The following is a 144179-nucleotide window of genomic DNA, read 5'->3' as shown; positions in this document are numbered from 1 at the left end:
CCAACAATGGGAAGCTATTCTGCACTGCTTCAAAATGTGTCTTTGATACATCTCAATGCAAATGAGTGCTTTGTAAATAATATTGCACAATAAAATAAATATGTAAACAAGCATGAATTTTCTTTAGCATTAAATTCCAGCAACATGAGTTTTACTCCCAGAGAGAAAAAGAATAATGTTACGGTTACACTTGTTTTCTGTCCGTTTCTTCCCACTTGATGTAAATCAAGGATAGGGAACACTGTACACTGAATCCATTAACTGAGGACTCTTCTCTCACTCAGAAATGTATGATCCAACATAGCCCCCTAAGTGTATGTGACAAACTGTGTCTTTTATTGTGGGGAATATCCAGCCTTTAAATTAATTTCTTTTCACATGGGTAGCAACAATCCTCTTTGCTTTTATGTCTGACAACTCACAATGGGTAGCTTTCCCAAAATAAATCATAAGGTGGGGCATATTATTTGGAACACCAGATTCTAAAATTCGACTCAAATTAGTTCAAGGGCAGAAAAATATTTCAGCCAAATATGGAAATACTTCACTCCCTTCTTTACCTTAAACCAGGTTTTTATTAAAGTATATTTTGCTTGCATGTGCTGCATGAGAGGAGGGAGAAGGGAAGTAAGAATACAATGATTAAGTAGGGTGTCCTCTTGACTTTGTAGCATATGCTGGTGAACAGGTGGTTTTGACATGCTATCAAAATGTACTTTTTAAAAAAAAACAGGGCTCGGTACCCTCTGGAAACATCCCATTGACCCATTCCAAAAATAATTCTGCTTTCACATTCCATATCAGATTCAAATCTATATATAGTGAGGGAAGGCAAGGAAGAATATTCCAGAACATTTTGATTCAAATTTAGACTATCTTTTAAGGTTTAATAATTTTAGAAAGAATTTAATTTCCCTTTCTTTATTTTAAGTTGAGTGCGACCATGAGTCTGCAGCAATTTCCTCACCCAAAGAAAATATTAATGGGAAAGGGCAGGAAATAAAAAAGTGAGTCTTTTGGATCAAGATACAGGCATAATGAGCCAAATGGCTTCTTTCTTTGCTATAAACATTTGTGATTCTAAGTAGTCATCCCCCCTATTATTTCCATTATTCTCTCATCTGAAAGCTGCCTAGATAGATTGACAGCTGGTTAAACAGTGATGAAGAACATCATAGCTGAATATCACAAACATGTCCCCATATAGCACCTCGCACTGCCACTTTCGTTGAACTTAGGCAACTTAACAAAAAACAGTGGAGGACTTTCCTACTCAAAACCATCTGATTAATTTACCCACTAGAATTATCAAGGGAGCCCCATCAAAACAGTTTAAAAAAAAAACACTTTCCAACCTAAAAATAAAAATCATGCTCCAAACAGATCTATCATACAACAGTACTTGTCAAACCATGTCCCTTACATACAAGCATTCTGATGAGGCAGTTGTGTATACAGTACACCATATAGTATCACAAGTAACAGGAAAGTTGAAGCATGCAGTTTTGTCAACTTGTATCTGAAGTGTTTGAAACAGAAGCACTGCTACAACTGAGGGTCCTTCAAAGTTAGTGATTTCCGGCACTTGCAGCAGCATCTGGTGGCAGACACCAATTAATGTCCATAAAATACAGTATCTCTGTTAGCTAAAGATTATCTGTCTGCCAACATAAAATAATGAGCAAGGTTTTCTTTCACACAAGTATGTAGATCTAAGCTTCAATATGTATTTATAGAATTTAAGCAGTGACTATATCAGTTTCAGATACAGCTCTCTTATATGTCTATTTAAAAAAATGTCAGCAAGGGTTTCTGGAAAAATGGTTTTATTATGAAACAGAAAACTCAGCTTTCCAGTTTGGGAAACAGAGTTGCTGGAGATGTAAAACCAGGTCCGAGGTATATTCTTGACAGTAGAAGATGTCTCAAGTGCTGCATGGGATGCCACAATAATGTAAGTAAACTTTAAAGACGCATACATGAAATATTTTAGATGAAAACATCAGTGTTACCATTACAGTAGTACATGTTTAATAAATGTGAAAACCTGCCTTTCTAGGAACGATTCACGTAGTTGTCAATCAACCCTTTTGTATATCCAATTGTGATTATGTAGAAGCGTTAAAGTACAGTGCTTAACTCTCTGGCTGTTGAGTTTTCCTTCGGTCTTGCCTTTGCCTGTTAAATACTAATAGAGAGAGATAGAGAGATATTGTATAGCTTTGCAAAAAAGTTTCATATTACATTGCATTTATTTTTAAGTGCATTTTATATACAGAATGCCATGCAAGTGAGATTTTTATTTTACAAAATACAATGACCATGGTGCAGTGCCACCTGTACTACTGAAAGGGTTAGAATCAGGATGTTAACAGCTGTGATTTGTCTCTGGAGTGGGCTTTCTTGTTTGCACTTGACTGAGTTTATAGATTCGGTTGCTTTGATATGGCAGTTAACACAGTTTTCAAATGGATCAATAGCATGTAATATATAGACTTTCTATTAATGAACAGAAGGTTAAATTAAAAATTGGCTTCAGTTAGAAGGGGGGTAGGGAAAAGATCTGTTATCTGTGGAGGAGGCTGCCTTTGGAGAAGATAGTTAAATCCTCTAGAGAACAGAAAAACTGCACCTGCTTTTGTTCAAACCCAATGAGTGATTAAATAAGTATGACCAAACAACAGTGGTATAATGTCATTGTTGACCACAACAGATAAAGCCAACACAGCAAATTGACAAACACCCCCAAAAAGATGATCTCTGCACTGGAATCTTAATGAAAACTATTTTCTGGCCTACAAACATGCAAGATGATGTTTTAAGATGAATTCTAGTGCAAGTGCCTTGACCAGTGATTAACAGCAACTGTGTTACAATGTTCCGCTTTCTCAAGTCTCTCGTCAGTTTATATTAAAATCTTTAACTAAAATTAAAGAATATTATTTCTAACTGAATATCTGTAAATGATTAAGTAGTAATTACCGTATTTCTAGTCTTAAATATTATTTTTGTTTTGCAGTAGTCTCTTAACATTTGGTCTTCCTTCTGCTGCAGCTGTGCAGAAGGTTACCTAGACAGTTGAATCTGAATGTAGGTTACTTCATTACTATTAAGCCTGCTGAAAAGCAGGTTTCCTTCCAATGATCAACATCCTGAGAAGTACATGCTGATCTATTTGAACAGTTACTTTTCCTCTTCCAACTGTAATACAATTTCCATCCATAAGGAGTCACCTATGCGGCTGCCTCTTCTATCGATTGCCCATTACCAGCTCACCTTTACTTTAACAAACTCTAAATATTCTAACAGCTTGTTAACAAAAAGTGAGAATCAACTGATGTGCCATCCAATTTAAACACTTGTAGGATGCATAGCTACATTAGGCTTCCTGAATAGCCACTCCTAGAGCATTAAAAATATATAGCAGAATTACCAAAATATTTGATTAAAGAGAAATGTGAAGAATTTCAGTGGTTTGTAACCATGGGAAAAATTTATTTCTGATAAAGACTACAAGATTTCTGCATAAGTTAATTTTAAGTAAAAGTCAACTGTCACACAATTCTGTATCATATTGATAATCATCCTGGCAAGAACAGTAACTAAAACCTGGCTGATAATTATTTCTCATGAATTACCACTCTGCACACCTCCCACAGTAACCTCACCTATGAATTACCCTGGTAAACAGTCTGTGCAGAGTTGACTGCTTCTTTCAGGCTGAATTTCAGCCTGGCAAGTATTCTTGCAACCCAACACCTATCCCTCTCACAAAACTGCCCACGGCAACAAAAATAAGCAGCTAAAAGAATTTGGGTTAAAAAAAAAATCTACACATACACTCATAAGACCCTAGCAGCTCCAACGCAGCGTGAGAGCCAATATAATAGGTCTACACGCACAGATTACAATTTCTCTATTTTCTGTAATCGTTAACATTTTCAATCGATGTTTAAATATTTAATGCTCAGTAAAATAACCAATAAAGTTAGTAGGGTTATCATGGCAGTCCCACATACAACTGACCAAAAAAGATCAGTTAAACCCATACAGACTTCCAACTGCATTGAGCTGTAGGACAATTGCCCTGCCCCCACCCTCATAAAAATGCAAGAAGATTGCATTCACTAAAGAAAGAGGAAATTATGTACGAAACTGGACCCTGATAAATAGATCGTTCAAAGAGAGATATTGTAGCTTTATCTCTGTAAGCAATACCGTACCAAACCACCACAATAGAAAAGTACATTATGCCCAATAGTTACAATATTTTACACAATGGTCCATAGGCGAGTTTATTTTAGGGCTGGCATTCCACATCCTCTACACTGTTTAACAGGGTGGCTGTGAATCCTATATCATGGGTTTGCAGATCAATATGTTGTATAAAACGTTACTCTACTTTATCAAGAAACAGAACAGATTATCGGAAAAACAAGGCAGATTTTACTGATCTTTACTGATTCAGTTCCATGTTTCTATTTGTGGTTTCAGTGGGTCCACTTAATGCTTTGTTGTGCACCATTGAATAGCTAAAAGCAGCACTGCTACATGGCGGGAAATCGAGACCAGAAATGCGGGAGAGAGTTTTCATGGTACCTGGGGGCCTTCCTGGGCTGACCCGGTATCCTGCTGCCTTGGTAGTGCCTAAGGGCCTGCCCGGGCTGGTCTTAAACCCAGCTGCCTTTGTAGTTCCCAAAGGTCGGCCCGTACTGGTTCTGTACCCAGCAGCTTTCGTCGTCCCTGATGGTCTTCCTCGTTTCCCTGCTCGGAAAATATTTTTCCTTCTTTTCAGGTCATTCTGGCCTTCTGCATTTCTTCCAACACCCATTTGCGAATTTGGCTCTTCCAATGATTCTTGTTTTACGCAGCTTATTGGCTTGTAGCTGTTTCCATAAAGTTTGTCCGGTTGGGAAGAACACAAGTCAAACTGGTCATCGCTGCTCACATCATCGGCACTGAAGGTCACCTCCTTCTCAGGCTCACAGCAGCCAGTGTTACTGCAGCCAACTGGATGCATGATTTCTAAGAATTAAATTAGGGAAATATTTTAAAATAACTCATGATTACTTAAATAAAATATTTAACAAATGATTACACAAATGCAAATTGCTGTAATGCCAGAAAGCTAAAATATGCATCATTTTAAGAGAAAGAAATAACATTATTGGAATTCATTCAAAACTCTTTCCATGAGGAGTTTCCTAATTTTTAAAAAAATATTAGTTCATGGGATGTGGGCATCGCTGGCTAAGCCAGCATTTATTGCCCAAGAGAAGGTTGTGGTGAGCTGCCTTCTTGAACCGCTGCAGTCCATGTGTTGCAGAAATACCCACAGTGCTGTAGGATATATATCACATCTAAATTCAAAATCTGCCTTTAATCAAACTAAACCTCAGCCCATCTGCCCTATTTTCACGCTTTAGTTTTAATAGTGTTCCAAAGTATCTTTTCTAACTCATTTGCTATGTTATACACCTCTTAAGGCAACCTATCAACTGCCAACAAGCTCCAAGAGCTCAACTCTCTTCCATCTTTCAATATGAACTGAAATTTGGATCTATATGGTGGCTGAAAGTGAACAGGGCATGAAATGGGCTTGGGTATCGCAATGCGTAATTAACCCCCGTCCACTGTTTCCCATCAAGGCAACATGCAAGCTTTGTGCTGCCTGCTGATTTGCATGATAGCTGCATGCAGCTAGAGCTAAATGCACTGCTGAACGTCTGCATGCCTCAGCCAGAGGCCCAAGTTTGTGCGACAGTAGCACCACTTGAAGCCAGCCTGCAATTTTTAAAAAGGAGCTTCAATTTAAACGCTGGAAGTGGTTGCAGAAGAAAGCATGAGCATTAAGAACACTGAACTATGGAGAAACAGGGTAAAGAGCATGCTCCAAGGTTCTGAAGCATAGCAGTGGATGCTATGTTGGAAGAGGTGGACAGGAGGTCCTCTATCCATAGGGGAGAAGGAAGCCCTCCACACAAACTCTCTGAAGGCATTGGGGGCAGGCAATGTTGTGGTCAATGCCAGAACTCTGGCCCCAAGGAACTGGATGCAGCACTGGAAGGAGTTTAATGATCTCACACAAGGGGCTGAATTTTCCCCCCCATTGGGGGGTAAGTTCATGGGCGGGTGTGTACAGGTGTGCTTCCAATTGGCGCCCCCGATCAGAGGCACAGCGCCATTTTACGTGGGCGAGCCAATTATGGCCCACCCAGCGTGACATCTGCACGGTAGCGCTATGTGCACCTTGTACGGGCCGGGGGGGTGGGGAGGGGGGTTTCCAAAATCGAGAGTCACATGAGTTGGGACATGTCCATAATTTGTATTTATTAAAATTTTTTAAAGCCTACGTGAAACCTCTTCCCGCCCATGGATGAGGTTTCATGTTTTTTCTACTTCCCGCTGGGGCTCCTGGCTTGCCCGCCAGCCTTAAGGTTGGATGGGCAGGTCCTTTAATTACTTAATTGCCTCTGTCAATGGCCTCAATTGACCATTGACAGGTCGGTGGGTGCGCAGCTGATTTCACTGCGCCCCCGCCTTCCTGAAAATTTAAATGGGGCGCGGTGACATCGGAAGCTCCCCCCAACATCACCGCGTGTCCTTTTACGTGTCAGCGAGTGGGCCCCGTCCCCGCTCACCGACTCATAAAATTCTGTCCAAGGTGTCAAGATCAATGTCAAATCAGTCAAATGCCAAATCCCCTTCACTGCACCTCACGCTACTGAATTTATCAAAGCTGTCACTCATCTACCAACAATCTCTACCAAATGTGACTCATACAGCACGTTTATAGTTTCACCTCATGCTCATGTTGCTGCAAGCCTCACATTTTCATCTCACAGCTTGCACACGGCTATTCAACATGACAGCCACATCACCCAAATAAACGGCACCACATTCACTGGCACATTTCCTTCTCTCCTGCAGGACAAGGTGGTGTGTAACTGCAGCAAGCAGCAGCAAACTGGAGGTAAAAAGGCACATTCACATGTCCTTACTCCATTGGAGAAAACAATAGTTGCTATCATTGCAGCTGCCATGACTAAATCGGTTGCCAGTAGTAGGGTAAAACCATTGAAGATGACAGAATGCTCACACCTAACCCTCCCTCTCATATCCCACTTCTTCCCTGATCTCACGATCTCTTCCGATTTAGAAGCAGTAGATGGTTTAACGAGGCACTTCTTGCCCCCTCCCCCCACCACAACCCTATCCTTGTGCCTTTCTCCTTTCAGATACCCAAAAACGGCAACCTGGCCAGAGGTAGAAGAAAAAAAGGTGCAAGAGCAAGAAGGTGATGATGATGATGAACAACATCACTCAATCTCACACACATAACCCACTCAGATAATGACATGGCGCACACTTTAGAGGATAGTTGAGAGGCAGGACCTGCATGTGATGAGACAATGGGCATGAGTGGTCTGCAACTAGGGCAGGGGACAAGGGTAGTAAAGGTGCCAGCTCATTGGAGGGCAAGGTTGCGCAGGTGTTCTGCTGCAGAAGAGTAAGATGACGACTTTAGTAGGATGCGCTAAAGAAGAAAGTTGATTGTTATCACCCTGAAAAGGTGCATTGGCAGGCTTGTCATAAGGTCTGTGGAATATGGAGGAGTCTGACACCAGCCTGGAAGAATGCTATGTGCAGAGCTTGGAGCCCAGTGTGGAAGTGGAGCCCAACTCCATGAGAATTCTTGTGGACCAATCCAAGATCCACAAGAAGCTTCTACTGCTGGTGACTCAGCTTGTGTTGCAGTACAAACACAAGTCACCCACCATCTGGGTGCCACATTGGAAACACAGACTGAAGTTATACAAATTCAGCTCATTGCCACACAAGCTCAGCCTGCTCTCATGTAAACGCAGTTCGCTACCACATAAGCTCCAACTGAGCAGTTGGATGAGTTGATCACAGACAGCCTTGCCAGAAAGGAACAGTGCTGGTTGCCTCTTCCTGCCACCTCCTCCTCCTCAGCTGGTCACTGCAAAGCTGGTGGGCAAGGGCTGTGCGCTTATGATGGTGAGCTGGTGCAGCATGCAACAGACTACGATGAATCTTGGCACCAGTTCGGTTGAATACTGCAGAGCTCCTCCAGAGCAGTCCAGGCAGCAGGAGTATCGATTTTGCAATCCAATGGTCTGTTCAATCCCATTTTGTGTGGCAAGATAGCTTCAGTGCCCATTTGTGTGTTTGTGTTGCTTACTGGAGTCATGAGTCATGTAGGCAGCAGATATGTGGCACTGCCCAGTAGCTACCCTCTAGTTTGCTACGCTGGCTCAAATGCAGGTGGTATAGTAGACTGGAACAGAATGGGCATGATAGCTGGTGCCACGACACTAAGCATTGACCTGCATGATAAGCTGAGTATGGTCACAGAGCAGCTGGACTTTGAAGGGCTGGAGTTCCTTCTCATTACATCTCAGAGTTGACGTATGGCACCCGCAAAGCAAAGTGCATACTGTCAGTGGTGCCTTGCACCATGAAGGAGCCTGTAATCCACACAAATCTGTGTAATTGCTCTGTCTGCTTCTCTCTGGTAAGAGAGAATAAAATGTATTCAGCTCTCTTGGAATGCAAATGACCGGTGAACATGGAGATGTTGCAAGTATTGCCTGCTCCAACCTGGGAGCCAGACGCATAAAGATTTGTGACCACTGTTACCTTCACTGGCAATACCATCCTCACCCTGTTCTGAGGCTGCAGCACGTGCAGATTTCAGTGAAGATATCTTTACTGAACCACAGAATCTCACACACTGTCCCTCACAGAGATTCAGTTAGGAGAATTTCTCCCTGTACACCTTGGGCGGAGATAGGCTGTTAGCAGAAGGTTTTCTCCCCTCTTCCTCCTCCCTCTTCCAGAAGCTTGTCCTGCTGTGCATACCTGTGCTCATTCTCCCTATAGTAGTGGGCCAAGAGAATGCAAACTACTGCACCCATGCCCCCAAGTCTGGGAGCAAGTAATTTCTGCAGAATCCTAGTGGTCAGGACAAAGTCCTTCAGCAGCTGCCATACCTCTTCCTGTAGACTTCTGTAAGTTTCAGCACATGGAAAGCACTAAAAAATTCTACAATTATGGCAAGAACTGGTGAAAATCAATCAACAACTAACCTGAAAGTAGTTGATGATCCCTTTAAATAGTGCTGGTGGTGGTGCAGAGGTGGGGGAGTCTTTCCTTTGGCTGAACAGGTGTTCTATTATGCAACATTAAGAGAGGGCATTATCTGAAGCGCTGAACACCAAAATGGTGCAACTAGTATCAAATCAGCATAAAATGCTGACTTCACAACCTGACTACTCTGCATTCTTCCAGCTGACACTCCCTGTGCATGCTAATGCCCTCGCCAAAGTGGAGTCCAGTGCAGCTAGTACTACAAGTATGCTCACACAGTTTTGGAAGCAAAACGCCACCTTTAGCACTGCAATAGCGAATTTGATGGCCAATGTCTTTAATATGGTAAATACGGCACACAGGGGAAACAAATATTTAGCAGTGGTATGGGAGTTAGGAGAAATAGCAAAGAATGGTTAAAAAGGCAGATTTTCAGGAGGCTTTCAAAACTGGAGAGAATTAAAAGGTCTGAGGCGCTTAACAAGGAAATTCGATGGAATATAATCAAGATAGATGAAGCGTTTACAACTCAGCCATCCATCAGCATGGGCACCTAGCTATTTACTTTATTTTACACTTCTAATAAAGTAATCTGACTCTTAATTCCTATGGAACTATCTCCAGAACTTAGTCCCTTAACAGTAAATGCCAATGATCCCGCGAGTCTGTTAAATCTCTGCTTTCCAGACATCTCTTTTGAGTTGGATCACCATTTACCTTTGAGTACTTCCTGAATTCTTTCTTAGCTTCTTAAAGATCTCTGCCTGCGCACCTCATCCATTATATCATGGAATTAAGAATGGCATGCTTTACAACTACATAGTTCCTGCAATTGGCAGAATCAAAATTTTAAAAATGCTACCAGTGCTTTCCTGGACGATGGCTTCTTGAGTTGGCTGGTCCATTTATTTCTGTCTCAATTGTGGTGACTGCTTAAAAATTCAAATAGCCATACAAAAATATTGATACCTTTCAATTCTTCACAACTTGGAATAAGATTTAAATTAAAATAATGGGCCAGATTTAATAAAGGTGATTGTGATAGTGTCGTAATTATGTTACAACTAGTAATCCAGAGGCCTGGACTAATAATCCAGAGAATTTGAGCTGAAATGCCATGCTAGTTTGAAAATTTGATGTCAGTTTAAAAAATTTGGAAATAAAAACTGGAATCAGAAATATCGATGAGAAGAGACACGTTGTCGAATCTCATCAGGACAGATGCAAGAATGTCAAATTTCCAAGGGAGCAACAATTTATTCTACATTGGAAAAGGATGCAGATTGGTTAGCAAGTCAGCTCTGATTGGTTGACGTATTACCATGGAGAACATACCAGGTTATGATTGACCCCATGCTTTTATTTACTTCAAAAAAAATGCAGTACCTGAACATGTTCCTTTTGCCTGCAGCAGGGCAGGTCCTGCATATGAATAAATGTAGCTTCTAGATAGCGTAAGCGAGCCACATTGTGAATCTGACTGATAACCCTAAATTGGTTGTGAATGCAACGCAGCACACTTGAGGTTGTTCAGCAAGTACTGTCCAATCATGGAATCACATCTAACAGTAGACATTATGTCATTATGTTCTGAAATTTGCAAGTATGGGCTGCTTGAGTACGGTGAGCAGCTGGAGGCACGTGCTGTTTGATACAATCCACAAGTTGTTGGGATGTACAGCCTACATATCTGACATTGTACTGGCACAAGATTGGTCTTATCGACATCTGAAACAGGGCCCAAGCCATTTGCTCACCATACAAGCTTGACGCTGAAAAAGGGTTAATCAAAACTAACTTGTGGGATAATGGCTACGCTGATCAGATCATTGCTCGCTGTGTATTGTGCATACTCACAAATGGCGTAAGGCCACTTTCAGACCCGAAAAGTACCCAGTCTATCTTAAATTACCCTGAGGATAAGGTATCTCAAAAAATTGAGCAACAGATGAAGCTAGCAATTTTATTCTGCTAGTATTCAGCAGCAACATGAGTAACATTTTCCACTGACAGGATGCTGATGTCAAGCCCAAATGATGCCCTACCTACCACACAAATGGGTAATGTGATATATGAATTTCAGGACCAGTGCGATGCCAGGTACATTGGCAGTGCATCCCAATGACTGGCGGATTGTACCAAACAGCATGTCCCTTCAGAGTACTGACCGTACTCAATCAGCCTGTGCTTGCAAAATTCAGAACACAATGTCTAACATTAGATCTGTTTCAATGACTGGACAGCACTAGCTGAAAAATCCCATGTGTGCTAAGAATTATACTAACAACCAATTTAAGATTATCAGTTGGTCTCGCAACATGGCTCCTTTATGCTTGCTAGAAGCTGCATATATTCATATGCAGGGACCTGTCCTCTGCAGGCAAAAGGAACATGTCCAGGCATTGCACTGATTTTGAATTAAACAAAAGCATGGAGGACAATAACTCCCTGGTGCGTTTCCCATGGCACCACCTCTACCAATCAGAGCCAACTTGCCAACCAATCAGCAACTTTTTCTCAAGGAGTATAAACTGCTGCTTCCTTTGAAATTTGGCATTCTTGCATCTCTCCTGATGAGTGCAAGATGAAAAGCTTCAATACATGTCTCTTTTTTCAGCAATACTCAAGTTCTGTACTACCGAGTGACAATTAGGTATATGTTCCTCCAACCTCATACCAAGGTGACTGAGGTGGCTTCTAAATCATCCTGTTGTATCAAACTGTTACAAAGAATGCGGCCCACCACCTTCTAAGGAATACAGGGTTGGGCAGACATTTATTGCCTACCCCTAGTTGCCCACAAACCTAGAATGAATTTTAGAAGTTCCACATTCCCACACATTTGACTAACTGCTGAAGCATGTTTTCTGTCTGTTTGAGATGATGGTGATGCTTTCATCCCTGTGTTGGCCTTTTGCTGACAATGTCTGCACTTGTGCAGATGCTGTGTCTCCCTGTTGGCCTCAAATTTGTGTCATTCCCGCTCTCTTCCAGCATTGTTCTCATTCTCTCTCTAGCTAAAACTTTTGCTTCTTTAGCTAAAATTCTCTCTCTTACTCTTTCTTCCACCATTAACCATCCCAGTTCAATATCTGCCTCTCCTGATTTGGTTGACATTTTTAGTTCTTACTGCTTCTGTTCCATTCACTTTTAAATTTTAAGCATTTGGATTTGGCTTCACCACTAGTATAACTCTGTACGTCAGATTGCTGCCACCAATTATTATGAATTTGGGTTCTGTCACAGGCATGTATTGAGCTCCAGTGAACTTGTAAATGACACAATATCTTAGTGCTTTTGTAGTTGCAGTCACTGTGGATCTGTAGGAATTCCAATGCTTTACTGACAATTTATTCTTAAAGTTTCATCTTTTCCAAAATTTCGAAGTGACCATGTTTGTGATATAACGTTTGGCAAATCGTTTTAATCCTCTTGCTTGTTTATAAACATAAATGCCCATAAATTGAATCAAATAGAGCTATAATGTTCTGTTCAAAATTAAGATATTTTAGCCATTCGGCCCCCACCAATGTTCCCTTCACTTTGCATGGCCCCAAACCCGTACGGCAGAGAGGAATGTTACTCCCCACAGCTAAACGCTTTTCAGCAAGGCAGTCTTCCTTTAAAGGATTGGAACAAGGGATCCCACTATCGATACTATTTCTTTAAATAAAAGTAATAATTAGTATTAATTTTCTTTTATCCCCTCTTCAATTTTTATGCTTCCTCTCCTGAAACTACTAACTCATGCAATATTTTCCTTTTTTTCCCTCTGTATTTAAGAGGTTCTAGAATGAACATCTTTGTTTATATGAGTGTTAAGATATCATTAGGTGCAAAGAGCTGCCTGAAAAGTTTAGAGTAAAAGATATGAACTAACGATTAATCAAGACACAAGTCATTAACTTTTTGCAAGTACACTGTACTCATTTCAATTTTGGAAACTGAAATTCAGCTTTTTGAAGTAGAGCAGCTGCCACAGGACAGGACTTTAAAAGTGGATGACAAGTTAATAAAAATGTAACAAAAATGCATGGGAACCTAAGTTTACTAAATAGCGACAAAAAGTGCTAAAGCTCTATAAGTCAATTGTATCTGCAGTTAAAGTATTTTGTCCAATTTGGGTATCCTAGTTTAGCGAGCATGTCAAGACTATGTCAAAAGACTCCTAAGGTGATAACAAGGATCAGAAGTTTTATTTGTGAGAACAGACATGAAGAACTGGAGCTCTTACAATGAGTTAATGAGTGATCCGATAGAGGTGTCCTAAATTCCGAAGCATTTTGCTAAGTTATATGGGAGAAACTATTTCCACTAGTGAGTTGGTAACTAATGGACATAAATGTGCTCTGAAGCATTTAATGCCATCCTGAGGTTGTGAGGGACACTATATAAATGCAAGTTCTCTCTTTCTATCGCCTTTTTTTTAAAAAAAGATTGGTGGCCAAATAATCTCCTTCAGTCCTGTAACATTTTATGAATTTAAGTTATCTAATGGAAGGTATTAATGTTGCTCTATGGATATTAATGAATAGTGTCCTTTAAATGTACATTCCTTCAGGGGCATGAAGAAGCAACTCTTTGCATTCAGCTTCCAACAGGAGTGCAACTTGCTGACACTGGTCAGGCGACCAAGTTCATATGCTGTGAAGAGGAATTCCATGCAGTACTGCCTACTAATGGCACAATAGCAACACCATCTCGCACATAAATGCCTTTCAGCTGAACTATCAAAGTTCTCTTTGTTGAATACCATGTAATTGCAGGAAAGAGGAGAAAAATGTAGAAAAGTTAATTTTTAAATAATCCAAATTTAAATAATGTCTTTTTTTAAAAAAGCTCTTACAAAATAAATGCGACTGGCAATTATTTGGCTGGAAATACAGTAAGCATGAGCAGTGAGCAGACGCGCAAATATTATACATGCACACAAACCCATTTGGGTTGAATATAAAGTTTAAATATCCATCAGTTTTTTTTTTATTCATTCATGGGATGTGGGCTTCACTGGCCAGACCAACATTTATTGTCCATCTCTAGTCGCCCTTGAGAAGGTGGTGGTGAGCTGCCTTCTTGAACCATTGCAGTCCATGTGGTGTAGGTACACCCAGAGTGTTGTTAGGGAGACTTACAGGATTGTGACCCAGCGACAGTGAAGGAATGGTGATATATTTCCAAGTCAGGATGGTGAGTGACTTGGAGGGGAACTTCCGGGTGGTGATGTTCCCATCCACCTGTTGCCCTTGTCCTTCTAGATGGTAGCGGTCATGGGTTTGGAAGGTGCTGTCAAAGGACCCTTGCTGAATTCCTGCATTGCATCTTGTAGATGGTACACACTGCTGCTACTGTGCATTGGTGATGGAGGGAGTGAATATTTGTAATGTGGTGCCAATCAAGCGGGCTGCTTTGTCCTGGATGATGTCAAGCTTTTTGAGTGTTGTAGGAGCTGCACTTATCCAGGCAAGTGGGGAATATTCCATCACACTCCTGACTTGTGCCTTGTAGATGGTGACAGGCTTTGGGGAGTCAGGAAGTGAGTTACTCGTCGCATAATTCCTAGCCTCTGACCTGCTCTTGTAGCCACAGCATGTATATGGCTAGTCCAGTTCAGTTTCTGGTCAATGGTAACACCAGGATGTTGATAGTGGGGGATTCAGTGATGGTAATGCCATTGAATGTCAATGGCGATGGTTGGATTCTCTCTTGTTGGAGATGGTCATTGCCTGGCACTTGTCACTTACTTGCCATTTGTCAGCCCAAGCCTGGATATTGTCCAGGTCTTACTGCATTTGGACATGGACTGCTTCACTATCTGAGGAGTCGCAAATGGTGCTGAACATTGTGCAATCATCAGCGAACATCCCTACTTCTGACATTATGATGGAAGGAAGGTCATTGAGGAAGCAACTGGAGATGGTTGGGCCGAGGACACTACCCTGAGGAACTCCTGCAGTGATGTCCTGGAGCTGAGATGACTGACCTCCAACAACCACAACCATCTTCCTATGTGCTAGGTCTGACTCCAACCAGCGGAGAGTTTTCCCCCCGATTCCCATTGACTCATTTTGCTAGGGCTCCTTGATGCCAAACTCAGTCAAATGCTGCCTTGATATTAAGGGCAGTCACTCTCATCTCACCTCGGGAGTTCTGCTCTTTTGTCCATGTTTGAACCAAGGCTGTAATGAGGTCAAGAGCTGAGTGGCCCTGGTGGAACCCAAACTGGGCGTCAGTGAGCAGGTTATTGCTAAGCAAGTGCCACTTGATAGCACTGTTGATGAGCCCTTCCATTACTTTACTGAGGATCGAGAGTAGACTGTTGGGGCAGTAATTGGCCAGGTTGTAGCTGTACTGGAACAGCTTGGCTAGGGGGCGCGACAAATTCTGGAGCACAAGTCTTCAGTACTATTGCTGGAATGTTGTCAGGGCCCATACCTTTGCAGTACCCAGTGCCTTCAGCTGTTTCTTGATATCACATGGAGTGAAACGAATTGGCTGAAGACTGGCATCTGTGATGCTGGGGACCTCCGGAGAAGGCCTAGATGGATCATCCATTTCCTTCCAAAGGCAATTATAAGGCAATGAAGCAGAGGGTCTCTTCACCATTCATTTCAAATAACTGGGCAGTTGTAGGAGGAGGTGGATTCAATGAATTCAACATTATTCCACACAGAGGCCAGAATTTAAACCAGCACTCGTGAATATTAAATAATTAAATTTATACACACCTCTGTAATTCATACCGACCTCACAGAAATTGAAACCACCTGAAAAAAGAAGAGAAAAAGTGATAAATTGGACATTGCCTTATCTATCATAGGAACATAGGACAAAAGAAATAGGAGCAGGAATAGGCCATTTGGCCCCTCAAGCCTACTCCACCATGCAACTAGATCATGGCTGATTTTCTATCTCAACGCCATTTTCCTGCACCATCCCACATCCCTCAATGCCATTAATATCTAGAAATCTATCGATCTCCGTCTTAAACATATTCAACGACCGAGCTTCCACAGCCCTCTGAGGTAGAGAATCCCAAAGATTCACCACCCTCCAAGTGAAGAAATTCCTCCTCATCTCGGACCTAAATGGCCTACCCTTTATTCAGAGACTGTGTCTCCTGGTTCTAGACCCTCCCAGCCAGGGGAAACATCCTTCCTGCATCTCCCTTGTTGAGTAATAATTTTGTATGTTTCAATGACATCGCCTCTTTTTGAATGTTAGAGAATACAGGCCCAGTCTCCCCAATCTCTCCTCAGAAGCCAAGCCACCATCCTAGGAGATTAAACTTTCCATCTTTCAGGCCCACTCAAAAGGCTTTTCATTAAATTACACATAGTACTTACAGAGGATAAAAACATGTATAAGTTTAGTTTACAGAAGATCTTTGAAGAGGGCAGTATTGTGTTACAACCTCCAAAAAGTTGATCTGCTGAAAAATCAATTTAATCCCCAAGATATTAAAGTCATTAGGCCAAAAAGAAATTAAATGCTAAAGCGTTCCAGCAGCCAAAATGAAAACTTGAATGCGACATGGATGAAAGTATAAACATTAAGTGATGTGAATAGCAATAAGCTCCCTTATATCAAATCAGTATACCATAGCATGTTTAATACTTTCCTAAGCCAACCTACAATTATATCTGGAGAAACAAAATCACACACAAACTGGCATTAGCCTAAATTTGAAGAGTCATTTTGGACTTGAAACGTTAACTCTGTCTCTCTCTCCACAGATGCTGCCAGACCTGCTGAGTATTTCCAGCAATTTCTGTTCTTATTTCAGGTTTCCAGCATCTGCAGTATTTAGCTTTTATTATGGCATTAACTAAACTTGTTTACGTCAATTTCATTTTGACATATGCATTAAATTTCCACCACTTTCTATTGTTCCCTGCTGTCTGTCGGGTTCCTTTGCCATTATTCTTCCCTAGCTGAGAGGGCCGATGTATGACTGCTCCCCAGCACCTTCCAGTGTTGCTCTTGACTTTATTGCTAGAAAATTCCTGAAAGTGGGATGGCTTCCTGTTTAACTTTCCCCTCACCCTTTGATAAACTTGGGATAAAACTGGCCTCCTGCTCCTGATGCAACCAATATCAGGATCCAAAGTTTAATACTCAGTTGTGCAGCTCTAACTGTTGTACGAGGTCTAGAGGCTTGTATGGTTGAACAATAATAGTTTATTAATAATACATAACTGCATACATATATACAAGTCCTATCTAGGAGCTATATTCATGCCGACTTCTACCAGACTTACTACTGCATTCTACTACGCCAATGTGACTCTCTACACCATAATGTGGGTAGTACGGTTTCCTTAGTCCCACATTAACCCTTACAACATCAAACACCCTAATACTAAACCTCCCCCACAAATATTTACCCAAATGTACTTCCAATAATATTTACATGCTACTCCTCCTCTCCCCAACCCTCTGATTTTACAGATTCAGATGATCTGGAGGCTTTACAACTCTTCCAGGTCACTTTCTTTTCAAGTTTGGAGGAGTGGTAGTCTCAACTGCTTTGGACTGACTTTGTTAGTCTGCAGTTGAAGTTGTAGTAATTGGTGTTTCAATTACTTGGCTGTCAATATCTGGTTGGTTCTTGCGCTTCCTAGTGTTGTATTTGTCTTTAGGAACATAAGAGCAGAAGTAGGCCATTTGGTCCGTTGAGCCTGATTCAGCATTTAACTAGATCATGGTTGACAATCTGTGTTCCTTGGTCGGATACCATGGGCTTATCTCTATCCTTCCAGAGGGAATATTCACTCCGTTCATTTGTAGAGTGGACTCGGGTTTTCTTTTCCCGTGGGGTCCGCCAGGTTCTTCCTAGAAGTTGAAGGTTCTCCTCCATTATGTTTGTTCGTTCCTCATCCTTGAGCTCAATTTGCAGTTTGGCTTCTAATGGCTGCGCTCCATTTCTTCATGTGCACTTGTGCGTCCCTCAGTTTCGTCTTAGTGAGTTGGTGATTGCTTCTCTCCTGCTCCAAGATCGACTTCATGTTGTGCGTGTGAGCTTGAAGCTCCAGCTTCATTACTGTAGTTTTTCCTACTTCTGTGACAGCAACTCTGAAGTTCGGGCTCAGCTTTCTGCTGCTGCTCCTTCTCCTTTGTATCTTCTGTTTTATGTTGTTGTTCATCTGGAGGTTTGGATGGTCTTACTGAAGAAGACTATTTTCTGCTGTCTGCAAAGGCGTTGGAATAACTGCCTCTGCAAAGAGTGAGGACAATTCCGAACTAAAGCCCCAGTTGAGATCATCAGTGCTGCTAGACCTCTCGGGAATCTCCAATACAGTGTAGTTGACTACAGTAATTGTTTTGACATCTTCTGCCATTTTGAGGAGTTTGAGGGCAACACAGACATCTCTGCTCAGGAGAGAAAAGGATTGATTGCGGATGACATACTGAATTTCAATTATTTACTTGTTACCATACTGGAGCAGTTGTTGATTCCTGCCTATGACCAGTAGTTGGATTCCTCCAGGACCACACAGTGGTGTGTCTTGTCTGTAGCCAGAGGTCCTTTCGCCATAGTTTCTGATCCTCGACTCCCCCCTACATCAGGAGCATGTGAAACGAAGCCCAAGTGAGAATTCCGCCCCTCGCTGGGAAGAAAGTCCCGCACTCTAGAGCTGCCGGCCAATTGGATTGGTCAGCAGTTCCAAGAGTGCGTCAATGACAGTTGTCAGGACTGCAGAAGAAGGAGGAAAAAGGCCCAATGGATCCCCAGAGCAGGTAAGTCCGGGGTCTTGGACAGGCAGGGGGTGGGTAGGAAGGAAGGGGAGGGTGGCTCGTGATCGGCAAAGGGCAGCACCCAAAGAGCTAACACCTCACTTCCCTCCTGCCCCTTGAAGAACTAATTAAGAAAAAGAATGGACCGCCCACCCCTGCCCAGCTGCCAATGCAAATGTTTATGGCATGGGCAGCCAAAACAAGCCTAATGGGGATGAGGTTGGGGTGGGAGGGAAGGTGGCGGGCTGGCCACCCGCCCTATTCTATGTGTACCTCTCTCCACCTCCAACGAATGGCCCAAAACACACCCAGCAGGGGCATGTAAAATACAGCCCAATGGGTGTGAAAGAAGTTTGAAACTCAACTCCACAACAGCAATTGGGGGTTTTTAAAATTAATTTGTGGGGTGTGGGCGTCGCTGGCTAGGCCAGTGTTTATTGCCCACCCCCAGTTGGCCTTGAGAAGGTGGTGGTGAGCTGCCACCTTGAACTGTTGCAGACTATGTCATGTAGGTACACCCACAATGCTACTAGGGAGGGAGTTTGACCCAGTGACAGTAAAGGAATGATGATATACTAACAAGTCAGGATGGTGAGTACCTTGGAGCGGGACTTCCAGGTGGTGGTATTCCCATGTCTCTGTTGCTCTTGTCCTTCTAGATGGTAGGGGCCATGGGTTTGGAAGGTGCTGCCTAAGGAGCCTTGGTGAATTTCTGCAGTGCTTCTTGTAGATGGTACACACTGCTGCCTGTGTGTCAGTGGTGGAGTAACAGCACTGAACTGCAGCTCTACTCCATTATTATGTTATGTACTGTTTAGTTCACACATCATGAAGTTTTCAAAGTCACACAATGCAAGATTGCTGCACTTAAAAAAAAATATCAGAAGTGGTTTGAGACATTTTGAGGCCAAAGGGCTCTATAAAAGTCTTAGTAATGTTATTTATAATAGCAGCTTAAAGCACATCCACTTACTTTTTTCCTGTAAGCCACAATGACTCAGCTTATTGAAGCAGTGGGCAGTTGACTGTACAAGCCCAGGAGCTCCCAGATTCAAACTTGAGTCTGCACTGAGTTAACCAATGTTTGTGGAAGGGGTGTAAATCAAGCAAAGTGGGGATGTTCATTGATGATTGCACAATGTTCAGCACCGTTCCCGACTCCTCAGATACTGAAGCAGTCCACGTTCAAATGCAGCAAGACCTGGACAATATCCAGGCGTGGGCTAACACATGGCAAGTAACTTTTGTGCCACACAAGTGCCGGGCAATGACCATCTCCAACAAGAGAGAATCTAACCATCGCCCCTTGACATTCAATGACATTACCGTCACTCAATCCCCCACTAACAATATCCTGGGGGTTACAATTGACCAGAAACTGAACTGGACTAGCCATATAAATACTGTGGCCAGATTGATGAAGCAGCTGAAGATGGTTGGGCCTAGGACACTACCCTGAGGAACTCCTGCAGTGATGTCCTGGAGTTGAGATGACTGGCCTCCAGCAACCGCAACCATCTTCCTTTGTGCTAGTATGACTCCAACCAGCGAAGAATTTTCCCCCTGACTCCCATTGACTCCAGTTTTGCTAGGGCTCCTTGATGCCACACTTGGTCAAATGCTGCCTTGATGTCAAGGGCAGTCACTCTCACCTCACCTCTGGAGTTCAGCTCTTTTGTCCATGTTTGAACTAAGGCTGTAATGAGGTCAGAAGCTGAGTGACACAGGCTGAACCTAAACTGTGTGTCAGCGGGCAGGTTATTGCTAGGCAAGTGCTGCTTGATAGCACTGTTTATGTCCCCTTCCATCACTTTACTGATAATGGAGAGGAGACTGATGGAGCAGTAATTGGTCAGGTTGAATTTGTCCTGCTTTTTGTGTGCAAGACATACCTGGGCAATTTGCCACATTGCCGGTAGATGTCAATTTTGCAGCTGTACTGAAACAGGTTGGCCGGCGGCAGAACTAGTTCTGGAGCACAAGTCTTCAGTACTATTGCCGGAATATTGTCAGGACCCATAGCCTATGCAGTGTCCAGTGCCTTCAGCCGTTCCTTGATATCACATGGAGTAAGTCGAATTGTCTGAAGACAGGCATCTGTGAAGCATGGGATCTCTGCAGGAGGCCAACAGTGGATCATCCACTCAGCACTTCTGGTTGAAGATTGTTGCAAATACTTCAGCCTTATCTTTTACACTGTGCTGGGCTCTTCCATCATTCAGGATGGGATATTTGTGGAGCCTCCTCCTCCAGTAAGTTGTTCAAATATCCACCACCATTCACGGCTGGATGTAGCAGGACTGCAGATTATATCTGATCTGTTAGTTGTGGAATCACTTAGCTCTGTCTATCACTTGCTGCTAATGCTGTTTGGTACACAAGTAGTCCTGTGTTGTAGCTTCACAAGGTTGTGAAATCAATTGTTAATTTTAAAATTGAGATCAATAACATGTTTGATTGACAAATATCTAACAGCTTTGTGGTAAAGGTGGATAGAAACATAGAAAATAGCAGGACTAAGTCATTCAGCCCTTCGAGCCTGCTCCGCCATTCAATATGATCATGGCTGGTCCTCTATCTCAACGCCATAATCCCACTCTCTCCTTGACACCTTTAGAGTCTAGTAATCTAAATATTTCCTTCTTAAAGATATTCAGTGACTTGGCCTCCACAGCTTTCTGTGGTAGAGAGTTCCACAGGCTTACCACCCTCTGAGTGAAGAAGTTTCTCCTCATCTCAGTCCTAAATGGCCTGCTCCATATCCTGAGGCTGTGACCCCTTGTTCGACATCCCCCAGCCAGAGGAAACATTATCCCTTCATCCAGTCTGTCTAGTCCTGTCAGAATTTTATACATTTCAATGAGATCTCCTCTCATTCTTCTGAATACAGGCCTAGTCGACCCAATCTCTCCTCATAAGACAATCTTGCCATCCCAGGAATCAATCTGGTGAACCTTCACTGCACTCCCTCTCTGACAAGTACATCCTTTCTTAGGTAAGGTGACCAAAACTGCACACAATACTCCAGGTGTGGTCTCACCAAGGCCCTGTACAGCTGCAGTAAGACACCCTTGCTTCTGTATTCAAGTCCCCTTGCAACGGAGGCCAAAATACCATTTGCCTTCCTAACAGCTTCCTGCACTTAAATGCTTGCTTTCAGTGACTAGTGTACATCAACATTTTCCAATCTATCACCATTTAAATAATACTCTGCCATTCTTTTTTCTCTACCAAAATGGATAACTTCACACTTATCCATGTTATACTGCATCTACCATGTATTTGCCCACTCACTCAACTTGTCTAAATCGCCTTGAAGTTTCTTAACATCCTCCTCACCACTCACATTCCCACCTAGTTTTGTGTTGTCAGCAATATTACATTTGGTTTCCTCATCCAAATCATTGATATATACTGTGAATAGCTGGGGCCCAAGCACTGATCCTTGCGGTACCCCACTAGTCACTGCCTGCCACTCCAAAAAAGACCCATTTATTCCTACTCTCTGTTTCCTCCCTGCTAATCAATTCTCAATCCATGCCAATATAATATCCCCAATCCTATGTGCTTTAATTTTGCACACTAACCTCTTACGTGGTACTTCATCAAAAGCTTTCTGAATATCCAAATACACCACATCCACCGGTTCTCCCTTATCTATTCTGCTAGCTACATCCTCAAAACACTGCAGTAGGTTTGTCAAACATAATTTCCCTTCCATAAATCCATGGTGACTTTGTCTAAACCAGTTTTTATTTTCGAAGTGTTTTGTCATCACATCCTTTATTATAGACTATGGCATTTTCCCTCCTACTGATGTTAACTAACCAGTCTGTAATTCGCTATTTTCTCCTCCCTCCTTTGTTATATGGGGTATATGGAGCTAGGTTACAGATCAGTCACTGAATGGTGGAACAAGCTCGAGAGGCTAAATTTCCAACTCTTCTTCCTACATGCACCTACTTTATGGTTATGAAGCACTTTAGGATGTCCTGAGGAATTGAAAGTTGTGATTTGCTGTACGTGTAGGACAATGATTACTAAAAGGCACTAAATTGTATTCAATGGCATCCAATCAGCAAGTGGCTCAGCATTGTGAATCTCAGTTGTCCACTTGACATTTTGTTTTTCCACATGGATTGTGGAGTTCTTATAACTTTTTTTTTAGGAATTTTCACTTGATTTCTAGGACAGCCAGGGCTTGCCACAAACCTTTTACCGCTCAATTTTTGACTGTATTTTACTTCTTCCACACCTGTTCCGCACAGGTACAGACATTAAGTGAGCTCTGTGTTGACGAGGCTGACACTCTCTGTCAAGGCTCAAATGTGAATAATGATCAGTTGTGTAAGAACTTAGAGGCTGATGAGCATCTCTCTCCTATTAACTGTTTATACAGAAGGTCAACAGCACCCATGTAAATTACCAGCTAAAATGCTGAACTGGTACAAGTTATTTGCTGACCTCTTGGCTGAATGAATGATAACTGTAAAAGGGAAAGAAGAAAGAAAAACTGAAAAGGACTTTTTATATTATATACACATATATGAATATAAAAACAGACAAATTTCAGTAAGAACTTTATCAAAGCAATGTTCAGAGATTTCTTCACAACAAACAGCATTCGGTGCTGCTCTGAGCAAATGGAGGAGTTAAAGGTTTAAATGGTTGATTTTGTTGTCAGTATTGTTTCTCTTGTGATGTTTGGTTAGTTCAGCAATCAGCCTGGTTGATTGACTGAATGGTTCCAGGGATGAGGAACTTCAGTTGTGAAGATAGGTTGGAGAAATTAGAACTGTTTTCTTCAGAGAAAAGGTTGAGAGGAGATTTGATAGAGATATTCAAAATCATGAGGGGCCTGGACAGGGTAGATAGGGAGAAACGGTTCTGAACTCGTGAAAGGAGCAAAAACGAGAGGGCACAGATTTAAAATAATTAGTAAAAGATGCAATAGTGATATGAGGAAAAAACTCATTCACACAATGAGTGGTTAGGGTTTGGAATGCACTGCCTGAGAGTGTGGTGGAGGCAGGTTCAATGGAAGCATTCAAAAAGGGAATTAGATTGATATTTGAAAATTAAAAATGTGCAGGGTGATGGGGAGAAGGCTGGAGAATGGAACTACATGAGTTGCTCATTTGGAGAGCAAGTGCAGACACAATAGCTCCTCTGCACCATAACAATTCTGTGATCGTGTTGTGTAGCACTATCACTGTGCTAAATGGGCTAGATTTTGAACAGGTTTAGTGACTCAAAACTGGGCATCCATGGGCCATCAGCAGCTACAGGATTATATTCAACCACAATCTATAACTTCATGGCCTGACATATCCCCCACTCTACCATTACCATCAAGCCAGGGGCTCAACCCTGGTTCAATGAAAAGTACAGGAGGGCAAGCCAGGAGCAGCACCAGGCATACCTAAAACTGAGGTGACAACCTGGTGAAGCTACAAAGCAGGACTACTTGCATGCCAAACAGCATAAGCAGCAAGTGATAGACAGAGCTAAGTGATCCCACATCCAATGGATCAGATCCAAGTTCCTCAGTCCTGCCACATCCAGTCGTGAATGGCTGTGGACAATTAAACAACTGGTGGAAGGAGGTTCCACAGATATCCCATCCTCAATGATGGAGCAGCCCAGCACATCAGTGCAAAAGACAAGGCTGATGCATTTGCAACAATCTTCAAGTGGCAAGTGGATGATCCATATTGGCCTCCTCTGGAGGACCCCAGCATCACAGATACTGGTCTTCAGCCAATTCAATTCACTCCACGTGATATCAAGAAATGGCTGAAGGCATTGGATACTGCAAAGGCTATGAGCCCTGAAAATATCCCAGCAATAATACTGAAGACTTGTGCTCCAGAACTCGTTGTACCCCTACCCAAGCTGTTCCAGAATAGCTACAACACTGGCATCTACCCAACAATGTGGAAATTTGCCCAGGTATATCCTGTCGACAAAAAGCAGGACAAATCCAACCTGGCCAATTACTGCTCCATCAGTCTACTCTCAATCATCAGCAAAATAAAGGCATTGTCGACAGTACTATCAAGCAGCACATACTCAGCAATAACCTGCTCACTGACACTCAGTTTATGGTTCTGCCAGGGCATCTCAGCTCCTGACATCATTACAGCCTTGGTCCAAACATGGACAGAAGAGCTGAACTCCAAAGACAAGGCAAGAGTGACTGCCCTTGACATCAAGGCTGCATTTGACCAAATGTGGCATCAAGAACCCGAGCAAAACTGGGGTCAATGGGAATTAAGAAGAAAACTCTCCGCTGGCTGGAGTCATATCGAACACAAAAGAAGATGGCTACGGTTGTAGGAGGTCAATCGTCTCAATCACTGCAAGAGTTACACAGGGTAGTGTCCTAGGCCCAACAATCTTCAGTTGCTTCATCAATGACCTTTCCTCCATTGTAAGGTCAGAGTAGGGATGTTTGCTGATGATTGCACAATGTTCAGCACCATTCCCGACTCCTCAGATATGCAGCAAGACCTGGACAAAATCCAGGCTTGGGCTGATAAGTGGCAAGTAACATTCGCACCACACAAGTGCCAGGCAATGACCATCTAAGTCAAGAGAGAATCTAACCATCTTCTCATGATATTCAATGGCATTACCATCATTGAATCCCTCTCTATCAATGTCCTGGGGGTTACTATTGATCAGAAACTGAACTGGACTAGCCACATAAATAACGTGGCTATAAGAGCAGGTCAAAGTCTGGAATTTCTGAGGTGAGTAACTCACCTCCTGACTCCCCAAAGCCAGTCCACCATCTACTAAGCACAAGACAGGAGTGTGATGGAATACTCTCCACTTGCCTGGATGAGTGCAATTCCAACAACACTCAAGAAACTTGACACCAGCCAGGACAAAGCAGCCCATGTTTAATCATTCACTCCCTCCACCACTAATGTACAGTGGCAGCTGTGTGTATCATCTACAAGATGCACTGCAGCAATTCACCAAGGTTCCTTAGACAGCACCTTCCAAACCCAAGAGCTATACCACCTAGAAGGACAAGGGCAGCAGATGCATGGGAACATGACCAGCTGCAAATTCCCCTCCAAACCATGCACCATCCTGTCTTGGAACTATATCACCAATCCTTCAGTGTCACTATGTCAAATTCCAGGAACTCCCTTCTTAAGAGCACTGTAGGTGTACCTATATCAGATGGACTGCAGAGGTTCAAGGCAGCAGCTCACCACCACCTTCTCAAGGGCATTTAGGAATGCTGGCCAAGCCAGCGGTGCCCATACCTGTGAACAAAGGAAAAAAAAATTGGAAACATTAGGGACATTTTTTTCTAGCCCCACAAAAGGAGGGTGTGGTGAGGCTCCCTGCCAAGTTCCCATCTCCTTGCAGGTTTCCTGCAGGCAGTATCCCAACTGCAAATAGCGAAGAAGGCATTAAATGGGGCACTTAGCCCCTATTGTGGAATTAGATTGCAATTTTTCAGATGGTATAAGCCACCCCACCCCCAACCCCAGTGCCCACAGTGTCAGGGGCCTGGAAATTGAGGGCAGGTGGCTTCACAGCAGGAGGTCTGATCCACAGACCATGTGAGGCTTTATTAAATTGCTGGCATTAAATCGCAGTGCTCAAGTCTCCCAAGTAGAAATTGTGTTTTTGATTCATTAATCATTACTATTCCACTTTTTCCTACCAAAGCGCTCTTGTCCACTCACTCAGCCTGTCTATAAACCTTTGCTGTCTCCGTGCATCCACCTCACAGTTTCTCAGCTAATTTTGTATCATCAGTAAACTTGGCTATTACACTCAGTTCTCTCATTTACATCATTGAAACAGATTGTAAATACTGTAGCTGAGGCCCAAGCACTGATCCTGTGGTACCCTACAGTTTATTTCTGCTCTCTGTTTTATGTCTCCTAACGAAACCTCAATCCATACTAATATATTATGCTGCTTTCCCATGAACCCTAATTTTATGTAATAACCTCTTTTGTTGCACCCTATGAATGCCTTTTGAAAATCCAAATACAATATCTCTTCTCTACCCAGCTCGTTACAACCTCAGAAAACTAACTGATTTGGTACTTCCGTGTCATAACCAATTTTGACTCAGAAAACCATAATCTGATTAGACAAAGTATCCAGTTACCACACCCCCAATAATAGGTACTAACATTTTCCCTACTACAGATGTCAGGCTAACTGACCTATAACTGCTGTTTCTTGCCACCTCCTTTCTAGAATTGCAGAGTTATGTTTGCTACCTTCCAGTCCATGGGGACTGTTCTGGAATTTTGGAAGGTCAAAAACAAATTCATCCATTAATTCTGTGGCCACCTCTTTTAAATATCTTGGATGCAGGCAAACAGTTTCAGGGGATTTTGTCAGTTCTTAGTCCCATTATTTTTTTCCAGTCCTATGCATTTACAAATATTAATTTCTTTAAGTTCCTCATTCTCACTAGATCATTGGTTCTCCACTATTTTCGGAATGCTTTTTATGTCTTTTAACATGAGGACAGATTAAAAAGAGGCCCAATTTTAATTCTTGTGCAAGTGGTTGGGTTTTGAATTAGTTAAAAATTCACCCAAATTATTGGTTTCAATTCTCGGTCATTTCTTTATTCCCCATTATAATTTCTCCTGTTTCTGCCTCTATTTGGTGGGTCTCATAGACAAGCTGAGCTCCAAGAGGGCAAACTGGGAGATTGGAGAGAAACTAGAGAAAGATGTGAGTTCAGGACTAGAATTTTGAAGGAAATTTGGACCAGTGGGCTGGCTAGGAGAACATAGGAACAAAAGTAGCAGACTCAGTGGACAAATAATCTCAATCACCATGACAAAAGAAATTCATGAGCTTCTAGCACTTGAAGTTGGAGATGAGAGTGGAGGAAACAGAGGAGAGGGGTTTATGAGGATGGCTTGATTTTGGAATAGTGCGCAGTTTTGTCAAATGAGAGCTGGATTAGACCGTGCTTTATGTGGTCCAGCCTGATCTGATAGTGAATGGTTCTCAACCTCCTTCAAGGAAATAGAGATATCAGAGTAAGATCGCTATAAAGAGTCACCAGAAGTAGCTAATTTTTAATACATTGCTGAGTGAGGTTAGCTTTATTTATTTTAGCTTTTCAGCAAGTTTAAAAAGAAGATATCATTTCACCACACAGGACAAAACAATGTGAGTCAGAAAGTCATCTCTTATTCTGTCATTCGTTGATTGAAATTTAAACTTGAGTTAGTAGACACTCAAAGGACAATTCACATTTTTCAAAGGATTTGGGAAATATATAACTCTCTCTCCCCTTTTAGGTCTCCTTGCATCATGCATCATTTCTCAACATCCAAGATGACTGACAATCATTGAAAGCTATTGACACTCATACCTGCCAAGAAGTCCCTGGACACACCACTAAAATACACTAAGACTGGTGTGATGAGAGCAATACAGAATATGCAAACTCATCAATAGTAAACAGCATTGCAAACCAGGCAACCAGATCTAATACTATGAAGTAGAAGCTTTCCCACAAAACAGCTGAAGCTAAAGTTCAGAGAAGAACCCGGGTTTGAAGAACAAATGCTGGACAGGGAAGACTGGGGAAATTAAACTCCTTACTAACATGTGTGACACACCTGCTTTTTTCAAGCCAACCAAAGAGATTTATGGACCCTCAACACAAGGACTAGCACAGTAAGATGCAAAGATGGCAAGACTTGCTGGAGAGCACTCTGTAGAGCTGCTCACTCAACTCCACAGTGATATGCACTTGCTGGAGGGGCACACAATTGTTCTCAACTGTTGGTAAAATCTAGCTAAGTTAATTCTTGATCACCTCTTGCCAACTGCAGAGGAGGTCCTTCCAAAGTCCCAGTGTGGCTTCTGACCCAGACGAACAAACAACATGATCTTCACAGGGCGTCAACTTCAGGAAAAGTGCACAAAGCAAGACATCCCCTTGTACATGGCTTTCTTTGATACCATAGAAGCTTTTGATTCAGTGAATTGAACTACCCTTTGGAAGTTGCTGCAGCGATATGGATGCCCTGCTAAGTTCATAAACATCAATCATCTCCTACATGTGAAAATAACAGTACTATGCAGTAGCTGCACCACAAATCAGATGGGCAAAGGTAGTATAAATGAGGAGTTCAAAGAATGTTTTTGGGATAGTTTCTTAGAACAGCACGGTCTGGAGCCAACCAGACTGCAGGCTATACTAGATCTGGAATACCTGGAAAAACTCAGCAGGTCTGGCAGCATCGACGGAGAAGAGCAAAGTTGACGTTTCGAGTCGTCATGACCCTTCAACAGAGTCATGAGAACTCAAAACGTCAACTTTACTCTTCTCCACCGATGCTGTCAGACCTGCTGAGTTTTTCCAGGTATTTCTGTTTTTGTTTTGGCTTTCCAGCATCCGCAGTTTTTTGTTTTTATACTAGATCTGGTATTGAACAACGAGATAGAATTCATTGATAACCTCCTCATGAAGGCATCCCTGGGTGGCAACGATCTTAATATGATTGAATTTTACATTCATTTTGGAGGGAGAAACAAGTGCGTTCAAGACTAGTATTTTAAGTTTACGGAAGAACAATTATGAGGGCATGAAAGTAGAGTAAAGTAGCTAAAATGAACTGGCAAATGAGGTTAAGAGATATGTCAATAGAAGTTCAGTGGCAGACATTTAAAGGGATATTTCAGAATACACAGAATATCTGCATTCCAATGAGAAAGAAAAATTCCAAGGAAAGAGCCCACCATCTGTGGTTAACTATAAAAGTTAAAGACTGGATCAAACTTAAAGAAAAAGCATATAATTATGCAAAGACGGGTGGCAGGTCAGAAGATTAGAAAGAAAATAAAGAACAGTAAAAAATTAGAAAAAAGTTAATAAGGACAGAAAAATTAGGGTATGAGAGAAAGCTAGCTAGTAATATAAAGACGGACGGTAAGACTTTCAATATATACTTAAATAAGAAAAGAGTTAACAAAGTGAGCATTGGTCCTATTTGACAGTGCATCTGGGGAACTGATAACGGAGTAGGGAGAAGGCAGATGAATTAAACGGGTATTTTGCTTCATTCTACACTGTAGAGGACACAAGTAACATCCTGGAAATAGCTGTAAAATCAGGAAATGGAAGGGAGGGAGGAACTCGGGGAAAATTACAATCACCAGGGAAGTGACATTGAGCAAATTGTTGGGGCTGCGGGCTGACAAATCCGCATCCGGATGGACTTCACCCTAAGATCTTGAAACAAGTGGCTAGTGAGATAGTTGATGCACTGGTTTTAATTTTCCAAAATTCCCTAGATTCGGAGAAGCTTCCATCAGATTGAAAATAGCAAATATAACTCCTTTATTAAAAAAGGGAGGGAGACGGAAAGGAGGAAACCATAGGCCAGTTAGTGTAACATCTGTCATTAGGAAAATGTTAGAAGCTATTATTAAAGATGTTATAGCAGGGCACTTAAAAAAATTCAAGGCATTCAGGCAGAATCAACATGGTTTTGTAAAATGGGAATCACGTTTAACCAATTTATTAGAGTTCTTTAAAGGAGTCACATGTGCAATGGATAAATGGGAACCGGTAGATGTACTGTGGTTATATTTCCAGAAGGCATCTGATAAAGTGCCACATCAAAGGTTACTGCAGAACATAAAAGCTTGTGGTGTAGGGGGTAACATATTGGCATGGATAGAAGATTGACTCGCTAACTGGAAAGAGAGTTGGTATAAATGGGTCTTTTTCTGGTTGGCAGGATGTGACGAGTGGCACGCCACTGGGATCAATGCTGGGACCTCAACTTTTTACAATTTATATAAATGGCTTGAATGAAGGGACTGAAGGCATGGTTGCTAAGTTTGCTGACGACACAAGGATAGGTAGGAAAGTAAATTATGAAGAGGACGTAAGGAGGCTACAAAGTGACATGGATAGGTTAAGTGATGAGGCAAAGATCTGGCAAGTGGAGTATAATGTGGGCAAATGTGAAATCATTCTTTTTGGCAGAAAGAACAAAAAAGTTCTTTATCTAAATGGTGAGAGATTGCAGAGCTCTGAAATTCAGAGGGATCTGGGTGTTCCAGTACATGAATCACAAAAGGCTAGTATGCAGGTACAGCAAGTAATTAGGAAAGCTAATAGAATGTTATCATTTATTGTGAGGGGAATTGATTACAAAAGCAGGGAGGTTATGCTTCAGTTGTACAGGGCATTGGTGAGACCACATCTGGAGTATTGTGTGGAGTATTGGTCTCCTTATTTAAAGAAAGATGTAAATGTGTTAGAAGCAGTTCAGAGAAGGTTTACTAGACTAATACCAGGAATGCGTGGGCCATCTTATGAGGAAAGGCTGGACAGGTTAGGCTCGTATCCATTGGAATTTAGAAGAGTAAGAGGCGACTTAATTGAAACCTTTAAGATCCCAAGGAGTTTTGACAAGGTGGATGTGGGGAGAATGTTTCCTCTTGTGAGAGATTCTAGAACTTGGGGTCACTGTTTAAAAATAAGGGATCGCTCATTTAAGACAGGGAGACAGGGATGAGGAGAATTTTTTCTTTCAGAGGTTTGAGTCTCTTTGGAACTCTCTTCCTCAAAATGTGATGGAAGCAGAGTCCTTGAATAGTTTTAAGGCAGAGCTATGTAGACTCTTGATTAACAAGGGGGTGAAAGGTTATCGGGCTAGGCAGGAATGTGGGGTTGAGATTACATTCAGATCAACCATGATCTTATTGAATGCCGGAGCAGGTTCGAGGAGCAGAGTGTCCTACTCTTGCTCCTAATTCGTACGTTCGTTATGTATGCACAGACCCCTCTCTGTCAAAACAGGTGTCAAACCTGTTGTCATTGCTCCAATATTATGCTCAATCTTTCTTACAGCAATGCTGCAACTTACTACTGACAGGCTCTTCTCCCCAGGTATGGTAATAAATTAATCACACTGATCAATTCTTCATTTTTTTTCAACCTCAACTAGCTGAAAACCAAAACCAAGACACCAACCATTTCTGTAATAGCACTACAGTATGCTGTCAATGCACAAGTTAATGCTCACTCTGAAATAGAACTACAATAAATAGTTGACATTGTGAACTCTGAACACTAGGAAGACCAAAGCCCTCCACCAATCCACACCAAATGTGTTAAATCCAACACTTTCAATTGGTGAGACCATCCATATGTATGCCAGTCCTCTGGAAAATTCTCCTCAGCTCCAGCTACTCTCAGAAGTAAAACTTCAATTTACCCTCTCTTGATTGTGGAGGCCTCAGTTCCTTATTCTCATTACTTTTCCAATACTTCCAAGTTAATCTGCTGATTACTTTCTTTTGCAATAAGACACTGTGAGGCCCAGTGTAGATTCTCCCGCTAGCTTCAAACTAGGCAATCTTCCAGCCTCTGTTCCCTCAAGATTAAAACTGAGATTAAGCCTCACCCACCTTCCAGACAATCAATGATAAAGTTAGTGTTTTACTCTGCTTACAGTGCAATTCTGTCTGTCATTTATTTTGGCTACCTTCTCCCTCATTTACAATTTTTCCAGCTAAGTAAGTCCACTTGCACCTGCTCTATCTCTTCCATTCTGAATCTATTAAACAAACATGAGTGACCTTCTGAACTGGCATTTTTTAGGTGTTCTGGAAATCACCAAGGCCCAGCATTTTATTTACCTTACCTTTCTAGCTGTTATCTTCTTGAGGAACATGGCCCCAACTTTTTAGGTGTAACAGGCTCCACTCCTGCTTTAATTGCATTTATCCTATTTTCTACAGTTAAGACTTTAACTCCTAAAACTGAAAATTTTATACTAAAACACATGCACCATCAACTAGGCTTTGGCAACAAATAATCTGTTTTAAATAAACAAGATAATGTGTTTTTTGTAGTGTTTATTGAGGTATAAATATTGACCAGGGATAACTCCCCTAACCCCCTGTTCTTCAAAATAGTGCCATGGGATCTTTTACATCCACGTAAGCAGGCGGATGGGGCCTTGATTTAACATCTCATCCCAATGACAACTCAATGCTCCCTCAGTACGGTACCAGAATGTCAGGCTTGAGTTTTGTGCTCAAACCCTGGAGTGGGACTTCTACCTAGAGCCTTGTGATTCAGAGGCAAGAATGTTCTGAGCCACAGCTGATACACACAATGTCATTCAGCCAAAATGGATGAGACACATTGTCAGAGTTCCCAACTCAGGACTGCCCAAACAAGTTCTTTACTCAGAGCTATGCCACAAAGCCCATTCACTCAGGGGCCAACAGAAATGTTTCAAAGACAATCTCAATGGCTTCATGAAGGTCTGCTCTATTAACATCAAGACACTTAAAGTAGGTGCCCAGCTGTGACCAAAATGGTGATCCATCATCAAAACTGATGCCAAGACCTTTCCATCAACAAGAGCAGCCACTGAGGGGAAATAGCCAGAGAGACAGCAAGAGAGAACAGCTGCTTGTGCCAAAAATCCACCATCACCTCCAACAGCTGACAACCGATGTCCTCATTGTGGACGAACCTACAAGGCTACGATAGGGCTCATAAGACATCTGCGAACCCATAGCCAAAATTGACATCTCACTTCCGTCCAGCCATCTGCAAAACGGGCTGCCGATAGAGTTGGCACCATTCCTCAGCCCAGGCGTTAGATAGCTGATCGTTGCAATGTTGTTGAAACCCAGGAGGTACATAACAGCTATCTGAGGTAACTAATCTTATAATTTTGCCTCCACTAGCAGAGTCGGGGGAGTTGGGAGAGAAAACAAGCAGGACTTAGTGTCTGTTGGCCATTCAACTAACAGATTGGGGAATGGTAGGAGACAAAGGGAAAGAAAATGCAGCCACAAGCACATGACCACTACTCCATCATACCAAGTTAGAGTATAAACACACACCCCTCTAAATAGATTTTTGATTAGTTGCTCTGGGGGGAGATAAACAAGTGCACACCCTCAAACCTGCCATAATTTTCACTATCTCAGCAAAGAGCCTTCAATTTGCCTGGTGTCAAATGGTTTCCTTTCAAAGGCCAAATGAGTTTGAAGCCTATCGTTGACTTTTACAATTAGCTCCTGGGGAAAATTGTTTTAACAATGGTTATGTCATGCTAATTTGATGTCTAATTAGTCATTCATAGTTCATCCTTTTGAAGCCAATGATGGATATGGCATGAGATAGCTCAAGTGGAAGATTGCTCATTCTCGTCATAATGTGATAATAGGTGACATTAAGGGTAGAAAGCAGGACGAGCAAGGTAAAGATAGCCCTAGCTTGGCCTAAATAGCCAAGTGGTTATGGTACTGGGTTTGTAACCCAAAGATCAAGAGTTCAAATCTCACAATGGCAAACTATGAAACAATGTAAAGATAGCCCTAGTGGGGGTGGGGTGGTGGAAGAGATCGAAATAGGCTAAAAGGTAGAGATAAAACAATGGATGGAAATACTTTTACAAATAATGGAAATGGGTGGGAAAAGAAAAATATTTATAAATTATTGGAAAAAAGGGGGATCGGAAAGGGGGTGGAGATGGAGGAGAGAATTCATGATCTAAAATTGTTGAACTCAATATTCAGTCCAGAAGGCTGTAAAGTGTCTAGTCGGAAGATGAGGTGCTGTACTTCCAGTGTGCGTTGAGCTTCACTGGAACAATGCAGCAGGCCAAGGACGGACATGAGGAGCAGGGTGGAGTCTTGAAATGGCAAGCGACAGGGAGGTCTGGGTCATGCTTGCGGACAGACCAAAGGTGTTCCGCAAAGCGGTCACCCAGTCTGCGTTTGGTCTCTCCAATGTAGAGGAAGCTGCATTGGGAGCAGCGAATGCAATAGACTAAATTAAGGGAAGTGCAAATGAAATGCTGAGGGCCCTGTCAACCGTGTCCGGCCCATCTCCCTCACAACTTCCTCTCCCTCCCAGAACCATGATAGGTCCCCCTTGTCCTCACTTATCACCCCACCAGCCTCCGCATTCAAAGAATCATCCTCCGCCATTTCCACCAACTCCAGCATGATGCCACCACCAAACACATCTTCCCTTCACCACCCCTGGCAGCATTCCGCAGGGATCGTTCCCACCGGGACACCCTGGTCCACTCCTCCATCACCCCCTACACCTCAACCCCCTCCCATGGAACCTTCCCATGCAACCACAGAAGGTGCAACACCTGCCCCTTTACTTCCCCTCTCCTCACTGTCCAAGGGCCCAAACACTCCTTTCAAGTGAAGCAGCATTTCACTTGCACTTTCCTCAATTTAGTCTATTGCATTCGCTGCTCCCAATGCGGTTTCCTCTACATTGGAGAGACCAAATGCAGACTGGGTGACCACTTTGTGGAACACTTTCGGTCTGTCCGCAAGCATGACCCAGACCTCCCTGTCGCTTGCCATTTCAACACTCCACCCTGCTCTCATGTCCACATGTCCGTCCTTGGCCAGCTGCATTGTTCCAGTGAAGCTCAATGCAAACTGGAGGAACAGCACCTCATCGTCCAACTAGGCACTTTACAGCCTTCCAGACTGAATATTGAGTTCATCAATTTTAGATCATGAACTCTCTCCTCCATCCCCACCCCCTTTCCGATTCCCCTTTTTTCCAATAATTTACATAGATTTTTCTTTTCCCACCTATTTCCATTATTTTTAAATGTATTTCCATCCATTGTTTTATCTCTACCTTTCAGCCTATTTCGATCCCCCACCAAACCCCACTAGGGCTATCTTTACCTTGCTCGTCCTGCCTTCCACCCTTAATGTCACCTATTATCACATTCCTTAGATAAAATCACCACCTTCAACACCTCTTTGTCCTTTTGTCTATGACATCTTTTGGTTATCACTGGCCCTCTATCCAGCTCTGCCTGAGCCACCTCTCCCCCCAATCAAACCAGCTTATATCTGTTGAAGGGTCATGAGGACTCGAAACGTCAACTCTTTTCTTCTCCGCTGATGCTGCCAGACCTGCTGAGTTTTTCCAGGTAATTCTGTTTTGTTTTGGATTTCCAGCATCCGCAGTTTTTTGCTTTTATGCTAAGTCTCCTCATTTGACTGCAGAGTTGTTCAGTAACAAACATTTTATCAGTCTTATGTTCATGTTCTTTTCCATCATAATATCTTCCCTACTCATTGTGCACCTAGTTATGCAATTGTGTGTTGTCCTTTGTGAGCTGCACACAAGTATTAAAATCTTGATTAAAATTTTCAGTTTCTCTTTACTTGATGTTCTACGATTACATTTTTGAGAATTATAAACATTTGCCCCATGTTTGAGCTCCTGCAGGGATTCCTCTTGAATCCTTGTCTAATCCCAAGTTATTTGTACTTTATTACAGTAATCTGCTTACCATCGGTTACTGGGAAGCCCTCAAAAGTCAATAATTTTGGCCTGAAATCGACTCCAATCTTTGGCTCTGACACATAAAACATTTAAAACTCAAGTTAATCAAAGTAGTGTTAATGCTCAACAGTAACAAAACAAGAGCCCATTTGAATGTTCTTACAAATGCGATCTAAGTGATTAGGTGTAGTCAATAGGGATATCAGGCATTTGATGCTTTCGTAAAATAAAGAAAGTAAAATGGAGAAACTCAGTGCTTGGTTGATGGAGGAGGACATCATAGTTCAGCAACAAGGGGATTTTACCATTCCCTATATACTTGCTGGCCTATGGAGCATGATTTTAATTGTAAGTAAATGGGTTTTGAATGAGTTAAAAATCGGGCCCCATATGATTTATATTTACAGGTCCATTCTCTCCCACATGATCCATCCATGCTCACAAAGACCAATTAAACTCCATGTTTCGTGAGGACTACAGCAGTAGGTGAGCTGAAGCAGGGGTAGAGATGGTCCATGTTATAGAGTCATAGAGATCTACAGCACAGAAAAAGGCCCTTCGGCCCATCGAGTCTGCCCCAGTCAAACAAGTGCCTAACTATTCTAATCCCATTTTCCAGCACTAGGCCCATGGCCTTATATGCCATGGCATTGCAAATGCACATCCAAATACTTCTTAAATGTATGAGGGTTTCTGCCTCTACCATCCTTTCAGACAGTGAGTTCCAGATTCCCACCACCCTCTGGGTGAAAACAATTCTTCCTCACATCTCCTCTAAAGCTCCTGCCCCTTACCTTAAATCTATGCCCCCTGGTTATTGATCCCTCCACCAAGGGGAAAAGTTCTTTCCTATCTACCCTATCTATGCCCCTCATAATTTTATACACCTCAATCATGTTTCCCCTCAATCTCTTCTACTCCAGGGAAAATAACCACAGTCTATCCAGTCTCTCCTCATAACTAAAACTCTCCAGTCCAGGCAACATCCTGGTAGATCTCCCCTGCACTCTCTCTAGTGCAATCACATCCTTCCTATAATGCGGATTCCAGAACTGCACACAATACTCTAGCTGTGGCCTAAGCAGCGTTTTATACAGTTACAGCATAACCTCCCTGCTCTTATATTCTATATCTCAGCTAATTAAGTAGGCAATCTTCATAATGCAAAGGTATAAGGTTGGAAGCGCAACTTGGGGTCAAAAACACCAAGGTTATGTGGTTCAGTGATTCAACCTTGTTCAGTTCAAGAATGATCATCATTTCCTGGACAATGATTTGATTCCAAGATGACACTTGGCTGGAAGTGGGAAAAAAATGGCCTTTTCTTCTGAACACCAGAATCCGAGGGTTTACATTTTGGAAGCCGTCTAGGTAACTAACTCAAAACTGGGAGAGTCTAGACAAAATTTGCATAGCTGACAATCTAGGTAGACAACAAAGTTCAGTCTGCCAAAAAACAAGTGGTACAAACAAAAAAATCTCCCTAATCATTCCTCTCTGCGAGTATCCATTTTCATCGAATCTACTAACCGTTTCAAAAGGCAGTTGCATGATTACAGATCATTTTGGCATTCTACTAGATAATCAGCAATATCTGTCTTTAACTTGACAAAAATAATGGATAAAATAGCTTTTTGATTCACTACACAACAATTGCATTATTGTCATTTTGAAGTCAAGCTGATTGCTTTTACTATGAATGTGTACAATCACATGCAGTAGCCTATTGGAGATTTGCTTATTACACCTGATGCCCCCTTGATTTTTTATTTTTAAATTCTGGGAGCTTCCTGAACTACTGTGGTCTCGGCTGTACAACTGGGCCACAAATAGCAAAGATGGCTGGAAAAGCTGGTGAAACAGTATGGATCCTGAAGAAGGTTCAGGCTTATTAGTTGCTCTCAGCACCATCTAGTGCTGGAATATTGCAACTTTGTTTGACAGACTGGGAAGAAAATTCATCTATACTCCTAGGCATAATGCATGCCCACTAAGTGGACAAAGATGGCCTTCTCCATTCTTTCCCTCTCAGATGTGGCTAGGTTGCCAATCTGCTTTAACAGAGTATGGCTGGAGCAACACCATAGCAACTAATCTTATGCCGGTGACAGAATAGTTGTTACAGCCAGACCACAAAATTGTACACCAATGCTCCCCCCAGATCCCCCTCTCAGTATGGTTTCCTGCAGAAATTCTTCATTTCCCAGCCTAAACAGGGATTGTTATAAAGCTTACCAAACATGTAAGGCATCACAGCTGAGCCAAATCATCTGATGTTTCAAACACATAATTTCCAACAGCCACTGCATAGTGATCAGGAGAAGAATTCTTGACTGATATTTCCCCCTACTTCTGCCAAGGAGCATCAAGGCAAACTGTAGCAACCCTAGCACAGGCTAGAAATCAGGTCAGGATCTTTCTGATTTACTTCTCTAACTACATCAGTGAGCAGTGCTTCTATTCACTAGGCCATTATTTCCTGCAAAGTGCATTAGCTATATGAAATCTGTGACTTGTCTTTTGATACCAAGTACAATTTTCCAAAGTCTTTCCATGTCCCCACCAAACCTAAGATCAAATTTGTGAGACATGTGCTTGTGCTACAGTTCCTTCCAACTGCACCTAACATATAAAAATGCGTGACAAATCTGCTCTCTTAAGCTGTAGCTGCTAAGAGTGCTAAGTTTATTAAAATGATGAACAAAAACAAAAATACCTGGAAAAACTCAGCAGGTCTGACAGCATCTGCGGAGAGGAATACAGTTAACGTTTCGACTCTTGTATGACTCTTCAACAGAACTAAGGAAAAATAGAAAAGAGGTGAAATATAAGCTGGTTTAAGGGGGGGTGGGACAGGTAGAGCTGGATAGAGGGCCAGTGATAGGTGGAGATAACCAAAACATGTCATAGACAAAAGGACAAAGAGGTGTTGAAGGTGATATTATCTGAGGAATGTGATAGTAAAGGTACGGATAGCCCTAATGGGGGTGGGCAGGCGGGAAGGGATCGAAATAAGCTAAAAGGCAAAGATAAAACAATGGATGGAAATACATTTAAGAATAATGGAAATAGGAAAAGAAAAATCTATTTCAATTATTGGAAAAAAGGGGGATCGGAAAGGGGGTGGGGATGGAGGAGAGAGTTCATGATCTAAGATTGCTGAACTCGATATTCAGTCCGGAAGACTGTAAAGTGCCTAGTCGGAAGATGTGGTGCTGTTCCTTCAATTTGCGTTGAGCTTCACTGGAACAATGCAGCTGGCCAAGGACGTACAGGCGGACATGAGAGCAGGGTGGAGTGTTGAAAAGGCAAGCGACAGGGAAGTCTGGGTTATGCGTGAGGACAGACCGAAGGTGTTCTGCAAAGCGGTCACCCAGTCTGCATATGGTCTCTCCAATGTAGAGGAAACCGCATTGGGAGCAGCGAATGCAGTAGACTAAATTGAGGGAAGTGCAAGTGAAATGCTGCTTCACTTGAAAGGAGTGTTTGGGCCCTTGGATGGTGAGGAGAGGGGAAGTAAAGGGGCAGGTGTTGCACCTTCTGCGGTTGCATGGGAAGGGGTTGAGGTGCAGGGGGTGATGGAGGAGTGCTGTCGAGTGGTGGAATGCCGCCGGGGGGTGAAAGGAAGATGTGTTTGGTGGTGGCATCATGCTGGAGTTGGCGGAAATGGCAGAGGATGATCCTTTGAATGCGGAGGCTGGTGAGGTGATAAGTGAGGACAAGGGGGACCCTATCATGGTTCTGGGAAGGAGAGGAAGGTGTGAGGGCGGATGTGCAGGAGATGAGGCGGACACGGCTGAGGGCCCTGTCAACCACCATGGGTGGAAAACCTCAGTTAAGGAAGAAGGAAGATATGTCAGATGAACTGATTTTGAAAGTGGCATCATCAGAACAGGTGCGGCGGAGGCCTTTTGTCTATGACATCTTTTGACTATCTCCACCTATTACTGGCCCTCTATCCAACTCTACTTGTCCCACCAACCCCCCACCCCACCCCCCAAACCAGCTTATATTTCACCTCTTTTCTATTTTTCCTTAGTTCTGTTGAAGAGTGATACGGACTCGAAACGTTAACTTTGTTCCTCTCCGCAGATGCTGTCAGACCTGCCGAGTTTTTCCAGGTATTTTTGTTTTTGTTTTGGATTTCCAGTATCTGCAGTCTTTTGCTTTTACCTTAGTAGTAAAATGAAGATTTAACTACAATTCCAGGCAAACTAAATCCAAATGGCAGAATCTGCTGTCCTTGTATTTGACATTAATTGGGGCACCTTGCTCACAGGGCTGGAGAATATGTCCTTAGTGCTTGCTAGCCTAATACCACCTGCTATTCTGTAGTTGAGATTGAGCAGTATTAGTATAAAATTAATTAGTACTGCATCATCTCTGAACCATATTATACCTGACCGATGAGTAGTCAGCATTCGTATATAGCGTGGGTATATTTGACCCTGAAATAGGGTCATTTCACCCTTCAGCATGTGTGTTTCTACAGGAAAAAAATATTTGCAGTAACAGCCATTCTATTAAAAACGTAAACTTTTTTATGTCTAATCCCATTAAAAAAATGGCCCTTGTTATGCACTTAATCCACATTTTTGTCCTTTCTCCACTTTTGTTGACTATTTTTTGCTTTTCCACATATCTCATATACCCTTCTACAATGAAGTGAGAAGGATGTCTAAGTTTGTTTTTTCTATATTCATAAATATTGCATTTCAGAAATATAAGGTAACAAACAGAATATACTTAGTTCACAGGAATGGAGCTGCCAAACTATTATTAAACGTTTAAAGAAACATATAACCTCAACAATGACATGTATTTTTTGCTATAGTTCAGTTACTTGGTCAGAGTTTCACAGTATATGTAATGTGACTTGAAGGCTGGGCCACCTATCTACCAAAAAGGTACAACATTATCATTATTTGTTTTGCAAACTTTCAACACAGGCTAGTTATCTAGTGATTTAATGGAAAACATTTGAAACATTACAATCATTGACAGTTCCCCACCAGCAAAAGAGTTCAGACGAGCTGCACACTGATGAAATTTCAAAATATTAGGCTTTTGCTCTCTTGTTCGTTTGCTTATTTCATGCCAATTATCATTTCCTGCATGTAATAGCCACATGAGCAGGACCTGAAGGTAAATGGAAAAGAATAATGTACTGGTCATGTCCAAATCATAGCTGCAAAAATCACCTGGGGGAAAAATTACCTGTGTGAATCCTGTACTCTGCCCGTTATGTTAAGAAAATAACAAGACTGTCTCAAAATGAACACACCAACTTGCAACTGCGGGGTGGATTTTTTTTTCCATAATCGGGGCTTTGGCTCTATTTCCAAATCGTTCATGAAATACCAGTATGAAATCTACATACAGTCGCCAGTGCTGTTGCTTTACGTAACCTACTATAAATGTATTAAAATAATGATCTTACCCGACACAATAGACCGCAGCAGCGATCCGGCTGCTACATCCAGGACCTGGTGATCGCTGGCCGCAGGAGCCGCTTTTCACTGGCAAGCACTGGAAGGGGTTAAGAGCTAAAAGCCAACTAAGAACATGGCACAGCTCATCCTGCCATTCCTGTTCCTCTTTATTTTTACTCAATTTCCTCCGATCCCCAGCGTCCAAAATAATTCAGATCTCGATATCACACGCCCCTTACAAAACTCTCTTAGAAAAAGAAAACGCAGAAATGCAGCTTTGGCTTGATGTTTGCTTCTTCCTCTTTTTTTTGCCGTGCACAGGCGCTGCGATCCCTTTTCAACCTTTATTAAAGCAACGAAAGTCACAATACGGAAATACGTGCAGCGCAAGCGCACTTCCGCCCCGGGAATAAAGAACCAGCAGAGCAAATAAACAATTAAATTTTAATGTACAATATTCACTGGCTGCACCTCGCTCACAAAAGGCCAACCTCTCGTGCAAATAATGCTCTTTTTATCCATTATTTCAACCACAATTTCCCATGTTTTTAAACATTTTTTTTGAAAATTTCTATATTTATACATAGTGTTCTGAAATACAGTCATTAACCTACTGAGTTTTTATTTTTCCACGATACATACACACGCTTAACAGAAGGTAAAAAAGAGAACAAATAGGGCTTTAAATATTAGCATTTCCTGTTTGGCTTGTTTACAGTGTTATGTCTGACTTACAACCCAATTCAACTGGTCTTGGCGGCCAGGGCGGGGGCAAAGAAGGTTATTGTGTCTTTGCTGTACCACCCATTTCACACCTTAAGGTTAAACTGCATTTCAAGGAGGAAGCCATGTCTCATAAATAACGATTGCTTATAGTCATTAATTGTTCACGTGATTATGAACATCAGTTACTCCAACTAAAGATCATTGATTTTAAAATTGTTAATATTGCTTATAATTCCCGGTGTCCTACCCTACCACTGAACCTCAGCACCTCCCAGTTCATATTTGAGTTTAGGCCCATTCTGGGCCACCATTGGTGGACTAAAATAGGCCTGACTCTGCCCTTTATGACTCTACCCGTTTTCAAAAGCGTCTTAAAAACTCCTTAACTGCAACTTCTGTCACCTCCTCGAATCATCATTTCAAACTTCTGTATGGTATCCAGTTCCTTTCCTTTGATAGTTTCACTATGTTAAAAGATCTCTAGGCATAAGTTGTTGATTAAATATACATAAAAATAAAAACATATAGCTACATTCTTTGCAAATTAAATATACATACATTTTGCCTTCTGTACTATTATTGTGAGGGAGAATGTATTCATTGATACACCATATTCAGTAAGCCTTCAATGCTTTGATGTACTTTGTGCATCTGTAAATTAAACTATTGCAGTTGATATAATTGGATTCTAGTAACAATATTGCTTAAAACTTTTAGATTCCTGTGATGCAACAAAGGGCTTCAAGCTTGAGGAATAGAGAGTAACCAAGGGGATAATAAGAATGAGGAATTTAAAGTAATCAATATCAGCAGAGGACTTCCAAAAGGTGTTTGATACAGTGTTGCCCAATAGGCTTGTGCTCGTGGAATAAAAGAGACAGTAGCAACATGGGTATGGAATTGGCTGAGTGACAGGGAACAGAGTAGTGGTTAACGGATGTTTTTGTGCTACAGGAAGGTTTGTAGTGAAGTTCCCCAGGGGTCATTGTTGGGACACTTGCTTTTTCTGATTTACATTAGTGAACCAGACCTTGATGTACAGGCACAATTTCAAAGTTTGCGAATGATACAAAACTTGGAACCATTGTGAACTGTTGGGAGGGCAGTGTAGAATTTCAAAAGAACAAAGACAGGTTGGTAGAATGGGCAGACAGATGACAGATATTTCTTCTGTTCTTGTATAAAGGTGACAAACTGACCAAGCGCTGAAGATGAGAAGTTATGCTGAATCTTATTATATTAAACCAATACTACAGCACTGCATCCATTTATGGTCACCACACTTTTGGAAGGATGCGAGGGTCTTTGAGACTGTGCAGAGGAGCTTTACCAGACTGGTTCCAGGGATGTGGGAATTTAGCTATAAGGTTCGGTTGGAGAAGCTGGGCTTGTTCTCCCTGGAGGAAAAGGAGATTGAGGGGGGATTTAATAGTGGTGTACAAGATTATGACAGTCTTTGATAAGGTGAATAAAGAAAACCTGGTCCCATTAGCTGATGGTACAAGGACTAGGAGACATAAATTTAAGGTTTTGGGGAACAGATGCAGGGTGGATATTGTTATAATATGGCAAGTGGTAATTGCTGGGCTGCCCAAATCCCAAAGGGAAAGTTGGCCAAGCTATCACAACACTTTGCAATTTGTATTTTTATTACAAGAAGGTATGTGCAGTGAAGTCAGAAGTAAAGATTCCACTACCACTTTTGGGGATTTTAAATATTAAATTAAAACATTTATTAACAAAAGAAAAGAAAACTTAAACGTGCAATATTACAGTTACACAGTTAAATTTAGGCTTACAACATTTCCCAAAAGATTTCTACTTAGCTAGACTCCTGAATAAACACTCTTTCCCATGCAACAGTCCAAATAGATTCTTAATCTATAAAACATTCAGTAATATTATTGCAAGGTACCCACTGTTGCTATAAGGGAGATATTTCACATTGCTTCCCTCTCCCTCTCACTCAGCAATGGAACCCCAAGGCTAAAACAAAACCTGGCTTTCTGGAATAAGCAAGGACTTCCCTGGAGTGGCTAGAGGCTACTTTTCACATGTCTGTCTTTGCTCAGTCCACCCCTCAAGATCTCACATCGCCACTCACCTCATACAGTTTTCAATCTTCCCTTAAATATATTTCTCCCCTTTTATCTCTAAACCCATCATTCTAAACTTTCTTTGGAAGTTATCTTTTCCAGAATCTAAAAATCTTTCACGTTATCATTATGGACAGCACTTTCGGGAAAAGGGGACTTAATAATTTTGCCTTATTTAATTTACAATTTTTGTCAGTTGTAAAACTTCCTGTCATGCCTCTTTGAAATTTAACTGCTAACAATTCACTCCTCACTTATCTCCGAATGCAAATTCCCATTCATACTGTATCTACTGGGATCTCATCTTAGCTCATCCACCTCCATTTCAAAATGCCTGCTTTTACACCTAACGCCATTGACGATTTAAACCATGCAGTCTGACTATCTTCAGGTTAATTAAATTAACCACACACACACACACACACACACACACACACAGTCCCCACAACCCTGCTTCACAGTATCCCAAAATAATATTAGGAAAAATGGTATTCTCTTTAGAATATGAGGAAGTTTTCTATGCAGCAAGTGGTAATGACCTGGAATTCATTGCCTACAAGCATGGTGGAAGCAGAGACAATGAATGATTTTAAAAGGAAAATTGGATGGCATTTGAGGGAAATAAAATTGTTATAGGAGTAGAGTAGGGCAATGGGACTGACTGGATCGCTCCACAGAGTAGATTAGACTTGATGGTTCAAATCGCCACCTACCATGTCATAAGAACTCCATGGGCTGGATTATTGTGGAGATGGGAAGGCTCCACACGCCTTTAAAATGGTGGGAGTCCCGGATACAGAAGCCCTGCCCCCATTTCCAATAGGTCCAAATTTTGCTGGTAGGGGCTTGAATCACACAGCAAAGAAACCCAAATTCAGCAGGGCCATTTGAACTTAGTGCTGAGTTCAAATAGATCCCATTTTAGCTGCTGCAAGGGCCTTAATTCTCAGTGTGGGTGTCATGACAAAGTCCCAGAGAACCAAGGCGGGGCCTTCTAATCAGCCCATCTCAGCATTTGCCGGCCCAGTGTCCTTCTAGGTAGGTCCGACTTCATCCTGCATCTGGCACTCCCCCAATCCAGAGCAAAAATCTTGCCATTCGGGGCACTTTTTACCAAGGCAGGTGTGCTGAATTGGGCAATTTCCTGACTCGAGTTACCCACCCCGATAGTCAAATCCAGCCCTACCAATCTGTTGCAAAGTTTTGAAACCAAATATACCAGCAAATGAAGCAATACAATGAAGTGAGACCATTAATTTTCTTTCAGGAAGGGTATTTCCTCACATCTACCCTAAAGCTCAAATCTCTCAGCAAAAATGCTGTTCAGTGGCATTAGACATAATCTGTCTCTAATCTCTCAAGGTGGAATTTTCCCAAATTTGCATTAAGTGCGGTAGCGGGTGGGGAAAATAGTGTGCTGCTCGTCAATGGCGATGGCGGGTTTCACGATGTATTGTCCCGAGCCCAACTCATTACTTATGCACTCCTGGGAAACATGTCTTTTCCATGGTGGTCGGGCTCCTCATTCGCCCACCTGCCATCACCACGCCATTGCATTATGCCGGGCGCCATTTTAAAGGCCAGCCGCAAGCACAGTGCTCATTGCTTCCAGCTCACCACTGCTGCCCGAAGGCATGGCCTTCAAAGGCAAGAAGACTGCAGCCCCCCCACCCCGGTTTAACAACGGGTCCCTCAAGTGACTGCTGGATGCCATGGAGGCCCGCTGGGATGTCCTGTACCCCTGCTCTGGCTGCAGGATGGGCAGCAATGTGACCAATCCAGCTTGGGAGGAGAAGGCAGCAGTGGTCAGCACCGAAGTGTTTTGGAAGAGGCCACCCAGTGTCACAAGAGGATGAATGATCTCCTCCGTTCCACCAGGGTAAGTCACTCTTTTCATCATTCTCAACGCACACACTCACAAGCCCAGCACACATCCGTAGGGCCGTCACTCACTGCTGGTTCAAGGGACATCACCATTCACTCTCGCACACTCACGGACTTTGTCCCCATCCCGACCATGGGACCACTCACCACCCGCACAGGCCAGGCACAATTATCATCTGGCCGAGCATGCATCCTGCTTACACTTTCTCTATCTCTATCCATGCAGGATAAGCTGGAACACAAGAGAGAGAGGTTGCAGGCCGGTGGTGAAATGCCTGAATTGAAGGTCCTCGTGGACTTTGAAAACAGATCTGTCCAGCTGGCCGGCGAGGATCTGGACCAGGCCTGTGCTGCTCTACCAAGTGAGGAACCAGCAGTGCAACATCCATCAAACAACCATGCTGTGGGTGATGTGTCCTGTTTCACAGGCCACTGCCATGCACTAATTATCTCTCCTTGCTTTTGCAGGCACATCAGCCAAACAGCCAACAGAATCCATGATCCAGCGCCTCCAATCAAGCTCTGAAAAAACCTCTGAAGAGGAATGTGAGGGCACTCTCCCTGAAGTCCCGTCACAGCACCCACCCACACCCTCCACCAGGGCGGAGACACACACCTCAGTGGGACCTAGCTTTAGAGTAGCCCTGGGATCACAATCTGGTGAGCACATTGCACTGTTTGATCTACTGCAGGCAGCAGCAGAGATTTCCCAGGTGTCCAGCACTTGAAGGACTGCTGGAGGCCAGGACTTTGCTGAGTCTGAGGCAGATGATGAGCTCTGGACTTGGACATGTCACAGTTGCTGGAGCTGCAAAGGCAAACTAGGGAACAACAGGAAAGGATGTCTGCTGCACTCCTCAGATTGCAAGGCGTGATGGAGGAGTCTGTCCACCTTCAGGCTGAGGGCATAGCACCAGCATGGCAATGCACCAAGGTCAACACTGGCAGGATGGTGGCCGCCATGGAGACCTCGGTCCAGGACTTCACTCCTGTACTGCTGTGCGGGGTCAACTCCATTGCTGATGCCATAGATGGCCTCCAACAGTGTGCACGCGAGATGGGTGCTGGGCAGCTCGATCTCACTCCAGCAACCTCTGCTCCTCAAGGAGTTAGCCAGTGGCCCCTGGGCACTCACAGGAAGGAGGACCAGCAGGTGCACAATCCGGGCCCATCCATCCTGGTGACCCAAGAGTGTCCAGCCTATCTGACTCCCCTCTTCCTATGACCTCCGCAGCTCTAGCTCCACAGGACAAGGAGGTGCCACTGCCACACAACAGGACACTGAAAGCAGGTGGGTTCATGAAGTCTCGGCCCTCCAGATGATGCCTGCCAAAGCTATCACAGACAGGGCATCACAGTCAGCAGGCTGAATCCACCTCCGCTATGGATGTCGAGAGAGCACCAAGACATAGTGGCAGGGTTAGGAAAGTTAAGGAGAATTAGTTGCACAGCCTGTGCATGGGTGTTAATCACTGTACATACTGTTCACTATTGTCAATAAACTCCCAAGAATGTCTCCCTGTCTATGGCTCCTTGTTCTGATGAGCAGTGTTCTTGTCACTCAGATGTGAAACCTTTCTGCACAAAATAAAGGCAGGTATCCCAGTCCAGGGCCTCTTCCCTGTGCTCTGTGCAGCCTTCAGACCAAAGTGATGGTCCAGCCTCACACTCCCTGGAAAATTACTGATGCCTGCACCTCGGTGATGCTTGCCATTGCTGCCAGAATGTAGTGGGCAGGTGCCACAGAGTTCTCTCATTTTCTCGGTGTGCTCTTAGCATCTTTAAGGAGGAGCTGGCCCCCAATCTTTTCAGTGACTTGCGATGCTGTGCTCCAGCTCCTGAAAGGCTCAGGTGCTGAAGGTGGACACAGCATCAAATGTTTCTAAAGTTTCATGGCTGCATCTCTATGATATGACCCGGATCATGGAGAGCAAGTGAGCTGCCCTCGGGCAGACAGGAGTCAGAAATTCTCAGAGGTTATGTGAAGATTTATGGAGTGACCTCACTGCATGTCGTCATCATCCTCCTGCAATCGAGTGGCTATTAGAACCTCCAATGTATCTCCGTGACAGGAGCATTTTCACAGAGGGTATTCACACTGCCAAAAGCCAGACTGGAGTCAAACATTCACAAATGCGATGTGAGGAACTATGGGGTCACCTCACTGCATGTCGTCATCATCCTCCACATATCTAGCAGCTATGAGGGCCTCCCAAGTGCGCCTGCCTCGTCAAGCCAGTGTGAGGGCCTCATGCCCTTCATTGTCGCCTCCGAGGATCTCCTCAGCCTCATCCCCATCGGCATCCTCCCCAGGCAGCTCATCTCCCTATTGGAGCGTCAGGTTGTAAAGGGCACAGCAGACAATGATGATGCAGACTGTATTGCAGGGCTCCACCAGACCGATCCAGGCACCGGAACCACGTCTTCAGCATCTCGGTGGTCTGCTCCACCAATGTGTGAGCTGCAGCATGACCCTCATTATAGTGCAGCTCTGCTGCAGTCTGAGGCCACCACACAGGTATAATCAGCCACGGCCTCTCCATTTAGCCCCGAGGAGCCATCCCTGCAGCCTCTGTGGACCCTGGAAGACTGCAGGGATCTGCGAGTGACTCAGGACGTAGGTGCCGTGTACACTCCCTGGAAACCGTGCGCACACCTGCAGGATGCATTTCTGGTGGTCACACACCAGCTGCACATTCAGCGAATGAAAGCCCTTGCGGCTGATGAAGTCCACCTTGTGTTGCAACTGAGATCTGAGTGCCACATGAATGCAGTCAATCACACCATGCACCTGTGGGAAACCTGAGATCTGGGCAAATCCAGTCACTCTTGCATCCTGGCTGTCCTGGTCCCAGGCGAAATGCACAAAGTTGCGTGTCCTTGCAAAGATGGCATCTGTGACCTCATGGATGCATTTGTGGGTGTAGGCTTGAGAGATCCCACAGATCCTGCAGGGTAGCACTTCTCCCTGCTCACCCTCACCCTCAAAACTCACCTCCGAAACAATGGCCGCACTTAACCCTGACTCCCCTGGTGCCCCTGAAGCCTGCAAAGCAACAAGCGGCCCTGTCAAGCTCTGCAGAAGGTTGCTGTGCACCCACCTGCAGTTCACCCAAAGTGAAGGCAGCCAACTGCATGTCACCTCTGTGCTGTTGTGAAGCACATTGGTGGGAAAGCAGGACGATCCAGCAGGGGTGCGAAAGCCAGGCAGGATGTCCTGATAATGATATGCTGATGTATTACAATAAGGTTCCCAATGACCAATGGTGGGAAATGCAGCCGTCGTTGGCGGGCTGAGCAGACAATTGCGACCAGCCTTCCAGCTGTCGTGAAACTGATCGCACCATATTGTCGTCCCATGCCACCTATCATGCCCACCGCCAGCGGGCATGGAAAATTCCACCCTCAGTCAGAAAAATGAACTATGGGAGATAACAGGAGGGATAATATAAACAACTTTAAAAGAATGCAGATTTCTGCATTCATCATTATCTAGTGTAATGTATACTTATTGTCCTTTTCCAAGTTTTCTTTCACAATTATGAAGAGCTGTTATAACAGATACACTCATCAAGCAAAGCAGCTGTATTCTTGCTATTACCATTCAAACATTCTTCCAGCATTTGCAGTAAAAATGTAATTTACATAAACATACTTGAATCACCTATGAATAATAACAAGTGCTCTTATGATTTCTTGTGTTTGAGATAGTCTGTCCAAGATTAACAATTACCCTTTTATTGTGTTATCGATCACTGGAGATGATATAGATTGGGCTTCTCCAAAAGCCAGTAAACAACAAACCTTTAGAATAAAGCCTCCAAGTTAAATTACAGATGTATTAATTAATAACTTAACATGTAGAAACTGTGAAAGCAACAAGCTGCTCAAAGCAGAAAGTGCTGGAAAAACTCAATAGGTCTGGCAGTATCTGTGGAGAGAGAAACAAGAGTTAAAATTTTGAGTCCAATATGACTCTTTTGCATGATTAGTGCCTTAAGGTACAGTGCCTAAAATTATAAAGGTAGAAGCAACCCTCAGAGAGTAAGAAAAAAATAACTGCATAGATTAACCTCCATAGACCCCCCATCACACATGTGCCTGCTTTCTGAAACAGCTATTCTCCTAGTTCCTTATCGGCATAATCTTTTAGATTTTCCTTCTTCACATATTTATCCACTTTCCTTTTTAAAGCTATTTATCGATTCTGTTTCTACCATAGTTTCTGGTAGACATTCTATGTCCTGCCACCTCTTTGTATGAAAGATTTTCCCAAGCACTGCATTTTTTTTGAAGTCATAAATGTATGCCTGCTAATTACTGATTCATTGACCAGTAGAAACAAATTTTCTTTAATTGACTTATTAAAACTCTTCATAATTTTGCACATGTAACAGTACCACACAATCCTTTTCATTCTAAAAGAAAATATCTCTATTGTCTGCACTGCCTCTTCATAACTGAAATCTCTCTTTCATGATATCATCTTAGTGAATTTCTCCAGCATTCTCCTCATGGCTTTGACACACTTCCTAAAGTAATCATATAAAACTGGATAATGCTCTCATTGTGACATTCCCAATTGGTTTAGCATTGCCTTCTGACTTTTGTTACTTGGTGCCCCTATCAATAAAACCTACAGTGTGTTCTTTTGTACAGATTTGATGTCTTTCCCTCCCACTTTGTAAGATTTAATAACCTGAATCACTATGTCTCTCTGCCCTTCTGTTTGTTTTAAAGAATTGCTCTTTTTTGTTTATTTCTTCCGAAAACGTATTGCCTCACATTTCTCCACTTTCAGTTTCAACTAAGTCTCCATCTGCCCAATCCAACATTGATGTACCAGAGTTCCTCACAGTGAAATATTTTCCAGTTTTTTTGTCATCTTCATCAGCCGGAAGGGTCATCATCAACCCAAAACGTTGACTATGTTTCCCTCCACAGATGTTGCCTGCCTGCTGTGTATTTCCAGAATTTTCTATTTTTATTTATTATTTGCGGACTCTAGATTACTAGTCCAGTAACAAAATCACCATGCTATGTCACCCGATATGGCCTTTATGTGACACCTGTCCCACTGTAATGCGGTTGAGTCTTACTTGTCGTCTGAAATAGCTTAGCAAGCCACTCAGTTATATAAAACTGCTACATTATGTTACAATAAGAATAACTATATACCAAATAGAACAGTTGTCCTAACGCCGATTGCTGGGGAACATTACTGGGTATTTCCCTCCAGTTTGAAAAACAACTGTTCACCATTACTTTCTGTCTCTTAGCCAATTTTGTACCTGTGTTGCCACTGTATCTTTAATCTCATGAGCTTAAATTTGGCGAACAAGTCTATTATGTGATCATTTGACACTTTGTGAAACTCCTTTTGAAAATCCATATACACAACATCAACTGCATGACCCTCTTCAACCCTCTCCACTAATTCATCAAAGAAATTAGTCAAACATGATTTGCCTTTAACAAGTCTGCACTGAATTGCATTTATTGGCCCATACTTTCAAAATGACACTTAATTTTGTCCAGCATAATTGTTTCCAAACACTTTTCCACATTGGATTGATTACTCTGTAGTTACCAGATTTACCCCTGAACAGGGGTGCAACAATCACAATCCTCCAGTCCTCTGGTACCACCCACATATCCATGGAGAATTGGAAGATTGTAGCCAGAGCCTCTGCACTTTCCACCCTGACTTCCCCCAGTGACCCAGGATTCACCCCAACTAGACTTGGTGACTTTTCTACTTTGAAGACTATCAACCTTCTAAATTCCACATATTTATCTATATTTATTCTGTCTAATATCACTACTACCTCCTCCTTTAACGCTACTTTAGCAGCACCCTCTTCTCTAGCCACGCTGAGTCAAGAAAATGATTGGAGGCCCCATTTGGTCAGCCAAGGTACATCTACTCATCATTAATTTATATGAAATAGATGCTTGTACTTTAGTTCCCTTCACAATATCTTACAGACTTTGAATAATTACCTTAAATGTGCATTGAGCAGTAGACAACAGTGTCAGTAGTGAGTACTCATAATACTTCTTTTATCCATATTCTTACAGAAATTGATCCTGAAACATTTTGTTCTTCTCAATGTGGCTGCACATTACACATATAAAGCATAAACATACCCATCATGGGCTGCAACATGAGACTTGACCGTCCCTGTGTGTGTGATTCAGTGTATTAAAACAGCAAATTTATTCTATGATTTTAAGAGAAAGCTGCATCTAATAGGAACAAACACATATGGATAGAGGACACATGGACACATAATCCCACGTCACTGACAGAATTTGAAGAGGCTGCTCATCAGCCACCAAAGCCTCAAGGGAATTAACAATGAAAAACTAGGAGGTCTTCTCCACACACACAAGGTAGAATCTTGTGCTCTTCCACCACGGTGAGTTCGCTAGGGGAGTGGCATTTAATCAGCTGGGAGAGTCATGGTGTGGGCCCTGCCACCTTCCCACCTCCACCTCAATTAAATCTATGACAGGAAGACCAATGGATGCCCTTCCTGCCCCATCACCAATTGAGGACCTTAAGTGAGCCTCATCCCATCACCATTGTTACTAACCCAGCAGCAGGTGGAGGCTCGCCAAATGGAGCGTACAGCAAGCAAACCCTGGTGTGTTTTCTTGGGGGCTCCAAGGGGGCGGGTCACTTGACAAAGGCACTCAATGCTTGATTGAGGGACCCAGCATCAGGAAGAGGTGGCCTGTTGAGAGCCACCCCCATCCTCTTGCTGCCGATTCCCCTCCCCACTTGTAACTCCCTCCCTGTCATCATTCACCTCCGGCCTGTGATCTAGTGACAACCTTAGGCTTAGGTTGGATGCTGTACTGGCAGCAACCAAAACCTCCCCAGGGGCACTGATATTCAATAAAGGCAGGTAGCTCTCAGTGGGGCCCCAGGGTTTTTGATCCCAGCAGAAGGCCTGCCATGGGCCTGTCAAGTGCTTGACTGGCACAATATGCGGTGGGCCTTACCAACTTTCTAGCCGGTAGCCGACACCCCTTCGCTTCCACTATATTCCACCTGCAGTCTTTTCACGCAAATTACTCATGGCTTCTCTTCCTGTTCCCACACTGTTACCTCTGGCGATCCCCATGGATCTATCCTTGGCCCCGTCCTATTTCTCATCTACGTGCTTCCCCTTAGCAACATCATCCAAAAGCACAACATTAGTTTTCACATGTAGGTTGATGACAACCTACTCTACCTCATCGCCACCTCTCTTGGTTCCTCCACTGCTGTTAAATTATCAGACTGCTTATCCAACATCCAGTACTGGATATGCAGCAATTTCCTCCAATTAAATATTGAGAAGATTTAAACCATTATTTTCAGTCCCCAACACAAACTCCATTCTCTAGTTACCACCTTTATCCTTCTCCCTAGCAACAGTCTGTTCACAATCTTGGTGTCAAGATTTGGCCATGAGATGATCTTCCAACCTTATATTTATGCCAATGCTAAGACTGCCTATTTTCACCTCCATAACATCACCTGACTTCACCCCTGTCTAAGCTCATCTCTCACTGAAACCCTCATTTATACTTTCATTACCTCTAGACATTTCCAGCACAGTTCTGGCTGATCACCCATATTCTATCTTCCATAAACTTGAGGTCATCCAAAACTCTGCTGCCCATGTATTAACTGACATCTAAGTCTGGTTCCCTATCTGCTCTGTGCATGCTGACCTACATTAGCTCCCGGTCTTGATTTTAAAATTCTCACCTTTGTTTTCAAATCCCTCCAAGGCCTTGCCTCTCCCTATCTCTGTAATCTCCTCCAGCCCCACAACCCTCCAAGATATCTGTGCTCCTCTTGCTGGCCTCAATGTGCATTCCCGATTTTAATCACTCCACCACTGGTGGCTGTACCCTCAGTTGCCTAGGCCCCAAGCTCCAGAATACCTACGCTTCTTGGCCTCTCTACCTCACATTTCTCTTTTAAGGCGTTCCTTAAAATCTATCTCTTTTACCAAGTTTTTGATCATGAGTCCTAATATCTCCTTATGTGGCTCAGTATGCGTTGTTTTATAATGCTTCTGCGAAGCACCTTAGGACATTTTATTATGTTAAAGGCACTATGCAAATATAAGTTTTTGTGATTTCAAAGCATCAAATGAACCTCAGTAGCATGTTTAGCATTGCCAAGCAAACTACAATTGAAGTTTTGTAACAGTGGAAACAATTTATCCATCCATCTTTAATTCTAAAACTCTTACAAGCATTGAAGAATTAAACCATCAACTGTGCACAATGACAGCCAATTTGTGTATAGCAGCCTGTGTATCCTTAAATTTCATGTTAATATTTAAATTAGGTGCTTACATATTTTCAGTAAGAGCTTCCAGCTACCCAAGTCCCACCCAACTGGAAATGCCTGCCAAGTGTAGAGATCAGCAAGTGCATCTCCTGTCCTGATTTCCAACTCCACGCACCCCAACCTGTTGATGATGTATATTACCACTAGAACTTGGAAGCTATTTTAAGGGAAATTAAGTTAATTAGCAGAAAAATGAATTAAAGGTTTTGTTCTGAAAAGCTGGAGAAAGTTGGAAAACTGCAAGGAAAAGAAAAAAATGAAATATTAAAAGAAAAATATGAAAGTTAGCAGTAAGATTAAAACAAATAGCAAAGGTTGTGGTTTATAGCACAACCCTTATTGTACTGAAGCAGCTTAGATTTTTTGTGATTTTACACTGTGACTGTGTGCTATGACCTGTTTTGTCAATTTATTCTTGGAACATTGGCAGCTCTACAAGATAGATATTCCTGGCTGCGCTGAGCATATTAAGAGTCAACCACATAGCATGTGACTGGAGTCACACGCTGATTAGACCAGGTACTCAGTGGGTAGTTCGTCTCCTTGAAGGACATTAGTAAATCAGTTGGACCTTCCTAACATTCTGTCAGCTTCATGGTCATGTTCTGATGTTGGCCCACAAACTTCACATTTATTGAGCTGCATTTTATAAGCTGCCAATATGTAATTGGCTTTCAGCCTGCGACTTCTGATTTTTAGTTTGGTACCATAACCATTAGGCTAGCATACCTTGAAGAACACCGTTTAGAACTGAAGTAATCCATGGAACCCATTGCCACATGAGCTTCTCTCAGCAGTGAGCTGTCTGAAATTTGCCTTGGCATCAAAGTGGCGAGAAGTAAAGACTGAGTTGAAGTGGTTGCCAATTCTCACAAGCGATTCTAGTTCAGAAAGAGGCATGGAGTTCCTAAGAGTTCTGGTTCTAGGGCAAGTAAAATTCCCAATGCTGATCAGAGATGAACAACATACATTGTCCAAAACAATCACTACTAAAACTGAATGATCAGCAAAAGGCATGATGAAGTCAGAGTGCTGAGAGAGAAACACGTCCATCCTTTTGCAACAACAGCTGATATATTGAAACGCCAATGCCAGAGAGCAGAATGGAATTTGCAGCTGAATATCTTGGGCGGAATCATCCCGGATTTGCACTAAGTGCAGTACTGAGCGTGAAAAAGGACGTTTTACCCACTGGCTGCAATGGCGGCTTTTCATGCCACATTGTCCCAATCCCACCTCATTAATCATGCATTCCCAGGAAACATGCCACTTTGCTGGCGGGCGGCCTCTGATTCGCTCATCACACCATCATCTCACTGCTTCCTCATGCTGGGCGCCATATTTAAAGTGCAGCCGCACGTACACCTCTCAGGTCTTCCAGCCCAGGACTGCTGCACAAAAGACGTGGCCCCGAAAGGCAAGAAGACTGCAGCTCCCTGATTCAGTGAGGCATCCCTGGAATGCCTTTTGGACGCCGTAGAGGCCTGCCATGATGTCTCCTACCCCCCGCTATGGCCGCAACAGGGGCAGCAACATCACTAATCCGGCTTGGGAGGTGGTGGCAGTGGTGGTCAGTGCCGGGGTGGCCATGCACTAATCATCTCCACTTTCTCTGTGAGGCACCGGAACCTTATTTTCAGAAACCCCATTGTTTGCTCCACCAAGGTCCGAGTTGCAGCATGAGCCTCAATGTACCTTCTCTCTGCTGCAGGCTGAGGCCACCGCACAGGTGTCATCAGCCATGTCCTCTGTGGATAGCCCTTGTCCCTGAGGAGTTATCCCTGCAGCCTCTCTGGACCCTGGAAGATGTCAGGGATCTGAGACCTACTGACAATGTAGGAGTTGCGGACACTCCCTGGGAATCGTGCACAGAGCTGCAGAATGCATCTGTGGTGATCACACACCAGCTGAGCACTCAGCAAGTGGAACCCTTGTGGTTGACATAGTTGACTACTTGGTGCCACAGAGATCTGAGTGCCATGTGAATGCAGTCGATGGTAACCCGCACTTGTAGGAAACCTGAGATCTTGGCAAATCCCAGCGCTCTTGCTTCCTGGCTTTCCTGATCCAGGGCGAAATGTACAAAGTTGTGTGTCCTCATGAATATGGTGTCCATGATCTCATGGGTGCATTTGTGGGTGGAGGTTTGCGATATCCCACAGAGGTCACCTGTGGAGCCCTGAAAGGACCCACTGGTGTAAAAATTGAGCGCCGTGGTCACTTTCATGGCCACTGGCAGTGGATGCCATGTCCCCATGGCACCAAATCCTGCAGCAGGTGGCAGATGTGAGTGATTAGTTCCCTGGACATGCACCACCTTCAGCGACACTAGTTCTCAGTCATCTGCAGGAATGACAAGAGCCATCTCTAGACCCAGGGTCTAGCTAGCTAGACCCAGCGACAACTTGCTGTGGCTCTTCTGCGACTTACGCAGGTGCCCCAGCCGCCCCTTCTTCCTGAAGTTGCTGCTCCTGCCTCTGTCCAGCCAGGCACCTTCGTCACTCTCTTCTCCTTAGTCTCCGATCCCTGTAAGCCATGAAGCATACAGTTAGGTCACCTGATGTACTCCTCCTGCAGGATGAAAGAGAGAGATGCGTGGGTTAGCATGGGTGTACTCTCTTAGCTAAGTCGGAAGGCCCCTTAATGCATCCCAGAGAGTGCTGGCCACCACTTGGATGGCCAGAGTTTAGTGTGCTGTATGGCTGCCTGAAACCCCTCCCACTTCCGCCTCACTCCACCTGACCGATTGGCAGCAGTTTCTCCCACTGGACTGAATGCTGTGCTCTCAGCTCAGACGCAGGCATTCTCCTAACCTGCACTGCAAGGCTGCGCTGTTAGCTTAAGCCATGGGGGAGACTGGTCCATACCTGAATGATGACATTGCAAGGGGCTGTGAGCGTCTCCACCAATGACTGCTCCATGGCCAGCTTTAGCAAGGATATTGTACAACATGCGCAGTCGTCCAATTGTTCTGCAGTCCACTAAAATGCTCATTAGTTTTCAGTTTGTGGCTGAAGAGTGAAAAGCTCTGGAGCGTTTGGTGGCACTTTCATGCCTCTGCGTTGCTTGAGTAGTCAGTTAAGCTCGGAGTCTGACTCCGCACATGTCAATGTGGCTGTGCCTGAACTGCCTCAGTTGCAGAGGAATGGTCACTTTACACAAGAACCTGAATCCTGCGTTCCGAGGTGGGCTGAGCGCCTGACCCAAATGCATGCAAAATTGGGCAAAATGAAGTCAGGCATGCATCACGACATTATTGTGCACATGTGCAATATTGAGATCAACTGGCGGGTGCGGGAGTTGGAGCAGCGCCTGTCAACAATTAAAGGGCCAATTAAGGACATTAAAAAGCCAATTGACTGCGATTTTACGCTGCTCATCGCATGGGCAAATGGGTGGGCGGAATTCATGTTTTAATCATTTCCTCATCCACGGATGGGATAAAAGGCCCCCCAACAGCACCTTCTGTCATTACCAGCCCTTTGCTATATGAGTACAGAGCTGTCCCAGAGTTCCTTGGCATCTCATTTAGTTGTCAAGCCTGCCTTTCAGCATCTCAGGTCTTCATCTTCCCTGGAAGGTTCCTCTGAGTATTGCAGCTCAGTGCTCCTTCATTTCCAAGGCACTGCTCCTCTGCATCCCATCTAATGAGAATAGTGTATTCCACCAGTGGAACCTCCTCTGAGGAGGAAGAGAGGGACAGGAGAGAGAGGAGGCCAGGTGGGCACGGGCAGCATCCTAGGGACAGACCTTTAAGAGGAGAGGCATGGGCTTGGTTGGTGCAGGGCCGATAGGGAGGCCAAGGTGGGAGGACATGCTGAAGATGCCACTACCCAATGGTTTGAATGTTCAGGCAGTGCTCCAACTACATCCAGATGTCCGAGGTCCAGTGCCGCAGGAGGCTCTGTCTCTCCAGGGACACAGTGACAGCAATATGTCACATGATAGGTACGGAAATCACCTCCAACTGCGTGGGCGAACACCCTGTGCTGGTGGCTTTGAAGGTCACAGTGACCCTCAATTCTCTGCCTCCAGTTCTTTTCAGGGCTCAGTGGGGCATCTGTGCGGCATTTCTCAATCAGCTGCACAAAGTTGTGTCAAGCTCGTGATACTATCTTTAGACTCTGCTGTCCTGGTGGCCCTGATGACCTTGGCGATCGTCATCTGGCCACCGGAGCCTGAGCAGGCTCTGTCTGGGAGGATGCATCCAGCCCCATGACTGGGAACTCCTCAGTCATCACAGCATCATCGAATGCAGAGGCCACTGGCAGAGGAGTGGAGGAGCTGGTGCCCTTGTCCAAAGTGCCCTGAGAGAAGTCCATAGAGACAGTAGGCAGCTTGTCTGCCAGCATGAGGTGCGTTTGCACCTCCCTGTTCACCATTAATGGATGGGCACCAAGCAGAGAGACTAGGTGCCTTGTCCATCTCTCACACTAGCAGTGACATCCTGAGGTGACTGCCTGTGTGAGGGATTGCAGGTCCAAGTGCAACCCCAGGAACTGCTGAGTCTGCTTCTGAAGCTGTCTCTTCATGAGAGTCGCCAGTCTCTCCATGAAGGAGGTTATGCACTCAGTGTTAAGGATCAACACAGAACTCATGCTCCACATGGACTCTTCCATGACAGATACCATGGCATGCAGACTCTCAGGGATCTCTGCCAGATCTCCCCGCACATCTTGCTGGGCATCCAGCATCTGCCGCCTGATGGATGACTCCAGGGGCTCGTCATCTGTCTCAGATGCAGCATGGTCTTGGTCTCTGGGTGTGCTCCCACTATCGGCTCTCTGAGACCTCTTGGTCTCTGCCAGCTTCTCATGTGAATGTGATGTGCCCTCACCACTGTGCATTATCTGCAGAGCCAAAGAACTAATGCCCACCGACATGTGATTACCTGTGCTGTTGCCTGGTTCAGAGAGACAGTGTGATGCTGGTGCAGGTGCGATGTCTTCCACTGAGATCAATGGGGGGTCCTTGGGGTCACTGGCGGCTCCTGTGGATGGCGCATCTGCAGGAGGAAGGCAAAAGTTCAGTACATTCAATCATCATATTCACTTTGCATGCTAGGCAGGCTGAGGAGATGGTGGAGACCTGCTGCATGGTGCTATCTGCGTTGGAGCTTCAACGGGGTCTCTGTCTACGACAGTTCAGTTTCTAATGGGAGGAGCTGTTATGTTTCTAGTACCAATCGCACATGCATCGCCACCTACACTCTTACTTTCATCTGAGAACCCCTCCTCACCGTTACCGGAGGACCGAGCTAGCTGGTGGCGTTCCAGCTCCAGCGCATCGCTCTCGTGCTTTGTGAGGATGCACAGATTTGGCACTCCTCCAACCGTTCTGCGGAGAACTGTGGCATTATGGCACCTCTTCTCCTGACAGGAGGAGGAAATAGAAAGCCTCATTATTGTTCTGTTTCTCTGAAGGTCCTTTCCTGGTTCCCACCCGCCCTTCTGCCCTGGCATTAGGCATCATACAGACATCTCAGTCTTGGCAGGGCAGGCTTCAGTGCCATTTGGCATACATACTCTTAGATTCCTGAATGCCCCAAGCAAAATCGGACTAAAGTTCTCTGCACAGGTTCATGCCATCTCTGCACTTAACCTTGCTGACCGCAGGTTATTGAATTTTTGCAGCACTGAAGCCAAGTGTGGCGCACCATGTCGTGCCCAATGACTTGGTCAGTTGGGGCGGCCTTGTCTTGCCATCCCTGGGCATTAAGATATCCCACCTGACACTGACCACCTCAACCAGCACTTCCAGGCACTCATCTGAGAAACGGAGGGGGGTGGAGACTTGCTGTCCCGCTTTCCATAACCATCAGGAGCTGAGGCCATGACTGCACACCAGGACACTTCTTGGATAGCTTCTAAACAGCCCCCTGAACCTCCCCCACAACTCCCGGTAGCCTTAAGGGAGCTACCTCTTCTGTTTCCGGGTCCCTGGCAGCTGACCCGTTCCTATCCCCACCCACACAAAACACTTCCAGCAGTCACGTTTCACGATAGGCAGCCCTTAATTGGCCACCCAGTGAGAGATCACATTCACAGTGCAAACTCGGCCAGGACTGGGCTTTACGTCCGCTTCCAGCCGCACCGACTTTGGGCGCAACCCTAGGGTAGAATTAAGGTCAAGGTTTCCCTAATGCATGGCTGCTTCTCTCATGCCCCCCACCCTGCCACCTGTATGTGCTTGTTCACTAACATTAACTGCAGTGCAGCACTTGTCCATCCCCCAACTCGTCTCAACTGCTGTTCAGCTCTTGCCTCACTCAACCGCAGTGTAGCACTTGCCTGCACCCCCCACTCACCCCAATCGCAGTGCCGCCCTTGCCCCCAACCCCCCACAACCTGCCCCAACTGCAATGCAGCCCCTGATGGTACCGCATTGTCAGCCAGGTGGGAAAAAGCAACTTGCTTGTGCCCTCGCCTGAACGTGTGGTGCCTCAACCTTGAAGCCCAAAAGGCGACCCTTGCAAGCGCTGCACAATGTTAGTGTGCACTCACCTCTGAGTTCCCCTCGGAGTGCAGCCCACCAGGTTCACGCCTTATGAATGCTGTTGTGAAACACGTCGACATGCAATCACAATGACTCGCCTGGATGATCCAGTGTGGGGGGGATGATTCTGGTGAGCAGAGCTTATAATGATATGCAGATGAATTAAAATGAATTTCCCGATGTCTGGCGGCGGAAAAGGCAGCCCGCCATTGATGGACGGAGTGGACGATCGCAAACTGGTTTTACAATGTCATGAAACCAATTTTTGGCCTTCTTGCCATATTTTCCGCTTACGCCACCGATCACGCATGCCATGACACTCGTGCCAACGGGCACGGAAAATTCCGCCCCATGTGTTTGCAGTTCAGTTCAGCAAATGATTATGATAAAGTCACTTAATTTTATTAGTAAGTGGAAAAAAATATACGTATTTAATTATAAGAAGCAAGTATAAACCAAAGTTATATAATTACACAATTTATTCTTCCAGCTGTCAAGCAGAGATTTATATAATTTCTGCGTTGGCTATTTATTCAGTTAGACAAGGAAATTAATTAGTTATTTAGGGTGCAATATTTATTTGATTCATCTTGGAAATTATTTATTTCAAACAATAAATTTAACGTATCAATTATGCTAATTATTTCCAAGACATTTTTATTCCCTGTATGTTCCAGAGTTTATCAACTGTTTATTAATTTATTCACTTAGGCTTGCTAATTAGAAGTTAAGAATACATAAAATCTAGTCAAAATGCTTGTTTGCTTAATTACCATGTACATATTGCATGTGCTCTGTGATATAATTATTTGTTAACAATATTGAAATGTTGCAAATTTGGAGAGACAATTTAGCAAAAATACACATGAACTCCAACTGTTTGCTAATGATTCCACTCCCTCCTCTACGGCAGTCCCTCAGGTTCAACGATGATTTCCTTTCACTCCGTTTCAATGAGTTCTGAGCTGGCAGATAACATCCAATACAGATTCTACCACACATGGGGCGGGTTATTTTTGAAGGGCTAAGTAGATGGGTTGTTTGGGGGTTTGTGTGTTCCCTCTGCACAATTTCATTTTACAATCATGAACTCCCAGCCATTGCGTACAGCCATTGACCACAATCTCTGGACCTTTTATAATCCAGTAGCTGCATCACTACAACTTGACTGCATTGGCGAGTTTGGCCAAGACACACATTTCCTTCCATTCTACAAAGAAAATGTTCTGTCACATCTTTTTGAAGTTCTAAACAATTGCTACACCTCTCAAATGGGACACCCACATATTCTTTATTGCTACAGGTACTTCTAAGAAGCATGTATCCTAAAAATCACATATTTCTATAAGATTGGGTGGGGCATCAGGAAAGGCAAAGAATTTAGGAGGCAGATATTGGGATGAGACTCAATTTTATCAGGTCTCCACCCACTGCAAGTTGTCATGGGATTTTCCATAGTGAGGGGGTTGGATAGTTGTTGCATGAGGCCTTTAGTAGCCTGATGCTATTAATGGAGGGGAACCAGTAGTATGGCACCATCTAAAATAATTTCTACTAATCCAACCTACAAGGGTGGTCGAGTCTATTTTCATGGCCCCATTTTGTGGCCTCCCAGGATTGACCAAACCTGTCTTCTACACTCTGACCCATCTCCCAACATTTGTCCTTAGCAGGTCCACATTGTCCAGTCTCATCTCTGGGACATCAAATTCCCAGTTTTGTTGCCTGGCATCTATGCTTTCTACTTGCTCCCTTGAAACAGAAGATAAAAGAGTCTCAGAAGCAAAGGAATTTGCCTCAACCAAATACCAGAGTCAAAGCAGAGGCCCTGGCTCCAACAGTCTTGAAATAAAAAGGTGTTAGAACTCCATCATTTATAAATGTTTACTACTTATAATAAAATGGAGTTGGAGTGATGGATTGAGAGCTCGACTTCTGCATCCAGGAAGGCAGAGGGTCAGCAAATCCCAGATGAAAATTAAAAATGTCAGTTCTCAACACAGCAGTAAACAAGATTGATGCGCAGATATCATTATTGATACAAGATTCATACATTTGAATAAAATAGGACTACTGAAAGATTATGAAGTTCAATGTTTTTGACAGTAACTGCATTTATTTCAGGGGATAGATACAAGCCCTATACAGTTTTAACATTTATTTGTTTTTCACTATTTTCTCCGCTCATTGTTTGTTCTTCATCTTTGGAAAAGTTTCCCTTTTGATTTGCAGTTTAATGATAAAGATGAAGAACATAAATTTTTGTGCACATTCTGCATATTGAACATGGTATCCTTGGAAAGTTTAACCTTAAAGTTGGCTTTGTATGTAAAAGATGAATTTGATGTAATTAAGATGAAATACGTGAGGGAATCACACTTTTTGAAATCCAACAGTATACAGATCTGCAATCACTGAACCAAATACATCCATTTATCTATGTAGCTTAATTAGAAGTTTTGCATATTTCCTGCATATTGCACACATTTAATGTAATTGAATATTTTACTTCTTGTAACACACTTTTTCCAACTTATTATTTCAACGTGTCTGTCTGTAACACTATTCCTGCTTCCTACATTACAACAATGACCATACTTGGGAATTCCTGAGGTTGTGAAATGCGCTATAATAATGCAAGTCTTTATTTTCATTTGTTATATTAACTTGTAACAAACACTTTGTTTGATCTTAAAGTTTCATAACCTTGAGTCAGTCAAAGCCCAAGATCTGCTGAATAGTTTGAATGACCATAACAATTATTTTTGTAATAATTCCATTTGTATCTGCAGTTCCTCTTTTATAATCATACATGACTACTATTAGAAAAATAGCTAAAAATTCTTCATGACATCAAAATAAATAGTTAATTCAGAAAGGCCTGCTTCCTGATAATTAAATAAATAATTGGATTTGAGAAAGTTGGAAATAGTTTTATCTGTTTCTTCGTTTATTGAATTCCCCTGCCTAAAGAAAAATAAATGAAAATTCTACACATAAAAATACTCAGTTGAATCAAGCAACCATAACTCCCTCTCACTAATTAAATAAATAGTGATAAAAACAAAAAAACTGCGGATGCTGGAAATCCAAAACAAAAACAGAATTACCTGGAAAAACTCAGCAGGTCTGGCAGCATCGGCGGAGAAGAAAAGAGTTGACGTTTCGAGTCCTCATGACCATTTTGAAGGGTCATGAGGACTCAAAACGTCAACTCTTTTCTTCTCCGCCGATGCTGCCAGACCTGCTGAGTTTTTCCAGGTAATTCTGTTTTTGTTTTAAATAAATAGTAATTGTTTTGCAATGGAAGTAATGAATACATTTTCAAAGCTTCAATTTGTAATTGGTTTGCTAGTTTTAGTAAAAGGCTGTGCTAGATGTATAGTGTTACAAATGCAAAGTTTTATAAGATTGTCATGTTTTGGGACTGTGTCTTTAATTTTGGGCAAAATGGGGGTCATGTGGCATGTTCTGAAGCCTGCCTGACAACAGGCCTCGGAGACTTGGTTGTTAAAGATTAAAGGGAGGCCAAGGTTGTTTGTTGGAAAGAAGGTGTAAGGTGTTCACACTTGGAGACAATGGCAACAGCATCCATGTTTACAATGGTTAGAGTGCTCGTCACCAAAGTCCCAGGATGTGTTGAGAATGTTGGGTCGTAAACAGTTATTCTTTAAACTGGCCAGTTACTTCGAAGATAAAAGATCTCAAGGTTAGCTAATCAGTGTTTCTTCCTGGATACAAGGCCCATTTGAGCCATGGAGAGAAGGATATCTAAGATATCCATGAAACTCACAGAAACAGGGACTCAGCCAGGATCAGGACAGAGAGAGAACAGCTAGAGGCTGAAATTTCCTTTGATTCACCAGGCAGGAATGCAGGTGAGAGCTCGCATTTGGATAGAAAAGATTAAAGGGAGGCCAAGGTTGTTTGCTGGAATCATTGAGGATTTGAAAAAAGGCTACAGTATTCGCCTAGCTTGTGCTAGAGGGAGAATATCCAGGAATCACCTTAAAAGACAGTTCTGGGGTTAAAGGTTACCAGGCTGGGAAAGGAAATGAAGTAAACCCTTGGGAGCTAAGAATCACTTTGGGCTGGTTCTGGGAGAATTGAACGTATACCGAGGGGACAGTGTAAAGTGTAATTGCGAATTAGGATTTTCAATTGTGTTAGGGGTAAGTTTTGTTTGGTAGTTTAAAGTATAAGTTGCCTACGCAAATGGTGTTTAGTCAATGTTGCTCCTAGTTTGCTTGTCAGAGTAAAAGTCTTAAAACATGAAATCTTGTTGCGTCATCCTTTCAGCTATTCACTAGAAGTTCAATTCCCTTTTTTAAAGGTTATCGGTCTTTACAAGGGTTGTGACAATAGAATCATAGAATAGTTACAGCACAGGAGACCATTCAGCCTGTTGCATCCATGCCTTTATACTTGTTAAAAATGTTACATTTGTACATTCTGCCAGACTGTACCACTTGGATTCCCATTGTTATCGCTTTTCTCCCCCGTTTTTCTTTCGTGCTAACTTTCACCATTCTGAATTCCATTGCTAACATTCATTATTAATTTTGCCAGTAAGAATATTAGAACATAAGAAATAGGAGCAGGAATAGGTCTTGTGGCTCTTTGAGCCTGGTATTCAATAAGGTCATGGCTGAAATTTTAATGGAGTAGAGGACTTACTAAATTATTGGATGGACAGTATTTAGCAGTTCTTTCTTGCTTTGCACCATTTGTGTAGGGCATAGTTGAGATATCTGTCAATTAAACCTTGGCAAGACCAAAGAAATGTTCTTCCGTCTCTGTCACAAATCTCCCTTGCCACTGATTCCGTCCCTTTCTGTGACCATTGTCTCAGGCTGAACAAAATTGTTTGCAACCTAGGCATTTTTCTTGTTCCTGAGCTGTGGTATTGACCCCATATCCTCTCCACCAACAAGACCAATTACTCCCACCTCCATAACATCACCTGTTTCTCTGCCCCTGCTTAAATGCCGTTTCTGAAACCTTCATCTATGCTTCTGTTAACTCTAGACTCAACTATATCAATGCTCTCCTGGCCGTCTTCCAAAGTTCTACCCTCCATAAAATTGAGCTCATCCAAAATTCTGCTGCCTGTAACCTAACCTATACCAAGTCCAGCTCACCAATCACCTTTGTGCCCAAAGACCTATATTGATTCCTGCTGGTCCATCAGCAGTCTTTGTAGGATCATAAAACAGTTGCAGCACAGAAGGCGGCCATTTAGCCCGTCATGTCTGTGCCAGCTCTCTGTAAGAGCAACCAGCTAATCCCACTCCCCTGCCCTTTCCATGTGGTTAGAACCATAGAACCATAGAACACTACAGCACAGAAAACAGGCCAGTTGGCCCTTCTAGTGTGCCAAAATATTATTCTGCTAATCCCATTGACCTGCACCCAGTCCATAACCCTCCAGACCTCTCCTATCCACGTATCTATCCAATTTATTCTTAAAACTTAAGAGTGAGCCCGTATTTACCATGTCAGATGGCAGCTCGTTCCACACTCTCAGCACTCTCTGAGTGAAGAAGTTCCCCCTAATGTTCTGCAACTTTTTCTCTTCATGTGCTTATCCAATCCCTTTCGGAAGCCCTGATTGTCTCTACATCCACCACATGCTCAGCTAGTTCATTCTAGATGAGAACGACTTACTGTATAAAAGATTTTCCTTGTCACTGTTGCTTTTTTTGTCAACCATCTTAATTCAATGTCCTCTGGTACTTCTCCTTCCACCAAAGGGAACAGCTTCTATCTACTCTATCTGGAGTCTTGATTTTTAAATTCTTTATCCTTGAGTTTAAATCTCTCCACTTCCTCACTCCTCCCTATCTTTATAACTTTCTCCAGCACGGCAACCTCAAGAACTTTGCATTCCTCTAACTCTGGGCTTGTGCAACCCCACTCCCTTCATTCTGCCATTGGTGGCTGTGCTTTCAGCCATCCAGACCTTGAACTCTAGAGTTCCCTCACTAAACCTCTCCACCTCACCATTCTCTTTTAACACCCTGCTTAAAACCTACCTCTTTGACCAAGCTTTTAGTCACCCAACATAAATATCTTCCTTCTTTGGCTCAGTGTCAAATTTGACTGATTACGCTACTATGAAGCACCTTGAAACATTTTCCTATTGAATGCACAATATAAATGCAATTGTTGTTGTTGAAATTATGTGGGCTGATGGGATTTCTTCATTAAAAATGATCCTGTAATTTGCTGCAGCCACAACAGCTTAAATTATCACTCTCGCTTTTCCAGTGACAACTTCATCTAATTCAGGGTCACAGGAAGTTGGAACCTATCCTGACAGACAATGGGCACGAGGCAGGGTGCCAGTCCATCACAGGGCGCACACACTGGGGGACAATTTATTGTAGCTAATCCACCTAGCCAGCACATCTTTGTGTGGTGGGAGGAAACCAGAGAAAATGTGGTCAGGACTGAACCCCAGGTCCCTGGACTTGAGGCAGCAGCACTCAGCACTGCGCCACCATGCTGCCCTAAAAGGTTATCACATAGACTCAAAATAATGTTCCATGAATAGATTTCAAGTTTGCTAGAGCAACGGGTGGTAGGATGATGAAAACTTTACCGGTTACCTTCATTATAGATGCAGGGTTTCAGAAAGGCTGCCTCAAGCACAGGAACAGGAAAAGGAAATACAACAATTATCTGGAAGCAAATTAAATCCCCAAAAGATTGAGCAACACTGAAAAAAGTTTTTGTAACTAGCATTGCAGCCACATAGATTTCTAGGCACCCCCCGCGCTCCCCCCCCCCCCCCCCCCCCCCCCCCCCCCCCCCGGCCGCCTCTTAGATTTCATGGTTCTCTTTGAAGATCATTGTCATTGGGGAGAAGCCACCCAAGGGCTTTGCTTGTTTTTACTCAAAGTAATTAGACAAACCAATGGTCATCCATACCAAAGAAACAATGTTTCTGTAAATCATCTGAATAGTTATTTATTTAGCTCTTCTTGATTATGGATCAATTATTTATTTAACAGTGCACAATTGTTTGTTTCTATACTGAGCCAGATCATATTTTACTTATTTATTAAGACTATTAATTATTTATGTCAGATATATTTAATAGTATCAAATATTTATGTCTTAACCTAGGCAACATTGTTTGATTTTACATATATCCCAATTTATGAGGAAATCTCTTTCAGGTGGTTACTGATGACTGAAGTCCATGGTGCTAAAGTAAAGCTGTGTTGTAATCGGTATCCATAATGAAAAAAGCAAAATGACAGCAGGGATTCCAGTCCTGAAGCAAAATGTTAGTTCAGTACCAATGTTTCAGTAAGGCTTGCAGGGTGGGAAGGACAGTTAGGAAACGAAGAAAGATCTGTGATTGGTTAAAACAGCGATCAATAGTGCAAAGTATACTAGAACATTCAGCTTCAATATAATATCTTCCAATAACAAGGCCATTGGCAATTACCTAATGGCTGGGTACTCTTATCTATTTAACATCCACAGTTAACATTTCAGTTATTCATTCTTGGATGCGAGCATCCAATGGCAAAGCCAGTATTTATTGCCCATCCCTAAATACACTGAGGTGGTGGTGGTGAGTCACCTTCTTGAACCGCTGCAATCTTTGTAGGTATACCCATAGTGCTGTTAGGGAGGAAGTTCTAGGATTTGACAATTTCTGTTGTGTATATGAACTTTCCAAAGGAGTTTGACAAAATATCAAAGTATCATATAATACATTTGTTCACAAAATTAAAGCCTATAAGATTAAACGGACTGTGGCAACACAGATACAAAATTGGCTAAGGGACAGAGAGTAATGGAAACAGTTGTTTTTCAAGTTATGGGGAAGTATGCAATGGTGTTCCCCAGCAGTAGGTATTAGGACAACTGTTCTATTTGTTACACGTTTATTTTTATTGTACCTTAATATGGTGGTTTTATACAACTGAGTGGTTGTTAAGCCATTTCAGAGGGCAACTGAGATGCAACCACATTGCTGTGGGCCTGTCACATAAAGGCCAGACTGGATGAAGTGGTATAGTGATTATGTTACTGGACTACTAATCTAGAGTCTCAATTAATAATCCAATGGTCTGTGTTCAAATATCACCATGGCAGTTTGTGAATTTGAACAAAGTTAATTAACTAAACATTGAATAAAAAGCTAATATCAGCAATAGTTTCAGCTTGTCATTGAACCACAACTGGTTCATTAATTTTTTTTAGGGATGAAAATCCCACCACCAGTGTTAGAGCCTCTGCACTCATTTGCAATTCTCTCCTTAAACATTATGTTACTTTATCTCTTGTTTTTTCCAAAGTCCCCATAAAACATCAACCATGTTTTGGTCAGGTCTAACTTTTATTCTTCTTGCTCATTGCACTTTCCTATAAAGTGCCTTAGGACACTCACATCATAAGTGCTTGATAAATGTAAGTGGAAGTTGTAATCTTTATATATGCTTTGTTCTCCATTTCTCAATTCCATTTCTTCCAAAAAGAGGTTTCTCCTGGGCTGATCAAACTGGGGTTGTATCATCTGGAAGGAGGACATGTAGCTTTGGGAAAGCTTTGGAAGGGGTCTGAAATCTGTTACAAAAGCAAAATACTGTAGCTGCTGCAAGTCTGGAAAAAAACAACAGAAAATGCTGGAAACTCTCAAGTCAGGCAGCATATGTGGAGAGAAACAGTCAACATTTCAGGCCCATGACCTTTCATCAGAAGTTCTCATTGAAACATACACAATTCTGAAGGGGCTTGACAGGGTAGACATTGAGGTTCTTTCCACTGGCTGGGGAATCTAGAACATGGGGGTACAGTCTATTGTTAAGGTGTCAATCATTTAGGACTAAGGTGAAGAGAAATTTCTTCACTCAAAGGGTGAATCTTTGGAATTCTCCACCCCAGAGAGCTGTAGGTCCTCCATCACTGGCTGTATTTAAGGCTGGGATAAATGTATTTTTGGTTTCTCAGGGAATCAAGGGATATGGGGAATGGTTGGGAAAGTGGAGTTGAAGCTCAAGGTCAACCATGATCGTATTGAATGGCAGAGCAGGCTCGACGGGCTGTATTGGTCTACTCCTGTTCACACCTTGTGTTCTTGTGAATGTTGCCTGACCTGAGTATTTCCAGCATATTCTGTTTTTATTTTTGAAACCTGTTCCTGTGTAATATACAAATGACGTTGTCCTTCAGATGAGTTAACAGAAGGCCCTGTCTGTCTTTTCAGGTGGATGTAAAAGATCTCATGACACTTTTTTCGAGTTGAGCAGGGGATTCTCCAGGTATTCTGACCAACTTTCATCTTTTAATCAACCCCAAAAGAAGAGGTTAACTAGAGATTAAATCTGTTACTGTGTGTGGGGCTTGCATATAGGCTATGTTTGCCTACAATGACTATAAAAAGAATTCATTGCTATGAGGGGCTAGGATGCTTGATCATGTGAAAGGTGCTATAAAACGCAAGTATTTTTCTACCCAAATTAAATGAATTTACACTCAGAAAAATTGATTCTGCATGCAGAAATGAAAATGATGAAGCAGTATAATGAGATACTTTTATTGTTACTTTAAGCCTAATAAGATCAGAATAAAATGTTTAATGGCAACACAACGGCTATCACTAGAACTCACACAAATTATAAGTTTGGTGATTCAATAAAGGAAGCCATGAAATTAAAGATATTGTTCATTTATTTAACTTTCTTGACATTTTTGTATCCCAGTCTACAAAAGACAAGTTTTTTACACTTCAAAAACATGAGTACTTTTTGTTCACGTACAGCAAGTTGAATTTAGTAAAAGTTTAACACTTCAACAGAAACTTATTTCCATTACTGCATTACACAGTTTCCAGAAGTTCACAAGGTGTATTCTACAGATTCTGTAGAATGGCTAAAAAATATTTTCAAATGAACTTAATTTTAACATTATAGAGAGAATAAAATAAATCAATTAACCCACAATAATGGACTACCTTCAAAATTGACTGTAGATATTGCATACATTTTACAGGTCTCCTACAAAACCTTGTATCGTCCACGGTTGGTTGGCTGGTATGAGTTTTGCTGCAATAAAAAAAGCACATGTTTAATAAGTTAGTTAACACAAGTACATGGCCACCAATAAAACACTGCTAATCGTTACCTTTTCAAGAACCTTGTGTGTGCATTATACAGAATTATCTACTTTTGCTTGTTACAAACTTTTTTGGAACACATGCATTTAAATTGCTCACAGGCCAGATTTTACTATCTCTCCAAACCTGATCCCCATTTCAAGACATCAAATGGTTAGCTCTCAAAGCAATGAGAGGAACAAGGGGAATATCCTCAGCTGTCAGCTATATACAGTTTCATGAGCTTATGTGCATTTGTTAGAACACCAGATGCAATGTATCAACATTAGAAACAAACTCCAACCCACATCATAAGGAGCCTAAAGTTTCTAGGTGGCTGGGGCTTGAAATTTGACAATTCTCCTGCTGGTAAAGAGAAGCAGGGAAGAGAAATTACCAGGATTGGGGTGGAACCAATTGTCCTCAGATAAAAAATCCTGATCTGACAGGTGCTTCCCCGCACCACCAAGTGAATATTCAGAGGCAGGGGTTCCATGCAGCTCACCCTTGTTAAGTCCAGTGGAGACTATGCTCTCTGAGAGGTGCCGATTCCTCATAAAGGCTCCAAAAATGCAAAGGAGCAAAGGTAATTGGTGCCAGAGGGATCAACTAAATTCCCTTTGATTTCTGAGAAAGGAATTTTCCCCCTATATCTTTAGTTCACTAATACCCTCAAGGCTCTCCTTACTAGAACAATTGGTTTTTCTTCTGCCAACCCTGCAGGGGCCTCTCAAGAGCCTGGGCAGTCAACAGATGCAACTCTTGTTCCACCATGGTTTTGGTGGCAGTGCAGAAATTTTGGGCCCAAGGAGTCCAGCAGTTAAGTACCAGTAAATTATTAATCGCTTCCCTTAACCCAAAATGAAAAGATAGACAGAGGTATTGATAAAAAATGTTTAAATTTATGACAGGATGGGACAGGATAGATAGAAGTGAACTGTTAGCAATAGTTGAGGGGTTAAGAACAAGAGGCCATGGATGAAAGATTCAACGCAAGAGATTTAGAACAGAGGACAGGAGAAACTTCTTTACAGAGTTCTGAGGCTGTGGAATTCACTTTCAGGATTAGTGGCTGTGATGGCAAAGTAGGCCAAGATTTAAGATTAAGTTGGATAGTTGGATGAAGGAAAAAGGGTTTAAAGGGTATGACAAAGGATGGGTAAATGTGATTAGAAGTACGTATTTGCTTATGAGGATAAAGACTGACACAGCCTGATTGGTTAAAACAGGCTGTTTCCATGTTGTGTATTTCTCTGTCCCTTTGATCACAAAATACTGAATTTTTCCCTAGTAAATGGTTACAAGCAATAAAAGTGAAACGTGATATTAATTCAGTCAATGTTTATTGCGTATAAAAAAAGGATAAGGTTTAGAAACAGACTTTTTAACTCACTCAAAAGATTATTTTATTGAAAGTGATTTTTGTCAATACTGGGTGGAGGGGATGGGTTTCAAAGAATGAAGCTGCTTACCAGTCTAATGAGCTCTTCTTTAATAAGTCTTGTAATCTCAGCTTTAGCTTTCTGAACAGCCAGTTCACTAGCACCTGTTAAATGGCAGGCAAATACATTACAAAGAATGAAAGCATATTAATATAACAATTTATAAAATTCAACAACAAAGAAGTCAAAATTGAAGTATGCAGTCTACTTCTTAATGGCACATTACCATTGAATTCTAAAATGTAAATATAAAATGTGTAAATAAGGCTTTAATGAAGCATCAAGAGGCAGTTGTGCCTATTGTGCGCAAATTCCACTTTTTAAACAAGTCAGCAATTGCTGCAGTTTTGGGCTTGATGCCTAAAGCAACATTTTATCAAGTCACACTTCAAATACATTCATCAATGCTTACTTTCTATAGCAAGGTAGATTTTCCGCTCGCCTTCTTTGGGTTCTTTCCCTGGAGGAAAGTAAGTGCCTCTAATAGTGATGGCAGCTTCTGAATATTCACTAATCCTCTGCAGAGCTTCCTTGGAGGTTACCTTCCACCTGGCCGTCTATAAAATGTTAAGTGAAAAATGAAGGCATGGCAGATACTTACAGACAGCCTATGCATGCTGATATTGTTTACATTATGCAAAGATTCTTGGTTTTTAAATTCTACTATACCTAGGCTTCAGACCAATAAGGCTTTTGATATCCTATTGGCATACTCCCAAGGGCACAGTTAAAATCATTTATTAAAGTATCAAGTGTTTATCTAATTTTCCTCTGTCCTATCTTGAGCACCCTGTTTAATCAGCATGTTTTTTTCCCACTTTTCACACAACTTGAATTTATTAAGTACCTTTAACAAAATTTCCCAAGGTGCTTTGCAATCTTTATCAAACAAAATCTGACACAGACACATAAAGGGATATTAGGCCAAACATCTTTACATTATATTAACACCAGTTATCTTATAATCACAGTCCAAGATAAATTTTATGTCACATTAATGATAGCAGATATAAACTCAGCACAAATCTAAGTATACAGTTTATAGGTAGCAGCCCAAATCTGTTTCCAACATAACTCTTAGAACTATCAGAAAAAGGGTGATCCCATTCAGTTAGCTCAGAATGCACCAGGTACACTCCTTGTTGCATCTCTTTGAACTTCAAGGAGCATATGGTCGAACTGGGTGAAATGAGAGGGATTTGTAAACACTGAAATTTTTACTGGGGTAAAAAAGGCTTCAAAGGTGGAGGTGAGAGAGTCCTTGAGCATTTTAATAGTTATAAGTGCGTCATGGCAAATAGAGAACCACAGACAAGAATGCAGTTTTAAGTGACTTGAAGAGGTTTTTCTAGCAGTGGATGCAGAAGAAAGTGAGATTGAAATAGTGTGGGGAATATGGGTGCTGACGAATACAAGTTGTTGGTGACTGAGACCACTGGAGTAGAGAGCTCTCAGGAAATGCTACGGTCAAGGTTGTTGTGTATATAGTCATGAAGCTTTATATGGAGGATTTATGTAGAATTTGTATTACTGGTTGATTGTCATCTAATTAATCACACCAAAACAATAATTTTCATGGTTTTAAGTGACTATGTGAAGATGCAAAGAACTGCTGTAAAGTGGATGAACTGAAGCAATTAAAGCATCAAACTTCAAGTTGTTAAGGAGTCCAGTTAATTTGCAACTTTAAAGTCCACCCAGAAGATACTCTCACCTGTGGGAAATCATTGATCTCGAGCTCTTCCTCATATCTTTTGAAAGATTCTGTTTGTGCATTTTCTGGTTTCTCATCATCCTGCTTCTCTGCTGGCACATAGTTGAGTTTGGCATTGATCTTCTCTGCTTTCTGCTCTGCAATTGTTTTAGCAGACACAGTCGGGGCTTGGAGAGTGCGGCCTCTCATAATAGCATTTGTAGCCTGCTGCATCACATCCTGAATTTAAGGGGAAAAATTAAATGTAATGAACAGCAATACAGAAAAATAAATTGCAGCATGTTATTGGGAATGCTGCAAATTCACATGTACATGTACACAACACATGTACACCAATGTGCAGTGGCTGTACAAGTTCACACACCATGATCATCCACATTGCAAGCCTCAGCTGTGCCACTGTGAGGAAATGTTAAGTAAAACCATGCTCTCACTCACATGAGGGGGAAACTAAAATGAAATTACTCTGGGCGAGTCTTCAATACTGCTTAATTCTGTTCAGAAACAACACTTACGATGCTCAACCTTGAAGATCTTGCTTCTCAGTCTTCTATGCTCTTAGCCAGAAATGGTTGTTAACTGAAGAGCCAGAAAACAAGGTAGTATCTTAAAAAAGAAATGGAATCCTGTTGCAATTTCTCAAGATTTCTTTTGGGGGAGAGGGGCTGAAGGAAGAGAAGAGCACACTATACAATTTAAATAATGTGGTGTCAACATGAGAGTGGAATACTTTCCTGCCCTTCTCTACATCCTACTTGAGAGGGTGAACAGGTGACTTGCACTCAGGACACTATCAATGCTGCTTGGAGATGTGGGCATTCTGGCTAGGCCAGCATTTATTACCCATCCCTACTTGCCCTTGAGAAGGTGGTGGTGAGCTGCCTTATTGAACCGCTGCAGTCCATGTGGTATAGGTACACACACAGGGCTGTTAGGAAGCTGATCCAGGATTTTGACTCAGCAACAGTGAATAAACGGGGTTATAGTTTCAAACCAGGATGGTATGTGGCTTGGATGAGAACTTGCATGTAGTGGTGCTCCCATGCATCTGCTGCCTTTGCTCTTCAAGGTAGCAGAGGTCACAGCTGTCAAAGGAGCCTTGGTGAGTTGCGCTGCAGTGCATCTTGTCGATGGTACACACTGCTGCCACTGTCCATATGTCATGGAGGGTGTGAATGTTGAAGGTGGTGGATGGGGTGCCAATCAAGCAGGCTACTTTGTCCTGGATGGTGTTAAGCTTCTTGAGTGTTGTTGGAGCTGCACTCATTCAGGCAAGTGGAAAGAGTATTCCATCGCACTTGTGCCTTGCAGATGGTAGACAAACTTTGGGGAATCAGATGAGTTACTTGCTGCAGAATTCCCAGCCACTGACCTGCTCTTGTAGCCGCAATATTTATATGGTTCAGTTCAGTTTCTGGTCAATGGTAACCCCCCAGGATATCGACAGTGTGGGATTCAGCAATGGCAAATGCCACTGATTGGCAAGGAGATGGTTGTATTTTCTCTTTTGTTGGAGATGGTTGTTGCCTGACACTTATGTGGTGGAATGTTACTTGTCACTTATCTGCCCAAGCCTGAATGTTGTTCAGGTCTTGCTGTATAGAGGCAAGGACTGCTTCAGTATCGGAGAAGTCGCAAATGGTGAACATTGTGCAATTATCAGTGAACATCCTCACTTCTAACTTTATGATGGAGAGAAGGTCTTAGTATAACAAAGGATCTGATTTCCTTGCCTTTCCTGCAAAAATAGGTCTGAATTCCACTCAAGTATCTTCATCAGTTCTAAAACACAATGGAAACTTACGACATGGGGAATCATTCCGTTCATGGCAGTTTGCATAAGCATCATTACACTATGCAACATATGGCTGAACCATTATTTACAGAATGCAATCTACTAAGTGAATGATTAACCAGAAATTCAAATTTAGCTGTAATCTTGGTCTGGAGCTTGCTCATCACCTGTACTTTTAAAAAAACTTTAACATATTTGTCGTAATAGAGAATAAATACATTTTATAGGTGGCAATTTGGCAGCTAAGAAATAAAGTCTTAAACTAGGAATAATACGACTATTATAGTTATCGACTAAAATTCTGAATGGACTAAAGAGAGAGATTCGCAGATTTCTGTCATAAGCAATTGACCTCCATAGCATTGACCCAATACAAAGAAAGTTTTAAGGTCTCACCCTTGGTTCAACGGTAGCACTCTCCCCCAAGTCATAGTCATGGGAACCAGCACTACTGCAAGAAACTTGAGTGTATTAATGAATTTTGATTCTTCAGTATAATGCTGAGGTAGTACTACATTTTCAGAGGTGATGACCTTGAGATAGATGCAAGAGATTCCATGCCACTGTTCAAAGAAATGCTTGTTCCTCAATTAAAATTATAAAAGCAGATTATCTGGCCATTAACATCTTTCTGGTACCTTGATGTGTGCCAACAGGCTTCTGTGTTTCCTTTTTGTTACATCAGCGGTCATTACATCACTGACAACATTTCAAAAGTGTTTCATTGACTGTGGAGTGCTTTAGATTATTCGGAGGTCCTGAAGGCACTATATACATGCAAATTTGATCATTCTTTGGATACATTAGCATTGTGGTTATTTTATCAGATTCATAATCCAGAGGCCTGCACTAATGATCCAGAGATAGGAGTTCAAACCCTACAATGGCTGTTGGACAATTTAAATTCAGTTAATTGAATAAAAGGCAAGTACCAGAAATAGTAACCATAAAAGTACCAGATTGTTGTAAAAACTCATCTGATTCTCTAAAGTCCTTAAAGGAAGAAAATCTGCCATCCTTACCCGGTCTGGCCTATTTGGGACTCCAGACTCACAAGCAAGTGGTTGACCCTCTGTCAACCTGAGGTCATCCAAATCTCCAGTGCTTGTGTCTTAACTCTCACCCAAGTACTGTTCTATCACCTCTGTGCTATCACTTCTATGCTTGCTGACCTACATTAGCTCCCTGTCAAGCAACATCTTGATTTTAAAATTCTCATCCTTGTTTTTGAATCCCTCCAGGGCCTTGCCCCTCCTTATCTTTATTACGTCCTCCAGTCCCACAACCCTCTAAGCTTTCCTAATCCTGCTCCTTTGTCTAGTCATGAACTTACTGTTTTTGCTTCCAGAACCTGAGTCTACCCCTTCTGCTAATTACTGTGGACTGTTTAGGTATTGCTAGGCTGACTCCTCCAGGCCTCTGTTTCCTGGTTCTGCTACTGAGTGGAGTACTCTCTTCAGTTTTCTGCACCTTTTCTCCTCAAGGGGTAATGCAAATATATAGCTCAATGTGCCATTCTCCATACTTGTCTTAAACAAGTGTTGTTCTTGTGTTGACTATTTGGTAATATGCTGCAAAATCCACACACTTTTGTTGCATAAATTGACAATTAAGACGCCTCTGAATTCTAGTAAGTAATGACAAGCTTGTGGAGAAAGTAGGATTTAAGACACCAGAAACAAAGAACTCCACTTAGCACCAGAAACAGCAAGTAGGAAAAATCCTCAATCAGAAACTGAGGGTTGAAAGGAGTGCCCTAATAATCACCTTTCTCAGGATAGTAAATTGCACAACATAAAGGTGTAAAAAAATCTAAAAGTGAGCTGCACTAAAAGCATGTTGTACTATCTGCTGTTTTCACTGTAGATTATTAGGCCTGTTATATTCTAAATGCCTGGTTATGACATGAGTATAAATATATTCAATACTTGCTTTTAAATTTTAATAGTGTCGGTAGTGATTTACTGAAAAACGAAGTAAATGAACAGTGAGTTACATAATCCCACATCATTTGGTGGCTTACTTTTTATGAAAGGATGGCTGTTGATTCTCTGACACACAAGTCTCTCAGTGGTGAGCAAATGTTTACTGCCTATTTTTCCTTATGCAATTGGTGTAGCGTTCATAGGACAAGAAATGAATAGAAAATAGAAGTATGCCCTGGAAGCAGACATTCCCATTAACAGTGTGGATGGACTGACATAGCTGCACCACAATACAAAACAGAATATCTAATCATTCAGCACAACATTGAGCACACAAACATGTTTGGGTAGATTTTCATGTTCACACCTAAGCAGTAATCTAGTAGTATGGATCAATTGCTCATTATACAAGCTGCTGCATTTATATCCATTAAAATCAAAGAATGGAAATCAGTTGGGTTTTATTGAGGGTGGGTGATCCACCCTGCCAGATTATTGCTCAGACAGTGAAAATAAAAATTTAACCCACTCAGTCCCATTAAGATATTATACTATTCATACAGAATTTTATTCATTGACAATTTTCTTTCATTTGTCTCCTGACCCTACTGGAGTACGGCTTCACTGTTAACTTTTGGTATCTCACCAAAGTGCCCAGTCTTCACATTTGAATTGCCAATCTACTCAATTTTGAGATGTGTTACAGCAGAGCCCAATGATGTCTTGTAGTGCATTCTCTACCTAGAATTTCTGAATAATGATCATAAGCAGGAAGCAAGGCAGATTTTGCTCCACCTATGTCATTGAGGCAAAGTGCACTGCCAACCCAGCTGGGATCAGCTAACTCAGCACAAATTAGGAACTAAACTTGGAATCTTCTGATCCAAGTGGCTCAGTTGCATGCAACCAATACCAACTGATCCATCAGTGGGCAGACTTGTTCTTTAGTAATAAGTACTTGCAGCTGTTGCTAAGTACCTTTGCTTACTTGAAACTGTGTATGAAGTTCTGCCAGCAATCACATATGCTAATTGATTTAAGACTCTGACCTCTGGTTCATAGCTAGCAACTGAGCAAAATTAAAAACCACAGTGGAAACTCTTTTACACAACAAACCTCATCCACTGAGTTTCACACAGATTCTAATTCCAGTATCTATCTGACATCACAGAAATATTAAATTAGCTGCTAATCCACGTAAAATAGCTTAGTCTATGAAGAACCATTAAAACTAATTTTACAATTATTCTTTTGTATAACTTGGTTTTGTACGAAGTTCCAAACTTCAATTTTATGACACATACAGTCAAATTTTACAAGTTATTAGCTAATATTTCATACTAAAAATCTGCTCAACTCTGAGTTTATCTTAAAGTAGGTATAATAGCATTTCAGTGATGCTATTTCTAGAGAGGGCAATGTAAAATTTTCCTTCATAGATATGTAGTCTCCAAAAGAAACAGAACCGTCTTCAAAACCTAGTTGCTAATTTGTTTATGCACATTTTTGTGACAGTGCCAATGTAGTTTTATTTTATTACAGTCAGAAATCACACCTGAAGGTAAAAGTTGCTGAATAATTTGAAAAACACTCTCTTACTTGCATGGTAATACTACCAAAAATAGCAATTTCATCAAGAGATAAAATTTACTTAAGATCAAATAATCAATTTGCCACATTATAAAAATGAAGTGGCAAACATGCGCAACAAAAATTAACTGGAGAAAGGGAGCAGGTCATAGAAATTGGAACAAACATGCGAGAAGGGTGTCACCTAGACCAATGCCTATCTCCTATCACTTAGAAGTACTTAGCTCCAGGGCAATACTGGCTGGAGAGAAAAAAATAAGTTACCAAGCTTGAAAAAAATATTGCTGTTTGTATCTTCAGTCTATATTTATGTGAGATGTTACCCCAATACTAAGCATTTAAAAAGACAATTAAACTGCCTTTAATTATTGACAACTCAAATGCTTGGATAACCAACTAAGTAGAATTATAGGACTAGTTTACTTAATTTAATAAATAAACTGCACTGTCAAAAAGCAATCTGAGGGACTAAGTCCTATTCTCTCTATGAATGGATACATTAAGTCAGATTGATCATGTGAAGACAGAACACCTCTTGAGCAAAATAAAGGCAAAATATTGCGGATGCCGGAAATCTAAAACAAAAACAAAAAGTGCTGGAAAAACTCAGCAGGCCTGATAGCATCTGTGGAGAGAAAGATAGTGTTAACGTTTTGAGTCCGTGTGACTCTTCAGAACTAAAGAGAAGTAAAAATATGGTGAAATATATACTGTTTAAGGGGGGTGGGGCAGGTGAAGCTGGATAGGCGGCCGGTGATAGGTGGAAGCAAAGGAGAGATTGCAAAAGATGTCACAAACAAAAGGTCGAAGGGGTGTTGATGGTGGTGATACTGCCTAAAGGAGATGCTAATGGTGACATTAAGAGTAGAAAGCAGAATGAGCAAGTGACAGATAACCCGAGTGGGGGAAGGGGATGGTGTGGGAAGAAAGGTCGAAATAGGCTAAAAGGTGGGGATAAAGCAATGAATAAAAATGGAAATAAACTTTAAAAATAATAATAATAATAAAAATAGGTGGGGAAAAATATATAAATAAAAATTAATAAATAAATTTTGAAAAAAGGGGATCAAAAAGGGGCGAGGATGGAGGATAGAGTACATGGTCTGAAGCTGTTGAGCTCTATGGGCAGAATTTTCTGCCTGCCGGGTGGGTGGGCCTGACCCAATCTCTGGTGGGCAGGGAGCCGATCCCTGCCGGAGAGGTGGGCCCCACCGCCATTTTATGTGGTCGGGCCAATTAAGACCCGCCCAGCGTGACATCCAGTGGGAAGCGCTATGCGCTTCCTGTGCGGGCGGGGGGCGATTCCCCAAAAGCGAGAGTATGCTCTTTTGCGCAAGCGCACATCTCCCTGAAGCTAAGTGCTGCCTTAGGGAGATTGCTAACAGTTTTAAAAACATTAAACATAGAAAAAAAAAATCCTTACCATGTCCCCCTCATGTGACAATGAGATGGGACATGTTCATAAATTACACTAAAACTTTATTAAACTTTTTAAATGCCTACATGAAATCTCATCCTGCCGGTGGATGAGGTTTCATGTTTTTTCTGAAGCCCGCCAGGGCTCCTAGCCTGCCCACCAACCTTAAGTTTGGTTGGGCAGGTCCTTTAATTGTTTCAATGATCCTGTCAATGGCCTCAGTTGGCCATTGACAGGTTGGCGGGCCCGCAGTTGATTTTGCTGTGCCCCCGCCTTCCTGAAAATTTAAATGGGGTGGGATGACGCGGGACCCCGCCTCCTTCTTGCCGACGGCAAAATTCAGCCCAATGTTAAGTCCGGAAGGCTGTAAAGTGCCTAATCGGAAGATGAGGTCCTGTTTTTCCAGTTTGCGTTGAGCTTCATTGGAACACTGCAGCAGGCCAAGGGTGGACATGTGGGTAGGAGGGTAGGGCGGTATGTTGAAATGGCAAGCGACAGGAAGATCTGGGTCACGCTTGCGGACAGACCGAAGGTATTCCACAAAACGGTCATCCAGTCAGTGTTTGGTCTCGCCAATGTAGAGGAGATAGCATTGGGAGCAGCGAATGCAGTAGACCAAATTGAGGGAAGTGCAAGTGAAGCGCTGCATGGGTAGGTGCCGTGGGAGGGGGTTGAAGTGTTGGGAGTGGTGGAGGAGTGGACCAGGGTGTCCCGGAGGTAATGGTCCCTACGGAATGCTGACGGAAGGAGGGGGGACTGGTGGTGTGAAGGGAAGATGTGTTTGGTAGTGGCATCATGCTGGAGTTGGCAGAAGTGGTGGAGGATGATCCTTTGAATGCAGAGGCTGGTGGGGTCAATAGTGGGGACAAGGGGGACCCTATCATGGTTCTGGGAGGGAGAGGAAGGTGTGAGGGCAGAGGCGCGGGAGATAGGTCAGACAGGGCCCTGTCCACCACCATGGGTGGGAAACCTCGGTTAAGGAAGAGATGTCAGAAACACTGTCTTGGAAAATGGCATCATCGGAACAAATGCAACGGAGGCGAAGGAACTGAGAGAATGGGATGAAGTCTTTACAGGAAGCAGTGTGTAAGGAGCTGTAGTCGAGGTAGCTGTGGGTGTCAGTGGGCTTGTAATGAATATTGGTGGACAGTCTATCACCAGAAATTGAGACTGAGAGATCAAGGAAGGGAAGGGGAGTGTCAGTGATGGACCATGTGAAAGTAATGGAGGGGTGGAAATTGGAAGCAAAAGTTATACATTTTTCCAGGTCCAGATGAGGGCATGAAGCGGCACTGAAACAGTCGTCGATGTACTGGAGAAAGAGTTGTAGGAGGGGGCCTGAGTAAGGTTGGAACATGGAATGTTCCACATACCCAATAAAGAAACTGGCATAACTGGGGCCCATGCAGGTACCCATAGCCACACCTTTTATTTGGAGGAAGTGAGAGGAGTTTAAGGAGAAATTGTTCAGTGTGAGAACAAGTTCAGCCAGACGGAGGAGAGTAGTGGTAGATGGGGATTGTTCGGACCTCTGCTCGAGGAAGAGGCGGAGAACCATCAGACCATCCTGGTGGGGGATGGAGGTGTAGAGAGATCGGACGTCCAGTGAGAAGAGAAGGCGGTTGGGGGCAGGGAACTGGAAATTGTTGATATAATGTAGGATGTCAGAGGAATCACGGATGTAGGTGGGAAGGGAGTGGACAAGGGGAGAGAGAATGGAGTCAAGATAGCGAGAAATGAGTTCCGTGGGGCAGGAACATGCTGACACGGTCGGTCTACCAGGGCAGTCCCGTTTGTGGATTTTGGGGAGGAGGTAGAAGTGGGCTGTCCGAGGTTGGGAGACTATGAGGTTGGAAGCTGTGGAAGGAAGATCTCCAGAGATGAGATGAGGTTAGTGACAGTCCTGGAAACAATAGCTTGATGTTCGGTGGTGGGGTCATGGTCCAGGGGGAGGTAGGAGGAAGTGTCTGAGAGTTGGCGCGCAGCCTCTGTAAGGTAGAGGGCAGTACGCCAGAAAACAACAGCACCACCCTTGTCGGCAGGTTTGCTAACAAAGTCAGGGTTGGGCCTGAGAGAACGCAGTGCAGCAAGTTCAGAAGGAGAGAGATTAGAGTGGATGAGAGGAGCAGAGAAATTGAGACAGCCGATGTCATGTCAACAGTTAGCAATGAAAAGATCAAGGGCAGGTAAGAGGCCAGAGGGAGGAGTCCAGGTGGAGGGAGAATATTGGAGGTGGGTGAAAGGATCCGTTGAATGGAGGGAGGACTCCTGCCCAAAGAAGTCAGCATGGAGGCGAAGGTGGCGAAAGAAGAGTTCAGCATCGTGCCGAGCCCAGAATTCATTGAGGTGAGAGTGAAAGGCTATGAAACTGAGTCCTTTGCTGAGTACTGAACATTCAGCATCAGAGAGGGGAAGGTCAGGGGATATAGTGAAAACACGGCAGGGATTAGAAGAAGGGATGGGGTCAGAGGGATGAGAAGGGTGAAGGGTCCTGGGTAGGGGTTGGTATCAATGAGTTGTTGGAGCTTACGTTCCTTAGCATCTGAAAGAAAGAGGCGAAGTTTCTTGTTAAGGCGTCAGATGAGAAGAAAAATAAAATGAAACTGGGAGAAAAGACAGCTTTGAGATAGGGTGAGTCGGTGCTGTTGGAGGGAGAGGTCGAGTGCGTTCATATGGCGGCGCATGGCATTGAGCGTGGATCTCAGGATGCGGCGAGAACGGCTGTCCAAGGAGTGTTGTATGTCCCGGAGATACCTGTAATCCTGGGTGGATTCGAAACATGAGGGATGGAACTTGAGTTGGAATCCAGGTGGAGTAATTCGGAGATGGAGACAGAGACAGTCACTGAGGAAGGAAATATGGCTGTGAAAGCGAGTTTTCGTAAACACCTTGTTAAGCACTAGGAGGGAAAGCAATGAAGGTGAACAGGGCAAAAGAGACAAGCGGAAATCCTGTCAGAAAGAAGAGCAGTGCTTCTTCAAGGTAGGTATTCCTGGAAGAGAAGTGGCAATCAATTAAACACTAAGATAAAGGCAAATACTGCGGATGCTGGAAATCTGAAATAAAAACAAGAAGTGCTGGAAAAACTCAGCAGGTCTGACAACATCTGTGGAGAGAAAGGCAAAGTTAACGTTTTGAGTCTGTATGACTCTTCTTCAGAACTGAAGAGAAGTAAAAATATGGTGAAATATATGCTGTTTAAGGGGGGTGGGACAGGTGAGCAAAACCTGTAGGGTTAGATTTTATGTGGTGCTGAAGGAAACGTTCGATCAGAGTCAGGATTCCCACTCTGGAAACAATCCTATCAATGCATTCCCTTCTCTCATCTTGCAAACTTAATTATAAACATTGCTACCGCTGTAGTGTTGTTTTATACTTGGATAATAATTTCCCATCCCAATTCATTTTAGATAAAATAACTATAAGCATTCAGTAAACTCACAAAGTTATGCTGAATCACATTAGTTTCAAACTAGTTAACATTCCACTGGTTCACATTAGACATCTATTACCTGAGCTTCTGCACCAAGATTCTTCTGAGCATTGATCTTCAATGCCAACCTCTTAGCAATCTCTAGTTTCTCTGCATTACCAGCAGATGGCACTGGAACATTAGCAGCTCCTGGCATTGCCATGTCCTTCACGCGCTTCTTGGAATTAAACATGCTCTCAATCTGTTCATCAATCTGAAAAAAATCAAATGTTACAGCAAATTACAGCAGAATAAAGTCATGAAATCAACAAGTAATTCAGATGTATTCGCTGCTATAAATCATCAGTAATGACGAAATTCAAATATGATACCAAGGTAACTTAACAGAAATGTGCATGACAGCCTTTGTCCCAAATCCCGAAGCCTTATGCTCAGCTCACACACTATCGGCAATACTTACATCAACTGCAGTGTCCTCATCATCAGAATCCTGGAGACCCAGAGCAGCTTTCTGTAGTTTCTTTCTTTCGTTTGCTAGAACTTGTTCTGTTTCATCAAACTTAAAGCCTTTTCCAGAGAAGCCACTAGACTTTTTAATAGTTTTCCCTTCCTTAGAAACACAAAAGAAAATAAATGGTTAACAAAATTAATGTGGTTATTCCTTATTACATAATTCTAAAATTAGGTTAAATTCAAACAGCATTTCTATATTGCAAGAGTATTAATATTCAAATATTTACATTTTCATATAAAAGGCAAAAGGACAATGCTTGGACCCAATCATGCAACTCAATAACAACTACTACTTACTGCTTTTTGTTGTTCTTTGAAGTCATCCCACAATTTTTCCAGCTCGAGTGGAACAGCATTTCCTGATAATTCTAAGGCCTTAATTATATCCCCTGCATAACGGACTTGATCTTCAGTAATGAAAGTATAGGCATAACCCTACAAAACAACAGATGGCTACTGACAAATTGCAACTGTATTTAATCAAATCTAAAACAGAGTACTTCAATGATCCAAGATCATTTTCTGTGCATTACTCACTTTGTTACCAGCTCTTCCAGTACGTCCTACTCGATGTACATAATCTTCATAGTGGTTGGGACAACTGTAGTTGATAACAAGAATCAACTGTTTGACATCCAGTCCTCGTGCTGCTACTGATGTTGCCACAAGCAATCGGCACACTCCTGTCTTAAAATCATTGATTATACTGTCACGGTCATATTGATCAATGCCTGCAACAAAATAATTTAAAATTTCTGCTGTCAGAAATAAGAGATAGCAATTAGGAAGAAAAAGTGTCCTTATGACAGTGTCAGGTAAAAAATACAACTGAGAACCAAGCGGGATACAGAGGGTTCGGAGGGGAGGTGAAGAAGCAAATAAGAGAAGCAAAGAGGAATTATGAGAAAAGACTAGCAGCCAATGTAAAGGGGGATCCCAAAGTCTTCTATTGGCACATAAGTAGTAAGAGGCTGGTAAAAGGAGGAGTAGGACTGACTAGGGATCAAAAAGGGGATTTACACATGGGCCAGAATTTTTCACTCGTCGGGCGGGTGCATGCCCAACCTGAACAAGTGCAAAATGATGAGCGATATTTCGATCGGTGGGTGCGCGCGTGAGTGGGCAGCATGCCCGCTGACAATTAACAGGCCTATTCAGGCCATTAAAGTGCCAATTAAATTAAATTTTTCGTTGCCTGTCCAATCCTATGGTTGGCAGGCAAGCGAAAAGGCCAAGCGGCCTTTGGATTTTTTAGGAAACCACAAAGACGGGTGGGATGAGGTTTCCAACTGCAATTAGAAATTAAATAAAAATTTTAACGTTTCATTAATAACATATCCCTGCTCATATGACAGACTTACATGTGGGGACAAGTTTTTTTTAAACATTTGAAAAGTCTTATTTTCCATTTTTTAAATCTTCAACTTCCTGAGGAAGCTCTGTGTCTCAGGGAGCTTTCATTGCACGTATTTGCACGCTTGCACTCCTTAATTGGTCCACGAGCGTGAAATCGTGGTCACGGCCCGACTGTGGGCAGCGGTTGGTTTCCCAACCGCTCCCGCTCGCCCCCGCCCGATGAGGACAAAATTCTGCCCATGGAGACAAGGTGCATGGCTAAGGTGTTAACTGAATGCTTTGCATCTGTCTTTACCAAGGAAGCAGACACTACCGAGGCCACGGTGATAGAGGAGGAAACTTGTCACTAGATGAGTTCAAAATTGATAGGAGGGAGTGTTGGGTAAACTGTCAGTACTTAAAGTTAACAAGGCGCTGGGACTGGATGAGATGCATCCAAGGATATGTATTCTCCACTGTACCTCCGTGTAATGACATGCAGGGGTAGGCTGCCCTCATCAGATCCTTCAATAAACCATCAGCATGCTCTTGCTTGTCCACAAACACTATAACAGAGCCATTTTCTTGGTAATGACCTAAGAGTTCCAACAACTTCAAAAACTTGTTCTCCTCCTCTATGACAATCTGTGGGGATAAAAGCAAAAATAATGCAGAATTATAATTTTAGTTATTTTCATTATATATGTTCTTGGTCTACGAATTATAGTTAATGACAAGATTGACCAAACGATCCTCCTCCATTGTCCTGCTCAGTGAGATTACCCTCAAGGATTTGCCTTTGGCCGCCTCCTCATCCTCATATACATACTGGCCCATGACAACATCATCGGAAGACATGCAGTTAGGTTCCACGTGTATGCTGATGACACTCAGTTCTGCCTTTCCACCATCTGCCCAACATCTGGTCTTGGATGCAACTCAATTTATTCCAACTAACCACTGGGAGGACTGAAGCCATCATCTTTGGTCCCATCAAACTCTGTACCCTTGCCATAAATTCCACCCCAGTCCCACGCACCACCAAACTCCCCCTGTCTCAGGCTGTTCACAATCTCGGTGACCCCCGAGTTATGCTTCTAAATTCCTAAGCTCTCCATCACAAAGACCAACTTCTATAACATTGCACATTTCCCCTCACCTTAGCCCACCTGTTGCTGAAACTCTCATACATGCTTCAGTCACTTCTAAACTTCAAAACAAAATGTAAAAAAAAAAAAATTCTCTGTAACATGACTAAATTTATCCCCTGAGTTTTCTTTTATGCTTTTTAATTTTAGTTCAAGATCTCAGCTTGTCTTAAAATCCTGAGACGCTGTTGCATAGTGTTACTTCAAAGAAGTTGCACAGAGCATCTTATACTGCAGTGGAGGTGCATTCTGTGCATGTGCCATTTGCAGAAGTTTGCAGTATTCAATTTGTGCATCAGCATGAATTGAAGTAAAAAGACATATCTCCTCATCCTGTGAGGAAATGGATTTCCTTATTATTTCCAAAAGACAAAAACTGGAGACAGAATTCTGAGTTTTATTTCAGGTAAGGACATTTAAATTTATTATTTTTTTAATTCATTGTTCACATTGTAACACCTGTTACAGCAGCTCTGATTTCCTTATTGATGGATAGAAATGTGATTTTTGAATAAAGACCTGTGAGGTTGGTTTCTATCTCTATGACAGATAGCTGTTTCGTCTCTTTATTTTAGTCAAAAAAAAAACAATTTTAAAAATCTCTCCATCTCTCCCCTTAAAGAATTTTCAGCTTGGGGGCTTTTTTTGAAATCTAAAAACATGGAAACTGTACAAACATCAATTTTTGAGCAATCATAGTCATTTTTGTACTTTATGAAAATGTTATGTTTTTTAAAGACTTGTGAACTTATACAATTTAATCAGTATGTAATAAACATCTTAAATTAGGAATGTAAAAACACAAGAAAACAAGAAATAGGAACATCAGTAGACCATATGGCCCATCGAGCCTGCTCTGCCATTCAATATGATCATGGCTGATATTGGGCTTCAACTCCAAATCCCCGCCCACTCCCCATGTCTGCTGATACCCTGGAACACCAAAAATCTGTCTATCTCAGCCTTATATTCAATAATGGATCATCCACAACCTCTGGGGTCAAGAATTCTAATGATTCACAACCCTCTGAGTGATAACATTTCTCCTCTTCTCAGTCCTAAATGGTCGGGCCCTTATCCTGAGGCTGTGCTGGGCCACTCATGGCATTACTTGTGAACAGTTGGAGGTTTAATAAGAACATGGGTGTAATGTCACATGGTATTAACAGGAGCAGAAAACTGTTGCCCAACTTTGCCTTCCCTTCCCCTGACACCCAAAAATGTTCACAAACTTCTTTTCCAGGGCTTAACACTTGTGCAATCATGGGTGCCCCGTGTTTTAGATTCCCCGACCAGCGGATGCAATCTCCCAGCTTCTGCCTCATCATGCCCCTTCAGAATGTTGTAAGTACATATAAACATATGAAATAGGAGAAGTAGGCCATTCGGCCCTTTGAGCCTGCTCTGCCATTCAATAAGATCATGGCAGATCTGCTTGTGTTTTAGATTTCCACATTCCCATTTACCTCTGATAACCTTTGATTCCCTTGCCTAACAAGGATCTATCTACCTCTGCCTTAAAAATATTCAATGACCCTGCCTCCGCCGCCTTCAGAGGCAGAGAGTTCAAAAGTCATACAACCCTCAGAGAAAAAAATTCTCATTTCAGTCTTAAAAGGCAACCCCTAATTTTAAAACAATGCCCCCTAGTTCCGGACTCACTCACAAGAGGAAACATCTTTTCCACGTCCACCGTGTCAATACCGTTCAGGGTCTTATATATTTCAATTAAGTCACTCCTCACCCTTCTAAAGTCTAGTGGAAACAAGCCCAGTCTGTCTAACCTTTCTTCTTAAGACAACCCGCTCATTCCAGGTATCAATCTAATAAACCTCCTCTGAATCACCTCCAGCGCATTTACATCCTTCCTTAAATAAGGAGACCAAAACAAATATTTGAGATGAGGTTTTACCAATGCCCTGTATAACTGAAGCGTGACATCCTTACTTTTATGTTCAATTCCTCTCTTAATAAAGGATAGCATTCCATCTTAATTACTTGCTGTGCCTGCATACTAACTTTTTCTGACTCATGCAGCAGAACACCTGGATCCCTCTGCACCTCGGAATTCTGCAGCCATTCTCCATTTAAGTAATACTCTGCTTTTTTATTCTTTCCGCCAAAGTGAACTTCACATTTTCCTACATTATACTCCATCTGCCAGATTTTTCTCCACTCACTCAACCTATCTATACCCATCTGCAACATCCTTATGTCTGCTTCACAATATACTTTCCTGCCTTTGTGTCATCTGAAAAGCTAGCTACTATGCTTTCTCTCCCCTCATCTAAGTTATTGATACAAATCGTAAAAAGCTGAAGCCCCAGCACAGACCCCTGCAAGATTCCACTCATCACATTCTGTCGATCAGAAAAAGACCCATTTATGCATATTCTCTGTTTTCTGCCAGCCAGTCAATCTTTTATCCATGCTAATATGTTACCCCCCTACACTATGAGCTTTTATTTTCCACATGTGGCACCTAATCAAATACCTTCTGGAAATCCAAGAATGTCAACAGGCTCCCCTTTATCCACAGCGCATGTTACTCCTTCAAAGAACTCCAATAAATTGGTTAAAAGTAATTTCCCTTTTACAAAACTATGATGACTCTTCTCGATTATCTTAAGTTTCTCTAAGTGCCCATTTATAACCTCCTTAATAATCAATTCTAACACTTTCCCCAACGCAGACATCAAGCTAACTGGCCTACAGTTTCCTGTTTTCCGCCTCCCTCCCTTCTTGAAAAGAAGGGTTATATTTGCTACTTTCCAGTCTGATGAAATCTTTGCAGAATCTAAGGAATTTTGGAAAATTAACACCAACTCATCTACTACCTCATTAGCCATCTCTTTTAAGACCCAAGGATAAAGTCAACCAGGACCTGGAAACCTGTCAGCCCACAGCACTATCAGTTTGCTCAGTACCACTTCCCTAGTGATTGTAATTGTACCAAGTTCTCCTCTCCCTTCCATCTCCTGATTTACAGCTATTACTGGAATGTTTTTTGTATCCTCTATAGTGAAAACTGAAGCAAAATATTTGTTAATTTCATCCACCATTTCCTTATTGTCTACTATTAACTCCACATTGTCACTCTCTAGAGGACCAATACTCACTTTATTTGCTCTTTTCCTTTTTAAGTACCTGTAGAAACTCTTGCTATCTGTTTTTACATTTCTAGCTAGCTTCCTCTCATACTGTAATTTCTTTCTCCTGATTAACCTTTTAATCATTCTCTGCTGTTTTTTATATTCTGACCAATCATCTGACTGTCACTCATCTTTGTGCAGTTACATCCTTTTTCCTTAAGTTTGATGCTTTCCTTAACTTCTTTAGTTAACCACGGATGGTGGGTCCACCTCTTAAGAGTTTTCTTTATAGTAGGAATACATTTATTCTAAGTATTCTGAAATATCCCCATAAATGTCTGCTACTGCTTCTCTATTGATCTATCCCCAGCCTATTATCTCAGTTCACCAGCTAGCTCAACTTTCAAGCCCACATGGTTGCCCTTATTTAAGTTTAAAAAACTAGTCTTAGACCCACTCTTCTCCCTTTCAAATTGGACGTAAAATTCAATCATATTGTGGCTGTTGCTACCTCGGGTGCCTTCACTCTGAGGTCAATAATTAATGCTGTCGCATTACACAATACCAAGTCTAATATAGCCTGCTGCTCTAAAAAAAACTCTCAAAAGATTCTATGATCCAGTCTATGACTGCCAATCTTATTTTTCTAGTTTATAAGTAGATTAAAATCACCCATGATTATTTCTGTCCCTTTATCACAAGCACCCAATTTTTCTTCTTGTATATTTTGTCCTACATTATGGTTACTGTTACTATGGACCTGTAGATTATTCCCACTAATGACTTCTTTCCTCTATTCCTCATCTCCACCCAAACCGATTCTACATCCTGATTTCCTGAACCCAAAGTCATCTGTAAGTATTGCACCAAATGCCATCCTTGATCAACACTGCTACCCCTCCACCTTTACCTAGCTTCCTATTCTTTTTGAATATCATGTACCCCTCAATATTCGGGGTCAATCCTTGTCATCCTGCAGCCATGTCTCTGTAATGGCTATCAGATTATATTATTTACTTCAATGTGCGCTATCAATTTATTTACTTTGTTATGAATGCTTTTGCTTAGTAGTGAGCAAATTACCCTGAGAGCACTTCCCCTGATGAGTGTGGCTCCAACAATACTCAAAAAGCTCGACACCATCCAGGACAAAGCAGCCCTCTTGATTATAACAGCATCCATACCTTCAACATTCACGCTCTCCATCAGTGGCACACAGTGACAGTGGCATGAACTGTATACAAGATGCACTGCAGTAACTCACCAAGACTCCTTGAACAGCATCTTCCAAACTCATGACCTCTACCACTTAGAAGGACAATGCCAGCAGATGCATGGGGACACTACCATCTGCAAGTTCCTTTACAAGCCACACACCATCCTGACTTGGAACTATATTACTGTTCCTTTACTGTCGCTGGGTCAATCCTAGAACTCCCTTCCTAACAGCACCATGGGTGCACCTGCACCAGATGGACTGCATGGTTCAAGGTGGCAGCTCACCACCACCTTCTCATGGGCAATTCGGCATGGACAACAAATGCTGGCCTAGCCAGCAATGCTCAAATCTCATGAAAGAATACGAAAACTCCTATCCAGTTCTGGCTGCCATACTGCTGTGCATCACTTCCTCCCATTTCACGTCATTGTAAAGACAGTGGTCAAACCTTGGCCAGGTTTTCCCACCCCAGTTTATTATTTGATCTTCTGCAATCCACATTTGTCAAGATCAGTTCTGCTCATTATCAAGATTTTCCAACTTTGTTAGAAGTGGTACAGTGGCTTATCTTCACTTGAGATGCACCAATGCAATGGTGATAGTTTACTCATTATATGCGTAATGTCACAGAAAGAGAAATGTTTTACTTTGGCTAAGAAGCAACATTTAAAATACCAATACTAAATGCAATGGCCACAATAGCACCATCCATAAGAAATGAAAATTTCTTATCCAGGTTGTAGAGTTCTAGTTTGCAATGCAAAATCGTTCAGCCATGGAAATAAATTGCTTATCATATTGAGTGGGTTGCACTGTTGAACAACACCTACCACATGTTGCTCAACATCAGAGCAAACGACACTCCTACTGCCTACTTGCACTTCAATAGGTTTTGTTAGTATTCGTCGTGCTAGGGCCTCCATTGCTCTGGGGAACGTAGCAGAAAACATAACGGTTTGTCGGTCTGGTCGAATGTTTTCAACTATTCGCATTACCTATTAATAAACAAATAGAAACGGTTAATCTTTACAGTTTTTTGATTTTCAGTAACAAATATCAGAGGTAAATTGTAGTTCAGAAATAAGTTTGCACACAAACCATCTCATGAGGTCAACAGCATCACTAAAAGAGAGTGCTTCGCTGGAAAAATACTGCTGAGCTGCAGATGCCATTCTTCACCCCAGTATGACTCCTCTTCAGAGCTCTGAAGAAGAGTCACAGTGACTTGAAACGTTAACGCTGTTTCTCTCTCCACAGATGCTGCCATATCTGCTGAGCTTTTCCAGCATTTTCTATTTTATTTCAGATTTCCATTATCTGCAGTATTTTGCTTTTATATAAGCAATAAGGAATTCAGTTTACCCAGAGAATGGCTAAAATATAGAGCTTACTATATCAGGGAGCTGTTGAGGCAAGCAGCATAGCTGGACTTAAAGGGAATCCACATAGCTGAATGAGGGAGAAAGTGATAGAAAGATAACCCATTAGGTTCAGATGAAATAGTGTGGGAGGTGGCTATGTGGATCTAAAACAGGAGCCACAGGCCAGTTGAACTAAATGGCCTGTTTCTGCACGTAATTTTATTTTTAATTCATTCAAGAGATGAAGGCAAGGCCAGTATTTATTGCCAATCCTTGACTGCCCTTGAAAAAGGAAAATCTCTCAGCATGTACATGTGCAGAATTATTTCAAAGCGGTGTATTATTTTCTATGAATTTTGTTCATTGCACAGACATATCCAAATAATTGACACGTCAACAATCAAAATTATCAAACAATACTTCCAGAGAAAAACGTTTCTTCAAAATGCTTACCTGCGGCTCAAAACCCATATCAAACATTCTATCTGCTTCATCAAGTACAACATAGGTAACTCTGCGAAAATTGGTTACACGACCTAAAAAAAGCAAGAATATAGTTTTAATAAGTGCTCTGTGCAAACATTCAGCAATCCTTAAATAATTTCAACTGATTTTATATACTTAAACTAAAAAAAAATTCCAAATTAAGCAGTAACTTGGTCCATATTTTCTTGATTATAATTCTGTTTTATACTTTGTCTTGATACAGATATTACATTCTTAGGTACAGATTATACTTTGGGTACAATACTGTGTGAAAACAGTTGCCCAGGTTTTCCAAATCTTCTCTTGCATACCATCAAGGCAAGCAGAACCTGCAAAATTCACAAAACAGCCCTCTCCAAACAAATACCCATCATACAATTTTAGACTGAGATGAAGCATGGAGCCACATCAGCCATTATCTGACAAGTCTCAGCATTCACCTAGGAAAAGAACATATTAGAGATTACGCCGCATGTGTGGAAGACAGGGACTTTGCTACAGCTATTAGTCAGTGTATTTTATACTAGGTGACAGCATTCTTCCTCTAGAGGCTTAACCAGTGAAGTAGTGAGGAGCTGCTATACGCTCGATTTTACACTTTCTAAGATTCTGAACACAAGAAAATTAAAACTCTATAAATGGAGTGGAAAAAACAGTTGAAAATGTTCCAACAGTAGAGTTTATATTCTGCAAAGAATATGACACATTCACAAGGAGCCACAAGTTTAGTAACAGGTTACTGCACAACTTTATTATGGACCTACCTCTGATGGGTTAAGTCTTGCATGCCCAAATCAAATTTCTTGAGGAAACTTTCTCCATATGGGTCAAATAATGTCGACAGTTTAGTAAAGTGATATTCAATATCATACAGTATTTGTCTAATATTAAACTGTACACTTTCTCATGCAATCATGTCTGATATAAAACACATTAGGTGCTAGAATGAAGTTATAATGAACTACCTTTAAATCCACATATACCCACAGCAATTTTTTTTGGTATCAATGTGATTTAACTGATTTTTATTTTAAAGCACAATCATTTTGTAAGTAGCTCCTGAAAAAAGCTTAAAGCTTGGTAAATTTGTGCAATCTTACTACACAGCAAGATGGAGAATGAAATAGATTGAATGGAAATTATTGACCACTTAGTCTAAGCTTCTTGCTATATAAAACTAACAACAAAGTTAATCAAATATCAGAATGTATCCAAAGGTAATTTCACTTTGGCTAAAGTTATTTTAACTTGGGTCAGCATTTTTCCCCGTCGGGGGGTTACGCGAGAGCGGGCGAGTTCCTGATCGGCATCCCTGTTCAGGGATATTCCGCCATTTTACGTGGCGGGCCAATTAGGGTGTGATGTGCGCCAAGAAGCGCTGAGCGCTCCCTGTGCGGGCGGGGGGAAGGGGAGGGATCCCTGAGCCAGGTGTGCACTCTTTCGCATACGTGCGTGCAAGAGTGCACAGATCTCCCTGAGGCAAAGTGCTGCCTCAGGGAGATCAGTATTACTTTTAAAAAGATAATAAATGATGAGAAAAATTTTATTGACATGTCCCCTCATGTGACACGGTCACATGAACTTGGACATGTCAATTACTTTTATTAAAAATGTAACACACATTTTAAATCCCTCATGAAACCTCATCCCACCCATGGATGAGGTTTTATGTTTTTCTGAAGGCCGCCTGGGCTCATCGCCTGCCCACCAACCATAGAACACTACAGCACAGAAAACAGGCCATTTGGCCCTTCTAGTCTGTGCCAAAATATTATTCCGCTAGTCCCATTGACCTGCACCTAGTGCATAACCCTCCAGACATTTCCCATCCATGTATCTATCTAATTTATTCTTAAAACTTAAGAGTGAGCCCGCATTTACCACATCAGATGGTAGCTCGTTCCACACTCTCACCACTCTCTGAGTGAGGAAGTTCCCCCTAAACCTTTCCCCTTTCACCCTAAAGCCATGTGCTCTTGTGTTTATTTCTCCTAATCTAAGTGGAAAGAGCCTACTCGCATTTACTCTGTCTATACCCCTCATAATTTTGTAAACTTCTATCATATCTCCCCTCATTCTTCTACGCTCCAAGGAATAAAGTCCTAACCTGCTTAATCTTTCCCTGTAACTCAACTCCTTAAGACCCGGCAACATCCTAGTAAATCTCTGCACTCTCTCAATCTTACTGATATCCTTCCTGTAGTTAGGCGACCAGAACTGCACACAATACTCCAAAGTTGGCCTCAGCAATGTCTTATACAACCTCACTATAACATCCCAACTCCTATATTCAATACTTTGATTTATGAAGGCCAGTATGCCAGAAGCTTTCTTTACAATCTTGTCTACCTGTGACGCCACTTTCAGGGAACTATGTATCTGAACTCCCAGATCCCTTTGTTCCTCCGCACTCCTCAGTGCCCTACCATTTACTGTGTATGTCCTACCTTGGTTTGACCTTCCAAAATGTAACAACTCACACTTTTCCACATTAACTTCCATCTGCAATTTTCTGGCCCATTTTTACAGTTGGTCCAAATCCCTGCAAGCTTTGAAAGCCTTCCTCACTGTCCACAACACCTCCAATCTTAGTGTCATCAGCAAACTTGCTGATCCAATTCACCACATTATCATCCAAATCATTGATATAGACAACAAACAACAATGGTCCCAGCACAGATCCCTGAGGCACACCACTAGTCACAGACCTCCAGTCTGAGAAGCAATCATCCACTACCACACTCTCTTCTCCCACACAGCCAATTTCGAATCCAGTTTACAACCTCTCCATGGATACTAAGTGTCTGAATCTTCTGAAATAACCTCCCATGTGGGACCTTGTCAAAGGCCTTACTAAAGTCCACGTAGACAACATCCACAGCCTTTCCTTCATCTACTTTCTTGGTAAGCTCCTCGAAAAAACTCTACAAGGTTCGTTAAACACAACCTACCACACACAAAGCCATGCTGACTATCCTTAATCAGCCCTTGGCTGTCCAAATAATTATATATCCAATCTCTCAGAACACCTTCCAATAATTTACCTACTACTGACATCAGGCTCACTGGCCTGTAATTACCTGGTTTACTTTTGGAGCCTTTTTTAAACAATGGAACAATTTAAACATTAAACAAACCCTCCAATCCTCCGGCACCTCACCTGTGGCTAAGGACATTTTAAATATTTCTGCCAGGACCCCTGCAATTTCTATACTAGTCTCCCTCAAGGTCCGAGGGATTTATCATGTCAGGACCGGGGGATTAATCTACCTTTATTCGCTGTAAGGCAGCAAGCACCTCCTCCTCTTAAATCTCTATATGCTCCATGCAACTACTGCTTGTTTCCCTTCCTTCTTTATGCACTATGCCAGTTTCCTGAGTAAATACTGATGCAAAAAAACTGTTTAAGATCTCCCCCATCTCGTGAGGCTCCATACATAAGATGACCACTCTGATCTTCAAGGGGACCAATTGTGTCCCTTTCTATCCTTTTACTCTTAATATACTTGTAGAAACCCTTCGGGTTTACCTTCACATTATCTGCCAAAGCAACCTCATGTCTTCTTTTTGCCTTCCTGATTTCCTTTTTTAGTATTTTCTTACATTTTCTATACTCTACAAGTACCTCATTTGCTCCTTGTTGCCTATACCTGCTATACACCTCTCTCTTCTTCTTAACCAGATCGCCAATATCCCTTGAAAACCAAGGTTCCCTATGCTTGTTAACTTTGCCTTTAATCCTGACAGGAACATGCAAACTCTGCACTCTCAAAATTTCGCCTTTGAATGCCTTCCACTTACTGAACGCATCCTTGCCAGAAAACAACTTATGCCAATCCATTCTTCCTAGATCATTTCTCATTTCCACAAAATTGGCCTTTCTCCAATGTAGAATCTCAACTCGAGGACCAGATCTATCCTTATCCATAATTAGCTTAAAACTAATGACATTGTGGTCACTGAACACAAAATGTTTGCCTACACATACTTCTGTCACCTGACCTGTCTGGTTCCCTAATAGGAGATCAAGTATTGCATCCTCTCTCGTTGGTACCTCTATATATTGATTTAGAAAACTTTCCTGAACACATTTGACAAACTCCAAGCCCTTTTACAGTATGGGAATCCCAGTCAATATGTGGAAAGTTAAAATCTCCTACTATCACAACTTTTTGTTTCTTACATTGGTCTGCTAACTCTCTAGAGATTTGCTCCTCCAATTCTCTCTGACTATTGGGCGGTCTATAATGCAACCCTATTAGTGTGGTCACACCTTTCCCATTCCTCAGCTCCACCCATATGGCCTCTGTAGACGAGCCCTCCGGGCTGTCCTGCTTACGCAAGACTATGATATTTTCCCTGACTAGTAATGCCACTCCTCCCCCTTTCATCCCTCCCCCTCTATCATGTCTGAAACAATGGAACCCCGGAACATTGAGATGCCAGTCCTGCCCTACCTGCAACTAAGTCTCACTAATAGCAATAATGTTGTAATCCCACGTGCCAATCCATGCCCTAAGCTCATTTGCCTTGCATTACTCCTTGCACTGAAATAGATGCACCTGAGAACATTTCTATCATGTACGGACCCTTGATTTCTGTCTATATGTGCATTCCTTGCTTGACCTTTATCCTCCTCCACCTCACTATCTGCTCTAACACTCTGGTTCCCCTCCCCCTGCAAATCTAGTTTAAACGCCCCGGAGCAACAGTAGCAAACCTACCCGCAAGGATGTTAGTCCCCCTCCAGTTCAGGTGCAAACCATCCCGTCGGAACAGGTCCCACCTTCCCTGGAACAGAGCCCAATTGTCAAGAAACATGAAGGCCTCCCTCCTGCACCATCTCCTTAGCCACATATTTAGCTGCAATGTCCTCCTATTTCTAGCCTCACTAGCACATGGCACGGGTAGCACCCCTGAGATCGTAACCCTGGAGGTCCAGTCCTTCAACTTAGCACCTAACTCCCTAAACTCTCTTTGCAGGACCTCCTCCTCCTTCCTATCCATGTCACTGGTCCCTACATGGACCACAACATCTGGCTGCTCACCCTCCCTCCTGAGAATACCGAGAACTCGATCCGAGATATCGCGGACCCTGGCACCAGGGAGGCAACAGACCATCCGGGATTCTTGATCTCTCCCACAGAATCTTCTATCTGCCTCTCTAACTATCGAATCCCCTATCACTACTGCTCTCCTCTTTTCCCTCCCTCCTTTCTGAGCTGAGGGTCTAGCCTCGGTGCCAGAGATGCAACCACCACAACTTATACCTGGTAGGTCGTCCCCACCAACAGTATCCAAAACCTTAAGGTTGCACAGGCAGCTCCTTTAACTGTTTTAATTACTTTTTAATAGGCCTTTGACAGTTCAGCAGGCGCGCAGCCGACTCAACTGAAAATCTAAATGACATACGGTGATGGGTTGGGATGCCCGCCTGACGTCACTGCGCATCATTTTACGTGTTGGTGAGCGGGTCCCACCCCCATTTGCCGGAGGGAGAATTCTGCCCTTGGTATAGTTCACTGGCTAGGCCTCATATGAAATAGCCCACAATTTGGGGCCTGTCTCATCTTGAATGCAATGGACAGGCTCAAAGAAAAATGGCAAGGATGATTAAGACCTTTGTATTTCAAAGCAAGACAGCAGAATAAATTAACTTGTATTTGTCATGGAAAGGAAGGTTGAAGAAAATATGTTGTAGCTCCTTAAAATACTGAGAGGCACAGGTGTAGATGTAAAATCACTTGGGTTGATGGGGGAATACAAAACCAGATGACACATAACTCCGAATAAAAGTTTTTACCTGCAAGTTTATAAGATTGCTTTTTTTTTTGATTAGTCAGTGAGTTTTTAAAACTGCATGCCCCAATTCGGGCATAACAAATATAAATGAGTAAGTCTGTTCACTCTTAACAGCTCACCGATCTAGGAAAGCTTACACTTTCCTCCAGAACACTGAACTACCCAATAGTTTTGCCTCCATCACACTACCCAAAGTTCATTCAAACTGCCATCACTGTTTACTCAAATAATCTCTTAACTTTGGTTTTAAATTTGCTATAATTTGCTAATAATGTTGTATCAACCTGCTAAGAGGTCTAAAAGGAATGAAACTGGATGAACCACACTGCATCAACTTAAGACACCGGAAATGACAATGGCAAACCCAGCCCTGCCAACCCTGCAAAGTCCTCCTTACTAACATCTAGGGGCTTCTGCTAAAATTGGAGAGCTGCAGATTAGTCAAGCAACAGCCTGACACAGTCATATTCACAAAATCAAATCAGACAATTTCCCAGACGCCACCACCACCACCATCTCTGGGAATGTCCTGTCCCACTGGCAGGACAGACCCACCAGAGATGGCGACACAATGACATACATTCAGGAGAGTGTTGCCCTGGGAGTCCTTAACATTGACTCCAGAGCCTACGAAGTCTCACCAGGTCAAACATGAGCAAGGAAATCTCCTACTAATTACCACCTACTGACCCGCCCCTCACAGCTGATGAATCAGTACTCCTTAATGTTGACCAACTGAAGGAAGCATTAAGGGTGGCAAGGGCACAGAATGTAGTCTAGGTGGGGAACTTCAACGTACATCACAGAGTCACTTGGTAACACCACTTCTGATTGAGCTGGCCAAGTCTTAAAGGACTTATCTGCTAGACTGGGATTGCAGCAAGTGGTGAAATAACCAACAAGAGGGAAAAACCAACCTAATCTCATCCTCACCAACCTGCCTGTCTAGATGCTATCCTTGACAATAGCAGTAGGAGTGACCCAATCACAGTCCTTGTGGAGACAAGTCCTGCCTTTGCATTGAGGGCATCCTCTATCATGTTGTGTGGCACTACCACCGTGCTAAATGGGATAGATTTCAAACAGATTAGCAACTCAAGGCCGGGCATCCATGAGGCGCTGTGCGCCATCAGCAGCAGCAGCAGAATTGTACTCGAACACAATCTGTAACCTTCTGACCTGACCTTTATCCCCCACTCTACCACTACCATCAAGCTCCAGGATCAACTCTGGTTCAATGAAAAGTGCAGGAGAGTATGCCAGGAGCAACACCAGGCATCCCTAAAAATGAGGTGTCGATCTGGTGAAGCTACAGCACAGGACTACTTGCATGCCAATCAACTCAAGCAACATATGATGGACAGAACTAAGCAATCCCACAGCCAACGGATCAGATCTAAGCTCTGCAGTTCTGCCACAGCCAGTCGTGAATGGTGGTGGACAATTAAACAACTAGGAGGAGGAGGCAGCTCCACTATTATCCCCATCTTCAACAATGGGGGAACCCAGCGCATCAATGCAGAGGACAAGGCTGAAGCATTTGCAATAATCTGCAGCCAGAAGTGCCGGAATGGATAATCCATCTCAGCCTCCTCCTGAGGTCCCCAGATGCCAGTCTTCAACCAATTTGATTCAGTCCTCGTGATATCAAGAAACAGCTGATGGCATTGGATACTGCTAAGGCTATGGGCCCTGATAACATTCGGCAATAGTACTGAAGAATTGTGCTCTAGAACCAGCCATGCCCCCAGTTAAGCTGTTCCAGTACATCTACAACTTAGGCATCTACCTAGAGCGTGAAAAATTGCTCAGGTATGTTCGGTACACAAAAAGCAGGACAAATCCAACCGGCCAATTACTACCCCCTCAGTCTGCTCTCCATCATCAGTAAAGTAATGGAAGGGATCATCAACAGTGCTATCAAGCGGCACTTGCTTAGCAATAAGCTGCTTGCTGACGCTCAGTTTGGGTTCAGCCAGGGCCACTCAGCTCCTGGCCTCATCACAGCTTTGGTTCAAACATGGGCAAAAGAGCTGAACTCCAGAGGTGAGGTGCCCTTGATATCAAGGCAGCATGTGACCGAGTGTGACACCAAGGAACCCAAGCAAAGCTGAAGTCAATGGGAATCTTATAGGGTTCTTATGTTGTTATGAATCAGGGGAAAACTCTCCACTGTTGGAGTCATACCTAGCACAAAGGAAGATGGTTATGGTCGTTGGAGGCCAAACATCTTAGCCTCAGGATATCACTGCAGGAGTTACTCAGGGTAGTGTCCTAGGCACAATCATCTTCAGCTGCTTCATCAATGACATTACCTCCCTCAAAGCCAAAATTGGGGATGTTCCCTGATGATTGCAAAATGTTCAGCAACATTCATGACTCCTCAGATACAGAAGCAGTCTGGTCCCATATGCAGCAAGACCTGGTGGCAAGTAACATTGCCACATAAGTGCCAAGCAATGAAAATCTCCAACAAGAGAATTTAATCATCTCCACATGACATTCAATGGCATTACATCACTGAATCCCTCACTATCAACATCCTGGGGGGGGGTGGTTTTACTATTGACCAGAAACTGAACTGGACCAGCCATGCGTGGCTACAAGAGCAGATTGGAGGCTGGGAATTCTGCAGAGAGTAATTCACCTCTTGACTCCCCAAATCCTGTTCACTATCTACAGGCACAAGTCAGGAGTGCGATGGAATACACTCTGCTTGCCTGGATGAGTGTTGCTCCAACAATGCTCAAGACGCTCAACAACATTCAAGACAAAGCAACCCACTTGATTAGCACCCCATCAACCACCTTAAACATTCAATCCCTCTACCACTGACACCCAGTGGCTGCAGTGTGTACCATCTACAAGATGCAATGCAGGAACTCGCTTAGGCTCCTTCGACAGCACCTTCCAAACCCGCAATCTCTACGACCTAGAAGGACAAGGACATCAGATGCATGGGAACACAACCATCTGCATGTTCCCCTCCAAACCACACACCATCTTGACTTGGAACCTTATTCCTTCTCTGTCGCTGGGTCAAAATCCTGGAACTCCCTTTCTAACAGCACTGTGGGTGTACCGACACCACATGGACTGCAGCAGTTCAAGAAAGTGGATCACCACCACCTTCTCATGAGCAATTAGGAATGGGCAATAAATGCTGGCCTCACTTGCGACATCCACATTCTGTGGACAAATATAAAAAAAATCTGACTGGCCTATAAATCTCAAATTTGATCTCTCCTATCTGATTAGTTAGCAGGCATCAGATTACAGAAAACAGATACAACCATAATAATCCAAGTGACCACAGAAAATTGAAAATTTAAGTTGAAAATTGAAAGCCAAAACAAAACTAACTGTAAATATATAAAGTTCAAACTCTAATTAGAAGTAGTCAGATGACAGTATGAGAAATCTAGTTCAACTGTATTTATACGCAGCTTGGGATTTTTTCATTAATGGTTAGTGGATTAGTAATAATTACATACCAGGGCTTGACAACTGAACAATTCTACAACATGTTTTTGCGAACAATGTCAAAACTAGCAGGCTAAAATTTTCCATGTAAGCTCCTATAGTGAGAAAATTGTGCATGTGTTACGCAAACATTTCTAACACATGCTGGCTTCTTGCCATTAGTGCTTACTTGGAAAATTAAAAAACTTAAGGCTTAACATCAATCATCCGCAGGTGAGACTTGAAATTAGGGGCAGGGTTTTCCAGTCGGTTGTGTGGGGGCGGAACCGACATGTAAAATGAGGCGCGATGACGTCAGACGTGCGTCCCGACGTCATAGCGCAGTCTCATGATATTTCGGTCGACAGGCAGTGCCAGAGTCGGCTATGCGCCCGCTGAAATGTAAATGGCCTATTAAAGCCATTAACAAAGCAATTATTGTAATTGTTAATGCTGCCCGTCCAACCTTAAGGTTGGCAGGCAGGCAAAAAGCCTAAGCGGCCTTCGTGATTTTCAAGAAACCTCATCCGCGAACGGGATGAGGTTTCCTAAAGCTTTTATTAAATAAATAAAATTTTATTAATAAATATAAAAACATGCCCCATCTCAGGTGACAATCACATAAGGGGGCATGTTTAAATATTTTTAAACCTTTTATTTAATATTTTTAACATCGATTCAATCTCCGAGACAGCTTCGTGCCTCCGGGAGGTTGATGTGCTCTTTCGCGTGCGAAAGAACGCTGGCCCTGACTCTCCCTCCTCCCCCCACCCACACAAGTAGTAGTGAGCACTATGGCTCACATATTACGCTAGATGGGCCTTAATTGGCCCGCCCACATAAAATGATGGCGTGGAGCCAATCGCAAGCGGCGATCAGTTCCGCGACCACCTTGATCTAGCTGAGCCTGCCAACTACGTGAAAAATTCTGCCCTAGAGAAACATTGCCATGGCTGGCGAGAGACCAAGATCAGAACATAGTTGCAGGTTGAGGGTGTTTCATTGCACTTCCTGTGACATCCAACATGTCATTTGGATACTCAACAGCATCATTTGAGAGTGGGAGATTGCGTTCAAGCATTCACTTGGAAATTCAATAAAGGGTAGCAGGATATCTGAAACAGGTTTTCAACAAAATGAGGTAAGTTTCACAGACATCAAACTGGGAACAGTGCTGATAGATCACAATGGATCCAGTGTGCTAAGACTGATGGAAAAGGCAGATTTTTAATTGTGTAAGACAGCTTACTAGGACTGAATAGCAGAGATGCAGGAATGAGTAGATAAATTGGATTTTAAGGGATCAAAGAATGGCTATTTAGAACTTTCAACTCAAGAGATTAAATTGGCCGCTATAGTACATGTTTGGGTAGATTGAAATATGAAAGAAGCTGCTTGATGGACTGAGTGGCCTCATCTTGGTCCACACTTTTTATGAAAAATAATTGATTCTGCGTGGTCCTATCATTTTATAATTTCACTCTCTACTAAATTTAGGACTGATAATGTACTAACATTGCCAAAGATAAACAGTGAGCCTATTCAGGCCCTAAAATGAAAAATCATTAATAAGTGAAGAATCTACTTGCTGTGCAGTAAGACAAAAGAGAATTTCTATGTTTAAAATTGGCCCAAATTAGAATGTTTGTCTGAGAAATCTGTTTGCTGTTCAGTATCTAGAATTGTAGCATGTTGCTTATGTTTTTTAGATACAGAAGTGCACTAATGTTAAGAGAAACTGCCTAAATTGAGAGATGTGCTCACTCCTATTATACTGCATCTGAAACAGGACCTACCACTCAACAACAGCAGTAAGATTCCTCTGCAGAACCCAGGGAGCCATTGCTTGAATAAATCTGATGCAGACTTGCTGTTGTCAGAGTAGGGACAGGGAGTCATAAAATGTGTGCCTCAGTTAGCATCAAATTCTGTAAAAACATCGAATGAGTACTGCCTGCAGGTGTTTCTGAAGAATTCAGTCCACATTGCATCAGTGGAGCTAGTCACTTAACTGCACATTGCCTAGGCTCTACATAGGAATCGTCCACTGCTTAAAAAATTGTAAACTGTGGGAAACAAATAGAGGGTCCTTTCTCCTTTCAAGTGCTCCCCGCTACATTGCTCTTTAAGTGGCTTCCATGTACGCTTAACAGTCGCTAAATGATCGAATGTAAACTATAGCAAGTGTTCAACTGTTTACAATTCTCTTTACTTACCATTATTGGCTGCAAGCATGTCTATCATACGGCCCGGTGTACAAACTATAATTTCTGCTCCTCGTTTTAGTTCAGCAATCTGGATTAAGAAGTAAACATAGTTTTTAAAAGTATAATAATAAACAAGCCATCATAAATTATTCAGTAAGAATTAGGATTTGATCAGTCATCCAAGCTGATCTTGTTTGGGTGAAGCTTCTAAAGATTTATTATTGTTAGCACACAAACAAAGTTACCTATTAAGAGACATTGCCAAGAGATTTAAAATTTCATGAAGTCATGTTTGTAAAACTTGTATAGAGGGAAATATATCCTACTTAATTGTTACATAATTCAAAATTTGATAAAGAAGTTATTTGTATAGGTACAGTCTCTCAAATCCAGCTGGTCCAAAAACTGGAATTGTCCAAAAGCCACACACTTTTATAATGTTCCATGCATCAATTTTAATTGAGTAAAATTTAAAAAGAAATTACCTGGGCAATTCAGCTAGGTGCTGCATTGGCGTGTTGTGGCTCCAGGCTAGTTATCCCCCCTTTACCACTTTGCATGCTGTTCTATCCCATGCTCCAAGCAACTCTTGATCACACCCGACTTGAACTGCCCAATGCCTGAAGATTCAACCTGAAATCCTGCATGGCCTCAGTTCCGAGACTGTCAGATTTGAGGTACTGTACCTGCACAGTATTATATAGTCTGAGCCAAACCTAATATTTATGGAGAGGACAACTAAAAGCCAATTCATCCTCAATGTATATTTTCAAGCCCCAGCAAAGCAGTTAAAACAGTATAATGATAATAACAGATGTAAGAAAAATTAACCCTCTGCCAAGTGATGTATTTGATTCTATAAGTTGGAAACATTGGGCAGAATTTTGCTCCCCCATTCGGGGGGGGGGGGGCTGTGCGGGGGGTGGGCGCGACCCCAAGTCAGCTGCGTGTCCGCCGAACTAGAAATCTAAATGACGTGCGGTGATGTTGGACTGCACACCCAACATCACTGCACGTCATTTTACACGTCGCCAAGCAAGCCCCGCCCCCGCTCACCGACCTGAAAATTCTACCCATTAAATTTAGCCCACTATCTGAGGTTTGTGCAATACAATTACTTAACTAGATCAAGATGACTTTGGGAAGAACACTCAAGCTACCTTTCTCTTAAAGCAAATCTTACTATATGACTAACATCTTTAGGAATTATCAATATTTTTAAATAGATTTTTAGATACCAATTCAGATTTTCAATGCTCTCCTTTCCAAACCAGACCTATGCCTCAAAAAACCTAAAACTAACTTGTTTCTCCCCTTCAGTCTTACTGCAGCAGCTGGTGTTGTGATCAGGAACACCATCTCCACACAACTTTCCAAGCTCAGATTTAGCTTCCGCTACCCAGCACTTGTATTTCACTGTCAGCAAAAGGGCAACATTTAACATTAAAATATCATCTAAGCACCGAGAATCAAATACCAAAAGATGGTGGCTCCAGCTTGGAAGCCGCCTACTGAATGGTTAGTTTTTATAAAATGATAACTTGAGTTAAAAACAAAAGGGAGTAGGATTTCATGCATGGATCTATTAAATAATACTATTGTGGTGTATTATACTGGAGCATTTCCTTATTGGTTAAACACTGAAGTTGTAATACCACAAGTCCTAGTTCCTACATCTCAAATCTACATTATGTTGCTACATAACAAATATTGATTAATGTGGGAAATGAAGGCAAGACTGATGGATAAAAAGCAAAACACTGCAGTTGCTGGAAATATTTTTTTAAAACCCATAAAATCCTGAAAATATGCAGATCAGCCAGCATTTATGGAGCGGAAGGTAAAGTTAACATTTCGGGTATATTATCTTCCATCAGAAACAGAAGGCAGCACACCTGAAACATTAGTCCAAGTTTTCTCTCCACAGTTGCTGCGTGACCCGTGTTTCCAGTATTTCTTGTTTTTATTACTGCACTGATCAACTATGGTTACCAGTTTTTAAAAATTAATTACTTGCAACCCTAATAACTACCACGTCAACTCTTTTCTTCTCCGCTGATGCTGCCAGACCTGCTGAGTTTTTCCAGGTAATTCTGTTTTTGTTTAACATATTTTAAAAACCTTTTGAATGAGATTTCAATGTGTTATGAGAACATAGAATTTCACTACTTTAGGATCAGTCACAACAACCTGATCTCAATAATTCTATGTAGCTTCTTCATCATTCAGTGGGTCTCAGGTTCAATTCTCGGTCTGTATCGGGTTAGGTGCAGGTGGTGCACAAGGCTCACATGAATTATTGCTTTCAGCATTGAAAGTGAAATCTGGCAGAAAAGAATTACCTGTTCACTTATTCCAGTTCCACCATAAACACACACTACCCTTAGTCCAAGTGCTTTTGAGAACTTCTTGCATTCTTTGGTAATCTGAAGGGCTAACTCACGGGTTGGGGTGGAAATGAGTGCTGAAAACAAAAGAAAAATTAAAATATTTGATAATTTCAAGAGTGTATTAAAATGCTGTTGGTTCAGAAAACAAATGGAGTAACAGTATAATTAAAAATTGCCAATTCTGGACAAATATGATTACCTTTCTAAGTATTCACTAATTTTTTGCCTTGTTATGTTCAGCGATTTTTTTTAACCACCATCCCAAGGCTGGTTAGGGTGTTTTCCCTTTTTTGGATAGAACATAATTTCCCTACCTTCCAGTATTTTTGTATAATTCCTCCCCCTAAATAATTTTGGAAAATTGTGCCTCTTATACTTCAATCATTGGTATTCTGGAATGTAGAATCCTGCCTAGAAATTTATTAACTAAGCCTTATTAACCCTTTTAATATAATTCCCTATTTCTGTGTCTCTTCCCAAATACTTGCTCTTCTACAGATAAGCCAAAGTAACAACAAATCAGGTGGGATGTATTATTCTAACTTGTATATCGGCTATAGTTTTTAAAGCAAAGAAAAAGTTTAAGTTGAATTTATGGTCCTTACAGGTGGGACTTTATGTTTGGGTTAATCTAAAATGAAATTTATAAACCCCGACTGCCAAACCAATGAAATCTCAAAAGTTAGATTACAGCTACAGCATCACTCAGTTATTTTCATCAACAGATTAAGGGTCTTTGCTATTTTATGCAACTTTAAACTCTAATGAAAACATAACCAACTTGCTAAATACACCAAAATGTATGCAGATTTTCAATCACAATTCTCGCCATGAAATTCAGTATTAGCTGTTGATGAAATCTGCCTGCACGTTGTATTTAACACAAATTACTGTTTTGTTACAGGGCAAATTCAAATCCTAGGACAATATAATATAGTGAAAGCTATGATTTATGCACACCCTAATTTATTAATGACATTAGATCAGTTAGCATTTTTATTACATACTAATCAATTGTGGTGTTTCTTAATAAAATGAATAGAAAAGATACACTGGAAATTGGTGGTTTACTTAAATCACCCACTGGAGCTGAGCATTATACTGTGGTTTATTTTCTGTAAAGCACTTGCCTTTGTAACATACTCATTTATTTATTTATTGTAATAGTGCTTACCCCTACCATTTATGGATGCAAAGGTACACATGATAATCCATGTGCTTAGCATTTGCATCACTTTTTTTAATCCTTTGATAGCAACGTGCATTGATGTGTGACATTGTCTCAAAATGTTCCAATTTACAGGCCATGCATTTTTGTTTAAAGAAAAGGAAAATTCTTCATATCAACAGCAAGAGCAAGAAGCCATGGAGGCAAATGAATTCCAAATTGAATAAGCATAACAGGAGTTCTATAATTCGATGATATTTTAATGCAGTGCTGTGTCATTTGTGAACACACAAAACTAAATACTCACCAACAGGACCTTCCGATTCTTCAAGTGGCCTCTGATCCATGATGTGTCGGAACATAGGTAAAAGAAAAGCTATCGTCTTTCCACTTCCAGTTTTAGCAATTCCAATTACATCACGTCCACACATGATGGCAGGTATTGCCTGTGCTTGAATTGGTGTTGGCTTCTCGTATCCTTGCCTAAGATTAGAAAACAACACATTTTTTGGTGATTTTGGAGAGAGCAGCAAGTGCATTCATAAAATCATATTGATGGCTTAAACGTTTTAGAAAATACTCACTTTTTCAATGAACTTAATATCTTCATAGAGATCCCACATTGCACCCATGATTTAATTGGCTTTGGACAGCCTTTGCCACGTACTGCAATTCCCTCCAACTCCAATCTGTACGCATTCACTTCTGTAAAGCAACACCAAAGCATGAAACTGCAACAGTACAGTCAATTTCATTAAAAGCAAAATACTGTTAATGCTGGAAATCTGAAACAACAACAGAAAATGTTGGGAATACTCAGCAGCATCTGTGAAGAAAAACAGAACTAACATTTCAGGTTGATAACAACTCTTCAATGTATTTCAACTCTTTCTTGGACTCGAACGCAAGTTCTGTCGAAGGGTCATGAGGACTCGAAACGTCAACTCTTTTCTTCTCCGCCGATGCTGCCAGACCTGCTGAGTTTTTCCAGGTAATTCTGTTTTTGTCTTCAATGCCTTTCTCCATTTTTTATGTCCCAATAAAGTGTTTTGGGAACATTCTTCTGCCTTAAAGGAGGCACTGTTGTTTGTACTGCAGTGCATCAAGTCATGGATGCTCTGCTCAAAAATTGGTCTTTGGCTCACTGATGCTCTGCTGATGCTTCAACCTGAGCTATTTTCTTGACAGTTTTTTTTTTCCAATGGTGGCTTGTCATTGCATTTCACTCTCAGGGGCAGGTCCCATGTCTACCTCAGATGGAATGGGAATCGAACCCGCACCATATTCTAAAACAATGTAAGTTAATTTTACATCGTTCTTCAAAAAGTAAGAGCATCATGATAAATCGCATTTAACTAACCAGAACACATTACAACTGATGAGGAAAGGTCAAATTATGTCATACACTCAGGGTATCAAAAAAACAAGAGAAAGATAATCATCATTTGCTGCTCAGTCTTAAATGACAATTTATTCAAGTACTATGCCAGCTTGATGGCAAGATCTGGTTCAGTTAATAATTCCATTATTTAATAGGAATTTGACATATTTGATTTTCCTTCTCAAATTAAAGTTACATCAGCTATCGTAAGTCACTGATTTACATTCAATGAATAGTTTACAACGGCACGATGTAATACATAGAACTATGTCAAAAGCCTTGCAAGGTAAATATCTTTATAAGATGACAGAATAATCCAAGATCACCATGGCTGCAATAGTCAGCCTCATGAGTGGATATGTTACTATATTTTAATTGTAGAATGCCAGCTTGGAGAAAAAAAACACAAAAGTCTAGGAAGGTTTATAAAGCAGCAATTTTATTAAATACATCAGTCATAATAGCTATTTCACTCTCAAATGGCATTATAGCCTTTAAATCTCTCCTATTCTATTAAACCACTTCTCAATAAATATTTACTTTTAAACTATAAGTGGTCTTTGAGTTTCAACAATATTATGCCTATAGATGGTGCTGTGAATGCAATGTTATTTGATCAAATGATTACAACTTGGTAGGAACTAATGTTATGTGACAGCCCAAACTGTACACTCGATTGTGCTCAGTTACAAGTAACAACAAATATGGCCATCAGCAAATACAAAAATGAGAATACTGGAGAGTGTTAGTTGCTGCCCCATTTAGTCATTTCATAAAGTAATTTTCTTTTATTCATTTAAGCGGTGTGGGCTTCCTTGACTGGGCCAGCATTTATTGACCATCCCGAATTGCCCTTGAGAAGGTGCTGGTGAGCTGCCTTCTTGCACCTCTGCAGTCCATGTGGTATAGGTACACCCACAGTGCTGTTAGGAAGGGAGTTCCAGGATTTTGACCCAGCAACAGTGAAGGAATGGCAATATATTTCCAAGTCAGGGCGGTGAGTGGCTTGGAGGGTAACCTCCAGGTGGTAGTGCTCCCATGTGTCTGCTGCCCTTGTCCTTTTAGATGGTAGAGGTCATGGGTTTGGAAGATGCTGTCTAAGGAGCCTTGATGAATTTCTGCAGTTCTTTTTGTAGGTGGTACACACCAATGCTACCGTGCATCGGTGATGGATGGAGTCCCAATCAAGCGGGCTGCTTTGTCCTGGATGGTGTTGAGTTTTTTTGAGTGCTGTTAAAGCTGCACTCATCCAGGCAGGTGGGGAGTATTCCATCACAATCCTGACTTCTGCCTTGTAGATTGTGGACAGGCTTTGGGGACTCAGGAGGCAAGTTACTCGCCATAGGATTTCAGCCTCTAACCAGCTCTTATAGCCACAGTATTTATGTGGCTAGTCCAGTTCAGTTTCTGGTCAATGGTAACCCCCAGGATGTTAATAGTGGGGGATTCAGTGATGGCAATGCCGTTGAATGTCAAGGAGCGAAGGTTAGATTCTCTGTTGTTGGAAATGGTCATAGCCTGGCACTTGTGTGGTGTGAAAGTTACTTGCCACTTGTCAGCCCAAGCCTGGATGTTATCCAGGTCTTACTGCATTTGGACATTGACTGCTTCAGCATCTGAGGAGTCGCAAATGGTGAACATTGTGCAATCATCAGCGACCATGCCTACTTCTGACCTTATGATGGAAGGAAGGTCATTGATGAAGCAGGTGAAGATGGTTGGACCTGGGACACTACCCTGAGGAACTCCTGCAGTGATGTCCTGGTGCTATGATGACTAACCTCCAACAACCACGACCATCTTCCTTTGTGCAGGTATGACTCCAATCAGAGTTTTTCCCCGATTCCCATATTCTCCAATTTTGCTAGAACTCCTTGATGGCACACTCAGTCAAATGCTGCCTCGATGTCGAGGGCAGTGACTCATCTCATCTCTAGAGTTCAGCTCTTTTGTCCATGTTTGAACCAAGGCTATAATGAGGTCAGGAGCTGAGTGGCCCTAGTGGAACCCAAACTGAGCATCAGTGAACAGGTTATTGCTAAGCAAGCGCCGCTTGATGGCACTATTAATAACCCCTTCCATCACCTTACTGATGATCGAGAATAGACAGATGGGGCAGTAATTGGCCTAGTTGCATTTGTCCTGCTTTCTGTGTACAGGGCATACCTGGGCAATTTTCCACATTGCTGGATAGATGCCAGTACTGGAACAGCTTGGCTAGGGGCGCGGCAAGTTCTGGAGCACAAGTCTTCAGTGCTATTGCAGAAATATTGTCAGGGCCCATAGCCTTTGAAATTTCTAGTACCTTCAGCAGCTTCTTGATATCACGTGGAATGAATCGAATTGGCTGAAAACAGGCATCTGTGATGCTGGGGACCTCAGGTGGCCGAGATGGATCATCCACTCAGCATTTCTGGCTGAACATTGTTGTGAATGCTGCAGCCTTATCTTTTGCACTGATGTGCTGGGCTCCTCCATCATTGATGATGGGAACATTAAAGGAACCTCCTCCTCCAGTGAGTTGTTTAATTGTCTACCACCATCCTCGGCTGGATGTGGCTATGTCCCACCCTGGCCTATGAGCTGGTTGTGGAATCGCTTAGCTCTGTCTATCACTTGCTGCTTATGCTCTTTGACATGCAAGTAGGCGGTACGTGGTCATCAGCAGGAAGTTTCCTTGCCCATGGTTGACCTGATGTCATGACACTTCATGGAGTCCATAGTCGATGTTGAGGACTCCCAGGCCAACTCCCTCCCAACTGTATACCACTGTGCCACCACCTCTGCTGAGTCTGTCCTGCCCGTGGGACAGGACATACCCAGGGATGGTAATGGTGGTGCCTGGGACATAGTCGTACTCACGGAATTATACCTTACAGACAATGTCAGGCTGCTGTTTGACTGGTCTGTGAAACAGCTCTCCCAATTTTGGTACAAGCCCCCAGATGTTAGTAAGGAGGACTTTGCAGGGTCGACAGGGCTGAATTTGCCATTGTTGCTTCCAGTGTCTAGGTCGATGCCTGGTGGTCTGTCTGGTTTCGTTCCTTTGTGACTTTTTAGTGGCTTGATACAGCTTGCTAGGCCATTTGAGAGGGCACCTAAGAGTCAACCACATTGCTGTGGATCTGGAGTCACATGCAAGCCAGACCAGGTAAGGACAGCAGATTTCCCTTCCCTAAAGGACATTAGTGAACCAGATGGGTTTTCACAACAATTGACAATGGTTTCATGGTCATCGTTAGACTTTTAATTCCAGATTTTAATTGAATTCAAATTTTACCATCTGCCATGGTGGGATTCGAACCCGGGTCCCAAGATCATTACCCCGGGTCTCTGGATTATTAGTCCAGCAACAATGCCTTTATGTAGATCATAGGCAATCTGAAGAAACAGTATGCATGCACCATAGTGTTTGCCAAATTCCTTGACTGCCATAACGTACCAATGACAGTCACAACACGCATCCACTCCCCACACATTGGGAAATGCAGAACCCCCTGTCTACAAGAACTGTGACTGAATATTCACAATGGTACAACACTGAAGGCGTTGCAAACTCTGATCAATGAGATACTAAATGGCACATCTTTACAACTGAGGAGGAATCAAGCCAGCAACCACACCCACCATTCAACAAAATTTGCTGGAGTCTCAATCCCAACAGCAAGCACTTTGTAGTGAAAATTAATCTCCCACTGAGAAAAGGCAAAGGCAACTTCCGACCCACTGCTTGGTGCCTCCCCTCCACACAGACCAGAAATTAGTCACACCCTGGCCTATGAGCTGAAAACTGGGGCAGCCCAATCACTTACACAGCAGATACTTCCCCCTTATCCACAGAATCACCAACCCCCAACCCATTGTGCAGAAAGAAAATCACACCAACCATCATTCCCATTTCTGCCTACCTACCCTGCCCTCTACTGAGTACAAAGATGACCTTAACCACCCCCCATTAAGAAAACTTGTGCTCCCTTCACCGCCACACAAAAAAAAAATGGGGCTCATTCCTATTCCTGTGAGCAGTAATTCATCCCATCCCATCCAATGACAAGAACACACACTCCAATCAAAACGGGATCCGGTCATTACACTTACACACACTTACACACACACACACACATATATGTATAAAGCTTTGCATATGGCATTTACGTTCTCCGTTTTATCTTTCCATTAAAGGCAAGAATGCAACCACATATAGATAATCAGATATACCATCTTTCACAAAATGTTAAACTGAGGCTCACTGCTACATTAAGGATACCATGGCATTATTAAAAGAAAAGCAGGGAAGTTCTCCCTGTGCATAGGCCAACTTTTATCCTTCAACCAACACACTTAAAAAAAAAAAATTATCTGGCCATTTATTTCTATGCATAAGGTAGGATTTCACTGTGTGCAAAGCGGCTGCCACATTTGCTGATATTACAACAGTGACTACACTTCAAATGTGCTTAGAAACAGGGTAGTTAGAAACGGTGGAGGTCAAAAACACCTGGGGATGCAGGTAGGGATCATTAAAATGTCACGAACAAGTACAGAAAATAATCAAAAAGGCTAATGGAATGCTGGCCTTTATATCTAGACGACTATATTAGAAGTCAAACTACAGCTACACAAAGCCCAGGATAGACTATTCTTGGGAGTACTGTTCTGATCATCACACCTTACCAAAGGGTACAGTGACTTTGGAGGGAATGCAGCATGGATTTACTACAATGATAACTGGATTCTAAAAGTTAAATTATGAGGTGAAAGTACACGAATTGTATTTGGATTCTGTGGAATTTAGAAGGTTAAGGGTTGACTGATTGACATTTTCAAAATATTAAGGGAAACAGGTAGGATAGATAGAGATAAACTATTTATGCTAGCTGGGATATCTAAGACTGGGAGCACATTCCAAAAGTTAGAACCAGAACTTTCAGGTGTGGAATTAGGAAATACTTCTAAATGCAAAGGGCAGTAAAAATTTGGAACTCTTCCACAAATAGCAACTGATGCTAGATCAACAATTAATTTTAAAATTGAGATTGATAGATTTTTGTTAACCAAAAGGGATATGGGACAAATGAGTCAGGCTGGAGAACAGCCATTGTCTTACTCAATGGCAGAACAGGCTCAAGGGGCTAAATGGTCAACTCTTGATCCTATGTGTTCCTACGTTACGATTGTGAAGCACTGCAGGACGTCCTGAACAATTGAAAGTTGCTGTGATATGTTACAGCTGAACATGGATTTCTAAATGGCGCTAAACTGTAATCAATGGCATACAATCACCAAGTGGCTCAGAGTATTGCAAAGCACAATTGTCCATTTTACATTTTGTTTTCCATCCAGTCTGTGCTGTTTTTCTAACATTTGTAGGGATTTTCACTTGATTTCTAAGGCAGCTAGGGCAAATGCAATTTTCACCTTTTCGATACTTGACCGTGGTTTACCATTCCATGCACACCCTGTATACCCCAGCCTGAAGCCTATTGCCTGTGCCTAGGCACCAAGCCTATCTGTGGCTAGTGGTTTGGGCTAGAACCATTTCCATTTCGCTAGTTTCATATCGTCATTAGTTATGCTTGAGCTTTGAGCCTGTGGTCTTGCCCCTTGCACCTCCCACTTGAAACCTTCCACTTATGAACTCTCCTTCCTTTTTTAATCTCTTGATCTCCTACCCATCATCCACACTTTTGTGCAACCCTTCTGCCTCCAGGAACCTCCTAAGCATTAGATCAGTTAGAACAATAAAGTCTCTAAAAACATAAGCCCTCAAAAGTGAATATACAAGACAAATACACATTATTGCAAAGGGAGGCGGTGATAGCGGTATTTTCACTGGACGGACTGGTATTCCAAAGAACCAGGGTAATGCTCTGGGGATCCGGGTTCAAATCCACCACAACAGATGGTGAAATTTGAATTCAATAAAAATCTGGAAGTGAAAGTCTGATGATGACCACAAAACCATTGTCAATTGCCGTAAAAACCCATGTGGTCTACTGTCCTTTAGGGAAAGAACTCTGCCGTCCTAACCTGGTCTGGCCTGCAGCAATGTGTGGTTGGCAAATGCTCCCTGAAAAGGGCAATTAGGGATGGGCAATAAATGCTGCCCTAGCCAGCGATGCCTACATCCCATGAATGAATATGAAAAAAAGATGAAAATGATAGGCAAGAAAAGGCCATCAAAAGTCCATAAATTCAAAGCCCTTACCAATCTCCTGGGAGGGGCAAAGGACAGACTAAAACACCTTTCCAATTGGGCAAAAGGAATTCTGGGAAATTACTCTCTGCCCCCTCCACTCTGGGCAACCCTAGTCTAGGATGTTGATCATGCTTATATTATCCTGTATTTCATCTACCTTTTAGAAGATGTGACCTCTGCTCAGCCAAGAAATGCCTGCTCTCTTTTGAAGGTATACAGAGTCAGCACTCACCTCACAAGCCAGCATCTTCTTCTGTAAAAACATCTAACCTATCCTTGTTTAAGTTAAGATGCATCAACTCTAAATGCCTCAGTAAACAAGAGTCTTTTTTTATTTAAAACCTCCAACATTTTAGAGTCTTTTTTTCCCCATTTATTTTTCATTTGTTGCAGGTGGGCCAACAAAATCTTCAATGGAGGTTTGTTTATATTACTGGGACAGCAAAACAACGTATCTGCCAATTTATTGTGAACAATGACACAGAAGAACTTCCAGTAATATCTTAAAATTCTTGCGTATGGCCTACACTTTCTGTCGCCATTGAGGTTACTTTCAGTGCAACAACTTTGAGTCATGTTTTTGTATGGTTAAACCAAGGTTGTATCTGTTCAAAAAGAAGCAGGGGAAAGCTCCCCAGTGTCCAGGTCAAAATTCAGGCCAACACCATCAGAACAAATTGTACTGCTTGAACCTGATTAGCTGATTACCTTTGCAAAATCAACTGTATCATCAAGTGAAGTGGATTTTAAGAGCAGGGGATATTTGGGCCAGGTATGCAGACATAATTCAGCACCCATTCTAAATTTATACATTGTCAAAAATTTATGATAAGTTCCTTAGTCCACATTTAGAATGGAAACTGTCTATGTAAGCTTGTAATATTAGTATGTAAATGTTCTGTTGCAGCTAAGTCCTTTCGTCAACTTATTCTAAAAAAGCAGAAAGGAAAACATGGCATGATACTCATCTCAGCTGTAATGCCACCTGAAAGCATTATAAATACTAACCTTCTGCTGTCATTTTAGCGAGTTCAGGAACTTCAACATAAAAGTTCTTTCGATAGGCTTCATACTCTATTTTCCCATGATCCACAGGTTCCAGTAGCTTCCTCTGTTTAGTCTGATACCCTGTAAGTGCAGTCTGAAGGTCAACTTCTTCCTCTTCTGAGGAATACTGCTCAGTTTAAAAAAGACAAAAATGACTAAGTTTGTAAACACAACTCAGAAGAGGAGTTTGAACTTGAATTATATTTGAATTTCATGTTGCAAGCAAAAAAAACAAATGTTTCCGGCATTCTTTGTCATTACCTCCATTGCATCCTGGTCATTCTCCATCAGCTCTCCTTTCTTTTTCTCCATTTCAGAATATGGTTTTTTGGTAGTCACCACAGTCATGACTTTCATAACAGTTGCACCTGATTTCTGGAAATGATGAACACTGTAAAATTACAAGTGCTGGACACAATTGCAGTGAGAATAACTGGAGGGGGGATGCTTATAACAAAGGCAGCACTGTTCATTTAACCAAGTGAATTGTGTGAGCATAAAACACTAATAAGTGATTTTTTTCTAACAAATGATATACCACTGGTATAATGGTATAACTTTCAATGTATCTAATTGGTATACAGTAGAATGAACTGCTCATGGGCAATTGAAAATTCTTCTCTATGCAATAAGTTTTATGCAATGAGTTTCTATGGTTCTGAATGGGTAATCCAAGTGGATTAATTGAGTATGTCCCAATTTGAAAAGGAGATATTCTTTTTAAAAAATCAGTCTGGCTCCTGCTGGTCTCCTGGACTTGAAACAACAACTCTACTAATTTCAGAATTTACTATTCATGCAGCTCAAAAATTCTGTCAGGTACTAAACCTCAAGATAGCTACTTAACCACCTGGATCTAAGATTCACTGTGTACAAATTCAATCATTTGTGCTCTATTGCATCTTAAATGGTTAATACAAAACCAAACCTTAGTTCCTGCTGGTCTTCTGACAAAAATTCTTGAAGATAAGCAAGTGTAGGCAATCACTTGTAGTTTGAAAAGCATCTCATGATGGAAATTATTGCACACAATACCATTTCTATCTTCACTGCAGTTATTACATGGAATGATATCAGCAGCATCTAAGAATAAAAAGGCATTTCCCTATTTGCCTGACACATGCAATTATCATCCTGGAGTTTCTCATTCAGTACTCAGGCGAGTTGTGCTATCCGCACCAGGTATTACTTTGGACTACATCCAATGTCTATCCATATTCCACTGAAACTGGAAACATGCAGCCAGATGAATAAGCTGTTTTAGGATCTCCACATAAGAGGTGGAAATAAGTTTCCATGAAATACTTCACCTGGCGTTCCAGCCAAGAACCAGTTAAAAAGACATAAATTGTTGCAGGTAAATTCAAGATTTATCTAAAAAGCGAGCATTTTCTGCTGACAATAATCTGCAAGTTGCTGAGTAGTTGGAACCAGCTTTAATATTTCTGAAGCAAACCATCCTCTTTGAGAGCGACAGAGTTTCTATAAAAATAACTTTACCTTTTCACTTCCTCCTTTCACACTTCCCATGTTAAATTTCTTCACTTCTTCCTTTATATCTTCCATGTAAGCATCTAATGGATCCAATTCTTCATTGTCATCATCTCCTTCTTCTTTCCTTTCACCCTCGATGATTTCATCTTCATCATCTGTTCAAGTAAAAGGCAAAATCCAAAAGTTAAATCATTAATACAGCTAATACACATATCAGTTAATGAAATGTTACACAACACTAAAATGCCTGGAACAAACTTTATTATAGACATTAGAATTAAGTTAAAGCCATGAAAATTAGACAGTATAGATTAATACACTGTTCTCTTCTAGTATCTGGATTCAAATCCAACCCAGACCAAAATTGAGTTCTGAAGACAACTAATATTCGACTTGAAAAGTTAACCCTGTTTAATTTTTTATAGATGCTGCCAGATCTGCTGAGTGTTTCCTGCACTTCCTATTTTCACTACAAAATTGAAGTTTCCTTTCACCTTTGGTCGTCAGAAGCCCGAGTCAAATGTATTTGGGGAATTTTCCATGAAACTTTTTCTTGTTAGCTCAGAGAACAAGACCAGCCACAATTCAACACAGTTGACAATTTTATATAGTATATACAGCACAGAAAAGGGCCATTTAACGCAGTCCATGCTGACATTAATGCTCCACTTGAGTCAGCATAATACTCTATCCCCTTCTCCCTTTTATGCTGATCTAGCTTCTCCTGTTCCATTGATACTATTCATCTCAAATACTCCCCATGGTAATAAATTCCAGCTCAGTTGGCTAGACAACTCAGTTAGCTAGGCAACTAGCATGGGATTCAAAATAACGCCAACAGGCTAGGGTTTGATTCCTGTTCTAGCTGAGGAAGACTTGAGGTCTGCCTCCTTGCCCTGCCCTGTACTAAAAAAAATCACAGCCTATGCTATGGTTCGGCAACCCTTAAATAATTGAGAACGCTATCTGGAGAAGAAGGTTAGGTCACCTATAAGCCTTCTCTTTCACTTGTTCACCCTTTCCTGACAGGTGAACCTTACAGTGCGGGTAGCATCCTTGCAAATCTGTTTGCACCCTCTCCAGTGCACCTAAATCGTTTTTAAATATGGTGACCCAAACTACGCACAGTACTCCAAGTGTCCTCCAGCCAAGGTTTGATACAAATTTAGCATAACCTCTCTACCTTTCACTTCTATCCCTCTAGAAATGGAACTGTGGTTTGATTTGCCTTATTAACCAGAGTAGCTACTTTTAGTGATTTGTGTATTTACACTCAGATATGACTACAGTTGAAAACCACTTATGCCACAATGCAAATTTCAGATCCAACCTATTTACCTGTAACACAAACCCACCATAACTTCTCATTACAAATGCATAAACCTAACACCTTTAAACTTTCATCTCTTGGACCTCAGAGACAACCTGTCTCTGGTTACCTTCCCCACCATTTAATTAACCCTAGACACACACACCCACAGCTTTCTGCACAGAAACCATAATCACAAACATATAAAAATATACATCTCTCATCACACCACTCTCAAAGCAAAAAAAATGAAACATCATACATCTAAAGGTCTTCTTATTTTCTTAAACCGCTTCCTATTACTTACTATACTTATATGTGCAAAACACTATCACAATATAGTGTACATGCATCAACCATGAAAAGTCTTTGGTAAGAATAAAGTTCACTCCAGTCCATTTTTCAATTTATAACATCCAAGTCCCTTTTTAAGCTACTAACAACGCATTTGCAATGATATTCTCCCACCCAGGCACAGGTATAATTTTCAAATTGGATGGTTGTAATAATAAATTCCATTGGAACAGTCTGGAATTTTTAACCTGAAATTTCTCCAGAAATTTCAAAGGGTTATGATCAGTATATACAATCATTTCTGAGGAGTTGCCTGCAACATACACTTCTAGATGCGGCAGAGCCAGGACCAAATTCAAAGTTTCTTTTTCCACTGTTGAATACTTCTTCTGACGAACATTCAACTTCCGTGAAAACTATCCCACAGGTTTCTCAATTCCCGTTTCATCTTCCTGCAGCAAAACAACACCAACACCTAAATCACTGGCATCAACTACAATTTTAAACTGTTTCGTATAATCAGGTGCTGCTAGAACAGGTGTCGTAATCAGTACAGCTTTTAAGCTGTCAAACAGTCAGACTCCTGTGTCCATTCAAATCTTCTGTTCTTCTTTAACAAAACAGTTAGTGGAGTGACTACACTGCTGGAATTTGGCATAAATTTTCGATAAAATCCACTCATGCCAATAATTCGCAATATTTCCCATTTTGCTGTAGGTACCGGGAACTCCACAATAGCTTTAACTTTTGTACCCCTTGGGGCCACTTGATCATGTCCAACAGCGTGGCCCAAATATGTGACTTTTGCCTTCACAAGTTCACTTTTAGCCAAATATATAACAAAATTGGCCTCTTGTAATCAGTCAAATAGTTCCTTCAAATGTTGTAGATGTTCTTCCTGGGCCTGACTGAATACCACTAAGTCATCAACATAGACTGCACAATTGCTTAGTCCTTCAAATACTTTGTTAGTCCCTGAAATGTTGCTGGCGCATTTTTCAAACCAAAGGGCATTACCTTACATTGATCAGACCACCCGGAGTCACAAAAGGGGATATCTTTTTTGCCCTTTCTGATAATGGTACTTATCAATACCCCCAAAGTAAGTCAATTTTTGTAATAAATAGAAACTGTCCAACTCTTTCAATGTAATCTTCCAACCGTAGAATAGGGTACGTATCCACCTTTGTTACTGCATTTACTATGCGGTAATCAATACAGAGTCTTTGTGATCCATCCCATTTTAGCACCATTACGATGGGTGATATCCAATTACTGTGACTGGGGTCTATTAAAGTCAACTTGAAGTATAAATTTAATTTCTTTCTGCACTTGAGCCAATTTTACTGGATTTAATCTATGTGGGTGTTGCCTTATTGAAACTGAATCCTCCAAATCAACATCATGCATAGCCAAAGCTGTCTTTCCTGGCCTATTCCCACAAATTACTTTGTGTAACTGCAACAGCTTTCATAAGTCACTTCGACAGTTTTCTGGAAGGTAACTTAATATTACATTTAAATTCTTAAGTACTTCCTCATTTTCCAATTTAATCAGACGAAGGTCAATTTCAGAATATTTAATCTGTTTCCTCCTCTTTACCTACAGTTACTAGCACCTCCTGTTTATCCATTTCAGCATGTTCACATGGCACACGCACCAGCTCTCTCCTATCTGGAGTGTTCACTAAATAGTTTACCTTATTCAGTTTCTTTTTGATCTGGTAAGGTCCACTCAACCCTGCCTTTAATGGTTTGTCTAAGACCAGCAACAATACCTGCAGTTTTTCCCCAGCCACAAAACAATGAGTCTTTGCTCTTTTATCTGCATTTGCCTTGATAACTTGCTGAGATACATTTAAATATTCCCTGGCTATCTCACGTGCCCTACTTAATCTTTCTCTTAATCTTGTTACATAATCCAGGAGAGTAGTTTCAGAACTCTGATTCATTAATTTCTCCTTAATCAATTTGAGTGGTCCCTTTACTTCATGACCATAAATTAACTCAAAAGGGCTGAACATTGTAGACTCATTAGGAGCATTCCTAATAGCAAAGAACAAGAATGGAATTCCCCAATCTCTAGCAAAGTGAAGTCTTGACTATAAGCTATAATCATGGTTTTTAAAGCTTTCCAAAGCCCCTTGCGATTCAGGGTGATAAGCAGACGACCTGAATTGCTTTATTCCCAGGCTGTTCATTACTTCTTTAAACAGCTACGACAAGAAATTTGAACCCTGATCAGATTGTATTTCTTTTGGCAACTCATATCTTGTAAAGAATTTAGTTAACTCTTCTACAATCACCTTTGCTGCAATTTTCCTTAAAGGTATTGCTTCTGGAAATCTCATGGACACATCTGTGATTGTCATTAAATACGGATTTCCACTTTTAGTCTTAGGGAGGGATCCTACAGAAGCAATCAGGACTCTGTTAAAAGGTTCCTCAAATACTGGAATTCGAATTAAGGGTGCAGGTTTAATCACTGCTTGAGATTTTCTTCCCACTTGACGTGTGAGGCAGGTCTGCCAAAATTTAACTACATCTTTATGTAGTCCAGGCCAACAGAAATGTTTTTGTATCTTAGCTTGAGTTTTCCTAATTTCCAAATGTCCAGCCATTGGGATTTCACAGGTAGTGCAGAGGGTATAGAGAAGGAGGAACTTAGAACAATCACCATCACTAGACAAAAAGTACTGAGCAAACTATTGGGATTAAAGGGTGACAAGTCCCCAGGATCTGATGGTCTACATCCCAGGGTCTTAAAGGAAGCGGCAGCAGAGATAGTGGATGCATTGGCTATAATATTCCAAAATTCCCTGGATTCTGGAAAGGTTCCAGTGGATTGGAAAAATGCTAATATAATACCCTTATTCAAAAAGGGGGGGGGGGGGGTGAGGGAGGCAGAAAGTAGGAAACTATAGACCAGTTAGTTTAACATCTGTTGTTGGGAAATTGTTGGGATCCATTATTAAGGAAGTAGTAATGGGGCATTTGGAAAGTCAAAATGCAATCCATTAGAGTCAGCATGGTTTTATGAAGAGTAAATCCTGTTTGACTAATTTTGCTAGAGTTCTTTGAAGATGTGACAAGCAAAGTGGATAATGGGGATTCTGCAGAAGTAGTATATCTGAACTTCCAGAAGGCCTTTGATAAGGTGCCGCACAAAAGATTAATACACAAGGTAAGATCTCACAGAGTTAGGGGTAATATATTAGCTTGGATAGAGCACTGGCTAACCAACAGAAAGCAAAGAGTCAGGATAAAAGGGTCTTTTTCTGGATGGCAAGCTGTAATTAGTGGAGTGCCACAGGGTTCGGTCCTTGGGCCCTAACTATTTACAATCTATATTAATGACTTGGATTCAGGGATAGAAGGTACTATTGCTAAATTGGCAAAAGACACCAAAAATAGGTGGGAAGGTAAGTTGCAATGAAGAAATAAGAAATTTACAAATGGATATGGACAGGTTAGGTGAATGGGCCAAAACTTGGCAGATGGAATTTAACATGGATAAATGTGAGGTTATCCATTTTGGTCGGAAGAATAAAAAGGCGGACTTATTATTTAAATGGAGAGAAACTTCAGAATGCTTCAGTGCTGAGGGATCTGGGTGTCCTCGTGCATGAATCACTGAAAGCTAGTATGCAGGTACAGCAGGTAATAAAGAAGGCAAACGGAATTTCGGCATTTTTTGCTAAGGGAAGAGAGTATAAAAATAGGGAAGTGTTGTTGCAACTGTACAAGACATTGGTGAGACCGCACCTGGAGTACTGTGCACAGTTTTGGTCCCCTTACTTGAGGAAGGATGCAGTTGCATTGGGGGCAGTTCAGAGGAGGTTCACTAGATTGATTCCAGAGATGCGGGGATAAAAACAAAAAAACTGCGGATGCTGGAAATCCAAAACAAAAACAGAATTACCTGGAAAAACTCAGGTCTGGCAGCATCGGCGGAGAAGAAAAGAGTTGACGTTTCGAGTCCTCATGACCCTTCGACAGAGTTCTGTTGAAGGGTCATGAGGACTCGAAACGTCAACTCTTTTCTTCTCTGCCGATGCTGCCAGACCTGCTGAGTTTTTCCAAGTAATTCTGTTTTTGCCAGAGATGCGGGGCTTGTCTTATGAGGAGAGATTGAGCAGTTTAGGCCTATGCTCACTAGAGTTTAGAAGGATGAAAGGAGATCAAATTGAGTTATGTAAGATGCTAAAGGGATTAGACAAAGTAGACGTAGAACGGATGTTTCCCCTTATGGGGCATTCTAGAATGAGGGGCCATAGTTTTAGGCTAAGGGGTGGTAGATTTAAATTAGAGATGAGGAGGAATTACTTTTCTCAAAGGGTCGTGAATCTGTGGAATTCACTACCTCAGAGTGCAGTGGATGCCGGGATGCTAAATAAATTTAAGGACGAGATAGACAGATTTTTAATTAGTAACAGGTTGTAAGGTTATGGGGAAAGGGGGGAAATTGGAACTGAGGCCGAAATAAGTTCAGCCATGATCGTATTGAATGGCAGGGCAGGATCGAGGCGCTGAATTGCCTACTCCTGCTAGTTCTTATGTTCATGAGCCAGTCTTAAAATTTCATTCTGATATCCAGACAGAATTACTACCTGATGAACTTTGACACACTTCTCATCTGCAGGGACATGAAGTGGTCTCCATTTCCACATTAGTACACTGTGGAATGTGTTCTGCCTCAGTCTCAGAATAAGCTATCTGATATAGTTTTTTTAATTCTGGATCCTTTTGCTGTAACTCCACTAACTTCGATTGGCTAAACACCGCAGCCTCATTCTCTCTAATCATCTCCTCCTGAGCAATGTTTTCAAAAATAGATTCAGCCAACTGAGCTTCAGCATACTCTCCATCTTTTAGATTCTCCCTCCTGTCTAAGTTTGCACGCCTGTGATCTTGTCACCACACAGTCTGGAAACAATTCAGGATGCTCTTTTTGTAAAACCTCTAGTCAATATTTGAAATCCAGCTATATCGTTCCTAAAATAAACTGAACCCCTGCAATGGGCAATTTCTCCAACACTCCAACAATTATTTCTCCTATTTTCAAATCATTTTTCTTGTCCCTGATGTTTATCAGCGAAAGTTTAGGATCATAAGAAAGAGACTTAATCAGGCATTTGTTGGGAAGAGAGAAAGAAACTCTATGGGATTAATGGTTTAGGTCATTGAAGGTAGAAAGGACTTTTGAAAATGTAACGAAAATTATGATTAAGGAAGAATTTAGAAATAATATTCCAGTAATCATCAAAACTTATTTAGACAAAAGACAAAGTTAAAAGATCAGAAAAGCTGCTGTTTTCGTTGATACTTGTGATATTTCACACGGACAGTGTGGCATAGGGGTATTGTCACTGGACTAGTATTTCAGTGACCCAGAGTAATTCTCTGGGGACCCCAGGTTCGAATCCCACAACAGCAGAGAGTGAAATTTGAGTTCAATAAAGATCTGGAATTAAAAGTCTAATGATGACCACAAAGCCATTGCCAATTGCCATAAAAACCCTCCTGGTTTCCTTAGGCAAGGAAATCTGCTATCTGGCCTACAGCAACTAGGGATAGGCAATAAATGCTGGCTTAGCCAGTGGCGCTCAGAGTATATTAAAAAAAATTAGTATTGCCCTTTGAACTACTTTGTAGTCTGCAGATTGTTCTTCTGATAAGCTTATGTGCACATTCATAGCTGTGCCTACATATTCTGGGTGTTATAACTTCCCTGCGAACAGTGGCATTCCCAAGTTTAAGAGGAAACTGTTCACCCCAAGTGGACAAGAGCTGCCTAAGTAAGGCAGCAGTACTTAATATGTGGAAATTTATAGGACAAAATTCAACCCAACCAGTCCAAGTTGACATTTATCCTCCGTGCGAGCAAATAATTCAAATCATGTTCACCCAATGCTTCCCTTATCCCTTCTACCTCTTTTCGTTCTCCACCCATCCAACCTAATCTTGAGTATTGATCTAGTTTCTACTTCAAACAATAATCCGGGAAACATTTTCCAAATGCGATGTTCAATCAAGGGCTTATCTACCTGCCCAAGTTAGACGTAAAATCTTCCCAGGCGCTAGCTGAAGAAGAATAGGGGAGTTCTCCTGATGTCTTAGCCTGCATGCTTCCCTCGCTGACATTAGCAAAACAGTCACTATCCTTCTTCAACCACCGGTATCAAAACCAGATTAACTAGTCATTCACACTTTTTCATTGGTTGTGGGATCTCCCTGGGCATTAAATGGTTGTCATGTTTGCGAATGTAACAAAGGTCACTGCAATTCAAAGTAACTCACTGCAAGTGAATCTGTTTTCAAGATCACAAAGAACCTATTAAGAATTTTACCATCATCATCCTCAAGACTCCATTTTTTGCCCTGTTTCATCTCTTCAAGTTCTCTCTTTATTTCACCAATATTTTCAACGACCTTTTTGCGTTGTTCTTCCCTCCACTTTTCAACTCGTTCTTTCCGTTTTCTCATTTCCTCCTCCAATTTGCTTTGTTCAAAATTCTATTAGAATTCAAGATATTTTGAAAGTTAAATTCAATTAAGTTCACTAAGGCAAAACAACTTGTCCAGATAGTCATTAGTCTTCTCTCTGTAAATACAGTGCTATCTAATTAGTTAGCACCAGCCACATATGGATAATTGGAGTCCTGACGTAGCTAATTGCATTTCTAAAATAAAAAATGAGTAATAGTGATCACCCTTTGGGCATAAGATTTTAATATTCACATTTGCACAACATATGCATGCTAAAAGGGATGCAGGAAAAGACAAAACTAGGTGTATATGTGCACAAATCATTGCAGGGCAGGTTGAGGAAGTGATTAAAAAGGCATATGGGATCCTGGGTTTTATAAATGGAGGTATAGAGAATGAAAACAAGTAACTTATGATGTACCTTTGTGAAACACAGGTTTGCCTCAACTCGGATATTGTGTCCAATCCTGTGTACAACACAGGGATAAGGGACTTCAGCTACATGGATAGATTGGAGAAGCTGCGTTGTTCTCCTTAAAAAGAAAGCCGAAAGGAGATTTGATGGAAGTGATCAAAATCATGAGTGGTCTGGACAGAGAAGATAGAGAGAAACTGTTCCTGTTGGTGTAAGGGCAAGGAACCAGATTTAAAGTGATTAGCCATAGATGATCTGGGTTGAACTGCCTGAGGGTAATGGAGGCAGGTTCAATCATGGCTTTCAAAAGAGAATTGGATAAGCACATGACAAAAAGGAAATCACATGGCTGTGGGGAAAGGATAGGGAAGTGGGACTAGTCGAGTTGCTTTTAGAGAGCAGGCAAAGGCACAATGAGCTGAAAGACCTCCTATGTGATAACCATTTTATGATTCTTTGTGCACTTGTGGTAAAATGGCAAGATGAAAATCAGACCATGAAAGTGATTTACTATTACCTGTATCTTTATTTCTATGGTCACTTGCTAAACTGGTGTGTGGCACAGGTGAAAAAGGGCAGACTACAGCACCGTGCAAACACCATCAACATTGTATGGGCAGACAGCTGTCAGTTCAATCAGTTGGAATAAATGCTACAGGCCAGAAGAAAGCAAGCCTAATGAATATCGAGCAGCTCCAACAGTGCATGTCATGGCAAAGGGCAAGCAGCAACCCATCATTCTGGACAGAGAGCAGGGGTAGGTTTGGCACATCTCATGTGAATCAACATTCTTAGCAATTACTCTGGTGAAGTTGAAATGCTGCTTACAACTGCTGGATTAAAAACCTTGATGCAGCTCTTAAAGGTGCTGTGTCTGATCAATTGAAGTTAGAATTCCAAACTTTGGTAAAGAAGAAAGAATGGAAAGGTTTGTTATGAATGGTGGTAGGTTTACAATTCGATGCATACTGTGTATTGAATGAACATTATATCTAAAAATAAAGCACATGGCAAAAACAATGTCTCTGCAGCAACACCTATAACTCACCAGCAATTTAGAGTTAATAATCTAATTGTGAGTTTAAGCCCTGCCCCAGAAACTTGAGCACATAATCCAGGATGAAACTTCAGTGCAGAATTGAGCATAGTCCCCAACTGTCAGAGGCGCCATCAAATGGATGAGACTTTGTATGCCCTCCTAAGACTACACAAAAGGTTCCATGGCACTGTGCAAAGAACAGTAGGAAGTTTACATGGTAGCTTGGTCAACAGTAATTCCTCAACCAACACCAAAAGCTGACTAACTGGTCATTTATTTCATTGCTGATGTTTGTGGGTGTTTGCTGCAAGAAACTTGCTGCCATGTTTCTCTACAGTACAACAGCAAATACACTCCAAAGGTACTTCATTGGCTATAATGCACTTTGGGACACCTTAAGGTTGTGAAAGATGCTATTTAAATAACAGTTCGCTCTTTCTATCTCACACTTACACTGACATCTTTGTCATCATCTTTCTCCTCCTTTTTCTTCTCTTTAACAGCCTCACTGGTGACTTCTACACGGTCTTTCGATTTTGATCTGAAAAATGCACGTAATGTAATTCCTAGATACACTGGGGATCAGTCTGATGTGAACAACCTTAAACTGAATAACTTGAGTTAGTAACTTCCATAGGCACTAATAGCTTAATGACTCTTTCATTTAATGGTCATTCTATTTTCTTGAAGTAATTTTGTACTCAATTTAATGAAATAAACTAAAGACAGAAAATATTGGAAACATTCAGCAGGTCAGGAGCATCCGCGCAGAGCGAAACAGGGTTAATGTTTCAGATCAATGACCTTTTGTGTCCTGACAAAGGTTGCTAAAGTTAACTCTGCTTGTCTGTCTCTCTCTCTCTCTTCATAAATGCTACCTGTATCAGTTATTTCCAGTATTTTCTGTCTGATCTGCTCAGTATTTCCAGCATTTTCTTTCAACATCCACAGTACTTTGCTTCCATATTAATAAATTATAATTTCAAACACTCGCATCAGTTCTCTCAAGTTGAGCATAGTTCAATGCAAAATAAAACCCCTTTTATTCCAGAAGTTTTTTAACTTTGCAGAGAACATTGCATACCAAAGAGCGTCAGAAAACATAAGTAGTTTAAACTAATGCTCCTTAGTTCATACACAATTAAAAATTCTGAAAACAACAGATCCAGGATTTATTCACTAATGAAGCTGTGGGATTAAAAATAAGGCCTCAAACTTCTGGGCCCAAAAACAGTTGCCTAGGCTTCTACACAGGAGATCCATATAGTCTTGCCCAAACCATGTACATCAACTGGAACATTAGAGCCTGTGTGCAATAGCATTTTTCATAACTATGGTGTTGTGAACGATTGCCAATTTAATGTTGCCAAGGGGTATATCCATATCTAGCAATAACTAGGTTAAGACTGACCAAACCCATTCTACATCATAGCCAATGGAAGAGATTTTATTCCATCAGCCAAAGCTAGATTCAACTCGGGTTCCAGTAGTAAAAAGTCAATCAGTAGATTGGCACCTCATTTTTAGGTATGCCTGATGCTGTTCCTGGCATGCACTCCTGCACTTCTCATTGAATCTAAGTTGATCCCTTGGCTTGATAGTAATGAACTTGCCAGGCCATGAGGTTGCAGATTGTGATTGAATATAATTTTGCTGCTACTGATGGTCTGCAGTGTCTCATGGATGTCCAGTTTTCAGCTGCTAGATCTGTTCGAAATCTAACCCATTTAGCATGGCAGTAGTGCCACACAAAACGATGAATGGTATCCTGAGGGTGAAGATATGACTTTGCCTGCACAAGGACTATTTGGTGGTCACTCCTACCAATATTGTCACAAGCAGATGCATCTGCAACAAGTAGATTGCTGAGGCAAAGGTCTCAGACAGATGATTCCCCAGAACTAACAGAATAAGTGACAGGCTCATGTTGTGTATGGAGAATGTACTAAAGAATGGTTAACTGAAGTAATGGTAATTAAATGTTTCCATACACTGTCACCCATTGGAACTTTTACAGGCAAGCATCAGCATGATGTCATTGGCATGTTTAAATTAGCAGGTAGAGCAATAAAAAATGTTCAAAATGAACTAGTTATTAAAAATATACAATTTTTATAAATTGCCCAAATAATTGGGATATTGAATTATCAATACAGCCCTTTGATTTAGGCTAATGATTATTGAAACTGAATCCCTTTCCAGTGATAGAAGAAAGAGGCTCATTTCAACTGAACGCATATAAGCTCTCATGAACAAGGGTTTTGCACCTAAACCCACTTGCAATTTCAACCAAAGAATAAATTTTGATCTTTAATTGCTTAATTTGATATTCTAAATGGTTATATTATACCCACTATCTTGTGAGCCAATACCTTCTTTCCTTGCTCTTACTGCGGCTTCGAGAGCGTGGTTGAGAGTGTGATCGACGGCTCCTACCTCTGCTTACTGATCGCCGTTTTTCTCGACTGCGGGATCTCCGCCTCTCTCGACTCCTGGATCGTCTACAAGATGGAAGTGTTTGATTTTAATTACTGGAAAAACAAGAGCCAATCATCTTAGCACAGCTCTTCACTTAATTAGCTTACTGTCAAATGCAGTTACAACTTGGTGGAAATCTAAATATTTCAAACTATTTAAACTGATCTTGTACAATCAAATCTAAGTGCAAACGGGTATACATCTTTCTTAAACTCCAAATAACTTTCAATTTAGTACTGCATTAGCAACTATCACATGCAAATCTGTTTTACAGGTAATTTTTTCTATCTTCCTCAACCAACTGCATACAATAGGACCCTGCTGCAGAAACATATTAAATCAATATACATTTTCAATATTGTACTGCATTGAAAAGTTATTTTAAGAGCAACAAAAACCTAAGTTTGAGTTAGAAACAAAATATATCCTGAATGGTATAAAGATGAAAGTACTTGCATTTATCTAAAAGTCATTCGCAATCTTAGGATGCTAATGCGCTTCACAGACAAAGTACTTTTCATGTGTATTCACCATTGTAAAGTAGGCAAACGCAGCAGTCAATTTGCACTTGGCAAGGTCCCACAAACAGCAATGAGATAAATTACCAGATCATCCATTTTTGGTGATGTTGGTTGAATAAATGCTGGCTGAGTGTTAAATGCTGGCTGGGATACTAGGACAAATTCACTGCCCTTCTTTGAAAAATGCCATAGGGTTATTTATGTGTATCTGAGGGAACAGACAGGGTTTTGGTTTAATCTAAAAGATGGCACCTCAAGGAATGCAGTAGTGCGTTAGTCCTGTACTGACGTTTCAATCGATGTTATGTGCTCAAGTCTCTAGAATGGGGACTGAACCCACAACTCTCTGACTGAAAGGTGAGAGCACTAGCATTGAACCAAGGCTAACAACTCAGCCCAGATCCTGCAGTAGTAATTATGGTGAAACTCAGTGTTTGCCATCATTACTCCTTTGAAACTGACAGAAACCTATGGAGATTGCATGTGTGCAGTTAAATGTCGAAATCCAGAAGTTGCTGTCAGTGATTCTATGCCTGCCCATAGTGTGCACCGTTAAAAACCCCCAGACTGCAATCATAAAGAAATCACTGAACCGATGAGAACTTGCCCTTGTATGGTAACAATCTCAATGTAAAAACCCTTGAAAAAGATATACCTTGTGGAAATAGGTGTAACTGGGTTTCTAATAGCGTACTAAGTTCATAATTACTGCTAAACATTTGCCTCACTGACCCCAGAAAACTAATTCTATATTTTCGGAATGTCAAATTTCTCCATTACGGTAAAAAAAAGTTCACTTTTAAAATAATTTGTTTCAAAAACATTCATTATATTTCAGCTTCTTCCTTAATTCCCAATCATTTATCTTGCTTTATCAAATTTTAATTAAAAGTGAAGGATAATCAGTATACTTTACTTCCTGATTTGCTGTCTGTGAGAATATTTCAATGTGATTGGCTGCTTACCCTCCTTGATGGCATCACTGTTGCTGGATGCCTGGACATCCCCTTGACTTGGCGCCAGATTAAGGCTGACGTTGGGGAAGGGGAAATCCACGCCACAGAGATCACAGGATCTTTGTGGGCAGCTTTCTTCGGTGTCAGCGGTCAGCTAACCGCTAAATCCAGGCCCTAATGTTAGGTTAAAGTTTAAATTGCTATCTACTCACTTTGATATGACCACTGACATTCTGCATCTCTGTGGTATTCTGTGTAAGATAAAATTAAACAATTGGAAAGAAAGTGGAAAATCATACAGTCAAAACCAAGTTATATTCAGCTTTACATCTTGCATTGGAATATATAAAATGGACTAAAAATTCATGGTTTTTCCAGGGACTCAGTGCAGCTGCTTTCTGTTCCACTAATTAGGGACAATAATCACATATTTATATTGCACATTTTATATTTATATTTTCTAGGTTCCCAAAACGATGGAATCCTATTCATATAGCCACGCCACAATCCAAAACATCTGAACAACAAAAAGAAACAGAGGGACAATCACCAGGCACTGCTCTGGTAACAGCCAGCTTCAGAACAACATTGGCATTGGTTTGGTTGCCGAACAACCTCTTAGTCAGGGATGGAACATCAGATAAGTTGACCCCCAAAAAATTACTGCAGAAAAGAAAGAATCATCTATTAAATACCATCAAACACAAGCCCATGTCCATCAGATGTTATTTTAATCACTATAAACGTTAATCCGTCATGTTCAATAACAGATTGATCACAGTTGTGGAAAACAGATCAGGTGCATTCTACACTACTACATAGACTTAAGGAGCCCATTTAATCCTTGACTGAGGGGGTATACAGTAATGCATGGGGAAACCCGACATTCATGCAAACTATGTTTATTTCAATATTTACTGAGTATAATGAATGTGCCAGAACATTTTATACTAAAAAAGCAACAGAGCGCTGATCAAAGTACTCTGCAATGACACAAATTAAACAGCAATCTATGCCACAATCTAGTAAAACATACACTGAAATATTCATTATATTCTCAATGGAGGGTGCTGTTCACAGAGGAATTTTCTTCCAGAAATGTGAGCCAACATTCTCGTACAAATAAAATGAATCCCAAAATGTTAGTATTAACAGCAATAGTAGAGAGATAGTATGGATTACAATGGGTCATTGGGTAGATAAAACAGCTCACTTCAGTAACCCTGTGTATTTCTTTCTCTGCATATTATAAAATGTGCCCATGCTTTAAATCATATTTATGAAATTTATTTTCTACATTTATAGCAACCATAAATTACAATTAAAGCAAACTAAGCTACTAAAGAGTATCTCTGCCTTATTAAAAATCCTGTCATAGCCCTTAAACAGCTAACATTCAATGCACTAAAAGATAGCAAGCAACAACAAATTTTATAGCTTATAGAATTAGTAACTATATTATATATGCATATTTATAGTTTCACCATCATTGGTCATCAACCTAAGTATCAATGAATCAAATCAATGTACTATCTCAAAATTGCACAGATGAACCATTATTTCACATCTAATGGGTTTATGTAGTGGAATAATCAAACACTTTCTGTTTTTATTTCAGAATCTGGCATCCAAATATTTTACTTATAGCAGCAAAATAAAAGTATGATGCTAGACACTGAAAAGTCAGTCAATAATAACTTACATAGCTATTATCTCACCTAGTTACCATGTCAAATTAGATTAAGGGATAGGCACACATTTAATAAATGGGTCTTTTAATCTGGATACCATGGTATAGGTACACAATGCCCAGTATATGCATACTACTGCTACTGTTCAAAAGGTCACTCAATAACTACTTTGCAACTTCTGTGACTGAGTGAAAATATATAGTCAAATTTAAAATAAAGGGTACAAATGATAACATTTTACTTAAACTGGAAAAACCCAAAAGGAAAACTCAAGTAAGCAATAGAAAAATATTTGTTGCAATTTAAGAGGAATAAATGGTTAAGTAAATAATGAGAGTATATCATAAGAGTAAGTTGCCTATTGGATTTAGCATCCACTAACAGGATATTTCCCCGTTCATCAATATTTTGCTGTGGTCAGCATCAAGTTAATTTCAGGTTTCCTACTGTTCTTTGTGTTCCAAAATGTCTAGACTCGAGCTATTAGCTAGCTTTCTCATTTAGTCAGTCAATACTAAAATATATGGTGACTTAAGGCTTCCAAAGAAAATTAGTTTTGAGGCTTTTACAATGTTTGTGGTGATCCTTCCCACAACAATGAACAAACAACGCCGTTTACTCATTTTGCAAAACATTAACATCCTCACCTGAGCCGTTTCCTTTCCCGTGATCTTGACCGTCTCCTGTCTCGACTACGAGAACGATCTCTTCTCCGGTCACGTTCTCGGCTGCGTGAGCGACCTCTGATATCCCCGAGTTTGGACCGCTTCTCAGCGGGTGAACGACTTCTGGAGCGACTTCCAGAACGCCCACGCGATGCAGATCGCTTCCGATAATGCCTAGAGAAATGCAGATTAACCTTAGCTTTCACAAAACAGATACGGATAAGAAGAAAACTTTGGTCATCCTTGGGTCATCTATGCAGAAAGGGTGCCACCTCCTGAAATAAATCTCAACTGAAACTCAAAACTTTCTGCTTTCTGGTGCTAAGTTACTGGATGAATAGTCTGAGAACATACATTCAAATTCCATCATGGCAGTCTGAAAATTTGATTTCCGTTTTAAAAATCTCAAAATATGAAACTTGTACCAGTAAAAGTCTAGCTGTTGGAACATCCCAATAGTTTACTTAAATGCTTTAGATAAGTAAATCTGTTATTCTGTGCATCCTGCAGTCCCACACCAAAGTGACTCTTAACTGGCCTCTAAAGTGATCTGGTCAGTCACTCCAGTTACATCAAATCACTACAACTGCAGTGGTTCATGAAGGCCCACTGCCTTCCCAGTGGATCTAGGGCGAGCAATAAATAGAATCACAGAATCCTGTAGCTCAAGAGGTTAATCAACCCATTATGTCTTTATCAGCTCTTTGAAAGGACTATCCAATTAGACCCACACCACTGTTCTATTCCCACACCCTCACAAATGTTCCTGCTTCAAGTGTTTATCCAATTTCTTACAAGAGTTTCTATTGAATCTGTATTCACCAGCCTTTCAAACAGCATATTTCAGATCATAAGAATTCCCTGCATGAGAACCCATTCCCCACCCCTGATTTTAAGATAATTGGCAAAAGAACAAAGTTCTCTGGTTATCGAATATCTTGCAGCTTCTATCCAGGCTATTAAAATCTTTCACACTTTGAACACTTTTATTAAATTCTCCCTCAACGTTCTCTGTTCTAAGGAGAAAAATCCAAGTTCTCTGGTCTCTTCACAACTGAAGTGCCACACCCATAATCCTATTCTAGTAAATCTCCTCTACCCTTTAAGGGCTTCAATTCATTCCAATGGTATAATGTCAGTGATTTATAAAACTTTTGCGTACATTCTTCGTTTTTGTACTCTACGCTTGCATTTACAAGCCCCAGGATCCTGTACACATTTTTTTTTTAAAAGCCTTATCAAATCGCCCTGTCATCTTCAAAGATTTGGGTATATGAACTTCAGATCTCCCTGTTCCTGCTTTTTAAAGTGGTACCATTTCATTTATATCTCCTCTACTCATCCTTCCTTCTAAAATTCTCTCACTTCTCTGCATTAAATTTAATTGCTTATGGTTCTGTCCATTTAATCAGTCTAAATGCATAAGCTTAAATACATTTCCAAATTTTCTGTCATCTGCAAACTTTCAAATTTTGATCTTTTACCCAAGTTCTAGTCATTTATATCAAAAGGAACTGCAACCCTAATAACTATCCCTGGGAGATACCACTGTAAACTTCCTTCAGTCTGAAAAACAATTGTTCACCATGACCCCTTTGCTATCTGTCCCTTAGCCAATTTTGTGTCTATACTACCATAGCCCCTTTAATTCCATAAATTTTAGTTATGCTAACAAGTCAATTTTGTGGCACCTTATGAAAACCTTTTAAAAGTCATCACCATCAATTGCACGATCTTTATCAAGCCTCTACATTATTTCAATTAAGAACTTAATCATGATTGTAAGATGCAACATGCTTTTAACAAATCCAAACAAGAATTCCTCCACCTCCTTACCCATTATATTGTTTTCCCCCAGTTCATATTACAATTTTATTGTTTTCACAAATTTCTGAAATTTGCTTGCAGATTTGAACACCCTTTGCCTTCATACCGTTTGATGGGCTGTAGGATACACACAGCAGCATAACTGCTCCTCAACCCTAATCAGATAATTTGGTTTGAACCCTCAAGCCTTTTAAGGGTTATAATATTCCCCCTACTTTTTTTCTTTCCCTATTTCTCTTGAATACACTGTGAGCAGGAGCGTTTAGTTTCCACTTCTGCCCTGGGATTAGCCAGCGCTCCGTTACTGACACTATATCATACACTCCACAAGGCAGCTCGTGCCTGCAGCTCATCAACCATAATTGTTATGTTCCATGCATTTATGCACATGGGTTCCAAGCCTCTGTTAGGCTGCTTTTCATTTCTCCCTCCTGATTCCACCACTTTCAGGATTCCGCTATTCTAACACTGTTTGTCTCTCCCAGTTTTCTGTGCGTCTTGTTTCTCCTCTGATACTTTATCCTGGTTTTCCTCCCCTTGCCAATTAGTTAAAATTCCCCCACCCTCAAGTGAACCTTTTCTGCACTGTTTCTAATGTTATTATATCCTTTCCCAAGTAAAGAGACCAAAACGGTATACAGTATTCCAGTTGTGGTCTCAATTGTAGAAAAACTTCCCTTCTTTTATATTGCATTTCCCTTGCAATAAACAACAACATTCCATTTGCCTTCCTAATCACTTGCTGTACCTGTACACTAACTGTTTGTGATTCATGTACTAGGACACCCAGATCCATTTGTACCACAGGGTTTTGCAATCTCTCTCCATTTAAATAATATAATGCTTTTCTCTTCTTCTTGCCAAACTGGACGAGTTCACATTTTCGCACATTATACTCTATCTGCCGTTTTTTTGCCCACTCACTTAGCCTATCTAAATCCCTTTGTAGGCTTTTTATGACCTCCTCACAATTTACTTTCCTACCTATCTTTGCGCCATGTGCAAATTTAGCAACTACACATTCATCCAAGTAATTTATACAGATTGTAAAAGGTTGAGGCCTCAGCATTATAATAAATAAAAGCAAAAAACTGCAGATGCTGGAAATCCAAAACAAAAATAAAAATACCTGGAAAAACTCAGCAGGTCTGGCAGCATCTGCAGAGAGGAACACAGCTAACGTTTCGAGTCCGTATGACTCTTCAACAGAACACCTCAGCATTGATCCTTGTGGCACTCCACTAGTTACAGATTGCCAACTCAAAAAGATCCATTTATCCCTACTCTCTGCTTCCTGTTAGCTAACCAATCTTCTATCCATGCTCATGTTTCCATCTACACCATGAGCTCTTGTTTTGTGTAGCAACCTTAGATGTGGCACCTTATCAAATGCCTTTTGGAAATCCAAGTACACCACAGGTTCCCCTTTATCCACATTAGAATTCTTTGAGGAAGTAACAAGTATTGAATCAGTCAAACATGATTTGTAGCCTTCCCTCCTCTACCATTTATCCAGCAACACATTAATCTGCTTTACCCAGCCTTGCCAGTGAAAACCGGGAGTTATATTTTGCCAATATAACAACTTTAATAACATGGAATTTTACATTTTCTCTTTCATAAAGTTTGCTTTTGGAGAGTGGTCATGAGATTTGGCAGAACTGGGATTGGGTCCCAGAGTTTGCTAACAGTAGGGGTGGCAGCTCCTGCAGTTTGAGGAATAGTTAGTGGAATAGAAGAGCAACAAGACATCTTAGTGTTTGGAAGCACTGTAGAGAAGCATGGTTGTCAGTGATGTGTTTGTCGAAATGTCTGTGTGCATGCGGGCATGCAAACTTGGTCTTGAACCCTTAGACCATGAAAAGATAGATGTTTGGAGAACTGGGAGTGCAATGTGGCATTTGATTGACCAATGGATTCCTATGGACTGGCAACACAAATGGCTCTGGAGAATGAGAGAAGAAAACTCGAAGATATGGTAGAAGTATGGAATGGGGAGGGGAAAGTGGACTAACAGGAACCTGCACAGCCAGTGATACCCTCCATTGGCCAATGCAAAATCAGAATATGTTGTTTTAGTGTTTTAATTTGTTTCAGTTAAAATGCATGAAATTAACAATTAAGGCTTTTGAAGCGCCTTTCTAGCACCGACAGGATAGTGATATTAAATCACTCAATGCTGAGCGCTATACAAACGAGGGGCTGATAGTCACCCATTTCTGAATTCTCTAGTTTCTAAATACGTTTATTTTAATGTCTCCAATCAAGCAATGCCTTTGATGTATGTATACATCTTTATCAAAAGTCATGCAAAGTAATCAAAATCTCAAAAGTCTAAGAAAGGAGCTAGTAAAGCCTGATTACAAACTAAACAAAAATGCATCTGTATTTATTTCTTAGCAAGCTGAATTAGTAATGCATCTGAACATCCCCGCGTGGAGGTTAGCTAGATACAAAAATAAACTTGCTCCCCTTCCAAACCTTCCATTTGAACATGGCTTTTGCTGACGCATATCGCTAAACCTCTATAAATCTACCATAATCTATAGGCAATTAAACTCAGGTTTAGCATCTAACTACTATTACTTGATTTTTATCCACTTCCCAACTTTGGGGCCATCTTACAAGTAGACAGAAACAGCTCTCCAAAGAAAGACTTGCATCTCCATCACCAGAGAAAATCCAAAAGCACTTTACAGCCAATCAAATATTTTTGAATTGCAGTCACTATTGTAATGTAGGAACTGCTGCAGCCAATTTGCACATAGCAAGCTTGCACAAACAATTATGTGATAATGACCATAATCTATGATATTGATTGAGGGACAAATATTAGCCACGACACCCTATGCTCTTCTTTAAAATAGTGCTATGGGAATTTTTGCATCCACCTGAGAGAGCAGGTAGGTCCTCAGTTTAGTGTCTCATCGAAAAGACATCACCCCTGACAGTGCAGTGCTCCCTCAATAGTGCATTACATCATCTTAGATTTTTGTGCTCAAGTTCTGGAGTTGGATTTGAACCCACAATCGTGTGACTCAGACGTGGGCCCAGCTGACAGGGTAATACAAACAATTACAAAGTTGTTTCGTCTGTGGAGCTGAACAAGTGAACCATGAGTGGTTTTTCAAACACAAAGGATATCACACCTTTCCCAATCCTAGTTTCACTTGATACCTACATACATGCACTCTTTACCTGGTACAGGAATCTCACCAGGTTTTTATCCGAACTCAGGGAAACCATGTTCAACTATCATTCCCCATTGCCGTGGCTAACATCAGCTTGATCAGTACACGTCAGAAACGTGGAGCCCCCCGCCCGCCTTGGACACTCATTCCAGACATGGAAGGAGGCAAATGCAATATTCCCCGAAATTGACATAATCTAAGGGTTTTTTTTTTTGTTTGCTGGAGGAGACCGTGGGGAATCGTTTCCGAAAGCGCATGGGGTGGGTGAAGAGTAGGTGCAGCGGGCCAGCTGGGAGACTACCAGGGCCTACTCCATCAGGCTGCCTCCCTCGCTACCGCCCCTCCGACCGCGCTGCCCGCCATTAACCAGCCGCCGCAAGGCGCACATTCATCTGTACCTGGATTCCCTGCCCATTCCTGACGGTCAAAGGCAACAAAAGCACCAAATCTCCACCTCCGCCACAATCCCGGGAGGAAGGGTCGCACGGCAGGAGTCAGGAAGGAAGCGAAAAGAGCCCGACTCCCGGCACCGGCGCCCCCCGCCGCCCGGAGGCCTAAATGTCACTGCATCTTTCATTGTGACGAAGGGGACAACTGGCATGACCAACAGTCAAACGCTTGTATTTATTTAACGCCTTCTTCTCCTTGATTCTCTCCCCGTACCAAGAGTGACATGAGGCGCACAAAGAATGTACGTCTTTCTCCATAGCTGAGAGGTTTTTCTTTCTCTTGGAACGGATCGCTAGCCTGTCGCCAATTGCAGTATAAAGTGATAAAACTTCTCAAGCTGTTTCGCAGGAGTATCCTAGAACAAAATATGACACTGAGCCACAAAAGGAAATGTTAGGTCAGATGACCAAAAGCTTGGTCAAAGAGGAAGGTTTTAAGGAGTGTCTTAAAGGAGGAAAACAAGAATGTGAGACAGAAAGGTGTAGAGAGGGTGTTCCAGAGCCTGGGGCCGAGAAAGGCACTGTGACCAATGGTAGAGCAATTCAAATTGAGGATGCTTAAGAAGCCAGAATTAGAGGAATGCAGATATCTTGGAGGCTTGTGGGGTTGGAGGAGAGTACGGAGATAGGGAGGGATTTGAAAGCAATGATGAGATTTTAAAATCAAGCTGTTGCTTGACTGGGAGCCAATGCACAGAGGTGATAGGGGAACAGGACTTGGTGCAGATTTAGACATGGGCAGCAGAGTTTTGGATGAGCTCAAGTTTAAGGAGGGTGGAATATGGGGGACGAGCCAGGAGTGCATTAGTATAGTCAAATGTGGAGGTAACCAAAGCATGAATGAGGGTTACAGCAGCAGATTAGCTGAGACAGGGGCAAAGTTGAGTGATAGTGTACAATGTGCAACCCTGGAGAAATATCATAAGGACATTGAAAAAGATAGTTTTAAAAAATTTCTTTGAACCCTTCTTGTTATCAGATATAAAATTATTGAGAATGGGGAAAAAGGCTGTTTGGCTGACGGTCAAGCATCGTCCAATTGGTTAATGAGTCTATTTGCTTTCCAATCGGCATCACAATGATGGATGTGCTGGCTGATGAATGGCTGGAGTGTGAGGGCAAGTTATCTGAAACCTCCAGGAATACATTTAATCACAGTTGGCAACCCTAATGAGGTTGGAAGCTTATCTCAGGATCAAATATGAACGAAGGTTGTGAACAGACTGGTTTAATCTCAGACGGTTGCCAGGGAGAGGGATGGAGTCAGTATGTAGGGAACATTGATTAGAGCCATTTCAGTATTGTTGCAGGGGCAGAAACCTGCTTGGAGTCAGCAGGTAAAAGAGATCCCATGGTGACATTTTTAATCTCACTTTGACTGTGTGCCATGCTGAAATTTAGCTGGCAGGTAGAGGGTGACAGTGCAGAAGGAAATGGTGAGGAAAGGAGAGGGAAGGGATTGTGGAAGGACAGGAGGGGAAAGAGAGTGAAGAGGAACTGGGGTGAAGATGAACAAGGAGAAGATGATAAACAGGGAGGGGGTGATGATGAATGGGAAGGGCTGAAGAAAAATTAGGAGGGGCTGAAGATGTACAGGGAGGGGGTGAAGAGGAATGGAAAGGTCAGAAAAGCAAGGGAAAGAGGAGTCAGAGAAATGATGGGGAGGGCGACAGGGATATTGGGGAGTGGAAGATGATTGGGGGAAGATGTAAGTGGGACAATGGGGTAGTGAAGATGAACAGGGGCAGAGGGTGGAAGAAAAAAATGATTGAGATTCAGAGAAAAGGAACAAGAGGAGAGAAATGAGTAGGGAAGGTGAGGTGAGGGAACAAATAAGAAATGGTGGAGAGAGAGAAAAGTGCAAGAGAGGGAGGGAAAGGGAATGTGAGGAATGGGGAAGGGAGTGTGCAAGGTAGGTTTGAGGGGAGGGAGAAATGGGATGAGGCAAAGGGCTGGCAGTGGAGGAGGGAGTACTTGGGGGTAAATGGGTCAGAGTCGGAAGGGGAAGAAAGGGGAGCAGTAAGTGCGGATGAAAGGAGATATTAATTATATAAATTAAGCTTAGATGTATATAGATGGAGTACTCATTGGATAATTACTTATACATATATAAAGAGATGCTTAGTGACACTGGTGGTGATTTGTAGAGATAGGTGCTATACATTCATAATGTTTTGCTTTGCGATTAAAACTGAGTAAAGATTGACTCTGGTCTCCTCCTTCACCAACTGGCTGTTAGACGTTTAAGAGGAGAGAAGGAAAAGCGTTGAATGGGGGATGAAATTAAGTCCAATGTTCCTCCTCCTCTTCAGACAGAAGTCTGATTTCTATCTCTTTTTACATTTCAAACCTGTTTTCTAATCTTTCATAAAAGCAAAATACTGCAGATGCTGGAAATCGGAAATAAAAACAGAAAATGTTGGAAAAACTCAGCAGGTCTGGCAGCATCTGTGGAGAGAGAAACAGAGTTAATGCTTTAAGTCCATATAACTCTTCTTCGTGTCCCATGCTAGGCCTCCAGCTTCCTGTCGACAGCCAAGAGCATGTTCAGCTAGATCCGCATTGAGGCCTATTGTGGGCTTGAGGTGAGGAGTAGCCTCAGAGCCAGGGGAAGGTGGGAGGGACAAATGGTTAGAGTACAAGTTGAGCGCGTTGTGGAACCTTCAGGGGACATCTACTTTGTAATAGGGTAACTGGTCCGCACAACAGATAAATCAGTGGTCATTTATTAACTACTTAATAACAAAACAACGCTATTTGAGACTACTTACAACGGGATATGAGTGTACCTATAAACTGATGAGGGTGGGGGGTGGTGGGGGAATGCGATCAATGCTTAACATTGACTGTGAATGCCTTAAAGGAACAAAAAAAATAACTAAAATGAAATAAAACATAAGAGTGAGAGCAGAACAGTGAAAAAATAAGGGTTGAGTCTCTGTCTTACCATATGAATGCACACTGAGGACAGGCATGTTGCCAGTGTGCAAACTGGCAGGTCATCAGCAAATGAGCTCATGAGCCAAATTTGAATCTCAGATCATGCATAGCCTTTTAATAAGTTATTTACAATCCATTACCCAGCTGATTGGAATCTGAATTCCCAGCTCTCAGAGTGACATGAGGTTTCAGTGTCACCAGACAAATGAGGATGCAATATCTCAAGGTAGAACAGTGTACACGCTTAAAAAAAATTTAAGTGTTAAATATTTCTCATTGAAATTTTGTATTTCTTTGAGCTGTTATATCATAATTCTGTTTGCTAACAAAATATTAAAAATACACCGGAGAACAAGTTACAATGAAGAAGTTATTTTACAGAATAGAAATTGCACGAATTATTACATTCAGAATTCAATTGGTACTCTGTAAATGTCTTTCCCTTTGCTGTAACTAATTTCTAGTTAGGTGTATGGAATGTATAAAGAATTAGTTTCTATGTCTCATTCTTCCCATCCAATTATTTTTTCCAATGTATTTTATGGTCTCGTCACTGTTGCTCTTCATTCTGATTCAGTTTAAATATATTGGGCTAAATTTCAATTGAGGATGTAAGGATCATGATGTACAATTGCCCCATGCCTAGTTGGGATGATGCAGGTAGCATGTAAACTTCATCCTACCTGCTCATCTCAATGATTGGGATGTGCTACCCAGCTCTGCACACGCAGGGCGGGATTTTCCGCACCCCCCCGCCGCCACAATCTTCCGGTCCCACCACAATTCTGGCTGAGGCGCCGCCTTGCCCGCGGCGGGTCCTGCCTGCTACAGGGACGGAAAATCCCGGCCTCAGTTGGGGCCCAGGTGTGTGCGTGGTTAACACAACTTGCAGCTAGCTGGCACTTCTTAAAGGCAGCCTGTCCCTCTTAAAGGAGAGATGCCCTTGGGCAGCTGATGAAACTGTGTGTGAAAGGCTTTGAGGAAAGGATTAACACTATCGATAGAGCAACAG

The 144179-nt window shown here is 41.8% G+C and overlaps 2 protein-coding genes across 6 annotated transcripts; both read right to left on the bottom strand.

Annotated features, from left to right (window-relative positions):
* Positions 1-1809: 1809 nt before the first annotated feature.
* On the bottom strand, positions 1810-41981 carry c8h5orf24 (chromosome 8 C5orf24 homolog). 2 transcript variants are annotated; one of them, XM_041194169.1, is made up of 4 exons: positions 41619-41981; positions 15840-15878; positions 4600-5025; positions 1810-2188 (listed from the first exon to the last, which is right to left on the bottom strand). In XM_041194169.1, exons 2-4 carry the CDS (start codon positions 15850-15852, stop codon positions 2136-2138), a joined length of 492 nt encoding a protein of 163 aa, XP_041050103.1. In that variant the 5' UTR covers positions 15853-15878; positions 41619-41981; the 3' UTR covers positions 1810-2135. The 2 variants fall into 2 exon arrangements, with proteins under 2 accessions (XP_041050103.1, XP_041050104.1); XM_041194170.1 differs by lacking the exon at positions 41619-41981 and adding an exon at positions 29078-29095.
* A 28861-nt stretch (positions 41982-70842) lies between these two features.
* On the bottom strand, positions 70843-140329 carry ddx46 (DEAD (Asp-Glu-Ala-Asp) box polypeptide 46). 4 transcript variants are annotated; one of them, XM_041193460.1, is made up of 24 exons: positions 140177-140329; positions 134743-134934; positions 132617-132655; positions 130822-130950; positions 128903-128990; positions 126857-127022; positions 118911-119059; positions 117672-117785; positions 117372-117537; positions 109368-109488; positions 109091-109266; positions 107568-107689; positions 105235-105313; positions 93722-93804; positions 92738-92902; positions 86931-87093; positions 85651-85844; positions 85411-85548; positions 85061-85210; positions 84677-84853; positions 74441-74665; positions 73139-73283; positions 72757-72830; positions 70843-71234 (listed from the first exon to the last, which is right to left on the bottom strand). In XM_041193460.1, exons 1-24 carry the CDS (start codon positions 140191-140193, stop codon positions 71187-71189), a joined length of 3120 nt encoding a protein of 1039 aa, XP_041049394.1. In that variant the 5' UTR covers positions 140194-140329; the 3' UTR covers positions 70843-71186. The 4 variants fall into 4 exon arrangements, with proteins under 4 accessions (XP_041049394.1, XP_041049395.1, XP_041049396.1 ...); XM_041193461.1 differs by having other exon boundaries at positions 74441-74659; positions 84680-84853; XM_041193462.1 differs by lacking the exon at positions 132617-132655.
* Between the last annotated feature and the right edge of the window lie 3850 nt (positions 140330-144179).

The sequence above is a fragment of the Carcharodon carcharias genome, chromosome 8, assembly GCF_017639515.1.
Source record: "Carcharodon carcharias isolate sCarCar2 chromosome 8, sCarCar2.pri, whole genome shotgun sequence".
In the NCBI taxonomy this organism is placed as follows: domain Eukaryota; kingdom Metazoa; phylum Chordata; class Chondrichthyes; order Lamniformes; family Lamnidae; genus Carcharodon; species Carcharodon carcharias.
The sequence above is the reverse complement of the archived record's forward strand: the minus strand, read 5'-3'. Positions and strand labels throughout refer to the sequence as shown.

Excerpts from the sequence above, each read along its gene's own strand:
- ddx46 (XM_041193460.1), bottom strand. Across the intron at positions 87,094-92,737 it reads CTGATGTTGAGCAACATGTG|ATTGTCATAGAGGAGGAGAA; the intron begins GTAGGTGTTGTT and ends TTATCCCCACAG. Across the intron at positions 73,284-74,440 it reads AGATCAATGATTTCCCACAG|ACGGCCAGGTGGAAGGTAAC; the intron begins GTGAGAGTATCT and ends AACATTTTATAG.
- c8h5orf24 (XM_041194169.1), bottom strand. Across the intron at positions 2,189-4,599 it reads CAGCCCAGGAAGGCCCCCAG|TATTTAACAGGCAAAGGCAA; the intron begins GTACCATGAAAA and ends TCTCTCTATTAG.